Genomic DNA, 138,914 nt, shown 5'->3' with positions numbered 1-138,914 from the left:
CAGTATGGATCTACATGGGAGCCCTCCTGCTTCTGGTGTAAGCATCTGCTCACTAGTCTATTTAGCCTACTAGGTACCCAGCTCCCTGAGCACAGAATGGCACCTAATTGTGTTTGTGCTACCAGTACCTAGCATATGTCTGATAGTCACATTGCGAAATGAATAAATGAATGAAAAAAGTTCTTCTCCATAAGATTACTTGGCAGCACAAAATATCTATATAAGGGTTAAAAAAAAACTTCTCAGATGAACAGGAAGAATGGCTCTTCTTTATTATCTGTAACTGATTTAGTTTTGCTCTTCAAACCCCACCCTCACCCCACTGAGCAGTAGAAGGGGGAAAAAAGAGAAGGCAATGGAGGTTAAATTTATCAATAAAAGACATCTTAGTCTCTTTAAGTTTAATTGTCCTTTTTAGGAAGCTGATTTCTTTCAGAAAAATTATTAGTCTCTCCTCTCTCTCCTCCCTCTTCTCTTGCTTCTCCCTAAGATAGTATCTGATTGCACAAGGTGTTCATGTGATCTCATGACAAGGGGCGGGAAAATGAGACCTCAGCTCTGCATGACACCTGGATGTCCTCACTAAGGTAAAGTAGGTCTGGCCTTTCGTGGTACCAGGCCTGTCCTCACTGAGATCCAGCCATTTACTTCAGGTTGTGAAATCCTCATAAGCTATGGCCCCTTTGCTCTGCTGGTTCACCAGACTGTTCACCATCTCCAATTTTATTTACAGGGGGAATGTATAAATATGTAGATTCTCCCACATGTCACATGCAGGCTACTGAAAACCAGAAGTTATCTCAGGATACCAAATTAGGCCACCTCTGCCTCTGAACGCCATTGCACCAGCACCATGAGGAAGGTGGTGCAGAGCCGAATACAAGGCCTCTCCTCCCTTCTTAGAGGAAAAGTGGACTACCCACTCCAGTCTTTTCAGGTTCTCCAATACTGCATCTATTTGGATGCTTCCACTACAACCCTCCCTCCTACCTCCCCCCACCCACCCAATTCCAGCCTGGAGGGGGAGGCCAGAACAGGCAGGCACAACTGCTCTGCTTACCCCAGCCTTCTCCTCCCCATGCCACACCCAATCAGAAGCAGAAGACTTTCCTTCCTTCCCGCTCGGCAGGTACTCTCCTTACGTCATAGCCTCAGCTTCCCTACCATATGGCATACATTAAATGTCACTTTTTACTGTTGCCAAGGTCTAGATTTTGAAATGTTAACAGAGCTTTCAAAATTTATAAAACCTTTTTCTCTTGGTAGTGTCTAGCTGTTTCAAGATGACTATGTTTCTTGGGATTCAAAAACCTTATTTTAGAAGTCAAAAGCTGCTTTCCTTTTTTTTTTTTTTTTTCTTTTGTGCATTCCTGACATCACAATTCTATTTATCCTTTAAGGCTGATAGATGCTTCTAGCAGATGAATGAGAAGGTCTCATAACAGAAATGCAAAAATATTAGTACATTTTTAAAAGTTATCATCTCTATTATATGTTTTTCTTGGAACTGACAATCCTTTTCATTTCTATAGGCTTTCTATATCACACATTCTCTCCTAGAAGAACAAATTTATCTCAATTTTGGAAATATCAATAGGTAAGAATATAATAGCTGTCATAACTTTGAGTTTAAATTTTGAGACAATCACTGTACAATGGAACTAAATGTGCAATTTGGGTATGAGGCCATAGATGAGAGGAATTGTGAAAAATCTTGTACTTTGGCAGAACCTAACAGGTTAACCGTTTATAGCCCATTGAACTTCCAAGTCCCTCTAGCAAAAATCCTTGATGATCTTAGATGTTGGCTTCTGTCTTCTATACATACTAAGTAATCAGAGGTTGGCTACCTGAGGCCTGCTCCAACTGAGCTGATGCTGATTATTAATCTGTGGCCCAAAGCTTAGAACATTCATCTAGAACAGTGGTTTTCAACTAGGGGTATTCTTTGCTCCACATCTCAACATTTGGCGAGGTCTGGAGACATTTTTGCTTATCACAACTAGGGAGGTGCTACTGGCCTCTAGTGTGTAGAGCCCAGGAATTCTGCTAAACATCCTACAATACACAGCACAACTTGCCCAAAACAAAGAATTATCTGGCCCCAAACATCAATATTGCTGAGGTTAAGAAACTCTGATACAAAAAATTCTACTGGTCCTGGGCACTTCTCACCAAATCACTGTTTCTGCCTTGGTCCAGGCCATGTCTTCCCCAGATGACTACAATAGCCTCCTGAATGGTGTCCTTGAGTCTGCCTCTGCCCCCAACAGTCTATACTTTTTTTCCACACTTGTTTAATATTTAATTTTTCATTTACATAAAGCTCACCATGTTTGTGAGTTTTAACAGATTTATAGAGGTCATGTAACCATCATCACAATCAAGGTACAGAAAGGCAGCTCAATTTTCAAACTCTCTACTCTGCCATTTGGGTCGGCCTCTCACAGGAGTCCCTCTGGGTTAGTTTGGGACTTGGCTGCAATTTATATAGTAGTTGTGTCCTCCAGGTCTCTGCCATGCTTTTTTAGGTGTGTTCTGCACACGTGGAGCTAGATATATGCCCAGCATCAGTTCACATCTCTTCTCTTCAAAATTTCCCCTACACTCTCTCAGACACCCCTTGGTTCTGTCCCTCTGGTCTGAAAGCTGGGGTTCTCCCAGAGGTTTAGCCCCCTATACTGCTGCGCAGTTCTGCATGACTGAGCCTGTTCTTTGGGTGAAGCCTTAAGAGAAAGAGAGAAAAAAATAACAGAGACACCTCCTTCCATCTTCACACAGCAGGGACCCCCTTCCCACATTCCCCTATGCAGCAAGGTGGATTTTCTCTTAGGGCATTAGAGGCCTGTGCCCTTGCCCTGCTGCAACAGTGCCAGCACTGTTAGGTAGAGGTGAAGGGGCCTCCTCTGCCAGGGATGGGAGACAAGTGTCCCGCTTCAGATAACCACAGCAGGAGGGAGAAAGGCACTATCAATTATTAATAGAACTCAGTATGCTAACTGCAAAAGCGGCCTTCCTGGAAGAAGAAATTCCTAAAAAGCCAAGCAGCCCAGGTGTAGTAAGGTCTGGAAGATGACCAAAAATAACCTTGGGCCAATTAGCGTGTCATTAGCCTAAATCTGCATTGCACTTTTGCACACACCCCTCCACCCCCGCTTTCAGAGAGGCTCATGGGAAATCTGCATCTGCAGTAAGACTCAGGTTGTATAACGAACAGCTGTCCATCAAGGTGACGCGTAAGCCACACCTGCTTGGGAGAGTCCAACCCAGACAACGTAAAATGAAAACTTTAGTTGAGAGTCAGGGCTTTTCTGTAGCAACACTGCCCGTTTGCTGTCTGTAGCAAATGTATCTTGCTTTTTGCTCAAGAAACTCTGCTTCTGGCTTGCTTTGCCATCAGTGTGTCTGTCATTCTTCAACAAGAGCACACCAAGAAGGAAGGATGGATTGTGGACCTGCTGTGGTCTAGCAGTTAGGATTCCTGGTTTTCACCCAGGCAGCCCGGGTTTGTCTCCTGCTGTAGAAACGAGATCAGAACCAACTGGTCTGTGTTACTCTCAGGGCAGGAAAAGAACAAAGAGGAAACAAAGGGGGCATGCATTCCTCCTACAACTCTTGTTCCCAGGGACTCTTTTCCCAACCTCCTGTTTATAATGAGAGGTTTCTCTTGAGGTTTTCCCTCCCCTCCCTGCTTCTCTGATTTAGCCTGCTCTCAGGTCAGAGTAAAGCAGTGCAGGAGGAAAGAAAGAACTAGAAAACTCACTGGCAACATTCTAGTCATTCTTCAAGTTTTGACTTCCTGTGGGGCAAGGCCTAAAATTAAGGTCTAATTATGTGCTGCCTTGACATCTGGTGAAATTGGGAATGGCCTGACCGCAGTTCCTTTCCCCACTCTGCTACCATGGATAAGGTCCCCTAACCAAACAACCCTCTTTATCATGGGGACCAGGCACAGTGCCCACTTATCCCTGAGTAGCAGGTTCCCTGCCAGCCCATGGAATTCTTCGAACTAGCCAATCACAGCCTCTCACAGGAACCAGGGAGCTGTAGGGGAGGGAAAGATGAATTCCCTCCACCTTTCTAGGTTCTTTGGCTGAGCTACAAATTAAATTGACATAAGACAGACTAACAGAAGAAAAACCATATTTAATTATGTGTGTATGCACCGGAGTCCCACAAAATGAGACTCAAAGAGTCTGATGACTGAAGCTTATATAGCATGCTCAGCTACAGAAAGGGATGGGGCTAGGGGTTTCTAGGGGGTGGTGGCAACACAACTTAAGGGAGGGTGATGGGAGAAAATGTATGGTGAATAAGTGCTGTCTTGTTATGCAGGTAAAAAGACTCTCAAGTAACAAAGGTTGTCTTGGAGCAGCCCTCAGAAGAATAGATGATAGTCTCTTGGGGGTGGGTCAACTTCTAGTTTCCTCTCCTGTGACTTGAGTTAATCTTCCCATGATTGATAAGATTCCCAGGGAGCAGATTCATGACAATCAAGTTGCTTTTGGAGGACCTCTCTTTGGGCAGATGGCGGGGTGGGGAGGGTGTCTCAGAGAAAGCCCCCTCTTACATCCACTGTTCCCCATGTGCCCTCAGTTCAAAGTAATCAGTGTACCAAAGCGTCATATTTTGGGGTGGCTTTCTTGAACTTCTTCAGAGCACCCACCCTCTTGATATGAAGCCTGCCTCCCACAGCCTCTAGTTGATTACTCTGTTTCCAACTACAGCACCCTCATGGCATGCTGTGTCCTCTTTCCCTGGACTGGAGTATATATGACTAATAAACTCATCTCACTTGTCCAGTGTCAGGTGGGGTGCATTTGGCCATCCCCATAAGCCAAGGGTTAACGGGGCAGGGTGGGACCCCAAACACTGTAAAATAATTTAATGAGGTTTATTTCCTGAGCCAGTATGAGTGACCATGGCTGAGGGATCCACAAATCCAAGAACCCTTGAGTAAGTTGTCTGGAGTAGGTCAGATTACAGTTTGGTTTTATACATTTTAGGGAGACAGAAATTATAGGTAAAATCATAAATCAATACATGGAAGGTATACATTGGTTTGGCCCAAAAAGGTGGGACATCTTGAAGCCGGAGGCTTACAGATTATAGGTGGATTCAGAAATTCTTTGATTTGTAATTGGTTAAAGAAATAAAATTGTCTAAAGACTCTGAGTCAGTAGAAAGGAATGCTTGAGTTAAGGGGATCTGCTAATCAGAGAGCAGGCCACAATATACTCAAAGTGATCTGTTAAGCAAATTGATGGCCTGCAGGCATAACTTAACCTTGGTCTTGCTTGACCTTAGGTCAGCTTGCAATTAGTCTAAACTCCAAAAGGGAAGTGGTTATAAGGAAGCATGTCCGATCTCCCTTTTCTTCATGACCATGAGCTCAGTTTTAAGGTTTTTCTGGGGTCCCCTTGGCCAAGAGGGGGTCCATTCAGTGGGTGGAGGGGGCTTAGGATCTTATTTTTAGTTTACACTAGGGTGGACAAAGTCCTTAAGATCACTTAACGAGACCCTACAAGATCCAGCCTTCCAATCCCCCTATGAACTCATCTCCAGCTCATTTCACTGCAGTCATTGCCTTCTTGCCCCTAAAACAACATGCATGCTTCTGCCTCACAGCCTTTGCAGTGCAGTTCCTTCTGCATGGGATGTTCCTCTAGATATCCACATGTCTAATCCCCACAGCTTCAAATCTTTGCTTAGACATGATCTTCCTATTGAGGACTGCAACTATGTTATTGAAAATTGCAAGTCCCTCCTCCTTTGCACTCCCAATCTCCCTTTCCTAATTTTTCTCTTCTAGCACTAATCATGTTCTAACATACAATATTGCTTACCAATTTACTGTGCTACTGTCTGTCACCTCGTCATTCCCATTAGAATGTCACTTCTAGAGAATAGGGATTTTCATCTGTTTTGGACCTTTGCACCCAGGAGGGAGCTGATACATACTAGGCCCTCAATAACTATTGGTTGAACTAATGAATGGGTGACAATATGTAAAGAATACTGTGAAAAGAAAAGAAAATTTCAGGACCTTCCAAATTTCTCATGCCAAGGTGAAGAGTTAAGCCCTGGAAACTGAGTCAGGTAACAGGGCTGTTTCTTTCTTCTGATATATGATTGTTCCTGACCTTTGTGCTGAGATATTATACATTAACCAGACTCCCTAGTATTCATTCAAAGCTAGACTAAATGACACTGGAAATAGAGACCCTTGTGATTTTTACCTCTGTATAGTAGATTGTTAAGCAACCTTCTTAGAGTGTAATCAATAGTAGCCAACCAGATCTTTTATCTGTATTTTAGCCTTTGTATGGAAAATGTTGTAATTCTGTTCAGTCCCTCTGTTTTTGCCCATATAAATGATCTTCATTTTCCCCTATATTGGGAGCATTGATCACCGTGCTTCCGTGTCTGTGTGTCCCCAATTGCTGCCTCACACTCTGTGCTCGCATAAACTCTAACTGGATCCTGAGCCTTTCGATTATTTTAGGTTGACCATATAAACACACTTAGCAAGGCTGCTAATTCAGAGAATTGAGGACTTAGGGAAGTTCAAACCAGAAAGGATTAATCTAATTCTGATCTTCCCCAGGTTTTTAATTAAAATATTCCTTTCCTTTCTGCCCTGATCTTGTCTTACGTCAAATCCTCTCCTGAGATAAAACACATTTCAGTGACTTCAACACAGCTTAGTACCGATGAATTTTTGAGTTTGTTATAGAGGCGAGCTACGGCTATTTCCATGACAGAAAAGTGCTGGTAAACATTCTGGAACTCTCTTCCTCCTCCCTCCAGAATAATCCACACCAGAATGACATTCCCAAACCTCATTTTAAATAGATATAATTTTTTTCTGATTAATTAAATATATTGTATAGACTGAGTTCAAATAATCTATATTCATTTTATACCTCCTATATAATAAAAAAAATTACATTTTCATCAGTTTGCTTTGTTGTCAGTATACCACTCTCCCTAACCTCTCTTGGGTCTATAAGAGACCAGGTATTTCATTGTTTATACTATATGGAAAACATTAAAAGAAGAGAAAGAAAGGAGTGTAGGGACCAAGGGAAAACTTCCCCTTTGCCCTCCAAGGTTTGCTGAAAAATAAACTGACAAAAGGCAGATTACTGGAGAAAAGGCATACAAATTTGTTAACGTGCCCATAAGGGGAAACCACAGAGTGATAACACCCCCCTCCCACTCCAATGGCGTTCAGAAACTTATACACCATCTGAGGTTACAGAAAGAATGGGGGCAAAACAGGTGATGGTGGCAAAACAGGTTACAGGACAGGGAGAAGAGGAGGCCTGGAGGCCTAGATGGCACAGGTGTTCTTGTCAGTTAGATGAAACCTCACAGGTAGCAGCCCCCACAGAGAATAGATGGTGAATTTTCTTTCAGACTTTTAAAGGTGTCAGACTTTCCATTAATATTTCCTAGATCTGGCCTAGGCAAGGCCTCACAGAAAGCCTGGCTGCATCAATGCAGATTTTCTTTACAGATGCAAATCTCCCCAACAAAAGTCAGTTTTGCTGGGCTATTTCTGTTTACAGGCCCTCTAAGCAATCATCTCAAAATATGTCAACGAAGTATATTTTGGGATGAAATATTTTGATTTCCTTCTGGGGAAAACAATGGATTTACTATTTATCAGATGTGATGTGTAGCTAAATGTTCATTTTTTTTTTTTTTTTTTACCTTTTCCTCTAATTCCTCCTGTAGATGGGGAGAAGAGATGGGAAACAATGGGGAGTGGGGAGGAGAGCGAACCTATGCTGAAGTCAAATACGATTGCTTATGGACCAGCAGCAGTTATTTTCCCTCCCACTTTTTCTTTCATGGTCCCATGTGTCAAACAAATTAGTTCTCTTTTCATAGTAATGAGTATTTGGGGGACAGATCATTATGAGAATATAGTTGATTTGTGGAATTTCTTATAGGTAATAGTTTATTTTTCTAACTTATAAGAAAATGCAGACATTGTATTAGATGTGGTTATATATTTTGAACCCTCATTAAATGTTCTTTATTAACATGCTAACAATTGATTAAATGTAAACAATAAATATAAACTAAAACTTCTAATAGTTGTCTAATACTAATCAAGAAGGATGGCAGTGGGAACATGTTCTGGAATTTTGTTTTTCTTTGCTTCTTTCACTCCTTCAGCAGATAGTAATTGAACATCTATAATGGACCAGGAACCATGTTAGCAATTAGGGATGAGCTGTAAATGAAATGAGATCCTGTCCCACAGGCAGCTTCTTTTATTGAAGGCACCTGTGTGAATTCTAGAGTCCAAACTTTACTTTTTCCAAACCACTTTCCTTGCTGCATTCAAAAGTAGACTTGTTCCATTAAGTCTCCATCCCTACAGAGACTTCTTGATGTTCAACTAGGTATTGGCCCGTGAGAGTGCCCATTTAAACATAAGCCATCATTCAACCATACTGCAATAAATAAATACTATTGAGAAATGAGATGTATTAACCAAGTCCTTGAAGGTAGCAGGTGTCAGAGATCGGGTTTTGGAAAGGGTGAGAGGAAGGGAGGTGTGCCTAGATTTGAGGGAGATCAAATTTGGAAGGTAGGCTGAGGTCAGCATACACATTTACTATTGAAATCATTGACTTATTGTTGTCACATGAACTTGCTCTCAGAGTCTGAAGAAAGTTAAAAGGTACCAAGAGCTGGCATGAGTTTTAAGGATGCAGCTTGGCTCTGTAACTCATTTGCAACCAGGCAGAGCATCCTTCTGTAGAGGACACAGGAAGAAGCAGGCACTCGCGTTTCGGCTAATTTTGAGCCGCGCCGCCTGCCGTCCGCTGTCACGTGCCGGCCCGCTGAGGCCGCGTTGATAGGTGGGGGCGACTCTGCCAAGCGCCGGGGCAGGAAGGGAGGCGGCTGCAGTGCCATTCTTAAAGGGCCCCGAGTGAAGGCGACGGGCTGCTGACGGCCGGAAGGAAAATGGTGAGTTTTCGTTGGGAGGGCGGAGGGTGGAGGGCTGGGCCAGCCATCCAGCCGGGCTTTCCTGTTTTCCGGAGCTGGTCGCGGCGGGCAGCGCCCGGGGTGGGTCTGCGGCTGCTTCCGCCCGGCTGCTGGGCAGTGGCCACAGCCAGAGACTTGGCCTCCTCCCCAGCCGCCGCTGCCGAGTCTAAGGGCAGCATCCTCCAAGCAGGCCTGGGGTCGAACCCCCCAGCGGGCCCTGGGACTAGAGTGCGGCCACGGAGGCTAGGTGAGGGGCATCTTCGTCAGGCCCTTATGGATGGAGGGCTCCAGCCTCTGAGGTGAAGGTCGGAGGGGCAGGGGTATGCCCTAGCGGAAGGACCCCTCCAAACGCCGGTTTCCCTGCCAGGGCCTTGGCCAGGCCCGAGGGGCCGGTGGGCCCCAGTACCTTCCGCCTGAGAGCATTTTCAGGGAGGATCCGAATTCTGATTGAATTCTCTCGGCCTTGTTTTAGTTTCTTTCTGTCTTGCTCCTTCCCCTTGCCTTCCACTGAGGATTTCTTGTGCTTGCTTTCTTGACGCCGGAAACCTTTTGACCCAAGGCTTTGGCACTGGGCCTTAGAGTAATTGTCAAAAGCTCTGGTTTTGCTGGGTCTGGGGGCTATGGCTTCCGTTCTTGTATGGAGTGGACCCCAAGCATAAAAATGAAGTGTAGAATTAAATCACTTGCCATCATGGATCTTCTAGATACATTCCATCAGGTTTTAAAATATGCTCAAATTTCATTAGCAACAACAGCAACAAAAACACTGATCTCTGACCTCCCACTCACTTCTCACCCCACTTCCATCGAATAGATCTTGTCGTGGTCACTACATCCAATGGTTTCTTTTCAGTTTTTATCATTTCTGACCTTTCAGCTGCATTCCAGTGTGTTGATACAGTCTCCTTTCCAAAGCATTCTCTTTCCTGGTTCTTCTTCCTCCTTGGCTTCTGGGACACAGAACTCTTGATTTTCTTCCTACTTCTCAACTTGGTCCATCTGTTTCCCTTGAAGACTAGTCCGCTTTCCCTGGACAATACAGGTAGGAGTCCCAGACTCCATCCTGATCCTTTATTTTCCATTCTGTATATTACCACCTACATTCAGATGACTTGGGACTTTGTAGCTGAGACCTTGGTTCTGAGATCCAGTCCAGATCTGTATATTCCACTATTTAGTTAATATTGTCTGAGAAGCTTTTCCCCACTTGGGTGCTTCAAGGGCACCTCCGCTTGTCCAAAATAAAACTCATGCTCTTTCCTCTTAAACTTGGTCTTCTCTCTGTGTTCCTTAACTCAGTGGAAGTTTGTGCCATTCAGTCTGTTATACCAGCCAGAAGTCTACGAATCATCTTGGTAACCTTTTTTATTTTCTTTCTTTAGGCATCCCCCAACCCCTGCCACATCTAATCTGTCACCAGCTCCTTTGTAGTGATTAAGAGCGTGGGTCAGGAGAGGTTGCCTGCATTGAATCCTGGCTCCACTAACCGTGTAACTTTGTGAAAGGTATTAGGGAGGTATTTAACCTCCCTAAGCTTAGTTTCTTGCAAAATGGGCATAATAATAGTACCCATCTCATGGGATTGTTTGAGCATGAAGGGAAATCCATGTAAAGGACATAACAGTGTTTTTCTCATAGTGTTTGATACATGTTAACTGTTATTAGCCTGTTAACCTACTTCTCTTTATTCACCCTCTCTCAGCTATTTTTTTCATCTCTCATCTGGACTAGTCTTGCCAGTTAACTAGTCTTGTATTCATCCTGCCTCTCTGCCTGTTTGCTGCACACCACAGCAAATGTGATCTTTTCAAAATGCAAATAGGTCGTTTCCCTTCCTCACCCTGCCTAAAACACCTTAGTGGCTTCCTTTTGTTCATAGGATAGAAACCAAAATACAGTCTTTCCTTGGTATTCTGGGAAGTGGTGGAGGTTGGTTCCAGGACCACCCATGGATAGCAAAAAGCACAGTTGCTCAAGTCCCTTATATAAAATGGCATAGTATTTGCATATGACCTAAGCACATGATCCTGTGTACTTTAAATCATCTCTAGATTACTTATAATACCTAATATAATGTAAATACTGTGTGAATAGTTATACTGTATTGGTTTTACAATTTGTATTGCTTTTTATTATAATGTTTTTTTCCCCAAATATTTTCTGTCCACTGTTGGTTGAATCCACTGATGCAGAACCAACTGATATGGAGGGCCAACTGTACTTACTATGACCCAGTAGACCTTATGTGGTTCCAGCCCCTATCAGCATTTCTGCTCATTGTCTGCACTATCCTGGATATACCTTGCTCACTTTAATCAAAAGGTCTTTGCACAAACAATTTTAGTTATTCAGATGCCTTTTTCAGGTAAGCCTTCTGTAACCATGTTCTTCACCAGTCATGAGTGAAGGATTCACCAGTGTATCTTTCTTTTCTAGCCCTTTTCAAAGGTATTAGTTTACATATTTTCCCCTGATCCTTTTGATGTAGATCCATTCTCTACTAGACTATGATATAAGCTCCCCAAGGGCAGGGACCATATCTTTTATTTACTTTTTATATGATTGTATTCCTAGCACTTAGTACAATGCTGGCACTCATTAAATGTTCATTGTATGGATAAAGCAATAAACCAATGCTTGAGCTCAATTCTTCACTTTATTTTGTGTAACATTTACCATATAGATTTGCTTTTATGGTATCACACTCATGCTTGAATGCTTCTGTGGACTGTAAGCAATTAGAATTGGCTAAACCTGAATCCTTTCTCTTGTAGAAAGGAATTTTTGGCCTTATCATGGTATTGGGAAGGGTAAAAATGCAAAAACAAGCTGTAAAAATTAAATCACAGCATGTTTTTTTGCTTGATTTCTGCTCCTTGCAATATGAAGCTTATGCAAGCAACTGTGGGTATCAGAACTGGAAGATAAGACTTTCATGATAAATTGGTCGTTGCCTAAACAAAAATCTAAAATATTTATTAGTTTTGCTAGTGGGTTCTACCTTTGGTTGAAGAGAGAATGGAAATTCTAGTCTTCTGACTTCAGTATCTTTCTTGAAAGGTAGGAAAAAAAATGAAGTAGGATTGAATCTTAGCTTCAGGAAGCTCCATGTGACTTAGAAACTCTCTAAAGAAAACTAACTAAAAGGATGGAAGTACATAACCCCAACATGGGTGTTATTTATTGGATAGTTCCTATTGGTGGGATGTGCTTTCTGATTCTACAATAGTATATCCTATGGTATATCACACCTTACATATTACCAGTGTTCTGAATTTAAAGGACAATTTAAAGTTGATAACCATTTTCTGCTTTAACATGTGCTTTCGTTTACCCAACACAGGATCAAAACAACAGGCTTTTATTAAATTTTTATTTTAACTATAACTTGGAAGCTCTGATGCTCTGGGGTTATAATGAGACATATGAATTTAGTGTTGGTCTCATAAATGTTCTAATTTTCTTGAAGGAGGAGGATGGAACCTATCTATATATGAAAAGCGACAAAAGTGAATAGATCTTGTTTGGAATTTGACTCAATCAAACCAACTGTAAAAAAAAAAAATTAAAACAATGAGGGAAATTTGAACACTTTGGATATTTGAGACTGGAATTATTGTCAGTTTTTAAGGTGGAATAATGTTATTGTCTTTATATTTTTAATGGCATACTGTCTTTTTAATGAAACATACTAAAATATTTACAGATAAAGTGATTTCTGGCCTTTGCTGTGAAACACTCCATGGAGGCAGTGTTGAGGATGTTGAATGAAATAAGATTGGCTATGTAATCTTATCAAATAAGATTGATAATGGTTAAAGCTGAGTGATGGGTGCATAGGGTTTTGCAATGCTATTCTCTACTTTTATATGTGTTTTAAGTTTTACGTATTAAAAAAAAAGATTTTTATCTGCTTGCTTGCAGTAATACATTGCACTGCTAAAAGAAGAATGCTTTTGATCATTTCCTTGCTAGATTTCTGGGGGAGGTTCTCTAATATTTCTTGATAATTTCTTAAAGATTATTTTAGCTTTTATATTTTTTATCTGGTTTTGCTTTTGTATATTCTTTTTTCTTTTTTGATACATAATTGTATATATTTATGGGGTACATGTGATATTTTGATACATGCATACAGTGTGTAATGATCAAACCTGGGTAATTAGAATATGTGTCAAACATTTATTATTTAATATTTCTTTGTGTTGAGAACACAAATCATCTAGCTGTTCTGAAATTTACAATAAATGATTATTAGCTATAATCCCCATACTGTGCTATTGAACAGTAGAACTCATTTCTTCTAACTGTATTTTTATACCATTTAACCAACCTCTCTTCATTTCCTCCCACCTCCTACTCTTCACAGCCTCTGATAACCATTATTCTACTCTCTATCTTCATAGGATTAACATTTTAGCTCCCATATATGAATGGGATCATGTGCTATTTGTCTTTTTGTGTGTAGCTTATTTCACTTAACATAATGACCTCCATTTTGATCCATATTGCTGCAAATGACAGGATTTCATTCTTTCTTTTATGGCTGAATAATGTTTCATTGTGTGTATGTATCACATTTTCTTTATCCGTTCATCCATTGGTGGACACTTAGGTTGTTTCCAAATCTTGACTATTGTGAACAGTGCTTCAATAAACATGGGTGTGCAGGTACCTCTTCCATATTCCGATTTCCTTTCTTTTGGATATGTATAGCCACCAGTGGGATTGCTTGATCACATGGTAAATCTATTTTTAGTTTTTTTGAGGTATCTCCATACTATTTGCCATAGGGGCTATCTGTCCTAAACTACATTCTCATAAACAGTGTATTAGTGTTCCCCTTTCTCTACATCCTGGCTAGCATCTGTTATTTTTGTTATTTTTTCTTTTTGATAGTAGCTGTTTTAACTGGGGTGAGATGATATCTCAATGTGGTTTTAATTTGTATTTCTGATGATTAGTGACGTTGAACATTTTCTCATATACTTCTTGGCCATTTGTATGTCATCTGTGAGAAATGTCTATTAGGTCATTTGCCCATTTTGAAATTGGTTTGTTTGCTGTTAAGTTGTTTGAGTTTCTTATATGTTCTGGTTATTAATCCCTTGTTGGATGGGTAGTTTGCAGATATTTTCTCCCATTCTGTAGGTTGTCTCTTCACTCTGTTGATGGTTTCCTTTGCTGTATGGAAGAGGCTTTTTAGCTTGATGTAATCCCATTTGTCTGTTTTTGTTTTGTTTGCCTGTGCTTTTGAGGTCTTACCCAAAAAATCTTTGCCCAGAATCAGATCAATATCCTGAAGTGTTTACTCAATGTTTCCTTCTAGTAGTTTCAGTCTTTAAATCATTTTGCATTAATTTTTATATATCATGAGAGTTTAGGGGTCTAAAGTCATTCTTCTGCATATGGATATCCAGTTTTCTCAGCACCATTTATTGAAGAGTGTATACTTTCCCCAATGTATGTTCTTGGTACCTTTGTTGAAAATAAGTTGGCTGTAAATATGTGGATTTATTTTTGTGTTCCCTATTCTGTTCCATTGGTCTGTGTGTCTGTTTTTATGCTGGTGTTATGCTGTTTTGGTTACTATTACCTTGTAGTATATTTTGAAGTAGTGTGCTGCCTCCAGCTTTGTTATTTTTACTCAGGATTGCTTTGGTTATTGGGGTTCTTCTGTGGTTCCATACAAGTTTTAGGATTGTTTTTTTTCTTTTTGTTGTATTTTGATAGAGACTGTATTGAATCTGTAGGTTCCTTTGGGGTAATATGGACATTTTAACAATATTAAGTCTTCTAATCTATAAACATGGGATATTTTTCCATTTGTGTGTGTGTGTGTGTGTGTGTGTCCTCTTTAATTTCTTTTTTTTTTCTTTTTTTAACTTTTTTATTTTTTTTTTGAGACAGAGTCTCACTCTGTTGCCCGGGCTAGAGTGCCATGGTGTCAGCCCAGCTCACAGCAACCTCAGACTCCTGGGCTCAAGGGATCCTCCTGCCTCAGCCTCCCGGGTAGCTGGGACTACAGGCATGCACCACCATGCCCAGCTAATTTTTCCTATTTTTAGTTGTTTGGCTAATTTCTTTCTATTTTTAGAAGAGGCGGGGTCTCACTCTTGCTCAGGCTGGTCTCGAACTCCTGAGTTCAAGCAATCCTCCTGTGTTGGCCTCCCAGAGGGCTAGGTTTACAGGCATGAGCCACCGTGCCCGGCCTTCAATTTCTTTCATCAGTGTTTTATAGTTTTCATTGTAGAGACCTTTTACTTTGGTTAAATTTATTCCTAGATTATTTATTTATTTATTTATTTATGGGTATTTTAAATGAGATTGCTTTCTTGATTTCTTTTTCAGATTATTTGCTCTTGGTGTATATAAATGCTACTGATTTTTGTAGTTTGATTTTGTTTCCTTCAACTTTACTGAATTCATTTTATCGATTCTAAAAGTTTTTGGTGGAGTCTTCAGGTTTTTCTAAGTATGAGATCATGTTGTCTGTGCACAAGGATGAGTTGACTTATTCCTTCTAATATGGATGCCTTTTATTTATTTCTCTTCCCAAATTGCTCTGGCTAGGACTTTGTAGTACCATGTTGAGTAGGAGTGGTGAAAGAGGGCATCCTTGTCTTCTTCCAGTTCTTAGAGGAAAGGCTTTCAGCTTTTCCCATTCAGTATGATGTTAGCTGTGGGTTTGTCGTATACGATCTTTATTGTTTTGAGATATGTTACTTCTATACTCAGTTTCTTGAGGTTTTTATCATGAAGGGATGTTGAATTTTATTGAGTGTTTTTTCACCATCTATTGAAATGATCATATGTTTTTGTTCTTGATTCTGTTCATGTGATGCATCATGTTTATTGATTCGCACATATTAAACCATCCTTGCATCCCTGGCATGAATCTCAGTTAATTATGCTGAATAATCTTTTTAATATTTCTTAAATCCAGTTTGCTAGTATTTTGTCGAGGATTTTTATGTCTGTGTTCATTAGTGATAGTGCCTTGTGGTTTTCTTTCTTTTGTTGCATCCTTGTCTGATTGTGGTATCGGGGTAATGCAGGCCTTGTAGAATGAGTTTGGAAGTATTTCTTCCTCTTTGATTTTTTGAGTAGAATTGGTATTAGTTCTTTAAATGTTTGGTGTAGAATTCAGTAGTGAAGCTGTCAGCCTTTTCTTTGATGGGAGACTTACTACTGTTTCAGTCTCGGTCATTATTGGTCTGTTCAGGTTTCCTCTTCTTCTTGGTTCAATCTTGATAGGTTGTATGTGTCTAAAAATGTATCCATTGCTTCTAGGTTTTTCACTTCATTGGCATATAGTTGTTCATAATAGTTTCTAAAGATCCTTTATGTTTCTGTGATACCAGTTGTAGTATCTCCTTTTTTATCTCTGATTTTATTGCTTTAATACATTCTTTTTTTTTTTTTTTTTTTTTTTGAGACAGAGTCTCGCTCTGTTGCCCGGGCTAGAGTGAGTGCCGGGGCGTCAGCCTAGCTCACAGCAACCTCAAACTCCTGGGCTTAAGCGATCCTCCTGCCTCAGCCTCCCAAGTAGCTAGGACTACAGGCATGCGCCACCATGCCCGGCTAATTTTTTCTATATATATATTTTAGTTGTCCATATAATTTCTTTCTATCTTTAGTAGAGACGGGGTCTCACTCTTGCTCAGGCTGGTCTCGAACTCCTGACCTTGAGCAATCCACCCACCGCGGCCTCCCAGAGTGCTAGGATTACAGGCGTGAGCCACCACGCCCGGCCAATACATTCTTAATAGCTTCTTTTATGTCTCCCTCGTCATTTAATTAAGATATAATGTGTTATTGGTCTTTGCTCTTATGGGTTATTTTTTATACTTTTGTTATTTGTATTGTTTTTTTTCTTTACCCTGTAATTGTGAGACCCAAAAATGAACCAAGATCTTATGAATTCTAAGTACAATAAGATGATTTTCCTGTTCTTCCTGCACTGTATAAAAATATGACACTTGCCTTACTTTCTTACAGCACAGGGTAATATTTGACTTTTCCCATATTCTTTCCTACCTGTCCAGTTCTGAGGAAATTGCACGTTATTATGTGTCCAGTTTTTGAGACATTCGTTAGCCAAAGAGAAAGCTAAAATTTACCTTACATATATAAAATGAACAAATGTGTATGATTAAACAGTGTAGATCCAAAGGTTGCTAGATTTTAAAGGTCTTTTAAGTGTTCGTGTGTTTTGCTTTAATGCTTTCATTTAATTGACATCTGTGAATGACATTTGTGAATACCTTTTTAAAGGTATTAGGTTTTATAACTTTAACATGTAAATGTATTGAAGTCATGGCACTTTATCTGTGATTTTTTTCTTTTATAGAGTGAGTCTTTGGTGGTTTGTGATGTTGCTGAAGATTTAGTGGAAAAGCTGAGAAAATTTCGTTTTCGCAAAGAAACGAACAATGCTGCCATTATAAGTAAGCTAAAAGTGATTGCCTCGAAGTTATGTGGTCTTTGTTTTATTCTTACAGCTACATTGAATAAACTGAACCTTTAGAAAGTAATGTTGCCTCCTTTGTTTAACACTTCCTGCCCCCTATCACTTCTAAAAATCTATGACCGCTAATTCTAGTGTCACAGAACAGAGGTGAAGTGTCCTGCCTTCCCCATAATTCTCATCTCCCTGCACAGTTATGGAGAAGGTGTTCTTGGTCACCTGGGGAAAGAGGATTCCCATTCTCTATCACCCATCTAATTCCATACTTCTTGGGGTTCTAAAAGTAGCCTGGCCATTCATCCTCAAACAGAAACCTTTGCCTACACCTTAAAATGGTAAAGTTCAACATTGTGTACAAAGTGACTTTGGGCCTTATTCCAGTTCTAGACCTGAACTCTAGTTTCATGTAGAGTACTTTTAAGTGTCACTGTTTTCCGAAAATGGCAAGAATGATTTGTCTGTCACCTCTTTCACTGTGAGCTGTATATGTGGGTAGTAATTTAGAAAGGTAAAGGAAGGATGGGAGGGCGAAGATGTAAAACTTCATAGACTATACTTAACAGAGATGCATCTGGCAGATGTGATTTAATCAGGGGTGGTGACAACTTATCATGAATTCTGGTTTTATTACAAGTAAATACTACAATGTCAGCATACAGTTCTTAAAAGTGAAAATGTGTGCCAGTGCCATTTTACTACAAAAGGTGAAGCTATTTGAGATTATATTTTATTTCACAGGATTTACCATGAAATTAGTACAAAACCAAACATGGTCAACTTTGCAGACTAACAGGAAAGAATAGAGGCATAGATTATTTAAACTTATTTTGATTTGGCTTTGGATTTTATTAGATATATTTAAAAGTAGGTATCACTGCTGTTTGGTAATTCACTTTCTCGGAATGATACTGCACCATGAAATCTTGACTCTGGAGAAGATGGGAATTTCGAGGTTTCTCCATTCTGAGCCCTGGTCCACTTTTCCCTTGCAGTTCTAACTGTGTTACACATAGACCAATCCCAATCACAGTAACCCTTTCAGACTATTTTCTTACTATCTAGGAAGTTGCGTTGGAGTTACAAAGTTCTTTCATATACACAGGAAATATAAGGAGTTGACACAAAGTTCTAAATAAGCAAACTAGGTCCTGGGAATTGTGGGTAAAAGCTGACTGCTTAAAAAGCAAAGCTAGCTAATGGACCATAAACTAAAATTGTGAATGAATTGTATGCATGTGTTTCTTGATGTTTTAATTTTAGATGCCCCCAAAAAGGCTGAGACTCTGTGTGTTGGGTAGATCAAAGTCACGTTAGAATTTACTCATATTATATTTTTATTTTAGTGAAGATTGACAAGGATAAACGCCTGGTGGTGCTGGATGAAGAGCTGGAGGTTTGTTCTCTGAGCTAAATACAATTTTATAGTAAAGCAATTTTTATTACTCAAAAGATACTGTATTAGTTACGTGTACTTCTAAAGCAAATTCTGACCCTCCTTTAAATATATACTCATTATGCATGAAAAGCGTGTGCTAATTATCGTGTAGTATATTGTGTTGCTAATTAAACTATCTTCTTTAATGAAATCCAGTGTAACAACTGGTAGACGTTAGGGCTATATGCCCAGTAAGCAGTGAGTCAACTTTATAACTTGATTCTAAATTGCTTGGCTAGTAATTAAAACCTCTAAAACCGTACAACTTAAGTATTTAGTTTGTCAAATTAAGTAACTAATTTAGAGTAAAAAGAAATTAGCTTTTTTTCCTGAAATTAGACATTGTTTCCTCTCTAAGGTGTTGGCTTATGTCATTCAGTATTTCCTGACAATTGGAACATAAGCATAGAATCTGTGCCTCAGCCCCATGTTTAGTTAATAAATGGAACTAAACTAAGTGTGCTTGGGTTGCATTGAGAGTTTAGTAGCCTTTGTTTATGTGTAATTTAGTAAAATAAAATTTTATTTTGTGGCACGTGGTGATGGATTTATAACTAAAAGTAGAATGAGTGCTTGGTGTAGCTCCTAAGGACTTATGACTAAGAAAATGTTTAACAGTTGCTTTTCTCTGTGTTGCCAGGGCATTTCACCAGATGAACTTAAAGATGAACTACCTGAACGACAACCTCGATATCCTTTTCTTAGTGCTTTTAAAAAGATTTGTTTTCTTTAAAGGTCAGAATTTTATTTGTGAGCTCATTTGTTAAACTTTTATAAGACACATAGTTTATAAGATATCCTTCTATGTCATGATCACAGACAAAATATGTATGCATATATTGGATTAAGAAAAATGAAAAGTTGATATATTAGTGGGGTGAATCTTTATTTTAAACTATTCTCTTTATTATAATATGTGTACAATATAAATAGAGAAGAAAAAATCCATATTAAATCTATACTTTAAAAAATTTCTTTTTGAGAGATAATATGATTTTATAACTCTTTGGGGCTTATTTATAATTTCATAGAAAGATAATGAATAATGAAGGTGTGGCCTAACTCAATAGGGTAGAAATTTGCAGCTCAGTAGCTCTCCAGGGTTGGTAAGTACCTGTCTCAGAACAGTAACTTTAGTTTCTTTAACTTGAGAAAAACCTTCATTGTGTATAGTTATAAATATCAACATGATGATGGAAGAGTTTCATATCCTCTGTGCTTTATTTTCTCCAGTCCTGTTGGTAAGTGAATTTCTTTGAATAATGCATATTTTTTGGCTCTGAGCCAATTAAAACATTTTTATGCTAGCCAAATTTTATGCTATTTTTCAAGATGAAAGATGTTGAATAACCTAAATTGAGGAGGATGTGATGCACACGTGTGTGCATGCATCCTTGGAAAGAAGTTGCTATTAATATAAAGCATCACCTCTTAGAACTTGTCTATTTTCCTAGGATAAATTCCTAAAAGTATAATTGTTAAGTCAAATCATACGTACACTTTAAGGATGTTGAAATGAAATGACATTTTTAGATATCAGAAATATATTTCCTTTTATATTTTAATCTTATTTATAAGTGTGTGAACTTTGTATATAATCATGGTATATATTTGTGTTCATCTTTTAAATGGTAGTTACCAATGATATGCCTATAGTCTTTAGAATGGTCCCAGAGAAGCTTACATTGGGTATTAAAATGGGTTTTTGGTACTTAAGGAATCTGTTATCACCAAATTCCTACTACCACCACTGTTCAAGCCCACAGTAAAGACTCTACTCAATGGACTCTTCTCTAAACGTTGTTATTTATATCATTTACTTAGCACTTAAAAAATACTATAGTATATTTTAAATTTTATATAAGCAGAATGTAACTTTTTCTCAGAACAGATCTCCCTGCCCCACTGGCCCACCACCATACCAAAACCTTATATATTTTCAGCATCCATAAAATTAATGTTTATACTGTCAAAATTAAGATAGTGCTGAAAAGTTTTTAAGTGTTTGCAAGGCAGTAAAAGTCAGTATCTAAAGAGGCCTAGAATTGTTTATTTTTGCTGACCCATAGACTTGTTTATTTATAATTAAGCTGTGTCTCTGCGCAGGCAATATGTAATAGAAGATGCAAAATATAGCCCATATACATATTGCAACCTCAGTAGCAAAGGAAATCCTGAATGTGTCATTTTAAAAAAGAAAAATAATGAAAACTCATCACTTTTTGAAAATCTACATTTCATTTTGACACTAATCTCTCTTTTCCAGGATGTAAGCCTGAACAACAGATGATGTATGCTGGGAGTAAGAATAAGCTAGTCCAAACAGCTGAACTTACCAAGGTGGTATTTATATTTGACTTGCTTGTTGAGACAGTGTTTTCCCTTAGAGTATAGAGCAATAGCTAAAATAACATGCAGGGGTAAGTATTTTTTTATGCTGGTGACGGTTATTAGACCACAGCAATAAATTATCCAAAGCTTTTTGTTAGTTGGAAATAGAGTGGAAGAAGTCTTTGAACCAAAGTGTGTTTTTTTAATGAAAAGTTGATTAGAAGAAATCACATTCTAAATGTAGTCAACTTTAGAAGAGCCACTGTAATGATTAAACCTATTGAGAGTTCTTTATCTTTCATAATGTAATCTCTAATATAATAAATAAAGGTCAGCGTTGACGCTTCTCTGAGCCTTTTACCATAGTCTAAAATGAACCAAGTTTTGTGCTGGAATTCTGTATTATGCAGTTAATTGTTTTGTTTCCCAATATAAAATTAAATTGTTAAGAATATTAATAAAGCTAGACATTGTGTTTTATATGAGACACTTTCTTTAAGATTTAACATGTCCCTATTGTTTTGTGATATTTTGGATGGTTAAAGGTGAGAGAGGTACTTGCTCTCAAACTTTAACTTCTCCATATTAGTTTAAGTTGAAAAAGTATGTACGTTTAAGATTTTGAAGTAGAATATAATGTTACTAAAATTATATTAAACAATATTTCCTTTCAGATTTTATTTTAAGAACAGCATCAGTATTTTCCCCTTGGGTGCTTAATCATCAACCCAGGAAATTAAGTGCCCTCTGCTTTTTCCTTTTAACCCATATGATTGTCATTGTTACCACCACTTTACAGACATCACTATTTCCTAATTTGTACCATAGGAACACTCTGGAGTTGCTCTGAGGGGTTGGGTGGTTAAAAAGGAGTTCTGTTAACAGCTTAAAGTTTGTTCTAATCCTTGGCAGGCCCTAAATAAAGTGCTGGAGTTGAGATATTACAATTTACAAGTTACTTTTACAAATAATCCTATTCAGGTTTTACAACAGCCTTGTGAGGTTGATGGTGGTATTCCCATTCTGTAGATAGGGAAACAGATTCAGAGGATGAATGGCTTGCCTAGGGTTGCATAATAGTAAATGATAGAGCCATTATTTAAACTCACATCTGGCCCCAAATCCCAATCCCATCCTTTCTGCTATAATACATTCTCTCTCTGTAGCTGTTATATTTTCCAGGCCTGTGTTAATTCAGATTCTTGCTGGAGATTTGTAGCTGTGAACCTCTATTCCATCCTTATCAAAACAATCTACATCTGGTATTTCAATTTGACACACAAACTATGGAGGACCAGTATATGTTCCTCCAGTTCTTAACTAGAATGATTTTAGATATGTGTATTTGAGGTATCTCTTCTAGTAGGTAGGATTTACAGAATTGCTCTTTTAGAATATTTATAGATTTGTGCTTTTCAGAGAGTTTTGGTTTTATGCCATATGATTGCTGTACTTCGGTGACTATTTAGAATTTAAAAGAAGTAAAGTATTGCCTAAAAGGTATATCTAATTTACGCAGGTTAACTCATGACCAGTATGAAAAGAAGCAGACTTTGGTATTTAATACTCAAATATATAATATGTTATCTTTTTTTAAAGAGTGTCAGAGTATGACCTAGGTTTTTTTTTCTTAAGGTATTTGAAATAAGAAATACTGAAGACCTAACTGAAGAATGGTTACGTGAGAAACTTGGATTTTTCCACTAATGTGAACTTCTGTGTTTCTGAAGTATTTATGTATTAACCTGACCATACTGGAACCAGACATAAATACTTATTTATGCCTAAAAATGCACTGTTACTTACAAGTTTGTTTCCTGCAGTAAAGAAAAATTGTTCATTTGTGCAAAGTTTGAACAAAGAGGAAATCATCTTCATAGTAATGAAACTTTGTAAAGTGTTTCCTTATATTTGTAATTGTTATGTGGACTACTTTTCTCCAGGGACTTTTTGCACTCTTGTGACTAATTTCTATAACTTATGGTTCAGAATTTGTTACTCTTTACAGACACCGTTGGAAAGTGGATATTAGATTGTGAGAGACAACAGCTGCCTCCTTTTGTCAAATACTGGATATTAGCAGTTTATGTATGAAAATAGCATATTATCACTTGTCAAATCATTGAAATTAATTTGGGGTCAAAGACTTGAGTGACCCAGTATTGAGCCATGAATAATTTACTGTAGTGTAACTTGCACTACAAGTACATTTTTCATCAATTCTGTATCTTCTTTGGTTTTTAATCAAGTCTAGAAACTGTGTTCATCAATCCCTCATTCTTAATGTCTGGGAGTTAGATTTTATGGCAGAATTGTGACTGTTAGGTTTTCTTCTTATGGAAAATAGCATCTTAAGTCTTAGAAATTGGTGGGTGGTAGTAATCAAGGGCTTCATTCCTGGTTATGTCATTTCTAGATAGTTTTGAATCTAGGTTAATAACACTTTATTTATAAAGCACCTCCCACTGTTCTGTGAACACTAATTATTTTAAATGTGTTAATACTGTGCCTTTGATTTGTTAGCTTTAAAGTTAGTTTAAGACTTTTACACTGCCAGTATTCCAGATTTGGTGAAATTAATACTTTTTTAAAGAGTCCAAGTAAAACAATTTTCTAATGTGTATATCTGAAATTTGTAATAAAAGCAACTTCATACCTTAAAATTCCAACTATCTGCTTGCATTAGTGAATATATGGCAGTTGAGAGTTAAAATTTTGGTTATACTTGTGATTAGTTTTGTGCCATAGGAAAAAAATTGTTTATCTTAAAACATTCGCCATAGTTAATAACATTAACACATCAGTAGAAATCACATCTTGCATCCTAAATACCAGAAGATATTTCTAAACTGAACACCTGAGTAGTTAATTTAAACAGTCTCATTAGATGATGGCATCCTTGGCATAAAGCAAGGATTCTAATATTTGGCATACTTTTAAAAACATATAAGTAACTACTTAACATTAATTTGATAATAGGTCTAGAGACTTTAAAGACTAACCAAATTTGATGAGTGAATTCTTATATTAAGAGTATCTTAGTCATTTCAAAACTAGCAAAGGCATTTTTTTTATGTTGGCATATTTTCCATTCATATGTTCTTTGCATTTTATTTTTGAGGTTTCTGTGCCAACTTTAATATAAAGAGGTAAAGATAGTTGGAATTTTCACAATATTGAATAGAGCATCTTCTGTTCCCAACACTGTTTGGCTTCACTAATTTAGAAGTCAGGAAGCAATAGGAAGTTCGTTGAAGTTGAGGAAGTGCTAGAGTGGGTATTTGTTTTGGTTATTAAATGAAAAGGATTCTTTATTCCAATTTCCAGAGAGAGAGAAAACTCACCCAGGAAGTTTAAGAATTCTTTAAACAGGTATTTTGATAATGGAAAATAACTTGCTTATTAATTCTTTAGAAATGCAAATGTAATCCAAGTGAGTAGAGTGTTTTTAATGTTTTTGAATGAAGGAAATGAGATTTTGTGTCACCTGGTTCGCAGCAATAAGAGAAACTAACAAATGCTGCACGAATGTATTTTTTAATGAGGTTCCTTATTTTGTCTTGCATGTTTGTTTTGTTTTGTTTTTTAATTCAGAAGTCCTCCATAATGTCAGATAATATTGACCTGCCATACACAGCACTCTTAGTTCCCCTATTATCTTAACAGGAGCAAAGAGCTGTGATAAACCATGCTTTTTGAGCTTGCCTTGACTCTTTATCAATAACATATATTTTGCAAGACAACAGATTGAGGTTAGACGATCAGTAGGACATTTTTATTCCGTCTGTCCTATAGGAGATTTACAAATCCTATGCTTTAAAGTGTTCTCAAACATTTATGTAGATTTCCCTTTCATCTAACTAAATTTTGCATTGTTCTTTTCAAGTATATTTCCTATTTAGTCTCTTTTCTCTGCCTTCCCTCAAATAGTAACTCCAGATTTCATAATACCAGTTTTTACATTCCATATCTTTCTGGTACAACCATTCCCATTCAGCCTTAAATCTTAATCTTTCCTTTTTGGCAGCATCTTTTTTCCTGGGACCCTCCTTCATGGTCTTCTAAGCCAGCATTAAGTTTTGAAATTGTTGGCCTGTGTAAGTTCTGCATAGCATCTAATGTCAAAATAGAACCAACTAGTAATCACAGTATTATTTAGTGTGGGTTTTGTGGCAACATAAATGACATGAAGAAAACTGTTCTCAGGTTACTATGCTGGAATTCCAAAATGTCTGAGTTTTGAATAGTAATCACTTTGTTCTGGTATTGAAGCAATTATGTTAGGAAAAAAGTTGGTTGACTGTTTTTGTTTGACTTCTAAAATAAATGTTCAAATCGTCTATTTCTAAAAAGTTTACTAAATGCCTAGTGCAGTTAAACATACTCTTGTTTAAGAGGGTGTTGCTAAATTTTTTATTGTCATTAAATAATCTGTGTGGCAAATATCTGTCAGCACAATTTCCCTCCCTTTTTTATCTCCTATTTTCAGGAGTCAAACTTAGCCATAAACTGTATCCTTGTCTGACACTTTAACTATGTTTCCAGTTAGGGGAGTTTATTGCCAAATTAAATTTGGCTGTTTTCCCCCCACTCATACAGACATTAAGGAAGGTATACTTAAAAAGTGTTTGGACTACTTGTAAAACCCCAGCGATGTCACTAATCCGTACATGGACTAGTGATGAATAGATATTTTCATAAGAGTTTAAATGCTGATATTTGGTGGAAGTAGAGAGTAACTTGTATTCTATCAATTCAAGTATTCTTAGTATGGTTGCTTTCCCTAATTGTTCATTAGACTGATAATACTGGAATCTATAGAGTTTGAGCCTTTACAACTTATGTGAGGATGTGTTTCAAACATTTCTGGACAAATCTTTTGTATTTCTGGAAGAATGTAATAAGTAATCTTTTAGGCCAGTTAAAACCAATGGTCACGAATCGAATATTGAGAAATTTGTTTTCCTATTATGCCATTTGACATTTCAAATCAGTAATCGTGTTCCTGTAATGTTTAAAACAACTACATTAAGCTTGTGATAGAAACTGTATTTCATTGCTTTTTGGAATATAATTCATACACATATAATTACTTGAATATTGTTTGAGATCACTAACATGTCAGGGCAGTTTCCACTGATTTAGATGGTCCAATATAATCTCATTCAGGAGGCTTGAAACATTAATGATTTAGTCTTGTGAATTTTAACGGTTCTCTGTCATCGTTTAACAAAACCAACAACTGGCACAACTTCTTAAGCTGTGGTTTCAGTCTCTGCTAGTTCATATTGCATGTTTATTTTGGACAGTCTTTTGTTAAGCATGGTGCTTGTACTGGTTTAAATAAAATGTTAACATGAAAGCACTTCTGGGTTTTCATTTTATACTCGCCTCTTCCCTTTGGAGATACTGATACCTGCCTGGCTCAGTTTGTGTGAGCCATGCATTGATATAGCAGTTTAGCAGAAAAACTGAGAGACAAAAAACTGAGAATCACTTGGCAACTTGGTGGAGGGAGAAAATATTGAAATTATAAACATTTCAAAAGCTAGATCTGATGTTAAAGTGATTCATTTAAAGAAAATATCAGTGAACCATAGTAAGAGCAGAGGGAGTTATTTCAAATGATAAACTCTTGCATTCACAGAAAGAATTAGAAGTTAGGAGAGCTGTATACGTCCTAAGAAATCAAACTGAAGTTTCCTTTATTGAATGCAGTTTATCATTATATATTAAACGTCCATTGAAGACCCAGCCTGCCTCTGTTACCAGCTGTACTACATGGTATGTGTTTAATAGGTATTTATTGAATGAATGCAAATCACTAATAACACAGTTTTTAGAGTTTACCACATACTTCTTGTGATTGAATATGTTGTAATAGTCACAATTTGTTGTGGTTGTGAAACGAGTAGTTTATGCCTTACTGTCTTGAAGAATTTCACAAGGAGAATTTGGCCAGAGCATGGAAACATTTATATCTTCCTTATTTCTCCAGTTCGGCCATTTAACTACTCAAATAGCCAGTGCCTAAATTTTTTCACCTTCACTAAAAAATAGCTTTATTATCTTTTTGTCCTTTTCACTTTTCAGCAGCACAAAAGCATTTGTAAGCACGTAACCTCACAGCATGGGCCTACTTTCTCATTTGCATGAGGGTACACCTTGAGTGGGTATTGCATCCTTGTACAGTATATTTTTAGCTATGTTGGGGAGCCAATTAGATTAAAGATCTTATTGCTGAGCATTAGGGAGTTTTTACACTGACAATCTTTTTACCCTCTACTTGAGATCTGCCCCTCCTGCTGAGGTTGTCCTCTTTTAATTACAGGAAAGAAAAAGCTGAATGCCTAGGTTGCATCCAAAACCTGCCCTGCAAAGCAGACAAAGCAGGGGGGAGGATGGGTGTGTGTGTGTGTGTGTGTGTGTGTGTGTATGACTTCTAAATTCACTATTATCTACACAGTTAAGTACAAATTCTCTTACTGTGGAATTTAAGGTTCTCCATATTTTGGCCCATTTCTTACCTGTACTGGACAGCTGTCTCAGCCCATACTGTGCTTCTATAACAGAATACCTTAGATTGGGTGACTCATAAAGGACAGGAATTTATTTCTCACGGTTCTGAAGACTGGAAAGTCCAAGATCAAGGTGGTGGCATCTGGCAAGGGCCTGCCTTCCTACATTCTCACATGGCAGAAGGCATAAAGGAGAGAACCCACTCTCGCAAGCCCCTTTTTTTTTAGCAACACTAGTCCATTCATGGGGGCTCCACCCATATGGGCCCACCTGCCAACACTGTTGCATCGTGGATTAAGTTTCCCATGTGAATTTTGGAGGACACATTCAGACCATAGCAACAGCCCTTCTCCAGGTGGAAATGCCCCAGCCATTGCCCTTGGCTGTACGTTCCTGTTCTTAGCCCCCTCCCCACCCTAAGTACACCCAGGACTCTATTGCTTCCAGCCCCAGCTGGTTGAACCCAAGGGCAGCCAACCTCTGTGATATTGCCAGCCTAGTACCGAACAATAAGCTGGGCCAGTCATTCTCTTGAATGAGATAGGTAGCAGTGGGAGCTGACCTTGAAAGAATGCCATTAGATGGACAAAAGGGAAAGAAGATGCCGGCTGGGTGAGGATAGAATAAAGCAGGCATGAAGAGGGTAGCTAAATCATGTTAAAGATGGAGCCTCATACTTGACCCCACCCCTACCTTTTAGGTTTCTAGAGCCTGCTTTGATCCAGGGTCACTCTTGAGTGTTCCCGTTTTCTGAGGCCTGTTTGGTCAGCTTTTTCTGAGTTCCTTTGCATGTCTATCCTTACCAGAAATCCTCCATTACTTGTCAACATGAGCACGTCTGTTTACTTGTGTACAAAAGTGCCACTATGTTGCTACCTCTCGTTTCATCTGCCACTACTTCCTACATTTACACTAACTCCCATCTAACTGAATGTGATGGTTAATTTTAAGTGTCGACTGGACTGGATCAAGGAACACCTAGAAGCCTGGTAAAGCATTGTTTTGGGGTGTGTCTGTGAAGGTGTTTCCACAGGAGATTAGCACGTGAGTCTGAGTGGACCAGGTGGGGAAGATCCACCCTCAGTGTGGGTGGGCACCACCCAATCTGCTGGAAGTCCAGAGACCAAAAACAGAAAGGGTAGGTATGTCAGTGTATCTACTGTAGCTGGGATACACTCTTCCTCTCCTTTCCTTGGACAACTCCAGGCTCCCCAGCCTTTGGACTTGAGGACTTATACCAGTGGCCCTCTGGATTCTTGGGTCAGACTGAGAGTTACACCATTGGCTTCCCTGGTTCTGAAGTCTTCAGACTTCGCATCAGCCACACTATCAGCACCCCAGGGTCTCCAGCTTGCAGATGGCCGGTCACAGAACTTCTCAGCCTCCATAATCACTTGAGCCAATTCCCCTAATAAATTCTATCTATCTATCTATCTATCTACCTGTCTGTCTGTCTGTCTGTCTATCCATCTATCTATCTATCCATCCATCTATCCTATTGGTTCTGTCTCTCTGGAGAACTCTGACTAATCTCCCAAACAATGTTTTATACAAACATGACCTGGGCCTCATCTTCCTCTACTAATAGAAAAACTTCCTCCTTAGGCTGCTGCCGCCTGCCAAAGTCAATGACCTCCAAAAATCATTTCAAATTTCAAATGCCATTTAAATGATGAAGTTTGTTTGTTGAACTAAGTATAGTACCTTCTTTAAAAAAACAGTTATTAAACAACTAATATCATTTGAGAAAAGTTAGAAAATACAAATAAAAGGAAGAAAAATTCTAGATTGTACCCAGAGAAATCTATTGTGATATTTTTGGTTGTCTTTCCCTGTCTCTGGAGGGATTCTCTGGCCCCATAGCTTTTCTGGTCACTCTTAAGTATTGTGGAATTATGTTCATTTTTTTCAGGCAATAAAAATTCCAGTCTAATGTCAAAACATCAACATCTTATTTTCTTTAAAGCTCTCTTCCATGCCCCTTCCTCTCTTCTAACCCACCTGCTTCAAGTATGCTTCATGCTGGGAAATCTGCAATGGGAAATGAGATGTGGTCTATCCCTCATTACTGCTCCTCTTTGCTCCTTCATTACTAGTTGTCTCTGGTCCCTCTGGGATTGGAGGAGGGGCAACCTAAGGGAGCAGAAAAGGACTAGCCTGGTACAGATGTCATCTGGAGTTGGTGCCCTGTGAGTGTGGCCAATGGCTAATACCAACTCTTCCTTCATGGGGTGCTTTTGTGGGTTCCTTGCTGATTTCCCCCACCGGGGGCTCTGGGTACAGGTCCCTTGGCTTGGGTTATGCCTCCTCTGTCCTAGTGGCTTTACAGCTGCCCTTCCCAGCTCTGGGCTTTTAGTGGTTGCCTCTGTGTTATAGTCTAGGCTGGCATCTTGGCCAGAGTATTTTGTTCAGCTCTCTTCACAGTATCTTCACAGTATCCATTCCGGCTGCTGTAACAAAATCCCTTAGATTGGGTAATTTATTAAATATGGAAATTTATTGGTTACAGTTCTGGAGACTAGGAAGTTCAAGATCATGATGCCAGCAGATCTGGAGGCTGGTGAGGACCCATTCCTCATAGAAGGCATCTGTGTTCTCACATTGCAGAAGGAGCAAACAGGCTCCCTCAAGCTTCTTTTATAAGGGCACTAATCTTATTCATGAGGGTAGAGCCCTCATGACCTAGTCAAGTCCCAGATGCCCCACTTCCCAACACACTGCCCTGGGATTAAGTTTCAACATACAAATTTGAGGTGGGGGACACAAACATTCAAACTTTAGCATTTTGCCCCTGACCCCTCCTCCCAAGTTCATGTCCTTCCCATATGAAAATACATTTATTCCATCCCAATAGCCCCTAAAGTTTGAACACATTCTAGCATCAACTGTAAAGTCTAAGTCAAAGTCTCCTCCAAATATCATCTAAATCAGATACGGATGAAACTCAAGGTTAGGATCATTCTGAAGCAATTCCCTTCCAACTGTGAGCCTGTGAAACCAAACCAGTTATGTGTTTCCAAAATATAATGATGGGACAGGCATGAGATAAACATTCTTCTTCCAAAGGGAAGTGATGGGAAAGAAAGAAGTAACAGGTCCCAAGTAATCCAAAATGCAACAGGAAAAACAAACATTAAATCTTAAAGCTTGAAAATAATCTTTGACTTCATGTTCTACGTTCTAGACACACTGGGGTTGGGGTTGGGCCCTCAAGGCTATGGGTGGCTCTGCCCTCATAGCTTTGCTGGGAGAAGCCAATGCAACAACTCTCCTGGGTTGGAGTCACATGCCTGTGGCTCTCCCAGGTTGCAACTACACGCCAGTGGCTCTACCTGTCTGGGGTGTCAGGAGTGACCTACCCCTATGGCTCCAGTATAAATTGCCATAGTGGGGGCTATCTGCAGTGGCTCCACTCCTGTGGCAGCCCTCTTGGCCACAAGGCTCTTTGGGGCATCCTTTGAAATGTAGGTGGAGGTAGCTATGTCCCCACAGCTTGTATACTGTGCACCATCTATGCCTTCCAGAGGGATGGCCTGAGTCTCACCCACTTGAGCCACAGCTGGAATCACCAAGGACTGCTGCATCAGAATGTGGGGAGTAGAGTCTTGAAATTATTTTGCCCCCAAGGCCCTGGCATTCTGGGTCTGGTGATATGCAGGGCAACCTTGAAGTTCTCCAAAAGGCTTTCAGCTTCGTTCTTCCATTGTCTTGATGAAAAGCATCTGGCTTCCTTCTATCCATACTAATCTCCTTATCAAACATTTGCTTGGCCATACCTTCGTTGTTCTCACCCACGCTTTTTCTTTTCTTTTCTTTTCTTTTTTATTTCAGCATATTATGGGGGTACAAAAGTTTAGGTTACGTATATTGCCCTTGCCCCCCCCGCCCCCCCTGAGTCAGAGCTTCAAGCGTGTCCATCCCCTAGACGGTGCACATCGCACTCATTATGTATGTATACACCATCCCCTCCCACGCCACATCTGCCCAACACCCGATTAATGTTATTCCTAAATGTGCTTTTAGGTGATGATCATCACCCATGCTTTTTCATTCCTTACAACATGGCCAGGCTGACAAATTTCCACATATTCAGACCATAGCACTGAGGATCCATATCTGGCCCACAAAAAGCATGCATCTTTGTCTGTTGCCATCAGGGAGAGGGTAAAACTTGCTCCCTCTGCCATCAGGGTAAGCACTCAGGTCTGACTTCTTCATATCTCTCTGATCTCATTTTGTCTTGTTTTCCTCCTAGCCCACAACACCTGAGCCATGCTGGGTTATTTTCTCACCAGCTGTAGCTTCTTTCTGGGAAGACTACCCAGTCTCCTTCCATGTCCTCCCCAATATTCCTGCAGGTGGCTCCTTCATTCTGAACGGAGCTTAAAGATTGCTTCTCATGGGGGCTTTTCCTGATCATCCATCCTAGTGCAGCAACATATTCACCATCATATCATGTCTGTTTTAATTCTCAACATAGCATTTACCTTCAACTGATATTATTCTGATTTCTGTAACTGGTCTGATTGAGGACTCTCAAATGGAATAGTAACAATTTTTTACTTGTTTTTCAAAAATTGCTATTTCTGTTCCTTGTCAAACCTCTTTTTCCCTCTGGTTAGAATGCTTCCTTGGTGATATAATATTTCCATAATATTGCAGTCACTTGGTTTTTTTTTTTTTTTTTTTGAGACAGAGTCTCACTCTGTTGCCCAGGCTAGAGCGAGTGCCGTGGCGTCTGCCTAGCTCACAGCAACCTCAAACTCCTGAGCTCAAGGGATCCTCCTGTCTCAGCCTCCCGAGTAGTTGGGACTACAGGCATGCACCACCATGCCTGGCTAATTTTTTTCTATATATATATTTTTAGCTGTCCATATAATTTCTTCCTACTTTTAGTAGAGATGGGGTCTCGCTCTTGCTCAGGCTGGTGTTGAACTCCTGAGCTCAAACGATCCGCCCACCTCGGCCTCCCAGAGTGCTGGGATTACAGGCGTGAGCCACCGCGCCCGGCCATCACTTGATTGTTAAGAGTGCCTTTTCTGTTACTAAGATTCAGTTCTGTTCAATTAAAAACATTCAATCTCCTATTTGATTCAAACTTTTTCTCCTTGCCAGCATAGGCTAAACTTGTGGCTCTGGGTGAAGGGTCTGGGCGAGCACATGTCCTCATGCTTGGCTCTCCTGTACTGCTATGCTCTTATCCCCTTGGTGCTGGGGAGCGGTGGAAGGAGACAGGTTAAAGATTATTTAAGCATCTGCGTGTTGCTGGTAGGTAGGTTGCTATTCATTTGGATGCCATTTCTTCTCTAACAATAGCCATAAGTTCTAAAAGTGGGACAAATATCCAAATGATGGTTCATTCTCAGGGGTAATTTGGATCATTTGGATCTTTGGATGGCTTTTTAGAGTTTCTCTCTCTATGATTACTCTGTCTACAACTTTTGTTTTACTTGGATTACTGATCTTTTTTCCCCTCATTTCTTTAGTTTTCTATGTATTCATTGCTATTTTTTTTCCCAAATACCCCCACAGATTAGTCAAATTCCTAGCAAGTTTTCCAAATTCTTTGATACCTAAGATAATCTGTCAGTTCATTTTTTTCCCTTTGGAGCCTTCCTTCTCCACCTTTCATCCTCCTTCTAAAATCTGGACAAGTTGATGTCTAGGCATGAGGCATAGCTGTCATACCGAAGGTTCTCTCACTTGCTTTCTTAGATGGAACTCCTTGGTTGGATTCCACGTATTCTTTACTATATTAACTTATTTTGCTGAAGCTCATGATACATGGGAGGTGAAGCTTTTGTATTTCTGAGATGTTTTCCCTCCATACTCTGAGTTGTTTGGTGGTTTGTCTGGTATGCTGGTTATTTTTGTTTTGGCTGTCCAAAACCACACTCTCTATTCTTTTCCATTGTGGTCTCTGCCCCCAGGAGGCTGACCTTTAGGAGCTATGTCAACTGGTTCCCTATTATAAATATAATGCTGCCATGAACATTCATGTTCAAGTTTCTGTGTGTATATATGTGTTCATTACTCTTGGATGTGAAGTTGCTGGGTTATATGGGGCTATGGTTTGGATATGGCTTGTTTGTCCCCACCAAAACTCATGCTGAAATTTGATGCCCAGTGTGGCAGTGTTGGGAGATGGCACCTAGTGGGAGGTGTTTGGGTCATGGGGCAGATCTCTCATGAATAGATTAATGCCTTCTAATGCCATCCCACTGGGGTGAGTTTTCACAGAAATGAGTTAGTTCTGAAAGGGTGGATCGTTGAAAAGATTCTAGCTTTCTCAGTTTTGCTCTCTTGCTTCCTCTCTCCCCATGTGACATTTTGCACATGCCAGCTCCCCTTCCACTGTTCAACATGAGTTAAAGCAGCCTGAGGCCCTTCCCAGATGTATCTGCCTAATCCTGGACTTTCCATCCACCAGAATCATGAGCCAAATAAACCTGTTTTTTAAAAAATAAATTCTCCAATCTCAGGTTTTCTGTTTTAACAACATAAAATGGACTAAGACATATAATAACTCTATGTTTAACTTTTCAGGAACTGCCAGACTGTTTTCTGAAACAGCACACCATTTTATATTCACACCAGCAATGTATGAAGATTCCAATTTCTCCAAGTCCTTGTCAACACTTGTTATTGTCTGTCTTTTTGAATACAGCAATTCTAGTAGGTTGTGAAGTACTATCTCATTACGGTTTTGATTTGCATTTCCCTGATGGCTATATGGTTATTGGCCATTTGTATATCTTCTTTGGAGATATTTGTATTCAGATCCTTTTTCCATTTTAATTGGGTTATATGTTTTTTTATTATTGAGTTGTGAGAGTTCCATATATATGCTAGATAAAAGTCACTGAGCAGATACATGATTGGCAAATATTTTCTCCCACTTAGTGGGTCATCTTTTCACTTTTTTAATGGTGTCCTTTGAAACACAAAGTTGTTGGTTTTGATAAAGTCAAATCGTCATTTTTTTCTTCTCTTAGTTGTGTTTTGGAAGACTTTGCCTACCCCCAAAGTCACAATTTATTCCTAGGTTTTCTAAGAGTTTTATATTATAGTTTTAGCTGTTACATTTAGGTCTGTGATCCATTTGAAATTCATTTTTGTGTATGGTGTAAAGAAGTGCAACTTCATGCTTTTGCATGTGGATATCCAGTTTTCTCAGCACCATTTGTGGAAAAGATTATTCTTTCTCCCCACTGAATTATCTTGACAGTGTTGTTGAAACTCAATTGACCATAATGCTAAGGTGTATTTCTGGGCTCTTAATTCTATACCACTGATTTATATATCTATCTTTATGCCAACACCACACTGTTTTGATTACTATAGCTTTGCAGTAAGATTCAAAATTGGAAATGTAAGTTCTTCAGTGATCAGACTTTGAAGCTATTACCTTCAAACTTTATCCATTGACTACTTCATTTAACTTTAAGTTGCTGGATTTTTCAGTTCATCAGTGTTCTTATCAATAAATAGTTTTCAGAATAATGTCTTACTATTTAAATAGTTGTTATGAGTACTATTTAGATATTAACTATGTTGTATCATGTTTATGGCATAGATTGGACAATAACACCACATTTATTGAATATTAAAAAGGGCAGGCAAGCTGAATTTAAGTTAACTGAATTTGAACTATATGAATATATTATAGAAAAGGGTTGAAGTGTACAAATGATGCAGTCTTTTGAACAAAATTAAGATTCAATTATATAAGAACATTGGACTTCCTCCCAGGCATTTGCTCCAGGGCAATAGCAATGTTATCACTTCTTTAAACATGATTTGTGTACTTTTAAAAGAAATACATATTTGATAACCTCAGAGTGCCTTCCAGATAACTCTGGATTGAGGCCAAATTATAGTCACGCCTCACTTAATAACAGGAATAGATTCTGAGAAATGGGATTGATGTCATCATTGCATGAGCATCATACCCTACTACACACCTAGGCTATATGATATAGCCTAATGCTCCTAGGCTACAAAGCTATACAGCATTTTACTGTACTGAATACTGTAGGTAGTTGTAACACAATGGTAAGTATCTGTATATCTAAACATAGAAAAGGTACAGTAAAAATATGTTATGAAAGATAAAAAATGTTACACCTGCATAGGGCACTTATCATGAGTGGAGCTTGCAAGACTGGAAGTTGCTCTGGGTGAGTCAGTGGTGAGTGAAGGCCCAGCATATTGTACACTGTAGACTTTATAAACACTGTACACTTAGGATACACTAAATTTATTAAAAAATTTTCTTCAATAATAAACTTAGCTTACTGTAACTTTTTTACCTTATAAGCATTTTATTATTTTTTTTTTTAACTTTTTGACTCTTTTGTAATAACATTTAGCTTAAGGCACAAACACATTGTACAGCTGTACAGAAATATTTTTTTCTTTATATTTTTATTCTATAAGCTTTTTTCTATTTAATTTTTTTTTTTTTACTTAAATGTTTTTGTTACAAACTAAGACACAAACACACACATTAGCCTAGACTTACACAGGGTCAGGGGCATGAATATCACTGTCTTCCTCCTCCACGTCTTGTCCCACTGGAAGGTCTTCAGGAGCAATGCCATACATGCAGCTGTCATCTCCTGTAACAACAATGCTTTCTTCTGGAATACCTCCTGAAGGACCTGCCTGAGGCTGTTTTACAGTTAACTTTTTGTTTATAAATATACCTCACTGAATTCTTACAACAACTTTATGAGGTAGTTGTTATCATTCACAGTTTTCAGAAAGTGAAATCGTGAGATTTTGAGAGGTGGAGCTAAAGGGAGTAGAGCAGTGATTTCTGACTCCCGTACTGCCCTTTTAACCCTCCACAATACTTCCTCACAGTTGGTTTTGATGTCAATGTCTAGTTCTTTCTTAGTAAGGAACGGGTGTTAACCCACGTGGCTAGGGGAACAGTTTAGGTGGTAGCTTGAGTCTTCTATTTTCAGCTCCTGGGGATCTTCTAGAAGGTCCTATATAGTCCCATCCCTCATTTACTGGGCTGCAATTTTCATAACCCTTCAGAAACCTTTATTGTTCATAGTCAGAGTTTTTAGGTTTTGATTTTGTATGTGCTCAAAGTTAAAATTCAGAGTCTTTATGGAAGGGTTTGCATCCCCCCAACAACTTATATGCTTTGCAAGCTGCTGGCTGCCTGTGTTATGGTTTGAACGTGTCCCTCCAAAATTCATTTTCACACTTAATCCTCATTGTGGTGGTATTAGGAGGTGGGGCCTTTTGGGGAATGATTAAATCATGAGGGCTGTGCCCTCGAGCGTGGATTAGCGTCTTATGAAATGCTAGATGGGGAACTAGCATAGGCTCTTTTTGTCCTTCCATCCCTTCTGCCATGTGAGGACACAGCCTTCCTCCCCTCCAGAGGATGCAGCAACAAGGCACCATCTGGGAAGCAGGGAACAGCCCTTACTAGACACCAGCCCTGCTGGCACCTTGATCTTGGACTTTCCAGCTTCCAGAACTGCGGGAAATAAATTTGTATTGTTTATTAATTACATAGTCTGTGGTATTATAGCAACACAAACAGACTAAGACAGCCCTGGAATTGCTATAGCCTTGAGTTTGCTAATGTGTTTCCAGGTTCCTATGTGAAATCAGTACTCTCTTAGTTCTGTGGCCCTTGAGAGGTGCCCCTGGACCTGAGATGATGCCATTACCATAAAGATGTGGCACTAGAATGAGGGACTACAGGTGCTTGTTGCTTAGAGCTCCCAGGTTCTGGGTCACTAGAATCCCACAGGGTCTCTTTAAAGGCCTGTGAGGGCTATTTGTGCAAAGGCTGCAATTCCTTTCTCACTCTCTCCTTCCCATGTACCCTTACAGTAAACCTCCATACAACGATGCAACCTGGCACAACTCTACTCCTTGACTCACCCACCCACAGATCAAATGGTCAAATCTCCCATAAAGGAAATTAGAGAGCAGTGTGTCCCATCGAACCACTTAGTCTCTTTTAAAGATTTCAGAACTTCCTTCATTCAACAAAGAGGATGTTCAGATTATAACCTTTGGGAAATCAAATGTGTAAAACTATCATAAAGAAGATTAAGCACTCCCTGGTACTTAAAAGGTGGCTAAATGTTTCTTGAACCAATTGTTGGTGTTTTTCTCTTGTGTTCCTCTTTCTCCCTATACCTCGAAGGTGGTCAAGCCCCTTAGGCTTCCTTGCCTTGAGAACTTTTGCAGGTAAGACAAAAAAAAAAAGAAGTCATCTGAAGTCGATAGCTCTTTCTGCCTTTTGTGAAGGCCCTCATTGCACTGAAGAGACTCTCTAGGTGTCTCAGAGTGGGAGCATGGCAAGCGAAGGCTTTGGGGTTTAGGAGAGATTGGAGAGAGTAGCTAGCCTCCTAAATTGGGAAGGGATCAAAGAGGTCTGTTTGTGAGTCTTGCAGGCAGTGGAGATCTGTGCCCCATTCTCCAGGCCCTGGGGAGGTGGTGACATAACAGAGAGGACAACCCTGGGGTGCCTGGAGGTACCAGAGTTCCCAACCTTGGCAAAGATCCTAATACCTGCCAGTCCTGCTACTGTGACCATATACATATCCAGGACACTAGTATGACTCTCAGAAGAGGGGTCACCAATATTACCTGAGGCAGAATTTTTCATTAATCTACTGGAAGGGGAATTAGGGTCAGAACAAAGATATTTAAACACAATAAAGAACATTGCACCTCATCCATGACCCAGAAATATCACTTCGATTTGTCTAAGAGAAAAGAAAATACATATTCAGAAAAAAAGACTTGTAAAAGAATGTAAGGAGCAGATTTCTCTAAAATAGCCCCAGACTGGAAATAACCATCTGGGTTATTTAATAGAAGAATGGACAAACAAGTTGTGATATATTCCCACAATAGAATATTACAGAGCAATGAAAAGGAACAAACTACTAATACAAAAACATGGATGAATATCAGAACTATGCTGAATGAAAGAAGCCAGATGTAAGAGTACCTATCATATAATTTCAATAATGTGACAATCTAGACAAGACAAATCTAATTTATAAAGACAGAAAGCAGATCAGTGGTTGCCTTGGACTGTGGGTTAGGAAGGGCCATAGTGGAACTTTTCTGGGGGTATTGTAAATGTGCAACATTGTGATTGTGGGTGGTTACCTGAATGTATAATTTTGCGTAAACTCATTGAGGTATCCTTGAAATGGGTACATTTTATATTATGCAAATCATACCTTAATAAAGTTACCTTAAAAAAATGAATGAACTACAGATATATGCAGCAATGTGGATGAATCTAGAAGAGAGATCCCCCAAACAGTATGCTGAGCCAAAAAAAGCCAGGAATACATATCATATGATTCCATTTAGTGAAGTTCCAGAGCAGGTAAAATGAATCTATGTGCCAGAGAGCAGAAGTTGCTGCCTAGGGTGGTGGGCCACGAGGGAACTTGGTGAGGTGATGGCAGTGCTCTCTGTCTTATTTGCGGGGGGAGGTTACGTAGGTGTATGCATGTATTGAAACTTCCTGAATTGCACACTTAAGATCTGTGCATTTCACCATCTTTAAGCTTTATGTGACTTTATGAAAAAGAAAGACACACAAAAAATAAGAATAAAGAGACATTTTTTGCACACATGGGATTGTTGGCTGGGTCATTTCTGTACCTTGATTCCCTTCATAATGGTTGTGTAACAGGCACACCTAGGGCAAAGGGCAGAGTGGATGACACAGCCATGGATACTGAGAAACCACATTTTGCCAGTAAGCCCAAAGTGCTTTACCTGCATGCAGCCTTAACCCAAGGTTTTGGAAATGCAAATAGTGAACAGAAAATAATATGAACAAATTGTCACCTCTGCCACATACAGAAAGCAACTGGGAATCATCATTGTTCTAGAGGGGTGGAGCTACCTTTTCTCTAATCCGTGGGTTTGGGAAGGGCTCCTCCTGTGAGCACAGGGCCCAGGGGCCTTGAACCCTTACGCAAACTCTGGGCTCTACCAACCAGAAAGAAATGGGGATGGATTTGGACACAACCAATACTTTCTGTTACATATCCCATTGTTCTCAGCTTCATAGCTATTCTTTCCAAGGCCTATGTCTCAGTCACATGTCTAGATCCATTGCCCACTTAAAACCACCCGTAATTCTTAGGTGAAATTGCTTCTCTCCCAAATATGCAAACCTCTTCTGGAAAATTGGGACTGCTGGCCTCCAGTTTTCTGTGCTCAGAGTTCTTTCCTCTTGGAAGTGTGTCAAGGCAAGGGCCCAGATCCTCTGGAAGCACAGTGGGTTCCATATGGTATTTGTACCTGGGATGTTCCCCTATTGTTCCACCTCTGTGGGAGTGCTTGAGTTGGTTGAGGTTAAATTCACACTAGTGCAGGTTTTCTCTTTTATGTTACCACCACGTCTTTAAGCATCCTACTCCCTCCCACCCCTGCACGGGCAGCTGAGCAGAGTGCCAGGCATCACTCCCACCGGGACGATTGATGGGTGAAGTACAACCTGCTGTTGACTGGCAGAAAACTGAGCTGAGCTGCCAAGCAACTCCCTGCAGTTTGGTGAGGCTGTGCTTGTTCCCACTGAGGTTTGCAAATTTCTTTAGCTCACATTCTCCTAACTGCTCAGCACCTTCCCCTTTCCTCAATACTGGCTTTGTTTATCTAGTTTGGGGGCTGGAAAATTTCTCTGGTGTGTATCTGAACTTTTTTTTGTCTTTTTCTCAGATTAGATGCTTTGTATTTGTGGGCTTTATTTTCCAGGTCTTCGGTGGCTGACTTGTGTCCATCTGTCTGGGTTGGGGGCATAGTCAGTGGGGGAAGTAGAGGTAAACTGATGGAAAGATTATTGAACAAAGGAATTTGATTGAGAGAAAGGGAGGAGAGAGAACAAGTGCGTAAATTAGTACTTGTTGGAAATATTACACAGCCTCATCCATACATACAAGCAGAAGCCGGAACTGCATTCAGTATGTATTGTAAAAGTACTTCCAAGGGCTGAAAGAGTTAATAGAAATTCCCAATATACTAGGAACTGTTTGAACATAGATGGTGCAGATTGCTCAGTTTGTAATGTCCTCCAAAATGTCAAGTAAACCCATTATTTTCTTCACTAACTGCCTTGTCCATGGTTGGTTCATATATTAATAATAAGCCATTTACCCTCATTAAAATGGGTTTATTCTCCAACAGATCATAGCTGCGTGATATTATCTCAAGCAGTGGTGTCCGATAGAACTTTCTATGATGATGGAGATTTTCTATGTCTACACTAATATAGTAGCCACCAGTGACAGAAGGCTATTGGATGCTTGAAATATGGCTGCATAGTGTAGCTGAGAAGTTGAAATTTCAATTTTATTTAATTTTAATTAATTTAAATCTACATAGCCACACATGACTAGTGGCTCCTGTATTAGATAACATAGGTCTAAAGTTTCCCTGTGTGCTCTGGTAATATGTGAAGAGGGCTTCATACTGCCATAGCTTATTTGTGTGAATCAGTGTCTTACCTGACATAGGAGGGGTGCACAATAAACCTTTGTTGAACGAAGTGGGGGGACTTTGTTTTTATGTAACAGCAGTAGTGGGGATTAGGGCAGACAAAATTCCGCTTAGGAAGTCCCTCTACCTCCTTAGGTGAAATATAGGTAGCCCCTTCTACTTAAGGGTTTGTCCCTGGGAGGCTTTCATTCTGTGAGATAAAGTGCTAGTCTAGTTACCAGTTAAGAAAAAGATACAAGTGCAGCTGGAGAAAAGCCTGTTGCCAAAAGGTAGGATCTCCTGGTATCTGGCAATGAAACATCACTTCCCAAGGTATAAGATGGGATTCATTTAGAAGAAGGGGGCTGGATCTTATGGTTTGGCTTGAATAATTCCCTGCAAACTCTCTTTCCCCCAGAGCCCAGGAGGCTGCATCTGCCTCTTATTAGGTTGTGAGTTCTCCTGTACAAATACTGCCCAATGCTGTGTTTTGCTGTGCTTCTGCGGCCTGAAGTACTGAATAAATCATCTTTGCTTCCTTCCTTTCTCTCACCAGGGGATCCAATTAATGAAGTCCTGCTGAGCTTGTCTCCCAAATATTATACTATCAAATATGTTCACTCCTTTCCATCCCAGCTTCCACTGCTCTAGTTCAGATTCACAGAAACTTGCCTGGATCATTGCTGTGGGCCCCGTTTCCAACCGAACACTCCTCTAATCAGGGTTGTTGTGCACAGTTGGGAAGTTTGTGTACTGCATAGAGGTGGCTGGCCAAGGAGGTTAGTGGGGCTGAAGTATAGCCTGTATTCTTGCACTTTGGTGTGGGCCTTTCTGTGTCTGGAGAAAGTACCTTTGTAATTTGCAAGAAGGTGTCACATAATCCTGGTGGTAGAGATCTGTACAGTCCAATACAGTAGCAACTAGCCCCATGTGGCCATTTAAATTTTAATTAATTAAAATAATGTAAAATTTAAAGTTCATTTCCTCAGTCATACTAGACACATTGCAAGTGCTCAACAGCCACATGTGGTTACTGGCTATTGTACTGGGCAGCACAGGTATAGAAAATCTCCACCATTACAGGAAATTCTACTACACAGCACTGGATAGGCCTTGCTTCTAAACCATTCTACACAATTTGCATGTGTGAGTGATCTTTAATGCAAATCTAAACACACCCTTCTCTTGCTTAAAAGCCTTCAATGACATCTGTTTCCATCAGCAGCAATCAGTTAATAGGTTGTGAATCAATTTTGTAGGTTGCATCCAGCATTCAAAACAAAACAAAACAGCAAAAAAGAAGGGAAAGTATTCATGGATCTTTAGTACAGTTTTGTGAAATTTTTGTTTTGGTTAAATCTATGTTTCTTTGTCTCTATATCTACATTTCTATCTCTCCATAACTTGATGTCTATCTGATGCTCCACCAGGCTGCAATGAAAAAGTCTAATTATGCATGGTGAGCAAAAAAATTTGAAAAACTTGGGCTATGGGATATAAGTTCCTTATTTAAACACATAAGGCCCTCTATGATCTGACCCCTTGCTAACCTCTTTCTAAGTCTCAATATTGTCTTGCACTTTCTGTTCTACTAATACAGAACTGCTGCTGGTTTCACCTAAGACACCGCGCTTTTTTCTTTTTTTTCCTTTCCTGTGCCTTTGCTCATCTGAACTGTTTCTTTGGATTGCCAGTTCTAACTTCTCTTTGCCTGGAGAACTTCTACTTATCATGTAAGGCTCACCTAGGAAACACCTTCTGCAGGAATCCTTGCTTCAATGCTCCGGGGCAGCCTGGGTGCCCTTGTTTGACCTTTCATAACATCCCACAGACATCCGTTTACAGGGTTACGATACCGTAATTATTTATTTAGCTATTCGTTTCCGGCATCATCTCTCAGTGCAAGTACTATCTTATTTATCTTTGTATCTGAAGGGAGAAACGTAGTATTTGGAACAAACTAGGCATTCATTCAATAAATATTTGTTCAGCGAATAAACGCGAGAAGGAAGGAAAAACAAATCTATCAACAGTTCGAACAATATATTAGTAAGTGCAAGTCGGACTCCGGCCATCAGAGGGCGTCGGCGAGGCTGCACTGGTGCGCAGGCGCGCTGGGAGGGCGGGCGCCGCGGCGGCGGCAGCGGCGGAGGTGGCGGTCGCGGCTGTGGCCGGGGGAAGTGAATGGTTTTACCCAGAGGGCCCTGCGCCGCCTTTCTCCGCTGGCATCGGCGCTGCTCCCTGCTCCTCCCCGGCCATGGCGTTCACGTTCGCGGCCTTCTGCTACATGCTGGCGCTGCTGCTCACCGCCGCGCTTATCTTCTTCGCCATCTGGCACGTGAGTAGCCGGGGCCGGGAGAAGGAGGGCGAGGCGGCGGCGCAGCCTGTTCTCGCCCCCGGGCCCGCGGTCGGGGCGTGACGGCCCCCGGAGGTCTGCGCGCTGGGGCATTGGGCCCGGGGCAGCGCGGGCTGCGCGGTGACTGGGCTGCGGGCCCTACCCGCGCGGTTTGGGGGCTGCAGGTCCGGGGGGAAGTCGAGGCGTGCGGCCGCCCGACGGATGCGCCGGCTGTGTTTCGGCCCAGGCCGCGCGCACCGCTACTCCTCCCCGGCTGGGTGGGGCAAACGCGGTCCAGGCGGGCCCTGCGGGACAGCGCTCCGCTCGCACCGACCGTCAGCCGGCCCGCGGCCCCGGGAAGGATGTCAAGGGCGGAGCCGTGGCACCGTGACACGTACTTGGTGTAAATGGAGTTTTCCGAATTTTTTTATTTAATACAGATTGCCTTTCTTTTAGGGTTTCCGCAGGACTGTGACCAAAATGAGACAGTTGTAACCTACTTTGGGTGAATTTCCAATTCTGCTTTCCAGCACCTATTGGGGGCTCTTCAAATAAAATCACCTTTTTTCCCGATTCTTGTGTCCTGGTGAACTTTGATGCAGATTGTATTGATTACTTTGTTGACTGCATCTCCGAGCTTTACCCCTAAATCATACTTTGACCGCGGGTTTTCTCAACTGATAGTCTTCCAAGTCACCCCCGTATTCAGGGTAGCTTGAGTTAGTAAGGGAGTTTAAATTTGATTTTGAAATTCTCAGAAACCTTAAGCTTTTCTAGGAAAGTATTTATTTCTGTTATATCATCATCACTATTGTAGGATAGAAGCACATACTTACTGGTTCCTTAAAGAGCAAGTTGTAAGTTCCATGTGACATAGTTCTACAAGGGATTTTTAAAGATTCCCGTTTCTCTAGCATAAAATTAGAAGCATTGAGAGCTCTCTGGAAATCAACATTCATTAAAAATTTATCTCATTTGCTGCTTTCCTCCCCATAGTCCAGTATGTTCTGGAATATTGGTCTTGATTTGAATGGGCATGTTCGCTCTGTAGTAAATTTTATGTCAGGTTTCATCATGCCCATAACAAGGATTTGTTGCGAAATATATAGAGGGGCAGAGTGGTTAAATAGCAGCAGTGTATTGTGCAAAAAAAAAAAAAAAAAAAGTCTCAAAGGAGGGGATATCACAAATCCATTCCCTTTTGTTAAACGGTGTGATAATGTTTATAATTATTTTAAAACCTGACTGCTTGTGTAGTGGGGAATGTTTATGTAGGCTGTTAGCCGTGTCAGAAATAACTGCTACCTCAAAGTGCTAGTCTATTGGAACCAATAATTTGAAGGGCATCTTAGACTCTTCTTTGGTAGAAGAACAATAAATAATTTGGGAAGCCTTGCCTTAGCCTCTGATGGAACTGTGTGGTTTCCTTTCATCTATAGATGTGGGTTTGAAGTCACTTCCTGCTTGATGGGTGCACTTTTTTTCTGGGATAATAGCTTAAAAGAGAACTGTGGGGTGGCCTTTTTCACATTTTTACATTTTGATACAGGTTGTGTTTGGCTTAAGGAAAACCTGAACTGCACTTTTAAAAAAATGACTAATTCAGTTTTAGCTTTGAAATGAATATGTGTCTGGGTGAAGCAGATAATTTTTAGTCCTGTTATACAATTAAAAAGAAATTCATTTGTACCACAGATTAGTGGTAGAGAGCTTTTATGTTTAGGGATTTCTTAGTTCAGAGAATTACTGTATCCTTTCAGAAACAATTCTAAATATGTAGTTTTAATTTTTCTGTTATCCACATAACCTTATTTTCTTAGATTCAGTTTAAATGTCTTTTAGAAGACTCATTTTGAAATTTCAAGTACAAATTCCAAAAATCCTGTTTACGTTAATCATTGTATTAAAAGATGTTCTTTATGCCGATGGTTACCTCTGTCATTTTACTCCTAATTCATGTTATTGATGTTCTGTGGAAAACAGAGTTGAGGGCATAGATTATTGGAAAGCTAAAAATGCAGAAGTCAGTCATTAAAGGTGTGTATCAAATTTGAGTATGTCCTGAATTGTGTACTTTGGCATCTTTAGGGATTTATCTGTTTTATTGTTTTTACACATCTATGGAAAATTTTGTGATAGTCTTTGTTTAGCCACACAGCTGCAAAAGGTTTTAAAAACCACTAGTTTAAAAATCTCAGAAGAGTTTTGGAAACTAGCTTATAGCACTCAAACAGAAACCCATTCAGCAACATATCCAAAAGATCCCTTGAAGTCACCTGAAGAAAACGTCCAATTTTATTTGTTTATTTATTTATTTTTTTTGAGACAAAGTCTTACTCTGTTGCTCGGGCTAGAGTGAGTGCTGTGGCGTCAGCCTAGCTCACAGCAACTTCAAACTCCTGGGTTCAAGCAATCCTACTGCCTCAGCCTCCCGAGTAGCTGGGACTACAGGCGTGTGCCACCATGCCTGGCTAATTTTTCTATATATATTTTTAGTTGTCCGTATAATTTCTTTCTATTTTTAGTAGAGACGGGGTCTCGCTCTTGCTCAGGCTGGTCTCGAACTCCTGAGCTCAAACAATCCGCCCACCTCGGCCTCTCAGAGTGTTAGGATTACAGGTGTGAGCCACCGCGCCCGGCCAAAATGTCCAATTTTAAAAAAGTTGTAAAGATAAGTTTTATGTTCTGTTATTAAAATGGTTCTTATTGTAGACAAGTAATTATATTTGTGGTTATTACTTTATTTACTTTATTACTAAAATGCATTGTAAAATGATATATCATGGCTAATATCAGGTACCTAACAATGTCTACTAATAATTAGAAATTAGTATCTTCTAATTGCACGTTTATATTTTGAACATTCACATAGGATCAATAGTGAAGGAAAATCCCTTTTGGTGAGTTCTGTACTTTTTTTTTTATCCCTAGTGCTAATTTTTTTCACCTTTTTCCTTTTTTCCTCCTCTCCCATTCTATATTTATTGAACACTTAACTATGTGTCAGGCAGTATTTTATATTTTAGGTCCTGGAACGTAGTAGTGAACACAACAAAAATTTTTGCTCTTTTGGAGATAGCATTTTAATGTTTAATTCTTTTCCTTCTATTCCTATTTGGTTGGAGTTTTTTTAGTAGGATAGGTTGGTGAATTTTATAAAATTCTAGAAGTTAGAATTTTACAAAACTAAGAACTTTAAAAGGAAAATAAATAAGGCATATTAAAAGCTAAAAATATGTAACTACTGATTACTGATAATATCGAGTAGCACTATCTCACATATAAAGATATTCATAATCCATTAGGTTGTGTGTCCCTTGGGTGACCAGTGGCAGTAACTAAAATGACTCCCCCATAAACTTGCTGCCTTTGGCATCTTCCTTTGACACCTGAGTTAATGCCACAAAGCAGTGCATGGTCTCTGTTTTGACTCTTAGTACATTTTGATTCATAAGTTATGTATTTTAGTGATCTTTGAGGTTAAAACCACATTCCTCCAGAGTGTGGGCAAAAACATCCTTAGAAATGTATGTGTTAGGGCACAAGTGGGAACAAATTGAAGAACTGGAGCCCATCTCTAGTGTCCCACTGTGCCAAGGGAGGGGCAGGGCACATATAAATATTATAAAAATGGTCCTTCTCCCTGAGAGTGTACTGTCACAAGCAAACCTGTACATAAATACCATATTCCAGTGTGAGAAATGCCATATTGGTGGCATTCTAAAGCCTGGTACCATGTAGAGATGTAGACAAGGATGTAATTATTTCTGCCTAAAGGGGTCAGAGAAACTTGCAGAAAAGAGTTAACATGGGAAGAGGGCTTTTTTAGGATAAAGAGGAGTTTGGATCAATTGTCGTGTGGGTGGGGGAAAGATCATTTCAAGTAAAGGAAATAACTTGAACAGAGGCATTGAAGAAATTGAAAATTGAAGATACTTAGCACAGCGATACCAGATCATTTTAGTGATAATGACACAGAAGTATTTTCAGTTCTTTAAATCTGACTCTGGCTATTCTTGTTTTTAGCATATATTGAGTTTACTGTGAATTGGTTACCTGTAATGCTGGTACACTTTAACTCTAATAATTATTTGATGATAGGGCAGGTTTGTTGCTGCTTTTTATTAAAGTGAGTGGTCCTAACTGTTTTAATTTTATTTTAGATTATAGCATTTGATGAGCTGAAGACTGATTACAAGAATCCCATAGACCAGTGTAATACCCTGAATCCTGTAAGTTGTAATATAAGATTTATCTTTAGATTTTAAAAATGTATTTGTTTTTAACTCGATATAATTTGAAAATGGGCATCATTCTCAGTACCATGTTATATTTATACTTTTTGAAGTAGGCAGAATTAAAAAAATATTCTTTTTCCTGTCATGCTTGACTATTCTGACTATTATTAATCTGCTGGTGATCTTGTCAGCTGTCATACTAACATTCTTCCAATCTGCTTTTTACATTGTCGGCCAAAGACAGTTGAAAAGGTCAAAAAGATTAAAAGAGTCAAAATTGCATTAAAGGTGTGTACTGCTTTTTAGTTTAATGTTTTAATGCTATATTCATTTCATGGGGAGGGTTAGGCATTTGTTATTTGTAATGTTTTGTTCAGTGTGCTCGTTCATGTGCCTGTTGAGGTTTATGATTTCATGAGATTTCACATTTTATGCAAATGTTTGCTTGCTGGCCCAGTCAAGTAGGGAAAGCTGTTAAATGCTTATGCGTTTTTTTTTTTAATCGTTATAGCCATAGGCACTTCTATATTAATTACTTGGTGCTGTGTTTCAAAGTTGGTTAACATAAAATGACTTTTTTTAATAGATGGTGAGATTATTCTCTGGTTGCGACTTACTGTGAGGTACTGTGCTAGTGAAATCTTTAGTATGGACTTACCTCCCATATCTAGTTTTATCTTTGGTTATGTGTATTCTGGAATATATTACTTCAGTCTTTCAGCTGGTGTTTATTCAGAGGCTTCTAGGTTTTAAGCGTTTTCGGTTTTAGCCTTTTAGCTCTGTTCTTGGGCTCTGGGATCGTGCCTTAATGCTGTCCTTTGGATTCACAGTGTCAGAATTTTGTAGATAACAATTCATTTACAGATGTCTACAGTTATTTCTAGTGTATATCCACTTTAATTTATAAAACAGACCTGTCTTACACTAAGTCTGAGCTACCATGGATTTAGTGATAATGTAGCGGCAGGGTACTTAGGGGTTTTCTTTATATTTGTGACTTCATTTAGGAAGATTTTCCTTTTGCCTGATTGGTCAGAAACTGAACGATTGTTTGTAAGAAAGCAATGGATATGTCTTCAAGAAATAGCATCTAGTAATTCATCTTTAAAAATTACTTAATGAAAATGAGAATTTGTGTAGATTTTAGTTGTCTAGAACTCTAATGCACTAGTATGCTAAAGGTATTTTATTTGGAAAAGCATCTATAAAGTTAGTGTGCCACTTTATCATTGTTTCCCAGATAAATGTGAATGATAGAAGAGATTTCTAGTTTGTCTTTAGAGAACTGTTACAGTGAGACTTGATGTAGTACAATTAAAATCATTAACTTACTAGCTGTTTCTCTGCTTTTTGAAACAAAGCGTGAGAAGGTGAATTTGCCTTCTCATTGGAGATAAGTGTTCATCATAAAACACCTTAACCTTAGTGTTGAAATTGTTACCAAGAAATGAAGAAACTGAAATTTCTCCTTTTGACAGCTGTTTACTAGTAGTATTCTATTTGCTTTGGCTTTTTATTACTTTAACCAAATGACTGTGAGAGTATCAGATGAGGGTTTTCCTGGGTGCCAGGCCCTGTGCTAAGTACTTTGCCTGAACCATTTCATTCAGTTCTCATGGCAATTCCAAGAGGTGGGTATGTTGTTATTCTCATGAATAGGAGGGTAAACGGAGGCTTTGTGAGGTTAAGGCACTTTGCCCAAGATTATACAGCTAAAGTAGAGCTGAATTTGAATTCAGCCTGATTTTTGAAGCTCAAACTCTTATATTTTCCTAATTTACCGTCAATTTAAGAGGGGCTGGTTTCATTTTAACATAGTGTGTGATTCCTTGTTTTTCTTAATGGAAAGAAATTCTCACTGAGAAAAGATGTCCTTGGGACATCCTAATGCTGCAGTAGATTGGAAGAACGTTTTATAGCAGCACAAGTTGCATTTTGGATAGGATAGGGTGCCGATAATTGGCTGAATAGCAGTGCATCTGACAGTTTTCCCTATTTAAATTTGTTTTGACAGTTCTGCCAAAGTATGGGGGAAGACAAATATCATTATTTTTTAAATTGTGAACTTTAACAAGAAATATTATGTTTTGCATGTTTAAGTACTATCATTTCAGCCATATTTGCATGAGGTATTCTTTCTGGATACTAGTTTTTGTGTGAACCTTGGTTCCTAAATGGAATAATTTTTGTCTCTTATGGGGAAATTTCATCGTTGACGAATGATCAGAGAAGACTGGCTTTTATAAGAGATACGTAATAAATGTTTCTGGACTTATTTGAGGAGAAGGAAGGGAGTGTGACATTTGTTTCATATTAGAACTGCAGATTATCTTCATTAACACTTTTATTAAAGTATATTAAGAGCAGTGGGTGTCATACTTAAAAATCATTCTCTCCTCAGACCTCTGTAAGGGTAGGATGGAATCTGGCATGAGGATTTGTTAGCTATCAGTTGGCTTTAGTGGGCTGAAATAGGCTTATTATATTTTAAAGAAAAATTCTGTAATTTAAAGTAGTATTATAAAAGCAGCTCTAGGGGAACTTCTAAAAATGTATATTTTTCTTGGTTTGTCCTGGTTGTAGTCGTTAGATTTCAAGGGTGTCTTGTGACCATTTTCTGGTTTAGGGAACTTTGATCTTAAATAGATGCTGGCTTAAAGAAAGGTTCATGTTATTTACAAATTTATATACATATGCAGAATTTGTCTTTTGTTATTTATTATGTTGCTTAAGTTTGTAGAAGATATCTGACTAGTATTGTAGATTAGCTGGCTTTACCGAGGCTTCATTCAAAATAATATTCATTAAAAAGTTCCTTCTACAGCTTTAAATTGGAAAGAGTAATTTGGGAGTATAATTATATTATTTCTATAGCCATGGTTTCCCCTCAGGAATGATCTGATGATGTTGAGTATTCATATGATTTTAATTTGGTATGAGGTAAACAATTGGGAAACTGGCTTCATAGCTGTGACGTATAGGAGATTTTTTGGCTGAAACTTTCCATGAAAGGTTTTGATATTTTTATTTAACAAAGTATTAGGCTGAAATCTTTAGGATGAGAAAGATAATTTGAAATAAAGCATTAACTCCTTGTCATCTTATAAAAGGCATTGTACTTGAATTAATTTTTCTTTACTAAATGCTACCTACTACCAAAAGGTTTATTTTTTTTTGATTTTGGTCTTCTGCTGTGTCTGTAGCATTTCGTTGGCAAGCAGGCGTAAAGAAGCGGAAAGGCCACCATGTGAGAATGAGAACTCAGGAATCTGGAAAACTCTAATTTCATGGTTAAGGACTCAGTCTTTTCCCTCCTACGTTGCAGAAAGCAAATGTTTTGCATTTGTGCATATTAGTGTTCTTCCCCCTTGACTGTGCTGAGATTATTGGCTGATTGGCTTTCCATTGAAAACTTACTTCTGTGGTAATGTGATGTGGTTTGCTGAATATTGTATATGTAGCATTCCTAGTTTCTGTTAAAGGCTTAAAAACACTAATGTGTCAACTTCTAAAGGGGAGTTTTGTTTTTGTGAAATTTTTTTTTACTATCATGTTGCATGTGATCAGATACCTCATTTTTGTATTTTTATCATTGTTGAATGGTGGAAAGAAAAAGTATGCCAGTTGACTAGCAAATAACTGAACAATCTGGGTGGTAACTTTGTATAATTTAACCTCTTGCTCTAAGAATATGAGGATTAAATTTTAAGTCATTTATCTTATTATTTTAGTGCAAGCTATATCCTCTAGTCAGTTTGCTTGTAATCCTGCTTTTTGTAAAAAATTAAATATGGAAATAAAACTCAGTAGTATCTTTCATTTCTCATTCTAAGAAAACAGTGATTTTTCATTATGGGAACTTGGTTGCCACCTGCTTTCCAGATTAGCAGTTGACTTAATGCCAAGGCATTTTGATAATGGGCTTGTGTTTTTCTTCCAGCTTGTACTTCCAGAGTACCTCATCCATGCTTTCTTCTGTGTCATGTTTCTTTGTGCAGCAGAGTGGCTTACACTGGGTCTCAATATGCCCCTCTTGGCATATCATATTTGGAGGTAATATTTAGATACGCTTTTAATCTTCCTAATTAAATTTTAATTGCACTGTGGTTCATATGATTATCTTATATGCTAGTCACCTAAATGAAAATTGAAAATTAGTTGGCATTTATTTTAAAAAAAACAAGAGGATGAACAAAAACCTGTTTTAATACCTTACTTCATTACTTTTTAAAGGAATTTTTTAAAAAAATGAGATATAACTTACAGAAATGTGCACAAGTCTGAAGTGTACAGCTCAATGAATTTTTACATATGAAAATATAAAAATCTACACCTGTGAAACCACTACCCACATGCAGATATACAACAGCTCCAGTCTCCAGAAGATGCCCTTGTGCCCTCATCCTGGTCAGTTACTCCTGTACCTCACAAGGCCACTGACTTCTATCAACTTAGATTAGTTTTACCTATCTTTGAACTTCCTGTAAATAAAAATGTACAGTGTGTGTCTAACTTCTTTCTCCATGCTTGCTTTATAACTTTACATAAGTTTGGTTACTTAACAAAAGGTAATCACATTCCATAACGTGTTTTGTTTTAAATAGGCATGTCAAAATCTCATTGCCTTTGATTTTAGGAAATACATACTAAAGAAGTATTAAAGAGTAAAGTGGTTTATCTGTAATGGACTCTGAAATGATTCAGAGAAAAATGTAGTTAGAGATAGAATGAGAAAGAGAAGGATAAAGCAAGTGTGGTAAATGTGTACATTTGGAACATATGAGTGAAAACGTTCTTGCATCTCTTCTGTAAGTTTAAAATTATGTCAAGATAAAAAGTTAAAAGAAAAAATCTTAAAAAAACTTATTTTCTTTTTAGGTTCTTCCTATTTTTCTTGGATTTCTGAAAATGCAGAGACCAAAATGACTTGTTTAGCTGCCCTGTTCTGCTCATTTAGGGGCTCTAGTTTTAAAAAAGATGATAAAAGGAAAGAATTCTACCTATTAGTACAATTATACTTCCCTATATGGAACGCCTCTCATTGTAACAGATACTTGAGAAGAAAAACCCTCTTTCCCATCCTGAAGGTTTTCTGCCCTTTCTGAGTGGCTAATAGACTGTGTGCTTATTGCAGGTATATGAGTAGACCAGTGATGAGTGGACCGGGACTCTATGACCCTACAACCATCATGAATGCAGATATTCTAGCATATTGTCAGAAAGAAGGATGGTGCAAATTAGCTTTTTATCTTCTAGCATTTTTTTACTACCTATACGGGTAAGTTTAAAAAAAATAAATGAAAATATGATTTTGTTTTGTTACCTTAAAAGTTTGTAGGCATTATGGTCTTAACACCTTAAAATCCGTTTGAAGAATAACTCAGTGTCTTGAATGGCAGTAACAGTATTGGCACAGTACACACCCGGTCAACGTAGCACACACTGGTTCTTGCCAAGGCAGCAAACTGACCTGCAGTCAGGGACAGAGAGTTTGATCAGGGGTGCTGCTTCCCAAGTTTTCAGATATATTCAGTCAGTAAAGGACAGTCATTATTTTCCATGGCAAAGTGATGGCATTGAGAGGATAAGGCTGTGTGGGTTTATAAAAGTTTCTGCTTGTCTTCAGTGACTTTCCAGAGATTGTGTTTAATTTTTTCCTTATCATTCTTCATATACTGTGTGCTTTGCCCGTTATTTTCTGGTTTGCTTGATCTGAATGGGGTTAATGAAAGAAATGGTTCTACCTTAAGGAGTGGTGCAGTTACTGAATGATTTTTCTTCTTTTAATACTGTGATGGACTCATATCATGTTCCTCTAGGTCAGGGTTTCTCAACTTCGCACAGTCAACAACTCTGGCCTGGATAATTATTTTTTGTGGAAGACTGTCCTATACATTGTAGGATGGTTAGCAGCATCCCTGGCTTTTACCCACTAGATGCCAGTAGCACCCTCCTAACTGTGTCATGACAACCAAAAATGTCTCTGGACCTTGCCAGCTGCCCCCTGTGGAGCAGAATTGCCCTGATTGAGAACCACCACTCTAGATGTGCTGTAGGTGCAGTAAAATGGCTGCTTATTAAGACTAGAAAAGGTCAATGTTAAGTGTGGAATTATAATTTTTCTTAAAGCTATATAAATATACTTTACTCATCTTTTTTGATATATAGTCAACTAGAGTGCTTTCCACCTGATTTTCAATATATAAAAAAATAGAATTAGCTATATAAGATGAAATTGTTGAAATAATTAAGCTTACATTCTTTCTCCTATTTGTTACTTAAAAACTTGCTAAGTGTTAAATAATAGGCTTATATTCATATTTCTCTTTACATTATGTAAGTTTTCATTATGGAAAAGGATGAATGGAGTGTCAGACTGAAATTTAGGGAGAAGGTATATTTATGCTTTTAGAGGTTAGAACTATGAAAATGAGTATCCTTTAGTGCCTCTGCATATGTTGCTCACATATGAAACAAAGACAGTAAGTTCTGAAAAGTGAAATTCCATGTGTCATTTTAATTTTCTGTTAATTTTCATTTTTTAAGTTTCCATAACAAATGTCTGGAACAGTGCTGGCATATAGTATGCACTTAAGACATATTTGTCAAAAGAAAGAAAAGAAATGAATGAGTGAATGATAAAGTTGGAGAAGTGCATTGTGGGAAAACATTTACCAGGATATGGTGGCACTAGGACATTTGTTCTGTTTTAAATTGTCGAGTTTGCTCGACTCCTTGCTTTGTGTTTCCATTTAGAGATACATGCTTTGAACCATGCCTCTATGCCGTCACTCTGTATGTAGAATTGCCCCTGGCAGTTCTTAAGCCTAAATCAAATGGTTATTGCCTTTTATTTTGCTGGTTTATCCCCTTTCTTTTTTTAACCCTGTTGTTATCGCTTAGGGCCTTTCTCTAATGGGAAAGATCCTTAATTGATCATTCCCTTCTATAAAATGGGAATAAATACATTACTTGCCTTCTAGGACTGCTTGGAGGATTAAGTGAAGTAATGTATGTAGAAGACCTAGGGGGACCTGGCATGGAGTGAGCCGTTTGGAGATGCTCACTCCTATTATTAGACACAGCTCCAGAGCAGTGTGGTGTTTTGGATTGCTTCTCTCAGCTCTGATCCTCCATTAAGCTTTCAGCTGTGCTGTTCTACTTGCTAAAATTGGAAAGGAAATAGGGGACAACTACAGCACACTCACTGAGCCAAGTCCTATATCAGGCAAAAGTCCATAAGTGAACTTGTCATTAGTCTTTTCATTTTCTGAGATACTAGTTTGCTATATAAAGTAGACTCAACTTTTTCATACTTAGTTTTTATAATTGGGAATGTTTGAATTAACAGCTTTTTTCTTTTTCCAGCATGATCTATGTTTTGGTGAGTTCTTAGAACAACACACAGAAGACCTGGTCCAGTTAAGTGCATGCAAAAAGCCACCAGATGAAGGGATTCTATCCAGCAAGATCCTGTTTCCAAGAGTAGCCTATGGAATCTGATCAGTTACTTTAAAAAAATGACTCCTTATTTTTTAAATGTTTCCACATTTTTTGCTTGTGGAAAGACTGTTTTCATATGTTATACTCAGATAAAGAATTTAAATGGAATTACGTATAAATTAATATAAAACGATTACCTCTGGTATTGACAGGTTTGAACTTGCACTCCTTAAGGAACAGCCATAATCCTCTGAATGATTGCATTAATTACTGACTGTCCTTAGTCCATTGGAAGCTTACGTTTATAGGCATTGGTAGGACTCATTTTGGTTTTATTGAAACGACATCTAATTATAAATTAGCTGTAGATATCCGGTGCTTCTGATGAGCTGAAATGTATATCTGACTCGTGGGAAACTTCATGGGTTTCCTCATCTATCATGTAGATGATTATATATGGGTACATTTACAAAAATAAGAGTGGGATTTTTTCCTTTCAACTTGAATATTATCCCTGTATATTGCATGAGTGAGAGATTTCCCATATTTCCATCAGAGTAATAAATATACTTGCTTTAATTCTTAAGCATAAGTGAACATGATATAAAAAATATGCTGAATTACTTGTGAAGAATGCATTTAAAGCTATTTTAAATGTGTTTTTATTTGTAAGACATTACTTATTAAGAAATTTGTTATTATGCTTACTGTTCTAATCTGGTGGGAAAGGTATTCTTAAGAATTTGCAAGTACTTTAGATCTTCAAAACTGAATGAGAGAGAAAATTGTATAACCATCCTGCTGTTCCTTTAGTGCAATACAATAAAACTCTGAAATTAAGACTCCCTTTCAGTGCATTGTTTTAAAGATTACAAATAGCTATTTCCTAAACTTGCTTAATCCATAATAAAGACATATTACAGTCATTTTTTAAAAAGTAGAGTATTAAGTTGTGGTTTTCTTAAAAATATCATGCCTGGATCTAAAGAGGAAAAATTTTAAATGGCTATGTACATTACCCTCTGTTGTCATTTGACAAGATTCATAAACATTGATGGCACAGCATCATCATTTCTCCTACCAATTAGAAAAAATTGTGGCACTCAAAATGTTTATTTATTTTTCAAACAGCAATTTTAAGGTAAAGGGGCTTGTAAATTTTTCTGAGTTTTTGCTGCTTGTAAGGCAGGTAAATTATGGCTAAAGAGGTATAGGAGTAGAAACTATTTGAATACCCCTATCTAAATGTTATCAATGACATTTGTTGGTTTTCACAATGCCTAACTGGTATTCCCCACTCCCCGTTCCAGGGTAGAGGGGAGTTTGGTCCCCAACTATATTCATGTTTTTGTAAGCATTCTTGTGCTTTATTTGGGTTGAGGAAGTGAATGCAATTGAAAATACTGTAAGTAGTTCAGAAGTTTCTTGAACAAGGATCAAAGAAAGAAAAACCAATATATAGAAATTTCACATAACGATCAAGGGTGTTTGTGGAAGTCTTAATCTAAGAGCTTTTTGAATTAGATGCTGTTTTGTTCTCTACTAGTGAAAAAGTGCTTTATTCCAGTGCTCCCCCACCTTTGGGAGAGAGTAGCTGTTACTGTTTTGGGATTGGGTAATGGGGGTGAGTATGTTGAAGAAGAGGGTGTAGAACCAGAAGAGTGAGGAGAGTCAAACAGTTTCATAACCAGGAAAGCTTTAAAGACCTTGTGTTTTATAGTCTGGAGAACACCTAGAGGGATCTGACATTTTATCAATTCTTACAGTAAATTTTTGAGCACTTGCTAGGCACTGAAGATTCATGCCTTGAGTGTGAGCAATCAGTCAGTTTCTAATCCACCTAATTATGTCAGCACCCACTCATTTTTCCCTCTTGTTCACAAGTACTTTTGATCATGAGAGACCTGGCCAAGTCTTCTACAGTCCACGTAGGTTTCTTGGGGCTGTTACTTCAATATTCCTGTCACAGTATTTTCATGAACACTTGCTCTTTTAGCAAACGGTACTTTCCTTTATAAATTTTAACAAACATCCTTTTAATAATCTATTCCAGAATATTCTCCAGGATTAATGCAAAAAGTTTACTGGTTGGAATTTGTGGAAGCTACTTTTTCATGCTTCCAAAATTAGATATGTTATCCTCAGCTGATGCTCAAAGATGATTGACAATGAGGTTCACCCATCTCTGTGGTAGGTTGTTAGTTCCTGGGCACGTAAGTGATAAGAAGATTGAGTACTTGGATGTTCTCATAGTACCTACCCATGTTTACTGTTTGTGTTTTATGAAATTAAATCACCCAGAGAAAGCAGAAACAAAATACTTACATTTGACAGTATCCCACTTGCTCTTTTCCTTGCTTTGAATTTAATTTGTTTCCCACATTAATCTGTTTGGGGTAGCCCTAGCCTTCTATTATTCCTGCAAGTTCAACTGAGGTTCAGTTAGCCTGGGTTTATAATCCTTTCCAGTTTATGTTAAGTGCTTCATGTGCAGTGTCGGCTGTTTATTTAGGTACTCGTTTTCTTTTTCCTTGTTACAGTTACTTTCGATACTGGGTGCTTCAGTTTATCTTTAAGAGCTTTCTAGCTCTCAGAAACCGTTTTCCCCATTTGTGCCTATTTTATTGCATCTAATGTCACCGTGGTTATATCTATACCAACATCTTTGTTGCTATGGATACTACAGATTCTCCTGAATTAAAAATCTTATATTTAATAATAAATGTAGCCTGTTTAGCAGTTATTCTACTGAGTCGTAATATCATGGCAGTATGCCCCTTTACTGCTAAAGAGGTATAGGCGTAGAAACTATTTGAATACCCATATCTATGTGTTCTTAATGACATTTGATGGTTTTCACAATGCTTAACTGGTATTCCCCACTCCCCATTCCAAGGTAGAGGGGAGTTTGGTCCCAGGCTATAATTCAAACTGCTAATTTGTTTGAAGTTTGAATTATTTTTCATGGGAAGGGGAAGTGATAGGAAATGACCAGACAAATCCACTTTTGAGATGTATATGTTATTAAGTATTAGTCAGTTTTGAACCCTTACCAATTCTGCTATGAACTGTCAGACCTACCAGTCAAGTTCAAATATGGGGATAATGGTCTTTCACAGGGCAACTAAGTATGTGGTAGTTTGTAGCATGTACCTCTTTTAAAGCCTATTCAGTGTTTTCAGCTTGACAACCACTCATGCTAATAGCTCTCATAGAGCTCTTCTCAGCTCCTCAAATCAACATATTTTGAAGGTATGTCAAATATTTGCATAGAAAGGAAATAGAACTCTATGTGCTTTGAGTCTGGCAAAATAATTTCCTTTGTATGACATTTCTTTTTTCTTCCAATTATATGTTTATAAATAGCGTTCATGGAATATTATTGCCATGGTCCAAATAATGACTTCTCTGTATCTCTCGTACCCTGCAGGGGTGAGCTTTCATTTTAGGTGTGTCTGTGTCATAGCAGTATGATATATCAAACCTATTCAAATAATGATCTATATTAAAAAGTACAGAGTTTACTTATTTTTTTCATTTAACATTCACAAATGTGTATCTCTCAACCAGTTTCCTAGTATAATCATAAATCAGGCATTTTGATGGCAAAAATATTCTAAAACAACACTCAGGAAAATATCAATACTTCATCTAGCATTGTTCATAAAAATACTCATGTTCAGCCTTTTTGGAAATATTAATCATATTAGTCTTAAATAATTCTAAGTTCTTTTGCTCAAACCAATCATTGATCTGCCGTCAGACCAGCAGCTTATAAGTCTTTGGTACTAACAGTATAGTTTATAAGATGGTTCTGAACTAATACTCCAGAGTAATGCCAAGAGAAAAAATGTGGTTCTATTTCTGGATATATTCACTAGCTTGCTTATAGCAGTTTTACTCTAAAATTTAGAGTTCTAAAGCTAAATGTCTAAAAGAAGTAAATAACTGCTGCTTGTTCTGCTGGTGTTGGGAAATAGTATTAACCTTATATGGTGATTTGATCTGTGAGGTTGGAGTGAAGGTTTTGTCCTGCATTAATTTTATTAACACACATTGTAGAAGATGTAGAGGACATCTTGACATGCAAGAGTGAAACACATCTCTTATAATGTTGATTTCATTGTACAATGCTTTTTCTAAACATTTAAATCCTTTGGTTGCCATGTTCATGTACTCTGGAGAAGAAAACTTTCTTAAATAGATTATGTCTAGGCAGAACCTAAAACTACGAAGAGAAACATAAAATATAGTTAGCTATTCTATGCTCATGGTTTATTAAAATCTAAGTTAACCTTAATGGTGCTGTACCACTGTGCAAAGAAAATGCCCTTAGGTAGCCCTACCTTACTTCTTAGAGCTTGCTTATTTTGCTTTTGTATATTTGATAAAAACTGTCTCAAATGTTTCCTTGTGTAGTTTATGGATAATGGTTAAGTCTGTATGTCAGTTTCAAATGTTGCTAACCCTGGCTTGTCTCCGATCAGGACTCTAGATTGTCTCTCTGCTCCCTCCCCCTCATTGTGTTGGGGGATATCACACAGGTTAGGCAGAGAAAATACTTTTCCTGGAATTTTGGAATTATGTTATTTAACTTGATAATTACATTAATATTTCAGTAGTTACATCTCACATTTCTCTGTTATGGAGTAATTGATATTTTCTCTTCTACTTAGTATTAAAGTAGTTTAGTCAAGCATTTTAAGTGTAGAAGGCTTAATTGGCACTTACAGAAATTGAGATATGCATGCACTTTGAAAATGCAATTGACTGTTAAAGGATTTGATTAATCTATGCCAATATTTTTTCTCCACTGTCCTAAGTATTCATGAATAAGCTATATATTGGGTGAAAGTTAATACAGATATTCTTTGGATTGTGTTGGGTTATAAACCCATCATAAGTTGAAAATGCATTTTAGTACACTTAACCTACCAAATATAGCTTAGTCTATCAGCCTAACTTAAATATGCTAAAAACACTTACATTTAGGCTACAGTTGGGCAAAATCATCTAATACAAAGCCTATTTTATAATAAAGTGTTGGATATCTCGTGAAATTTATTGAATACTATACTGAAAGTAGGAAGAAATGTTTATATGGGTACTCAAACTATAGTTTCTACTGAATGCCCATCACGTTCACACCGTCATAAAGTAAAAAAAATCTAAGTTGAATCGTTATAAGTTGGGGACCATCTGTGTAAGATTTGCTAATGTCAATTTCAATGACTGTCTAAAGTTTAATATAAATTGTGATTTTAAATTGTATATGGTTGTAATGCCAAAATCATGGAGAAGGCCAATCAGTTATGGCAGTGTGCGCTTTAAAAAAATAACTTTCTTGCTATAACGTTTGGCATTTATTATATGAGAAAAGAAATTCCTAGGTTAAACATTTAGATGCTGGTGGGATATGTGATGCTCCTGTTTTCCTCAGTATCTTCATAGAATCTCAAGTTCTAGAAGCAGTGTATATATAAAAGTAGTCAGCTTTCCTTATCCATAGGTTCTGCATCCATAGATTCAACGGAACTTGGATTGAAAATATTTAGAAGAAAACCCAAAATACAAATGAAAACAATACAGTGTAACAACTATTTACAAAGCCTTTACATTGCATTAGGTAATGTGAGTGATCTAGAGATTATTTAAATTATGTGGGATATGCATAGGTTATATGTAAATATGCCATTTTATATCAGGGACCTGAACATCCATGGATTTTGGTATCCACTGGGGGCTGGGGCCTGGAACTAATCCTGTGAGGATTCCAAGGGATGACTATTAAAATACTGATTTTTATATTACAGTACATACCTGTGCTCTGGTCTGAAGTTCCCAAACAGCACTAGTAATCATTTTGGAGCATTCCCTAATGAAAGTAGTTCATTGTCAGCAAGAAGAGTATGAGACAAAAATAAGACTTTTGGTCATTGTATGATTATTTAAAAACTAAATTTTGATGTGGTGAAACTTTGTCTTTTGTGGAAGTGCCTGTGAGTCTGCAACCTGGTGGTAATAGCCAAATGACCATTGGTTCAAATTTGTGACTACCACTAGCCAAGAGAGCCACGTGATTACTGTGTGCTGTACTGAAACCACTGATGTCTGTTAAAACAGATGGCTTTCACTCATTGTGTGATCCTTGTCTCCAGCCCAAATAGCTGCTTTGGGTAGCTGAAAGTTGAATTTAAAGACAAAAAGATAGGTTCAATAGTATAGGGTGAGGTGAAGGAGTATGAAAATTAGAGATTGTTAATCTGTAGCTAAATACTTTATAAATGTGAAAGAGGGATTAAATGCATTCTTTGTAGTTCCTAAGGTGGAAAAAAATGGAGCAGCTGTCTGAACAAATGATTTCCTCATCTCTGAAAATGTTCCAGCATATGCTGAATAAAGACATGTGGTGCTGATCCAGTATTGGGAGGGAACTGACCAGAAGGCTTGGGATCATTTAGGATTCTGTAGGTCTGTGAAGTGAAAAACAATGGAAGAGGGCTGGTACAGTGGCTCAGGCCTGTAATCCTGGCACTCTGAGAGACTGAGGCAGGAGGATCGCTTGAGGTCAGGCATTGGAGACCAGCCTGAGCAAGAGTGAGACCCCATCTCTACAAAAAAAAAAAAAGAAAAATTAGCTGGGGGTGGTGGTGCACACTGTAGTCCCAGCTACTCGGGAGGCTGAGGCAGGAGGATTGCTTCAGCCCAGGAGTTTGAGGTTGCAGTGAGCTATGATGATGCCACTGCACTCTAGCTGGGGCCACAGAACGAGACTCTGTCTCAAAAAGAAAAAAAAAAAGAAGAAATTCCAGAAGGAATAGTGGGTGAAAGTTAAAAATAGTAAAATGAAGTAAAAGTGTAGTAAATAATAAAAATAATGCAAATATTTTCCATATGCTTTTTTTTTTAGCATTACCTCCAGGTAAAATATACCAAAGCAGCCAGTGCATTTCTAAAAGGAAAATTGTACACTAATTTTCCCTCTAAGAGATGAAAGAGACACAGTGAATTTTGTCAATAAAAGCTTTAGGAATATCTGCACATATACATTTACATTCAAGTTGATAACACTAGTAATTTCATTACAATACAAATTATGCTACAGAACTCTTAAATTTCAGACATGGTCATATATATGCTGTTTAAACTTCTTTATCTTGATACAGATCTTGATAGTGAATCTCTTGATAACAGATGTGCAGCTAGTTTGTCCCGAAACTCATGAAGGTAATTGTATTGCTGAAAAAAGTAAAGATATGTTGAAATACGTTGTAGAAAACTGTTACCCAGAGTAGACACCAACACTAGTAGGAATCAAAAAAATATTTGCTAAGAACAATTTTATATCTTTTTGGGTAAAGAAGCATTTGTGCCATGCATGGGTAAGTTTTATCTTTCAAGCTGTATATGGTGTGAAAAGCTATTACTTTAAAAATCTCTAAAAAGCAGAAGGTAGCATGAAATACAAATGAATATTTTATAAGGCTACAAAATCCTTTATCTCTTTACTTGTAGGACCAGATAACATTGAAAACACTTCATAATGGGATTATTTTTGCTATTTTTTTTTTTACCTGGGTAGTGAGTAAGGAGGAGAGGGCACTTCCTATAGCAATTAACAGTGGTATATTCAAGAAAATCCATTTCTTAATTTATAGAAGCCCAAGTCATCTGCTTTTTGTGATGACATAATCCATTTGGAACAATTTTCATAGACAGTATTTTTTGAAAATCCCACTAATCTTAATAGATAAGCAAAACAAAAGCCTTAAATAATTTATTTGGAGTTTTAATAGCTTTACAGAGGATATTGTTACTGTGCTAATCATCTCATTTCATATCTGTATTGAGAAGTTGAAACTACACTAACTTACACTAGCATAGAGATAAAGCCTGTTTGCTACAGAATGCTGAGGTGATTAAATTGACAGTCCATACTAATGCAGGCTTAGTTCTCACCAGTATTAAAGATATAAAACATACACATATTCGTACATGTATTTGACTATGCATTTTGTTTCAAAGAGAAGAGAGACTCAAACTTTTTGGATTTGCAGCAGCATTTGATTTTAAAATAATGGGAGTTCTTTGTTTTCAGTATCTGTACAGGCTAGTGGATCCTGTATGGATTATCTTGTGATTGACCTTATTTAAGCCCTCAGAATCAGGTTGCTTGGTGAATTTATCAGTAATTATAATAATTTGCCATACATGACACTGGATTAGACCTTTAACCCTGGGAAGATGGACTCAAGCCCAAGGAGCTGCCTAATGGCCAGGATTCTTTAGTATCCACTCCTGATGAATGGGTACTAATGCTGAGACAGGGTGTGTGGGAGAGGAAGGTAAATTAGCTTCATAGATCCACAAATAAAGCAAAATCTGCTGAATCTTTTCAGTAAGACGATTAGTATATAATAATATCCTTGGCATTGCTACTGCAGTGATTTTGAAGTGTTTGGGAATGTAAATGGGGAAGATGTCGCTTTAGTTATCCACAGCAAAAGATAATTAGCATCACTTTACATGTTTTGTAAATGTTTTGGTGATACAATAGGATCTTCCTTAGATCTTTTTGGTTAAGAATTTACCTAAGAAACTACCAAGTTTATTGTAACCATCTCATTGTTTCCAGTGAGAGGATCCATTCCCCAAACTGAATGGGGCCAAAACTGAGCAGTGGTAGATCTTTGAAGAGTAAACCGGAAAGTTCAAATTTTTTCATTATTTTGTTTGAAATACTTGTGTGCTTTTGCAGATATCTGTGTTACATTTAAACATAAATTTAAAAAATTAAAAGCATAAGTGACATTTGAATACAGTGCTTTGGGATTTCATTTTCCTGCCCTTTTGGTTGTGTATTACACTCGCTGTGGTCGTAATGTAACGGTCTGCCCCTAACCACACCAGCAAGCACAACCTCCTTACCTTGATAGTCTGTATCGCCCCAGACCCTCTTACATCTCGCAGGCTGTCTATGGCTTGCTGTGGGGATACCGTGTCAGACAGGTATAGAAGGAGACAAGCAGCTACTAATGGAACGTGACAGAAAAATAATATATTACTAAATAAGAGAGTAGAACATTTTATATTTAATTAGACTTCTGTTGATAACAGAATATAATTCACATGCCATACAATTCGTCCGTTTAATGTGTACAGTGCAGTGATCTTTAGTATACTCAAAGATTTGTGCAACCATCACCAATTTTAGAACATTTTCATCACCTTAAAAATAAACACTGTACCCTTTTGCTATTATCCCACTGTTACTCCAACCCCTGCCCTAGTAACCACTAATCTTCCTGCCTCTATAGATCTGCCTATTCTGGACATTTCATGTAGATGGAATCATACAATATGTGGTCTTTTGTGACTGACTTCTTTCACTTAGGATAATGTGTTCAGGGTTCATATGTATTATAGCATGTTTCCACACTTCATTCCTTTTTATGATTAATATTCCATTGTATGGCTATACCACATTGTGTTTATCCATTCGTCAGTTGATGGATATTTAGGCTGTTTCCATTTTTGGCTATTACGATTAATGCTGTTATAAACATTTGTGTACAAGTTTTTGTGTGAATATGTTTTCATTTTTGGGGGGATATATACCTAGGAGTGGAATTGCTGGGTCATATGGTAACTATGTTTAACTGAGGAACTACTGCCAAACTGTTTTCCAAAGCAGCTGCACCACTTTACATCCCCACAAGCAGTGTATGTGGGTTCCAGTTTCTCCACGTCCTTGCCAATACTTATTTTTCATTTTTTTTTATAATAGCCATGCTAATGGGTGTCAAGTGGTATCTATTGTGGTTTGGATTTGCATTTCCTGATGACCAATGATGTTGGGCATTTGTATATTTTTTTTGGAGAAAGGTTTATTTAGGCCCTTTGCCCATTTTTAAATTGGGTTGTTTGTCTTTTTATTCCTGAGTTGTAAGAGTTCTTTATATATTCTGGATACAACTCTCTCATCAAATATATGGCTTGCAAATATTTTTTCCCATTCAATGGGTTGTCTTTTCATTTTGATAGTGTCCTCTGGAAAACAAAGTTTTTAATTTTGATACTGTCCAACACTAAAAGGAGTAACCATTACTCCAGTGTGGCATTTCATGAACTGTTTTTGTTTTTCCCAGCACATTTTAAAATTAACATATAGTAATTAACTTTGGTTTTCATACTTATGTTACCCATGGATATTATTAATACTTAGAAGTTTTACTATCAGTATCATAACACCTACCTAGGGAGAACATTAGAAAACATTAAAAAAAAAAAAAAAGATGCAGGAGCTAAGACTTGTAAGTGATGTTTTACAGAATCCTCCAAAGCAATGCTGAAAATCCCTCCCACTCCCACACAAGCTTTTTAGGGAATACCAAGTTTAGGGCCTTAAATAATCCTTTGAATCTTAGCAAACTTATATTGTGTTTTGTTTCATTTTAATGCAAAGTGAGCATATGACCCAGAAACAGGAGTTTGCCTACTTTGAGGTTAAATTAATAATGAAAATATATTTCTTACCAAGACAAGATCTGCCAAGTCCTCCATAACAGCTGAAAGGGAAATACAGTTTTGAAATTTGTCCATTTTCACTTCGTCCCTAGTGAAAGCTAAAGAGTTGTTCTTTCTGCATTTTATTTATAACTCTAATGCCTAGCACAGTGCCTCACATACAAAGATTAATAAATATTTTTCAATTAGTTAAGAGCAAAGTGTGTTTATTTCTTTGTTGGGAGGGTCACTTCTAAGAGTCAAGGTAGGCAGGGTCTTTTCATTGACCTCTGTAGACCCCAAGATCCACATGTACGGAATGGAGCATGTTACTAAATAGATAGAAATCAGACTTTTTACCAGATGCCACTTTGATTATTTTCCTCTGTCTAAACAAAATCTGAGTGATTACAGGGCAAATGCTATTCATATAATAACCTTTCATTTATCTAAAACGAAGTAGCCTATCATAGAGGTCTAGAACATGGGCTCTGGAGTCCCACCACCTGACTTTGGGTCCTAGATCTGTCACTTACTAGATATGTAAAGCTAAGCAAATTATTTAATCTCTTTGGGGCTCAGCCTTTCACCTATAAAATGCTGATAACAATAGCACCTACATCATAGTGAGGATTAAATGAGGTTCACTTACAAATGACTGAGCATTTGTAAAGGGCTTGGAACAGCTTGGCACAGAGTAATAAGTAAATGAATGTCAGCTGCTATTATCTAGCACCGTGAAGAAATTAGCAGTTTTGCACAATTGGATTTTTCAGAAAAAAGATTTACTCGCAGCAGCAAACCATTCATTTTAAGCATTTTCAAAGATCCTAAAATACGCATTACATGCTTCCTAACTTACTTAGAGGGTATACCGAACCTAATTTAGTGCAGATGACTTATGAACATCAGTTACTGTAGTGTATTGTAGATAAAGCTGTAGATACATATCTTGCTATAGGATGTAAGACAGAGAACAAAATAGGTACTGACCTCTAGATTTACTCATGAACTTGCTTTCTACAAAGTATCCCAGATGTAGTCCTGTTTTAGAGATCTGGATCTACCAGATGAAGGCAGAGAGAGAACTCTTCAGTGGCTTTCTGCAAGATTAATACTGCTTTATATCTCTTGCTGCTTTCATTTTCCTCTGTATTTGATGAGTTCCTACTCATCTTTTAAAACCCAGCTCAAAGTTCATTTCCTGAAATGCCTTTGTGCTCCTATAGAAATGACCACTTTTCTGTGCTACCTCTTCTGTGTACACACCTTGTGCCAATCTTAATGCACTTACACATTAGTGTTAGCTGCGGGTTCCTTCAGGGTGGGAACTATACCTTGTTTTGCAGTCTTAGTGTTTGGCACACGATAGGTGTTATAGGTTAAATTATGTCTCCCTAGAAGATGTGCTGAAGTCCTTATCCCTGGTACTTATCAATGTAACCTTATTTGGAAATAGGGTCTTTGCAGATATATTCAAGTTAAGATGAATTAGGGGAGGCCCTAATCCTGTATGAGTAGTGTCCTCACAAAAGGAAAACGCCATATGAAGACACAGACACGCAGAGAATCATGTGATGACAGAGGCAGAGGTTGGAGTGATGCAGCTACAAGCCAAGGAATGCCAAGGATAGATGGCCACCACCAGAAGCTAGGAAGGGGCAAGGAAGGACCCTACTCAGAGCCTCAGAGGGAATGTGGCCCTGCTGACACCCTCATTTTGGACGTTTAGCCTCCTGAACTAGGGAGAGAATACATTTCTATTGTTTTAAGCTACCCATTTTGTGGTGCTTGGTTATAATAGCCCAAGGAAACTATAATACACAGAGCAAGCAGTGTTCACTGATTTATAAAGGGCTGAAAATGCCCAGGCAGAACCAGCGAGACAGCATTGGTAGACAGCAGGGCAGTGAGAAAACGTACCAGCTCCTGTTTCTGAGGAATGAGCTTTACAGCTATCTAGCAATGTGGGCCCTCAAAGATGGCAGAATGGATAGAATTGTCTTTATCCAACAAGCTAGTCATTGTAGGACACCTTTGAAAGCTCTAGACAATGAAAACTTCCAGGCATCAGATGCTTTATTTTATGGGAGCCTGAACATATGCACAGACACCCATCTACCTGTCCATCCTGTTTGTACTCTGTGCAAACATTAGAGCATTTGGTTTGCCAGAACCTGCTGGAGTAGAATGTGTTAAGTAAGCTTCACTTCACTATACTGAGCTAGTCTGATCTCTGGGAAATTTTCAGTAGAGGCTGCTTTCAAAAATTTACTGGAAAAACATCTCAGAATTGGTTTGAAAAATGGGTCCTCAAATTGGAAGATATTTTTCTTTTTTTCTTTTTTGAGACAGAGTGTCACTCTGTTGCCCGGGCTAGAGTGCCATGGTGTCAGCCTAGCTCACAGCAACCTCAAACTCCTGGGCTTAAGCGATCCTACTGCCTCAGCCTCCCGAGTAGCTGGGACTACAGGCATGCGCCACCATGCCCGGCTAATTTTTTCTATATATATTTTTAGTTGGCCAGATAATTTCTTTCTATTTTTAGTAGAGACGGGGTCTCACTCTTGCTCAGGCTGGTCTCAAACTCCTGAGCTCAAACAATCTGCCCGTCTCGGCCTCCCAGAGTGCTAGGATTACAGGCATGAGCCACTGCGCCCAGCCTGGAAGATATTTTTCCTTAGCTTTATCCATCCAATAGTACTTTACCTGTACTTACCAGAAAATTTAGTATAGACATCTATTCAGAAATTTTGTTTTACAGTCAGTACTTGATGAGAGATTATGCTTTTCACTAGAGAAAGTTTGGAAACTATAGGATGTAGGATGGCTTCTAGTTCTTTATTGCATATTCTGCAAGCTATAGTTCTCTGTATATCAGTTTAGTTTGGCCACAAACAGGTGTGTCCCCAAAGACCCTTGTGCTGGTTGGTTTGCCTTCAGAACTGGCATTGTTGGCATCAGGCCCCTGGGTTACAGGTTTAAGGAGACAAGTTGGGCTTGCCCTTTCTCTAGGTGCCCTGAGACCACACTGCTATTTGGGTCAAAGCAATGGCCTTAAGGCTTTTGCGGTATCAAACTATTTAATACCTTACCTTGTTCCAGAGAGGATTAAGCAGCTCATTAGGATATAAAATGCACAGTAAGCACAATGAAGGACTAGTTTTCTCACTGTGGCTGGCTCTCCTTTGAGCATCTACTGCTCATCCACAGCACCACTTCTAATCTTTGCCATGCTACCATCTACTGCCCATTGCTGCTCTCATCTTCCTTTCTCCAAGCTACTTTTTTCTTCTTGCCTCCTTTTCCCCCTTTCCTTATCCCATTTTATTTGTTTTAAACTTTTCTACCAGCAGCTTGTATTTTTACAGTCCTTGACAAACAATGAGTCCCTCTTTCATTCTGGTAGTGAAATCATATCATCAAATGTCATTTTCAAGTCATATTTTTAATATTGCTCATTGCTTACGGCTGGCTTTTTTGCTGCTAATTTTGAAAAATTGACTTTCTTGCTATTGAAGCAAGTAAGCAATTTGACAGGCTGACCAATAAATGTGGTGTTACAGTAGAACAAGAACGATGCCCTGTCTTTTTTTTTGGTGGTGGTGGTGGGGAGGATCCCAAAATTGCAACTAAAGTTTTAAGAAAAAAAGAAAGGAAAAAAAAAGCCTGTAACCTGGTTCTGAAAATTTCCAGATCTACTCATTTATTATCTTTACTCTTGAAAATAACAGGAAATATCTGGGGGCCTACTCTGTACCAGACATTGTGCTAGTACTTTTCACGCATTATCTCCTTTTAATCCTTGCAACAAACTATGAGGTAGGTAATAAGGAATAGGGTGGCAATAATTCGAGAAATCATTTTGACTGGACACTTCTCATCTAGTGTATGGAGAAAAGCAGAACGTACTGTATTAAGGTTTTTCGGTTATTCTTAAGGCAGATTGTAAGCTCCTCCATTATTTCACAGCAGCTGGCTATGTCAGGAGTGCCTCCATCTGGGATTGGGTGATGATGAGTGGTAATTCCATACTGCTGGTAGAAGTCCAAAAGGTTTGGGACTCTATATTTTGACAGTTCCCCTCTGGTGCAGAAAACAAATATGTCTTGTATACCATAGCTCTTTAGTTCTTCTGCCAATAGACCAAGATACACACAGACACACACATAGAAAACATTACAGATTTAAATACGGTCAAGAGGGCGAATATGGAGTTAAGTTTCTTAAGCCAAACTAGTAACAAATGATAATCTATAAATTTGATGTGCCTATTGATAACATCTGAATTGAAAGGTGATTAGAATTAAACCTGACTTTATAAATCAAAGTGATTTTTAAGGAATGAATTTCAAGATGAGTCAATTGCTGTTCTGGCAATAAAAAAAAAAAAGTGACAGTCTTGCTCTATCATCCAGGCTAGAGTGTAGTGGCGTCATCATAGCTCACTGCAGCCTCGAACTCCTGACCTCAAGCGATTCTCCTGCCTCGGCCTTCCAGAGTGGTAGGATTACAGGCATGAGCCATAGCGCCTAGCCGCAAAAAATTTTTTTGCAATGAATACTGCTTTAAACTAAATTTAAGTACACTAAATATTTAAAAATAAACTCTTGAGGAGGAATAATACCACATTTTTTTTTTCTTTTTCTCACAAAATCAACCACATTTGCTACTTCATTACTTTGCTGTTTGTTTTACCCTAGGTATTGTATTAATATAAAAAGTCTCCAGCATGGCCCTGGTGCCAGAGCTCTTGTATTCTCCCTTATATCTGCACTATACCACACCATTGCATATTTAATTTTATGGACTAGATCTCTAGAAAATAAAGCACTAACTGTATTAAACTTACGTAACTCAGCTATTTTCACCATGATATGAACCAAGAAATATTACTATAAGCATTTGATATACTAGAACATCTTTATGACAATATTCACTATAGAGCATTTGGTTCAAAATAAATAATTCTGGCTGATCTAAGCCCCCCATCCCTGCCCTCTCCCTGCCCCTAAATCCAAGGACATTTAGCTATTAAGTACAAAGTACTAGTCTTGGCCGGGTGCAGTGGCTCACACCTGTAATCCTAGCACTCTGGGAGGCTGAGACGGGCGGATTGTTTGAGCTCAGGAGTTCGAGACCAGCGTGAGCAAGAATGAGACCCTGTCTCTCCCAAAAATAGAAAGAAATTATATGGACAGCTAAAAATATATATATAGAAAAAATTAGCTGGGCATGGTGGTGCATGCCTGTAGTCCCAGCTACTTGGGAGGCTGAGGCAGGAGGATCGCTTGAGCCCAGGAGTTTGAGGTTGCTGTGAGCTAGGCTGACGCCATGGCACTCTAGCCCGGGTAACAGAGTGAGACTCTGTCTCAAAAAAAAAACAACAACAACAACAACAAAGTACTAGTCTCATGAAGCTAGTCCAAATTTGGGATGTACTGTAAGCGTAAAACACATACCTGATTTCAAAGACTAAGCAAACTATCTCAATAATTAGTTTTACACTTAAAACCTACTGAAATGATAATATTTATGATATTTTAGGTTAAATAAAATACATTATTAAAATTAATTTCACCTGTTTTTCCTTTTTTCCTGTGGCAGATAGAAAATGGTTACATATATGGCTTCCATTTTATTTCTATTAGACAGTACTGCTCTAGATCAAACTATTATCATTTTGTACTTGTAAAAGAATTTAACCTGTAGTTAACATACCTAACCATTTTTAAGAGAGTAGGTAATTTTCTATTTGCCTCTTGTATACATTTGATAATTTTTATTATACAATGGTTTCCAAACTTTCCTAGAAAGGACTGAGGAGGTACCACAGGAACTGCAGCAGGGAGATTCTAGGTCTTCCCCCATCAAACATTTTGGTCTGTTTTATATATTGGATTCTATTTAATATTTCATTGCAGAAAAAAAAGTTTTTGAGAAAAATTGGAAAAACCTTTAATAGAAGATACTAAATGAATATAGCATTCCAAAATGTACAAGATTGATCTTGAACCAATGATTTAAATTGCATATAATTTGCTTATGATTTAAATATTCTCCAAATGGGAATTTCCTACCATCGTGGGTGCGTGTAAAGCAGAAAATCTTTATAAATCTGCAAAGGTCAACTAATCTATTAGCCTCTTTAAGTCATTTTTGGTAGGTGAGGAATAAATTCTAAAAGGGACATTAGCAAACTCACATTCTAGAATAACCAGGAAAAGATTTTAAGATGTAAAAAATCTGTACTGGTCAGATCAAGCAATATAGACATTTTTAGTTTGTGTATTATAAGGATATTGGTAGGACTAGGAGGCCTGAGATATTCCAGGCCAACCAGAATAAAATATTTTGAAAATTCACATTTGCTAGTATCATGCAATATATAAATTCCAAATTGGGGTTAATTATCAGGATTATTAGACTTGAGGCTATAATGCTATGAACATCCTTGGGCATGCCATGATTAGTTCCCACTCTGTCTTTCCCCCTTAGCTGCTGGCTCTCTACATTTTCTATCCAGGATGGAAATTTCACTGTTTCCTTGGGGGCCCCAGCTCAGGCTTAATTTCTACTACCACAGTCAAGGCTGTAAGGAATGGTATGCTCAAAGATCTGGGCAGTGCAATATGTCAGTTTTCTATTTACATACTTTTCTTACTCTAACCTCAAATGCAGTTTAATAGAACTACAAAAATCAGTGAAAAGCAATGCCATGTTTAGGTAAATGATGAGTCCTTCGTGCCCTTCACAAATACCTCTTCACATGTTAGAATAAATCTATAGTTGGAAACTTTACAAAATATTGAACATTCATTGGTATATTGAAAAAAAAAAGACTATAGTCCTTTTGACAAAGAGATTTTCAGCATTATTTTTTTAAAAACCTATTAGTATGTTTGTCTCATATTATACCTACCTGTATCTTTTTGGATATTTCTTCTAATATCTTTAAATTTACAACCTATAAGTAGTAATAAGGCAAGTAAAAAAGTCAGTTTTGGTCATATATAACAAGTATATTTAAACACTTATATAGTTACTTTAGAAAGTCATTCCACTTGATAATTTATATGTTTCAATTCCATTCTGAAGGTGAATTTCAATTTCTTATATTTTTAAGAATATAATTACAGGTATTCATCCTAATCAAGGATTCTCTATTTATGTCCTTTTTGTAACATGTACCTGGCTTGCTTGTTAGTGAGTAGTCCTCAGCTTCACTTGTACCCCAGGTTTTAGTAAGATAGGTAAATCAGAACTGTAGAGCTGTGAATGCAGATCTGGGAAGGGTTGAAGGGTAGATCTATGTTCCTTTATCTCTAGCTCACCATGAGGGCTTCCAAAATTGAGTTCTCCAGTGCTGATGGTCTATGCAATTCTCTTATTGCCCAGTGCAGAGAATGATGTGTTAACTGACAAGAAAACTGCTCTAAATACATTCATAGCAAGCCAATTGTAGTGTTACCTACCTGGAAGAGCACATAAACCAAGAAACTGAGAACAATTCACTCGTGACAGAGGTAGCCTGAAAAGAAGAAAAATTGATCTAGTTCAGTTTTTAAAAAAATTATAAATGGAAATTCAATCTAACTAACATGGGTGCTTGCCACTGAATCAGGGTGTGTTAAAGTTTTATAGTAGTCATAAAACAAATTTCACAGTTAAGATATCAATGTGTTGGTCACAAAAAGGCCTAAAAAGACTGAAAAATTTAAAACAGACTTACTTACTTTGTTACTATTTAAGTCTTTAAAATGCCAAGTTAATTTAAATTTACCTCTAAGATAATGATGCTTAGACAGTGAAGAGGTAGTAAACAGTGTACTTAAGTTATTCTGTAGCATGTTACCTGAGATGTTTTGCATTAGTAACCTTAGGAAAATAAGCCGGAAAATGACCATCTGACAATTTCATTCCCAGCATTTACTCTACATTACAAGATGTTTTTGGTAGGACTTTCTTAACAGATATAATTTCATATGATGAAAACCACAGGCTACCCATTCTTTGTGATAATGGAGTTTGGTTAAAATGAAATAATTTCAAGAAACCATATTTCCAGTTTGCTGTACTCAGGGACAGAGGCTCATCTTGTCTGCAAGTCAAAAGACGAATTTAAAGGAAAAACAGAAGGCACACTACAAATACCATGTGACTTTGAAAATTAGATGAGTTTTTGAGTTTAAAAGAGGGTTTGACGGGGAAATGAAAGGTAATGCTATTTGATGGCAGGACAAAAACTTTAGGGACAACCACATTTGTTACTCTTTCTCTTCTGACAGTAGGGACAGTACTTTCTTAAGGAGAAAGATTATTATATTTGCAGAAATGAGAGAAAGCATTTGATTGCTGGGTTTAGAGAATCTGGCATGACCATAAAGTCACTTGTCAAAATTGGGAAGTTGATTTTATATAGAAACTTCTTTTCGTTATTGTATCTATGTGGCTTTGATCTTAAACAGAGTCTGCTGATAGATGCATTACTGTGACGAGTACTTTTAAATATTGCCTAGGATTTGACTTACTGATAAGTGATGAAGTATCTCATATTTGGTATACTATTTTTTTGTCATAGAAGAATAAGTAGATTTTGGTACTAAATGGGAACTCATTTCAATCCTATATCTTCTCCTTACTAACTTGCTCCTACTAAAGTTTTCTCAATATATAAAGAAGGACCAAAAAAAAAAAAAAAGTCCTTATTCTGTATCATTGATGGTAAATGAATTGTGGAGTTAGAAGATCCCTTAAAGCTTAGAATTATATAATCAGCAAGAGACTCAATATTTTCAATATGTGGACTACATTCTACAATACTAAGATTACTATGTAATATCAAATATTTTAGCTCATCATTGATCAGAAATGCTAACATACCATGATATCTGAATTGGAGTCTGTTCATCTTCAATGGGCTCTTCATCTGATGAGTCAAACTCACTTGGTTGTATTGAACTAGGCTTCAAAAGAAATGTTATGTTAAATAACTGTAAAAAATATTTATATGTAGCTTTTGTATAGCTAATCCTTGCTTAAATACTCACTGAACTCATATTTGCAACTTATTCAGTCATCAATCTGAATATGAGATCAGTCATATCAATAATAAACGATTGCCATTTACCATCCTATTAATAATTACAGCACTGCATAGTGGAAAGAGAGTTAGATTGGGAGCCAAGAAACCTGGCTTCTGGTCTTGGCTCTGCCATTTATTATATAATCTCCAATAAACCACTTCAGTTTATTCTGGATCTCAGGCTTTGTCAACTATAAAGTGAGGAGATTTATTCATTCACAAACATTTCCTGGACACCTTCACTTGCCAAGCTCCGGAGATGCAAAAGATCCATAAGATAAGCAGCCGGCCTATTTAAGGTGTAAGTGCTAAAACAGAAGCAGGAACTATGCACTGGGGGGAAGAGAAGAGAGTGACTGACCACTCAGGGAGCTGGGGAAGGCTTCACAGAGGAGATGCTTTAGCTGGGTTTTGAAGAGCAGGAGGTTTTTAGGCAGATAGGGAAGAAGTTAGAGCAATTAAGGCAAAAGAAGAAAGGGCTTGTGTATTCAGGAACTGTGTTATCAAAGTAGAGATAAAGCAGAGGAGATGAAGCTAGAGAAGAAGTTTTAGCTTCATCTAAACTTTGCCCCATTTCTAAAAAAAAAAAAAAAACAAACACCCCAATACAGCCTGGTAGTTTGGTGGGGGGAATATAGGTGAACTAACATTCCTCCCAACTTTTTGAATGACTGGACTAGAGAGATTGAGATGGACTTTGTATGCTGATCTAAGAAGTTGGAACTCAATCACACAGGCAATATTTCTACCTGGAAGACTATACTCTCTGCTGGAATTTTGAAAGACCAATTAAAAAACACACCCTTTTGCCACTCCCTAGTTGGAGCCACCTGAGAGATAAGACATTGGTGAGGCAAATGAAGATCAAAATCTTAGTTTTATTATTGAGTGTCAAATGGATGTAGCTTAAAGCTGTGGCCAAGTGGGCTTGCCAATTCTACACCCCAGAATTAGACAGACTTGGCACCCAGTCACAGTCAGCAATGGACAATCCAGGTCTCCTGAGTGACAGAGAGTAGACCAGAAAGCACCTTCTGCAGGCAGGCAGGTAGATCTCAAGAGAGAAGGGAAGAAAAGGTTGAGCTACTTGTGTTCAGTTCCTTTCAAACTCCAGGATCAGATAACTCACTCTTGCCCTTTTGGGAACAGGTGGAGAGAGAGGCCAGCCACATGGAAACATGAGGATTAGCAAGTGTAACCACCTAATGCCCTTTCTAGCACTGAAGCTATATTCTACAATGGTCTTGTTACTAGAAGATCACATGACAGAACAAATTTAGGCTATGGATTTGAGTTGCTTTGGATCTATGGGAAGTAATATAATCAACTGAACCCCAAAGGACCTTCAATAGGTTGTCAACCTGGTGGTAGGTAATGAGGTGGGGTTTCAGCTCCTTGCCTGCGCCTGTTTTTTCTTTCTTTTTCTTTAAAGCAGCTTTGATGATTCAAGACTTTAAATCTGTGTGGGCCATTCACTCAGCCTCTGCCAGCCAGGTTTATAAATCCTAACAGAGTTGGGCATCTCAACTTCTCCAGGCCCAGTGCCTCTGAGCCTCAGGGAAAGGGACGCAGTGCCAGGTGGCCCTGGGGGATGGTGAGAGTCGTGATGTCGCCCACAAGCCGGGGCGTGGCATTCATACTCATAGTTTCCCCCAGTGGGCGCAGGGCAGCCCCCGGACACCCTTCAGGGTTGGGGTATCATCCCGACCAAAACGCTGAAACTTAAGCTCTCTATGCCTCAGTTTTCTCGGTACAGCGGGGCTCGGCCGTGTTTGGCAGGCTGCTGAGAGGCTTATGAGACCCTGCAGGCGGCATCCCCCAGCAGGCGCACCGCGAACGTCCGTCTTCCCCTCGTCCGCCACCTGGTTCCGCGGGGTCTCGCTCTGTAGCAGCCGTCTCTTCGCCCGTGAGGGGAAGCTCCACTGCTCCGACCCGTCGCAGGACGGTTACTGCGCGGGTCCTGCCGCGCGACCAGGCCTGGGCTGCCCGCTGGCCCAAGATCTTGCCTCCGGGACCCCTCCTGTCCCTGCAGCTTCGCTCCTCCAAGCCCCCACCCGCCCGACTCACCGGCTTCATCGCTGGCCGCCCCACGTCGTGACCAGTGCCGCCTCCCTCCGCAGCACCGGCGTCTCGGCCGCTGCCCCACGCCTCGCCCACCCCTCCCCTCTGCTCATTGGTACATCCCTCCGTGAGGTGGGTCGCGGCGTCTTCTGGGACCCAATCAGATCCTCTCCCTGTTTCTTACTCCGCCTCCGGGTGCCCCGGCTCGGTCTCTAACCGCTCATTGGTTCCTAGAAGGCCTTTGAAAGACGCGCGGGAGGAGGGCCTCTTGGGGCCCTCCCGTTGATTGGCTGGGAGGGCGCTCTCCTCCCGCCAGTTGGGAGCGTGGAGGGGGCGGGAGCGCGGGAAGGGGGCGGGAGCGGTGCGGGGCCAAAGCCCTTTGGGACGCTGGAAAGCAGTGCTTTCGGGTGTCAGAGTGGTAAATAGAATAGAGTTTTTGTTTGCTTTCTTAAAGTTTTTTATTTCTTAAGGGCGTAGAGGAAGCACTGTACTGGAACGTCATATGAAAAACAAACACATAGACTTTGTAATTATATCTAGTCATGCAAATACTGTGGAAAAGACTAAAAATCCACAGTATCAACATATTTTATATGCTTGACATTTTATGTTCTTTACCATTCCAGGATTTTGACAAGTTAGGGTGTAAATCAATCTTCGTGTTCACCAAATATGAATGAAATAATATCGTGTGAAAGGGAGATAAAACGATGCCACATGAGTCTACAGTGCCAATGTTTCTACACACTTAGCTATAATCTTTTAAAAATGTGTTTGATGATTCTCTCCCTTATTCTCCAGTTCCCATTTAGCTGGCTGTGGGAAAGGAAGCCACCTGGAGTAATATCACTTGCAGATCTGAGAAACATACGCAGAAGTTTGTTTCCTGACTGGTGTTGTGAAAGCTATTGGGTACGAGCTATTAGAAGGAATTCCCTAGTAAAAAAGGTAAGACTTTAAGTTTGACTTAGAGTCTGCATTAGTCGGGGTTCTCCAGAGAAACAGAATGAATAGGATGTGCATATGTATCTACAGAAAGAGATTTATGTTAAGGAATTGGCTCCTGTGATTGTGGAAGTTTGGCCAGTCCAAAATCTCACAGGGAAGGTCAGTGGGCTAGAAACTCAGGAAAGAGTTGTACTTTGAGTCCAAAGACAGTCTGTTGTAGAACCAGAAGAGCCCAAATTGCAGATGTAGTCCAGAGGTTGTCTGCTGGCTGAATTCCGCCTTGCTCAGGAAAGAGTCAACCTTTTGTTCTGTTCAGGCCATCAGCTGATTGGACGAAGTCCACACATATTATTGCAGGGCAATCTGCTTTATCCAAAGTCCACCAATTTAAATGTAAATCTTATCTGAAAACACTTTCATGGAAACATACAGAATATTTGTTCAAATAACTGGGCACCATGGCCCAGCTAAGTTGGTGTACAAATTTATCATAGATACCCTTTGGGATTTTCTACAGACAGGAAATCCTTTTAGATCTGTGCTGTCTAATATGATGACCATGATATTGGTAGATTATCTCCAAAGTCAAAGGCTAAATTAGAAAAAAATTTTTCTTTATAAACTCAAGAAGCACTTAGGAAATATCTATCCTCTTTTAATATAAGTCTGCTTCCTCAGATGAAGTCCTCAGGAGGGCTAAGAAGCTGGTCACCACCCACCACATATTTATAGCTATTGTTCTGGTGTGTTAGTTTGCATTTCATATTAGTGGCCATGGTACTTCGTACAAGGGGATCTAGGTGAATATACATCTAGACCCAGAACCCTGCCTTTGGTCAAAGCATCAAGTATTTAAGGTGCCTCTACTTTTTGTTGTATGGCTAAGATTGTAGACTCTTTAAGCACAGTGGCTATGCACAATTTAAAATACATTTGCATATATTTGAAAGTAAACCAGGCTAACCCTGTGTGAAATTGTGAAATAGATAAAGGTTGCCTATTGGTGTTTTGGGCTTCATACCTCATCTTTGACCTCTCCCTTCTCAAAAGTTAAAGTCAGGTGTGTTGGAGGAAAATTGAGTGCTGGAAGCATCTGCTGTGCTTGCTTTGTCCCAGGCCACTGAGAGACGAGTAGTGCAGAAAGTGGGTGGGCCGTGGAGCGTGTGGGATGGCCAAGCACACTGCGACGTGTGTGTGCTTACAAAGTAACCCTGAGTGGAGACTGAGAGGAGGATGGAGCTCCAGGATGGAAAGCACCTCCAGCCAGATTGTCCCTTAGGAAAAAGGGGCCTGGCCCAGGAAAGTTGAACAAAAAAATAAAGGCTACAAAAACGACAATCAATATCTAGCCTCACATTCAGTAGAATAAGCTTGTTTGACTATAGATGTCTTTTGTGTCATTTCCAGAATGTGAACCATTTTAACCACAGGCTTATTTCTGTCCTAATCTTAAGATCCTGAGCTCAGGTTTTATAATCTGCTGACCTTTCCCTTCCACTCTCCTCTGTTCATTGCAGCCACCATATGTCCCTGGGTATTGGGAACTCCTGCTGTGCCTGTCACCTCTGGTCAGCCCTGTCTCTGGCCAGCTTTCTCTCTCTCCCTCAGCTCATCCCCCGACTCTGGCCTCCGTGGACCGGTGATGTTTGCTCTGTCTTCGTGGTCCAGTCATTCACTGCCTCATGGTTTTGAGTTTCTGCTATTTCAACTTTTACATCCCCCAAACCTGGAGTTGTCATTCTTTGCATTTGAGAACAGCTGGATATATTACTACTTCTCTACATGTTGCTGGGATTGGGATGGGGGCAAGGGATGGGAGGGAAGAAAACTGGTGAGTGAGACAAAGGGGTAAAGCACAAGAAACATAGGCTATTGGGGCAGCAAATGCAATATATTCCTTTTTTAGTTACATGTGTAGAAGATTAAATTATAGAAGACTAACCTACACGCATTATTTATAGATAATAACACTAAAAGTATAGCAAAGGGGAAGAAAAAAACTTCAAAAATTTTTTTGATTTCTTATAAAATGATTAATTAATAAACACCAGATTGCTTTTGCCCTTTTATTTATTATTTTTATTTTTAAATTTTTAAAGTTTTATTTTTAATTGACAAAAAATAATTGCATATATTTATGGGGTGCGATGCGATGTTTTGATACAAGTATACATTGTAGAATGATGAAATCAGGGTAATTAGCATAACCATCACCTCATCTATTTATCATTATTTTTTGGGGGGGGCAGTGCAGGGGTTCTTGGAGGAGGGATTGTTGGTTTTAGGGGAGAGCATGGAGAAGTCTTTCTGGAGTCTATAGGAGGGACTGAACGGTTGAGAATGGGAGAGGGAAGGATCATTCAAAAGCGGTTGGTTTCAGGGATGGAGATTTTAAAAATTTTAGAGCTGAATTCAAGAATTTGGGGTCTGAGGCATGGGTTTGAAGGAAACAGGGCTAAAATTTGAAATGATGGGAATAGGGATGGGGACTGATTCATAGGATTTGAGGGTTAACAGGGTAGGGGTCCTTAAATTTGGAACCAGATTTGTGGTATGGGGCTGGGGTGGTTGGGGTGTGTTGGGAGGGTTGGTGGGGGGGGGAATATAATAGGAGTTAACTCATCCTCCAGGGCTAGATTTGGAAACTCATGGGTCAATTTTGGGATATGAAGGCTCAGACCTGGAGTGAGGAGCCTAAAGGGTGAGACTGAGGGGCCCAGGGCTAAAGATTTGGGGGACTTAATTAAGCTCTTGTTCCCCCTCCCATCCCAGGCCCAAGTTTGGAAACTTTGAGCTGACCTTTGAGTCAGAGGTTAAGAGGTCAAAAAAGGAAACTTGGGAGGGAAAATGGCCTAGTTGTGGAAAAGGTCCTGGAATCAGAGAGCAACAGGAAAAGTCTGTGGGTTGGAGAAGACTCAGGATTGGAGGCTGGAGGGAGCCACGATCACTCCTGGAAAGGAGGGACAGGAGTCAGGAAGTAAAACACGCCTCTCTCTTCCAAAAAACACTCATGCCCTTTGATTGGTAGGTAGCCTTTTACCATAAAAACCAGGTATGTCACTCAGTATATGTCTTTATCTCTGTAGGTTTTATTTGGCTAATACAAAACTGTTAATATACACTTACGCTTCTTTGTTTTTTGCTTATCTGTTCCAAACTTAAGAAATTAAAGGATATTGCCTTATGTGTCTCTGTGCTAAGTCTAGAGCTGTTCTGTTAAATACTAGTGGGGAAGAAAGCTTGAAGGGACTGAATGGTGTTTGGAAAATAAACAGCTAGGTTGAAAAGAGAATGGAAGGTTGAAAAGAGAATGGAAAGTTAAAGAGGGCTGAAAAGAAGGAAGAATAAATGAGGTGGGAGTGTCCTCTGGGAACTGAAGACCGTGACAGATGCCTGCAGCGTCAGCGTCAGGAGAGGCCTCTCAGTCCTTATTTTCAGGGAGAACTCAAAGGACCAAGAGACAATTGGTGCCTCCTTTGCTGGTCAGAAAAGGTCATAAAAAACTCATCCTAAACCAAAGATGGGAATGTGTAAAATTCCAAAAGAATGTGAACTTCTTGGCTAGCTGATGGAATAAGAACCTGCATTGGACACGGAATGGAGTTCAGTGGTTGGACAGAGGTATTTAGAACTCAGTGGTCTTTAAGTAACAATAATAGTAATAGCTGCCATTTTTAAGAGCTTATAATGTGTCAGGCACTGTTTTAAGATCTTTACCTGCATCTTTTCCTTTAATTCACTTAGTTACCCAAAGAGATGGCTCACAAAGATGAAGTAACTTGCCCAAGGTTAACTGGCCCAGCCAGGAAGAAGTAGAGCTGGGAGTTGACCCAGGCAGGTTGACCCTAGAGGCTGATGCCCTTAAGCACTATGCTGTACAGCATCGCTAGGAAAATTTGGGTCTGTATCTTTTCTATGCGTGCTCAATGGAGTGCCCCCAGAACTTTGTCACAGATGATTGTCAAACTATAATAGTAAAGTGTACACGTATTAGATGACATAAGTGATCTGAAAAAGTTAAAGATAAAATGGATCTCATGGCAGAGCTGTGCAAAAATCTAATTGGGGAAATTAGGGCATAGTAACTGAATATGAAAGATATTTCTAAACTTCTAAGTGTATTAATAAATCTGTATCAAGAATATCCCAACAGGCTGGGTGAGGTGGCTAGCATCTGTAGTCCCAGCTACTTGGGAGGATGAAGTGGGAGGATCGCTTGAGGCCAGAAGTTCAATTCCAGCCTGGGCAACATAGTGAGACCCCCTCTCTAAAAATATTTTTAAAAACTTGGCTGCCAGGCATGATAGCGAGGACCTATAGTACCAGCTACTTGGGAGGCTGAGTCCAGGATTGTGCCACTGCACTCCAGCCTGGGTGACAGAGCAAGACCTCATCTCTAAATTAAAAAAAAAAGAATATCCCAACAGAATGGTGACTGGCCTAAAGTCCAGAAAAAGCACTCTAAAAAAGAAAATGGCTGTTTTTTTCTGCCCTGCCCTAGGAGGAGTAGGCAGAGACTGGTTTTTCACCTAACCAATTTCCTCTTCTTGGGCACACAGCTATACTGCATTTCCCAGTCTCCCTTAGAGTTTGGTGTCCATGTGACTGAATTCTCTCTAATGGGCAGGAGGTGATGTGAGACACTTCTAGGCCAGGTTTATAGAGAATCTTACACAGATTTGCCCCCGGGCTTTTAGCATGAGCGTGATGCAGAGAAGCAAGTGCTTTTGGAAGCCAAGAAGAAAAAGCAATGCAAATTAATTTTAAGATGCCCTTGATTGTAGGCTATAACCCAATTTCTGAAATGTAAAATGCTGTGAATCTTAATCACATATGTTAGTGTGGGCAGTCTGATCACTGGGGAGGTACATATCCATTGTCAGTGGTATACTGGCATGCGGTTTATATCTTGAGGTCTTGTTGGTTTGGTTAGAATGCCTCAGTCCTGAAGAGTTTGATCAGTACTGGGCACAGGGCCACTAGAATGTTAGCTCAGTTTTGTCTGCTTTGTTCTCTGAGGTTTGCCCAGCACCTGGAAAACCTCTTGCACATGAACAAACATTGATTGGATGAATGAACACAAAGTTGGAGACTGGTGGTGGCTCCATGAGGCCTTCCCTGACAAGACAGCCAATTCCCCTCAGCTTAGCCATGGGAAGGCTTTCAGGTGGTGGCAAGAATGAACCTGACATTGTATGTTAGCAGTTAATAGCATTGTTGGGGGCTATGATATTTTTGTAAGAAACTAGAAGAAAAACTATATAAACAAGGACCAAATTCTGTTGTGTAGGTAAGTGACAGTTGTTGAAAAAATATCAGAGAAAAGAGAAATCAAAATAGAACAGAAAAATCTGGGACAGCTTTGTGGTATAATAATTTATTAACCACTTTCAGTGTGTCAAGGACTGTTCTAATTTCTTTATATGTTTACACAGATTTTGGTAGATGGCATTAATGGTCCCAATCTTCATCCCTCTTTGGAGCCATGCCCTTTGCCACAAGACTTGGTAGTTCCTCCCATGAGTAAGGTAAAGCATATTTTCCAGCTCCTTCACTTTGGATTTGGCCTTGTGACTTGCTTTGGTCAATGGAATATTAGTAGGTACTGTGTTGGGGTGTCCCTAAGACCACCCCCAGGTTCAATGATTCTCTGGTAGGACTCATGAGACTCAGCATATAGTCGTACTCAGGGTTATGATTCATTACAGAGAAAGGATTCCAAGCAAAAGCAACAAAGAGAAGGAGGCACGGGGCGAAGTCCAGAGGGAACCAGGTTCAAGCTTCCAAGAGTCCTCTCCCTGGGCATGCTTAACTTTCCCAGCAATGAGCTGTGACAACATGTGTGAAATGTCACAGGGAATAGTACAGAGAAATTATCACCTGTAGGACCCCAAGCAGTAGGGTGGAAGCCACTTGCAGTTATCCCCATCAGGGGTCCTGGCCTTAGCCAGTTAAAACAAGTCCCATTAACTATAAAGGCCTGTTTTAGAAAGCCAGGTGGTTTCCTTCTTAAGTTTCTGTATGAACCTTTTGTTCCTGGCCTGAGGTGTCAATTCAGGCACAGCACAACTCTGGCCAGTAAGCCACAGCTTTCCAGGGCTGGCAGTGCCATGACAGTCAGGGCATGTCCCTGAGAAGTACTGTCCTAGCTGGAGCATGTGGCACCCCTGGAAACTCAGAATTTATAATTGTTAGGACATCCCCAGCAGGACGTGCCTGGGCCAGGCGGTGCAGGTTGACACCATCCCAGTGGGGCCTCCCACTGCGGGTTCTCATTCTGGTCCAAATAATTTCGTTCAGGCCTCAGTTATAGAGAGACTTTCCCAGACAGGCAGTTCCAAACAGCTCTGCTTGTCAGTGACATCACTCCATTTGCCTCACAAGTGTGGGCGACATTTGTAGGTGTTCTGTGCAGACAGCCAGGGGCTGGGGCTGTCCAGCTGTCAGTGCTGTCCCCATGCGGCCTCAGCTTAAAAGCTAGTTTGAACTGAAAGTGCCCACAGCAGCTTGGAAAGGCAGCTTGGGGAGCTTTGCCTCATGAACAGGGGAAAGATTCTAGAAACAGTTCTAAAAGCAAAGATCGTTAACATCCTCCCTCTCCCTACCTCTCCCTGTATCTTCCCAGGTGGCAGGGTTTTGTTTGGTCATCTTTGTTACAAAATCAGTATTTATTAATAGTAATAATTACTTTACATTTTTTTTCCTAATCACTTTTTGTTTTCCTTATCAGACCTTTTGTCTGAAAGTTTATGTGCAAGGGGACAAAAGAAGTTTCACAGAAAAACATTTCTACAGCACTTAACCAGAGAGTCATATCATGTTCAGGAATTGATCATGACAGAATCCTGAATTTTCAAAAAGTTTCAAAATGAGTTTACACAACCTCCCACTTTTTTCGTCCTGATCATTTATCTAGTGAGCAGCCTAGAAAGATCAATTTCTTTCTGGGTACAGCTGCATTTAATAATCAAACTGCCTCCTACAAACTGCCTTGCCAGGAGAAAGGTGAGGAAGTAGAGTCAGGCTATCAATCCATTGTAGCAACTGCAACTAATCCAGAAAGTCAACAGAACTAAGCCGCAGAGACGATGGTGAGTGTGACCTGCCAGGAGTGGTGGAGCGGTCACAGTCACTGTGATGTGGCCTCCCCAGTGTGCAACTTTTGGCAGCAATCGCAAGCTGGGAATGCAGTCGGCCTGTCAGAAATGTAGAGTTGAGCAGCTCCATTTCAGATGGGCCCATCAGAAAGTAAAGCCTGTTCCAGGAGCATCTATATGTGACCCAGCTGGTCTAGCCAGCATCCATGATGTTTTCATAGTTTATGTCCCCACAGAAGAGTGTCCCCAAACTGCATTGGTCCCCAAGTTGAAGTCCTATTCATTGAACCTATGCCTGCTTTTAGTTCAGCATAGCTTGTCCTGAAGCTGTAACAGCTTGTTAACAGACAGTATCAGCTTTTAGCTTACAGTCCAAGGAATCAGGATCTGTGAATTCAAGATTTCCAAAAAAGCAGAAGCTGTTCTTTGGCAGCAGCAAAGGTGAGGCACTGGAGGGCCAGACAGCAGTGTTCCAAGTCCAAGTGACAAGCAAGGCTTTCCTAAGTCCTGTTTATCATGTTGGTCCAAACTGACCCTCTAAAAATATGCACATTAGGCGAGAAATTCATCAGCTTCTCTACGGGTCAGACACCTGATTTCAGGAGTGTTCCTTAGCAAACTAAAAACTGGCCTTTAAAATTCTAAAAGTATATCTCTGTCTGGAGATTACTTCTCTTTCACGTCTCCCTTTTCCCTGATGCTCCCATGGCAAAAGTCATAATAAAAATCATCAGCTGTGGAGACTATTTCTGTTTTCAGTATAGGCATGTCTTGGAGATATTGTGGGATCAGTTCCAGGCTACTGCAATAAAGTGAGTCTCGCAAATTTTGGGGTTTCCCAGTGCATATAAAATTAGGTTTACACTATACTGTTCTCTAAGTGTGCCATAGCATTATGTCTTAAAAAATGTACATATGTTAATTTAAAAATATATTATTGCTAAAAATTGCTAATAATCCTTTGAGCTTTTAGCAAGTTGTAATCTTTTGGAACGTCTTGCCTCAATGTTGATGGCTGCTGACTGATCAGGGTGGTGGCTGTGAAGGTTGGGGTGGCTGTGGCAATACCTGAACATAAGACAATGAAGTTTGCTGCACTGACTGACTCTTTTTTTCATGAAAGGTTTCTCTGTAGCATGTGATGCTGTTTGACAGGTGTTTCCCCACGGTAGAACTTCTTTCAGAACTGGAGTCAATCCTTTCAAACCCTGCTGCTGCTTTATCAACTAACTTTATGTAATATTCTAAATCCTTTGTTGTCACTTCAACAGTGTTCACAGCATCTTCACCAGGAGTAGATGCCATATCAAGAAACCGCTTTCAGGCCGGGCGCGGTGGCTCACGCCTGTAATCCTAGCACTCTGGGAGGCCGAGGTGGGCGGATCGTTTGAGCTCAGGAGTTCGAGACCAGCCTGAGCAAGAGCGAGACCCCATCTCTACTAAAAATAGAAAGAAATTATATGGACAGCTAAAAATATATATAGAAAAAATTAGCCGGGCATGGTGGCGCATGCCTGTAGTCCCAGCTACTCGGGAGGCTGAGACAGGAGGATCGCTTGAGCTCAGGAGTTTGAGGTTGCTGTGAGCTAGGCTGACGCCACGGCACTCACTCTAGCCTGGGCAACAGAGTGAGACTCTGTCTCAAAAAAAAAAAAAAAAAGAAACCGCTTTCTTTGCTCATCCATAATAAGTGATGCCTCATCCATTCAAGTTTTATCACGAGATTGCAACAATTCAGTCACATCTTCAGACTTCACTTCTAATTCTAGTTCTCTTGCTATTTCTGACACATCTGCAGTTACTTTCTCCACTGAAGTCTTGAAATCAAAATCATCCACAAGGGTTGAAATCAACTTATTTCAAACTCCTGTTAAGGTTGACGTTTTGACCTTGTCTCATGAATCACAAATGTTCTGAATAACGTCTAGACTGGTGAATCCTTTCCAGAAAGTTTTCAATTGACTTTGCCTAGACCCATCAGAGGAATCACTATCTATGGAAGCTATTGCCTTATGAAATGTGTTTCTTTTTCTTTTTCTTTTTTTTTTGAGACAGAATCTTGCTCTGTCGCCTGGGCTAGAGTGCCATGGCGTCAGCCTATCTCACAGCAACCTCAAACTCCTGGGCTCAAGCCATCAGATCATCCCGCCTCAGCCTCCCAGAGTGCTAGGATGATAGGTGTGAGCCACCCTTCCAGGCTTAAAATGTGTTTCTTAAATAATGAGACTTGCAAGTCAAAATTACTCCTTGATCCATGAGCTGCAGAATAGATGTGTTAGCAGGCATGAGAACAACATTCATCTCCTTATATATCACCATCAAAGCTCTTGAGTAACCGGTGCTTTGTGAATGAAAAGTAATATTTTGAAAGGAATATTTTTTTTCCTGAATAGTAGGTCTCAACATTGGGCTTAAGATATTTAGTAAACCATGCTGTAAACAGATGTATTGTCATCCAGACTTTGTTGTTCTAATTCATAGAGCACAGGTAGAGTCCATTTAGTGTAATTCTTAAGGGCCCTAGGATCTTCGGAGTGATTAATGAGCATTGGCTTCAACTAAAAGTCACCAACTGCATTAGCCCTAACAAGAGAGTCAGCCTATCCTTTGAAGCTTTGAAGCTAACCTTGACTTCTCCTTTCTAGCTATGAAAGTCCTAGATGGCATCTTCCAGTAGAAGAAGGCTATTTGATTTGCACTGAAAATCTATTGTTTATCATAGCCACCTCCATCAATGCTCTTAGTGAGATCTTCTGGATAAGCTGTTGCAGCTCCTCCATCACCACTTGCTCCTTCACCTTGATCTTCGTGCTATGGAGACAGCTTATTTCCTTAAACTTCATGAGCCAACCTCTGCTAGCTTCAAAGTTTTCTTCTGTAGCTTCTTCACCTCTCTCAACCTGCACAGAATTGAAGAAAGTTAGGGCCTTGCTCTGGAATAAGCTTTGGCTTAAGGGAATGTTGTGGCTACTTTGATCTTCTGTCCAGACCACTCAAACTTTCTCCATATCAGCAATAAAGCTGTTTTGCTTTCTTATCATTTGTCTGTTCACTGGAGTAGCATTTTTAATTTCCTTGAAGAACCTTTCCTTTGCATTCACAAGTTGGCTGACTGGTGCAAGAAGCCTAGCTACCAGCCTCTCTTGGCTTTCTACATGCCTTCCTCACTAAGTGTAATCATTTCTCCTTTTTCATTTAAAGTGAGAGATGGGTGACTAGTCCTTTCACTTGAACACTTAGAGGGCACTGTATAGTTATTAATTGGCTTAATTTCAATATTATTATGTTTCTAAGGAAAGGGAGAGAGATCAGGGAATGAATGGCCAGTGAGTAGAGCAGTCAGAACAATTACAATAGTAATAGCAAAGATCACTGATCACAGATCATTATAAAAGATACAATAATCACAAAAAAGTTTCAAATATTGAAAGAATTACCAAAATGTGATATAGGGACATGAAGTGAGCACAAGCTATTGGAAAAATGGTACCTTTAGACTTGCTTGATGCAGGGTTGTCATAAACCTTCAATTTGTAAACAAACAAACAAACAACCCCTCCCCAAAACAGTATCTGCAAAGCTCAATAAAATGAGGTATGCCTGTACTCAAAGAGTTTACATACTAATCCACCCACTGGGGCAAAAAGCAAGAACACTGTGCGTCATTAACACTTTTTCTTTGCATGGCAGGAAGGACGTGGAGGGCTGTAGTAAATGAGGGGGTGTTTCAACTTTTGTCTATCCACAGGCAGGGCCTTTCCTAGGTTTTCTCTTTAACTGCCCAGTGACAAAAAATTTACCCCTGTGATGTAGTTTTTTGGGTCTAGTCTAGGGGTTGAAAACTATGGCCCGTGGGCCTAAATTTCACAGGCAAGTTTTTATAACGTTTCATTGGAATACAGTCACACTCATCTGTTTAGGTGTTACCCACGGCAGCTTTCCCACTACAATGGTAGAGATGAGTGGTTGCAACAGAGAGCCTATTGCCTGCAAAGCCTAAAACATTTACTGTCTGGCTCCTTACAGAAAAACTTTGCCCACCTCTAGTCTGGTCTATGAGAGAAATGTGTATTTCATCTAATAACATGATCTTTAAGTCTACTTCTTGCAAAGCAATAATTCTGGCCTTATTGTGCTAAAGTATTCTCTGCTTGACCTGGTCCCTTCCTTATGGAGGGTCCCACATAAATTGACAAGGCCTCTGGCTGAGCCACCTGGTTAAAAGGCATTATGGTCCCCTGGTTTCTCTCTAATCCTCAAGATTTTCCCCTGAGAGGAAAAGTAGGGGCTTAAGTTCAGCCTGCCACACCTGCAGTCTCTGGTTAATTTTTCGGTGTGTGACTCATGGCTGTTAGCAGAAATGTATTAATATGTGTTCAAAACAATGTGGAAGATTTTTCAAACTACCAGAGGGGAAAGTGTTAATGCATATTCATACACAGATTAGGATTTTGAGAAGTGCTCAAAGAGAAATTAAACATGATTACCATCAGTAGTTGCACTTGGATATATGTTTTCCAACTAGATCCATATTTTAAAAATATTTTAATATTAATACCAACGAATTTGACATGTGCTAGGGAGAGAACATTGGAATCATAGAGATGAATGCAATTTGCAGAGAACATACTTCCTTATTCTTGACGTGCCAAGTTGAAGAGCTTTTCTTGTGATGACCATCAGATGCAGTACATGATGTCTGCAGTAAACATATGTTGTTTCTCCACTGTTTCTTCATTTGGAGAATTGCCCCTCTTTTATTTCTTGTGGTCTTGTTGGGCACATGGCTAGGACAGATCCATAACTGTACCGTAGTTCTCTGGTTGTGATTATGGATCCAGGAAAGGAATGTGACCCAAGCTGCACCCTTCCTTTTCTTGCCTGCTTTGGTTGCTGGCACCCTCACTTTCTTCTTTACCTTCCTAAGGAATCTGCTTTACCCCAGAATGATGCCAACTTCTAATTTGCACTGGATAATTGGAAAATATTATAAAATTTATTTAAAATGTCACTTAAACTTTAAAATTCTTTTGTATTTTATAATTGGAATAGATTGTATTTTTCATAACAATATTGCTCATCCCACTTACTCTTCTGTAATGTGGCTTGCCACTCCCCATCAAGAGGTGGAGTCTAATGCTCTTTTCTTTAATATGGGCTGGCCCTAGTACCTAGGTTGACTAGTAGAATGTGGCAGAAGGAACAAAAAATAAGCTTGATAAATTTTCATACCCATGTAACCAGTACCCAGATCAAGAAGCCTCTATTGTGTTTCAAACCACTAGCCCCTGCCCAAGGAGATCGCTATTTTTACTTAATTTTGCGAGTTAGTGAATTTGATATAAAAGGAATCTTTTGTGTCTGGCTTCTTCTGCTCAACTTTATGTTTGTGAGATTCATTCATGTTGTGTGTAGCCGTACTGGTCTGTTCTCATGGCAGTGTTCCATTGTCTGAATACACCATGATTTATTCATCCAATCTACTGTTGCTTAGTTTCCAGTTTGGGGCTATTATGAATAGTGCTGCTATAAACATTCTTGTCTATGTCTTTTGGTAAACCTATTGTATACATTGCTTTTGTATATATAACGGGGATGAAAATGCATAAGTTTCTCTCTAGTTGATACCGCCAAACAGTTTTCCAAAGAGGTTATATGAATTCAAATTCCCGCTGGTGCTGTGTTAGAATTTTAGCTCATCCTTGCCTATGTGTGATGCCTGTATTTTCATCTTAGCCATTCAGTAAGTGAGTCCTTTTATTTCAAAGCAGCATTTAATTTCAAATTGTTGAAAGACTAATAATCAGTTGAATATTGGAATCTGTAGATGCCATTCTTTAAGAGGTACCAAAAGTCCATAATTTTGAGAACTTTTTTAAAGAAAATGTTTCTATAGTACATGTTAATTACCATGTGTAAATATTTTTCTACATTGTTTTATAAATGCATATATCATTGCAATGTGCATGTTTTGGGAGTACGGGCTTACTTTACACCATAAAACTACTGATATGAACTGAGTGGCTCCAAATTAAGAGGGTTCTCAAATTTAGACATAACATCAGTTAGCACCTCATGCTGTGGCAGCAGAAATAGTTAACAGAAGTAGTTAACTTAAGTTTCCCAGGCCTCACCAGTTTGGAGATAAAATCACAATAACCATTGTTTATAAGATAATATTTCTTTGGTTCTTCCTCTATCCACTGTGTGAAATTGTAGCCCCTCTCTCCTCCTCCTAGTAGCTCAGTGAGTCCTTAAGGATGGCCTCCTATGTACTCTGAGATACAAGAGCAAGGCACCCACCGTCTTCCAACTCTCCTGTGCTCGCTTGCTGGGCTCGTGTCTTAGGTCACTGCACCAGCCTGCCCACTGACGTCCCACTCAACTGCCACACCAACTGCACCTTTTCTGTCTTGTTGAAATTGCTGGCACAGGATTTTGCTAACTCTTGCATCTTCAAGGTCCCGCAGGAGTTTTAATGTAACAGCTCTTTTTAGTTTCACCTTCGTTTTAGACCCATGGAACCTAAGCTAGAGGACGTTTTGGCATGGCCAACACTGGGAGGTACTAAGAATCTTCCCTCCCCTCTGGGCTTGTCTTGATGTCACTGAACTCAATTTGTGTACTTTGATTTTCTCTTCTGTTAGGGAGAGTTACTTCCCAGGAGTCCCCTGGCCTCTCCTGTAAACAATCAGACCAAGAGTACCTCACCCTCTGCCGGCTGTGTCCAGGCCTGATTGAGTCCTGAGTGCTTGGTCTCAAGCTAAGGATGAGCTGGTTTATGACCGTTGTACCGGCATAGTTATTAACAGCTCTCCCTTTTGCTCTCGAAAGGGTCCTGGTTAGGAAAGTGTTCCAGAAGTAAAACACATTCCAGAACCAACAACACATTTTAGAATAGTCAAGAAGTATACTATGTAGAGAAGGATTCTGAACACAGAAGGCCGGGGTTGGCATTGCAGTGACCTGCCTGCTGGCAGCCTCTGCTTTTCCTCGCAGCCACCGGCTGGCAGCTACTTGGCTCCATCTACAGGCTTGGCTCTGCTCTGGTCCAAGACGATTTATTCCTTTCACTGGGGAGAGGGAAAGAGCTGGAGTAGGATGCTCTGAAACTCAGCTGGAGGCTAATAACTGTGGTGGTGGGTCCTCCCAGCATATCCTGTGCCTGTTTTCCTAACCTGGCTTTGGCTCTGTTCCCGAGACAGTTTTCTACTTCATTAGTTTCTTAGTTCTGAATGGGGCCCTAATTATCTCTTGTCATTGCCTCCAGGACCTGGGCTCTGGCTCCTCTGCTCAGTCACAGGTTCTACTGTCCATTGCAGCTCTCTCCACCTGGCCTGCCTTACCCTGTTGCCTGCCCCACCCCAATCAGTGCACTTTGCCCTTTGGAAGCCACGTTTTAACCTCTTGTTGCACTTGCACGTGGGGTCTCCCCCAGGGAGGCAAGGTGCTCTAGCAGAAAGGGCAGGGGCTCTGAAGTCAAAAGACCCGTATTCAAGTCCTACTTTTGCAGTTAGCTGTGTGACCTTGGACAAATCACCTAAGCACCTCACCTAAATTACAGTCCCCTCATCTGTAGCACGTGGAACGATATTGCCACTTGAAAATTAATGAATTGACTTCTGAACTCAGAAAGAATTTCCTAGTGAGTTTGTTCAGGATGAATGGGTTATCTGGGACTGGGTGCATCTTTGGGAAAATCAGATTTCTGAATTTGAGGAACTAAGGCTGTACGTCAAGGATGCTGGGAGAATCAGCCTGGTACAGTTGACTTGATTTCCCACCTTCGTTTTAGGGGGAAGTTCTGCCAGCTCCTGCAGCTGGGCTGCTTACCTATCCAATTGCTCTAAGCTCAGAGAGGTCTTGAATCAGACAGCTTCTCACAGGGGAGTGTAACTAGCATCTTTTCCCCATCTTATCTCATTGGTTTTGGGGAAATGGGTAGAGAAATTTGCCAGGAGTGGAGAAAGGTCTGATACTCTTAAATCTCTTATCTTTCAGTAATAGTTCACTTTAAATATAATCTAAAATAAGGAGAAAGAGAATTATTTTCATCACTTTATGCTGAAGTGAGTTCAGAATGAATTGGGAACCTGTATGTTATAAGCATCCATATAAATGACCTAAAATATAAAACAGATAATAGTTCTGTTCTTCCTGGAATTGGAGATGGCAGGAGAGAAAAGCAGATTTCAGTAAACATCTCCCTCCTGTGCAGAAATCCCCAGTCTGGGACTCAGATTTGATTAAATGAGTCAGGCTTACATTTATTACCGTATATTACAAACATTTTTCAGCATTCAGAAGTGACTGGTGTCTCCATGGATTTGGCCAGTTCCTGGCAATTATGCACTTGGCTGCTAGTACAAACCAACGTGCCAAATTTCTGGAATGACGATCCATGTCTGAGCGGCTTTCAGTCTGGGAAGGATGTTGTCCAAACACCATGTTCTTTCCCAAGGTGGCCAAATCCTGGTTACAGTTCTGTCCTTTAAATCTATTCATCCTGAAACTTGACCAGAAAGGATATGGCCCCATCCTTTTGCCCCTTTCAGCTTCCGCAGCAAGCACCTGGGGGATCCCACCTTGATTTCACAGCGTCTGTCTGCTGCTTAGTCCAGAAGTTGTTTCGCTCCTAGTCCCTTAATCAGAAAATCACATTCTGAACATAATCTGTCAGATGGATTATTAGAAAACACTAATTCTTCAGAGACTGTTAAGTCTGGAAGCCTGGTGAAACCCCAACTGAGCAATGGCATTTTTTTCCTGAAATGTCTTTCCAGTTCTATTTGCATGAGTATTAGCCAACCTGTCCAAATTGCAGCTGGTTCACACTTGTTTGTGCCTCAGCCCTTTATTGAGAAGAGAATCTGTCTGTTGGCACATGCTGTACGGCAGTAGGTACTGGTAAAACAGAAGACTTTTTAGCAACGTTAGTAAGGACTGTCTTGGTATACAGTTGGCCCTCTGTCTCCATGGGTTCCACATACATGGATTCAACCAAGCCATGATTGAAAATACAGCATTCATGGGATGCAAAACCTGCCTATAAGGAGGATTGACTTTTTGTGTGGGCAGATTCCACAGGGCAGGCTTGAGGACTTAAGCCTTCTCAGATTTTGGTATTGCAGGGGATCCTAGAACCACTTCTCTGTAGATACCAAGGGCTGACTGTGTATGAAGATTGTACCAAGATTCCAAGGGCTGACTGTGTATGGAGAGGACTAGAATATGTGTTCTGTAACTGCTGTCCTCAATCCCCGGGGCATGGACCGGTCTGGTAGTTGCCTGTGGCCTGTTAGGAACTCGGCCACACAGCAGGAGGTGAGTGAAGTTTCATCTGTATTTACAGCTGCTCCCCATCGCTCCTATCACCCTGCCTGAGCTCCGCCTCCTGTCAGGCCAGCAGCAATATTAGATTCTCATAGGAGCAGGAACCCTACTGTAAACTGCGCATGCAAGGATCCAGGTTGTGCACTCCTTATGAGAATCTAAAGCCTGATGATCTGAGGTGGAGCTGAGGTGGTGATCTTAGCGCTGGGGAGCGGCTGCAAATGCAGATTATCATTAGCAGAAAGGTATGACTGTGCTTGAATCATCCTGAAACCATTCCTCCAACCGCTCCCCAATCCGTAGGAAAATTGTCTTCCATGAAATGTCCCTGGTGCCAAAAAGGTTGGGGACCACTGCTCTCTAAGGAAGGGATTTTGTTTTGTTAACTACTATTTGTTGAATGCATAAATAAATGTATAATTATAAGCCTACCCTCTTCTTAATTGCATAGGAAATACTATCTTGTCTATTTCCTATTCCCTTTTATTTTTCTCACTTTTTTATTCAATTTAGTCAAAAGAATTTCTCTATGAAAAAAGGCAAATGGAAAGTAAAGATGGCCACCTTGCCTGGGACCTTGTGTGTGCTTGTCAGTCTTGTCACTTATCCCTGCTGCTCTTCTGCCCATGGTCTTCCTCATTCTCCTCAAGAAGTAGCCCTATTGCCTGCTTTCTTAGCTGGTGGCCTTTTGTCTGCACCTATGGTACTATGTGGCCACGACGACGCTCACCTCTTTTCCTCTAGTCCAAATGAGGCATCTCTTCTATAAGGCAGACAGACCTCTTCTCTTCTGCAGAATCTTACAGGATCAGTTATTCCTGTCTTTTTGCCTTTTCTTACTATTAGCTTTTCAGAGTCCTTAGAAAAGCTCAGGTCTCTGAATGTTAAAACAAACAAACACAAAAACGAAGCAAAACAACTATCCCCCCAACCAAAAAAACTAGCCCTGTATCACTTTTATGTTCACAGCCCAGTTTTTCAATAGAAAGATATGCACTCAAAGACTCTACTTTCTCACTTCTTTTTTATCCTTTGTAAAATTAAACAAGAAAAAAATGATCCTTCAGAAAGAAAATACAAAATTGGAAAATCAGAACTATGTTTCCCCTTTAAGAATAAAGCCAGATTTATTTTTCTTCCTTGCTAGCTAGATTTCTTAGGATAAGAACATAAATCCCAAATCAGATTGTATTTTGTCATCACAGAACTTTCTGTTGGTGAAATCTCTTGACAACAAAGGAGAAAAACACAAGAACAATCTTTTATTGTAAGATTTGTTTATAATCCAAGAGGAAATATACATTTGGGCCCATTTTACTCCCCTCATGCTGGAGTTTGTTTTAAAGTCGATGGACTATTTAGGTGAAAAGAAATGATGGTTCCCATATTGAACCAGTTGATGGAAATGAATCAGCAGGAAGTTTTCTAATATTTCTTAAGGTGCATTATTGAAAAAGGTATGAAAAGTGCCACGTATATATGTATCTGGCTAAAGGGAATAATTCTAAATGCTCTCTTCCTCTTGTGGTAGAGGCCTTTATAAAGGAATTTCTTTTTTTTCCCTTTTTGATTTTTTTCTTTTTCTTATTTTTAACATGTATAGCATAATGCCCCCAATATAAAGGAATTTCTGATTTCCCCCTGAATCCTAGATATGACACACTGTCTTTCATTGGATTGAGTGTTATCTTCCATACCAAACACTCTCAGAACTCTAGCCTCTTCCTCTGGCATTCTTCCAACATACTTGGTGAAGGCCACCTCCTGGTTGCACCTTCCTGTCACATCCAGTAGACATCTCCCAGGACCTCTCTGAGGTAACTGATTCTGATGACTGATCCCTTCCTGAACTTTCCTCCTCTCTCCATTCTCCAGAAGTAGTCTGCCCTAACCCTTTCTCAGATTCCTCTTCTGCCTGTCCCTTCAGCTCAGTGCTCCTTCTGCTCCTTCTCTTGGCTCTCTTCTAACTCCGCACACTCTCCTTAGGCTATCCTGTTGTTGTTGGTTTCAATTGCCAACAAGCTGGTGAATTCCTAACCTCCACCTCTCGCTCTTACCTGTCTTCCAAGTTCCAGACCCATGTCTACAACTGCCTCCCTTCTTGATGGTCCTCAGGCAGTAAAACTCAACATGTACAAGGCTGGAATTATTGTTTCTTTCATAAACTTGCTTTTCCTCTAAATCATGGTAGCCTGAGAGTCATCCTAGCTCTTCCCCACCCTTCATGGTCCATATTTAGTTGGTGACTGAGGATTGCCTTTTCATCTTTTTCATGCCCTCTGTTTTAGCCCCTTCCCTCCCTTCTCATGGTCACTACCCCAGTTCAATCCTTATTATTTCCCACTCGTTGAGTTTTCCACCTGCCTACTTGCTTCTCCAGTGCATTTTCCATGTGAATATTTTGATGATGTCAGAGGGATCATTTTGAGATGCAAATCTGATCATTTTACTTTCCTGTTGAATACCCTTTACAGGCTCCCCACTGCCCAGCGAATAGAGTTCAAACCTTTAACACAGCATTAAAGAATGCTTGTTAATTTTTCCCCCTTCCTAAACTATGCATCTTAGCTTTCATATGGATCTCAGACTCAAAGGTCTACAGTGGAGGGTACAGTGGGGACCAGGCAGGGCTGCTGTGAACTGGAGAGTTCATAACCCTATTTAAAGGAGGCAGCCACTGCTATAGACTGAGTGCTTATTTCTCCCAAAAATTCATATGTTGACATTCTAACCCCCAATTTGATGGTATTAGGAGGTGGGGGCCTTTGGGAGTTGATTAGGTCATAAGGGTGGAGCCCTCATGAATGGGATTAGTGCTGTTATGAAAGAGATTCTAGAGAGCCCCTTTAACCCTTACACCATGTGAGGCACAACAAGAAGACGGCCCTCTATGAACCAGGAAGTGGGCCTCCATCAGATACTGAATCTACCAATGCCTTGATCTTGTACTTTCCAGCCTCCAGAACTGTGAGAAATAAATATTTGTTGTTTAAGCCACCAGTCCATGGTATTTTTGCTTCTGCACAGCAAAGGAAAAAATCAACAGAGTAAAGAGACAACCTACAAAATGGGAGAAAATATTTCTAAACTATGCATCTAATAAGGGTATAATATCCAAAATACATAGGAACTCAAAGAACTCAATAGCAAGAAAACAGGAAGAAGAGGAGGCGACCCCTGGACCGACCAAAGCCCACGCGCCGCTGCATCCCTGCGTCCAGAGCCTATGTCCCGCTGCCGTCGCCACCATGCCCAAGAGAAAGGCTGAAGGGGATGCTAAAGGAGATAAAGCCAAGGCAAAGGACGAACCACAGAGAAGATCCGCGAGGTTGTCTGCTAAACCTGCTCCTCCAAAGCCAGAGCCCAAGCCTAAAAAGGCCCCTGCAAAGAAGGGAGAGAAGGTACCCAAAGGGAAAAAGGGAAAAGCTGACGCTGGCAAGGAGGGGAATAACCCTGCAGAAAACGGAGATGCCAAAACAGACCAGGCACAGAAAGCTGAAGGTGCTGGAGATGCCAAGTGAAGTGTGTGCATTTTTTATAACTGTGTACTTCTGGTGACTGTACAATTTGAAATACTATTTTTTATCAAGTTTTATAAAAATGCAGAATTTTGTTTTACTTTTTTTTTTTTAAGCTATGTTGTTAGCACACAGAACACCTCATTGTTGTTTTTTTGGGGAAGGGGGCATATGTCACTAATAGAATGTCTCCAAAGCTAGATCCATATGGGGAAAACACCTTTCCCTTCTAGTTTTGAGAGACTTCCTCTTGGCTCTCAGGAGGAGGGATTCCCTAACGTTGACACATAGCCACCTTGGCACAAATGCCTTGTGGTATGGAAAAACTAATTTGTTTTTATGTCCTATTCTCCCCCTCTGCCTTCAGCATAGTCTTAACTCCCTTAAACCCAGACACCTCTTCGGGCCTGACCTCCAATAATTGCTTACCAGTATGTTGGGTAATCTGGACTTTCCAGTGGCACCACTGAGATGGCGTCCCTCAAAAGAGCAGCAGTTCTGGCCGGGCGCGGTGGCTCACGCCTGTAATCCTAGCACTCTAGGAGGCCGAGGTGGGTGGATCACTCAAGGTCAGGAGTTCAAGACCAGCCTGAGCAAGAGCGAGACCCCGTCTCTACTAAAAAAATAGAAAGAAATTATCTGGCCAACTATAATCTAAAAATAAAAAAAAAAAAAAAGAGCAGCAGTTCCATTTGTAGATTGTGGCTCTTCAGATAAATTCTATCATTTTCATTTCATTTCCTGAAAGTCAGGGTCGGCTTGTGAAAAGTTGTTAAACAACATGCTAAATGTGAAATGTCAACCCTTACTCTAAACTTTCCCTGTTCAGAGCATCCAATGAAGACTTCATTGGATTTTATAGTGGCTTTCTGATTTTGGTAGACCATTGAAGAAGGGAGTTTGAAAGTTGTTGTATACTGTTAACGATTGTCTGCCCATGTTCTGCCTGAAATACCATGATTGTTTATAAAAAGTATCTTTAATAAAGCTGGATACAGCTTGGCTTGGAAAAAAAAATAGCAAGAAAACAAATAATCAATAAATGAGCAAAGGACCTGAACAGACATTTCTCAGAAGAAGGCGTACAAATAGCCAACAGGTATATGAAAAAATGCACAACGTCACTAATCAGCACGGAAATGCAAATTAAAACCATAATGAGACATCACCTCGTATCTGTTAAAATGGCTATTACCAAAAAAAGCAAAGATAACAAGTGTTGGCGAGGATGTGGAGAAAAGGGAACCCTCATGCACTTTTGGTGGAAGTGTAAATTAGTACAGCCATTATGGAAAACAGTATGGAGGTTCCTCAAAAAATTAAAAATAGAACTACCATATGATCCAGCAATCTCACTATTGGGTGTATATTTAAGGGAAATGAAATCAATATATTGAACAGACATCTGCATTCTCATGTTTTTTGTAGCATTATTTACAATAGCCAAGTTATGGAATCCACCTAAGTGTCCATCAGTAAATGACTGGATAAAGAAAATGTGGTATAGATACACAATGGAATACTCTTCAGCCATAAAAGAGAAGGAAATCTGTCATTTGCAACAACACGGATGAAACTAGAAGACATTATGTTAAGTGAAATAAGCCAGGCAGAAAATGATAAATACTGGATGATCTCGCTCATATGTGGAATCTAGAAATGTTGATCTCAGAGGTAGAGAGTAGAATGGTGGTTGCCAGGGGCTGGGGTGGTTGGAGATGGGGGAGTGTTGGAGAGATGTTGGTCAAAGGTTACAAATTTCAGTCAGATAGGAGGAATAATAAGTTCAAGAGATCTATTGTATAACATGGTTTCTACAGTTAACAATATTCTTGAAAAATGCTAAGAGACGTAAAGTGTTCTTACCACAAAACTGTTAACTATGTGAAGTGATACATATGTTAATTAGCTACAGGTAGGCATTCCACAATGTATAAACACTTAAAAAAATATATTGTATATGGTGAATACATACAATTTTATCTGTCAATTAAAAAATATTAAAAGGACTCCCATCTTAAGTTCCTTCTCTCTGAAGCATTTCCTGACAGTCCTTTACTCCACTCACTTTAAGGAGCACCAACTCTTTCCTTTGCACTAAGAGATTCTGTGGAGTTTTTTGTGTCATTATTTCTTTCCATGATGCATTCTCTAGACTGTAAGTTCTAGGAGGACAGGTTCTATGTTTTATTTATCCACGTATCCTCTGAGCCTAGCACAGTGATTGCCACATAGTAAGCACTCAGTAAATATTTGTTGAATGAATAAACTAGGCAGCAGTTAGTTGCCAAGATGTACCCTTAATTTCTATTAAAAATTTGCCAAAATGATATTTTATAGTTGAAAACTTAATATCATTTCAAGATTCCTATTGACGCCTCTTTTGGAGACATCCTAGTATTCAAACCCTAGTGGGGTTCCCTCCTCTTGAATCTGGGTGGCCTTGTGACTTGGTTTTTGACCAGTATAAAGAGGTGGAAATGATACTGTGTAACTTCCAAAGCTGGGTCATAAGAGGTCTTACAGCTTCTGCCCAAGTCCTTGGGAATGTTTGCTCTTGGGACACTCTGTCTGGGATCCCAACTACTGTGTTGTGTGGAGCTCCAGTCATGTGCTGTGTGGATAGCCATGCAGGTCACATGGTGTGCTTCCCCAGACCCCTGCTGGGCTCTTGGCCAACAGCTAGCACCAACTGCCATCACAGGAGTGAGGCGTGATGAACATTCAGTCCGAATGAGCCTGCAGATCGAAACCCGATCCACCATTTTGCTGCAACCATATGACATCCCCAAATGAGAACCATCCAGCTGAGCCCATTCAACCTACAGAACTGTGAGAGATAATAATAAAATATGTTTTAAGCCATTATGTTTTGGAGTGGTTTGTTAAGCAGCAATGGACAGCCAGAACACCTTCAAAATGAATAAAATATGCTGGAAATTATTAAGTCAAGGATAGTTTGAACTGTCTTACTACAATTGACCTTGGAGTTCTGTGCTACATCATTTCACAAATAACCTACTTGACCTCATACTTCAATGATTGTTTTTAAATGTACAGTTTCCTTTATTTAGAGTGTTGGTAATGATATATTTACATATTTATCTTAAAAAAAATCTTACTTCTCTAACACGGTCATACACATCAAATCCTTACACAGTGAACAACATGATGATGAAATATGACAGTATAAATTCCATCCTGTTGTAGCCAGTAAATTTTTCATTTCATTAGAATGAAATTGCAAAAATATTTTTTGTGATCCTTTCTATATAGCAATCATTCTCTAGTAAAATAATCTATGGCAGGTTTTAGTCAGTAGTATTTATTTTGCTTTTATCTCTTGGATGGTCTCCTTCTCCCTTCATTTTAAAATTAAACTATAATTTATAAACAGTGAAATCATGCTTTTTTGTATGTAGTTTCTTAAGTTTTGACAAAGTAAATAGCTATGTAACCACCACCAGAATCAAGATATAGAACAATTCCATCACCTCCCAAAATTTCCCTGTGTTCTTTTGCAGTAATGTCTCCCTCCACCCAGCAACCACTGATTAAAAAAAAAAAAATTTATTGAAGTAGAATTCATATAACATAAAATTAACTGTTTTAAAGAGAACAATTCTCATGTATTTAGTACATTCACAATGTTGTGCAACCACCATCTCTATCTGGTTTGAAAACATTTCAATTACTCCTAAGTAAGATTCCTGACAGTTTTCTCCTCTCTTCCCCAATCCCCCAGTCCCTGGCAACCACCAATCTGCATTCTGTCTCTATGGATTTATCTATTCTGGATATTTTATACAAATGAATTCATGCAATGTGTGACCTTTTATGTCTGGCTTCATTCACTAGCATAACGTTTTAAGATTCATGTATCAGTGCTTCATTTCTTTTTACAGCTGAATAATATTCTATTGTGTTATATGACCTGTGTTTTTCTTTGTCCCTATAGTTTTGCCTTTGCAAGCACGTCTTATAAATTAAATTATGTCATCTATAGGCTTTTGACTCCAGTGAAATGTTTTGATCTTTGCTTTTAGAGTGCGTGGGTACCTTCAAATGTCCCTGTCACTTATAAGCTTTTTTCTCTTGGTTCTATGGTGCCATGAGATTTTTGGCATCATAACTGACGTGTACCCTCCTTCTCTATGTTTTGTGCAATTTCCTCATTTTTACATTGAGGCCTTGCCCTGAGCCCGAACACTCACCATTAGTCACCATTGCTTAAAGGAAAGGTTGTTGGTGTGAAATCAGTGAACACAAGTGTCTGATTCTTCTCCTTAAATTCAAAAGCCATTTTATGGGTATAAGCAAGATTTGTGAAGCGTATTTGAGGAGTCAGGTTACTTTTTTCCCCCATGAGCCACAGAAGAGAAGAGAAAAACTGGGCTGGAGAGGTGAGATAGAGGCAGAAGCCAGTGGTCCTAGAGAGAGCAGCATCTTCTGCCCCCCACCCCCTTCCTGGAGAGCAGTGTTGGGCAGGGGGATTGCGCTGGGACATATAGGGATACAAGGGCAGAGGGGGCTTGTGCATATGTTCAGGGCAGGCTCTGGGAAAGTACACCAGACCCCATAGCTTCCCTACTGCACTGGCAGGCTGTCCCCCAACAAGTGTAGACAAGAAACGGATGTGTCAACACAGTCCACCTGATTTCCTGGCTGAATATGCCTCTGGAGAGCAGACTCAATGTCATGTCACTCTGGAAGGGCTTGGAAATTAGCCAGGAGGAAGTGCCATCTCAGGTGAACCTGAAGGGTCTCTTGGGGAGAGCATGTATGGGGACCAGTTGGGAATTCAGCACCCTGGCACATGCTGGCTTGGAGGGTCATCAGACAGGAGGACCAACCAGGTGGAACATCTCAGCAGATGCCAGTGTAGGGCAGGTGACAGGAGCAAGGGAAGAGAGGCCATTTTCTGATGTCACAATGCTGCACCAGGCCCCAGGAGCTTAGAAACCACCTTGGGAAAAGGAGGGGGAGGAGGAACTCCTGAACTGATTTGAGACTTGAAATGGTTAAATGTAGCTGGAATTAGCTGGGAGTGTCACCTCTGCCAGCAGGCGGAATTGGAACTCGAGATGGAGGTTAGGAGTGGCACACGACTAGCCTCTCTGTGCCTCAGTCTTTTCATCTGGCAAAGAGGGAGGCAGTCAGAGTAGCTCCCTGCAAAGAGGGAGGCAGTCAGAGTAGCTTCCTCGGAAGGTTATCTCGAGGGTGAAATGAGTGAATGTGTGCACAGCATTTAGGATGGTGCCTGGCACACAGCAAGCACTCAGTAAATGTTAGCGCTCATTGTCTGCAGGACACATACGTACAGACATATCACAAGCAAACAAACTGAAATACAAAAAGTGATAGAAAAATGAAGACATTGCTTGAAAAGCTTATCTGCTGTAGTTCCCTGGCATTGTACAAGTGAACCAGGAAGTCAAGAGTTTGCTGACCTTTGGAGCTTTCAATGTAAGACATGATCACACTTCTGACAGCCCCACTGTTGCTGATAAAGCTAAAGCTAAAATAAATATTGACTGTATGCTAAGGCTTTAGTCAATGAGAATGACAACAAGGCTGGCTGGTTATTTTAGGTAAGGCTCTACAGGGTCTTTGCATCTGGAAAGTCTCCTTGGATTTTACCCTCAACTTTGTGCCCTTGTGGACTTTATCAGTTTACTCAGAGTGTGTAGTTGTCCTATGACTCTGACACACGCACTGTTTCTTTCTTTACATATACATGTAAAAATAGTTCCTGGTGAGCCAAACTTTTTAGCAGTTTCAAAGATTTGTTGGTCAATTTGATAATAGTGGGAATTAGTAACCAAAATATAGTATGTGATAGTGTTTTCCTTGTGAGTTCCTCGTTCATTTTTACATTGCCCATCATAACATTTTTAGGATTGTTAACCGTATCATTTTTCTCATCTGTCACAGTTTTGTACTTATGATTAGTGTACATCAATGTCTGTTATAACACTGTGCTATTGGCTTTCAGCCAGCTAATTATTCGTTGGCTGCCTTCCCATTTGAGTGCTGCGGCCCACCTCCTGGCCACCCCAGTCTTCTGTTCTTTGCTATATCAGACACTATTTTGCACTCATTATGCAAAAGTTCAAAGCCTGAGTCCTGTGATGAGAACTGAGTGAGTGCCTGGGCTGATTGTTTAGCACCCAAATCAAATAAATAAAAAAACACATACAGTCCATTTTTAAAAACCTACATTACATCATGAAGCATAAAAGCTTTTTCTCTTATATCAAATCTTCTCCAGGAAATCCCTAGGCCTGAGGCTCCCATGGCGCACACTTGCTTGTTTTAGGGCTGACGTGAAGATGGTATTTCACTGGCTTTGGTTGGTCCCTTCTAGAACTCAGATGCTATGCTTCTTTCTATTGTAATAGGTGGGAAAAAAAAAAAAAAGGATTGGCTTTTCTTCCAAAATACTGATGTTTTTCTAGCATGTTAAAATTCATTCCTGACTAAGTCATTATAGTGAAGTTCTTGGAGACCTTTTTATTCTGGAGTGTTCTGGACACAACATTCTACAGTGTGCATCGATACCAGGCTCCCGTGTTCTCCTAGGGAGAAGGATGAGCCAGGTCATAAACCAAACGGTGGGACCCTGGCAGGCTCTTTTAGTTCAGAAAGAAGCAAAACCGAGGACACAGAAGAAGCATTCAAAAGGCCGCAGTAGGTTGCTCTCAGGAAAAGAGAATCATAATTTACTTTTAAGCAATCTCTTAACAAGCCTTTCTATGAGAGTTAGGTTTTCTTTTAAGCGGCTTTGGAGCCCCTCTCCACTCTGGAATTGAGATGTAGGCTACAAACAGTCCAGCTTCATAAGGAAATGAAAGTGAGTAGCAATGAAGAGACATTAATGTGCTTTCTTAGTGCTTCTCTCACTTTGCTTCCCAAATTGCTTTCACTAAGGCAAGAGAGCCAAGGTGAGTGAGGGATCTCTCGCGGCTCACTCTGCTGTGGAGGTCAAGGATGCGGGAACGCCTGAGCCGCGAAAACACGGCGCTGTGCAGTCGGGCCAACGGGAAGCCCCGAACAGCTTGCTGAATTATGACTTCATTCTCGGCTGAAGCAGCAGGAGGCGAGATGATGAGTGAGTGAAAAAGCCCATGGACTCCAGCGTGGGCTGAGGGAACCAAAACAAACATGGAGAAGACAGGCCAATATTGAAGTCTGTTTAAAGGATGGAGCGCTCAGGAATGTTTGACCGTATTATGTCTAGTGAACAGATTTCATTTTTTAATGGCTGTATTAATCAGTGGGAGCAGAATGACAGCATGGAATCTGCTTTTCTCCCCCTTCCCCATGCCTCCTATGGCTCCCAGGGACATTTCCCCCATTCCTTGTACTTAAGTGACCTGGAAGTTTTAGAGGAATGGGACCGGTTCTGAGCTCATATGCCGTACTTAGATGACTAGTACATCTTCCCTTTCTTTCTCCTTTCGGAATAAAATTTGCCTAAGAATACTGGGAACAAGTGATTGACCATGGAGGGTGGGGTGTGAGCAATAAAAACATTTCACAAATCACGATTTCCCAGTTTCCAGGCAGCTCATTCCTGGTTAACAGCATCAATCTCCTGCACAAATAACCCTTGGTCTCCTCCACAGCTGCAGCACAGGGGCCTCGCTCTGCCTATTCTTTTTTAAATTCCTCCCTTGGGGGAGTTTTTTAGCTCCTCACACCAGATTTTCATTTTCATCTCCCCACTTTTCTGCTCGAGGCCACCCTCCTAAATGTCCATTGCTTTGTCAAACATGTCCATGTCTTTGCTCAACTGGTGGTTTCCAGTTCTTGCCCCGGCCTCCTGCCAGTCCCTTGCCTCTTTGTTCTATTATATTATGGCAAGATAACAAACTTCTACTTTCTTTTTTTTTTTGGAGACAGAGTCTTGCTCTGTTGCCCTGGCTAGAGTGCCGTGGCATCAGCCTAGCTCACAGCAACGTCAAACTCCTGGGCTTAAGCAATCCCCCTGCCTCAGCCTCCCGAGTAGCTGGGACCGTAGGCATGTTTCACCCTGCCTGGCTAATTTTTCGATATATTTTTAGTTGTCTCTATTTTTAGTAGAGACAGAGTCTTGCTCATGCTCAGGCTGGTCTCAAACTCCTGACCTCAAGCAATCCTCCTGCCTCGGCCTCCCAGAGTGCTAGGATTACAGGCATGGGCCACTGCGCCGACCCAAACTTCTACATTTTTGAAGTACTTTTCACTGACTTGATACCAAGTATTTTGGTGAACACCAGGTGATCAAATTCATGTTCTCTTCCAATTACATAATGAGGTAGAATATTCATTAGCAGGGAGGGGTAACACACATATGTTATATATATCATATATATCTATGTTATGTGCATACACACACACACACACACACACACACACACGCTCCTTTTTGTTCTGTGGAGGGAGAATATTGCCTCAAAGGGCAGACAGATAAATCTGTGTTTACATTTCATTTGTCTAAGAAAGGTGTCAATTTCTCTTCCTTTTTATATTTTCCTCCAGTTTTCAGGCAAGTGTTGGAGGAGCCAGCTTGTTGAGGGTGGCATGGGCTCAAAGGATGATGATTTTTCAGTCACACCGTTGATGATAAGTAGACATTGTTCCAGGCTTAGTTTAATAGCAAGCTGCAATCTACATTTGCAACGTTAGAGGGCGCTCTTGTCTTAATAATAGCACTGCCATTGCCACTAGAAAAACAGGTGGTGAGGGGGAAGGAGATAGGGTACCTTTTACAATAGAGAATAAATCTACATTGTTTCAAATTACCTTTCATAATATGTTTTCTTAAGAATAAACTCATTTTCTGATTTGTAACCCCTGGTTTCAGTTTTGTTAAATGTATAGAAGCCCCCAACCAGTGAGAATGAATCTCTTTAATGTCTTATATATGTTGTGTTGTCCTGCCACTTGCTAACTGATGCTTTGCGCGCTGTGCGCTGTGAGCAGGGCACCCCATTGCATACAATCCTTCAGTGAGTTTCAATTTTATTTAGAATGAACTCCCCAGTTCTTACTATACCTACCATAGTCTCTTCCTACCCTTCAACCTCTCTTTCTCTCTGTCTCTCTCTCCCCCACTACTCACTGTCCAAGCCGAGTCTGGGGCAGCTCGTAGACCCTGCTGAGCTGGTCTGTGCTCTGTGCTGTCCGCATCTGCTCTTCTATCCGCTCAGCGAGCTCTTCCCTGCATCTCCACAGAGCTGGCTCCTTCCCATTTCTCAGTCCTCTGTGCATAGAAACTCCCTAGAGAGAGCTTTTTTGTCTCTCCTATCTAACATAGATCCATCCACAGCCAAATTTCTTTAATTAAAAAAATTTAAATTGTGATGTAATTCACATAACAAGATTTCACATAACATAAATCTCACCATTTAAAAGTGCACAATTCAATGGTTTTTTAGCATATTCACAATATTATACAACCATTAGTACTATCTGGCTTCAGAACATTTCCATTGCCCCCAAAAGAAACCCTACACCATTAGAAAGTCACCCTCTACCCTTTGTTCATCCCAGCCCCTGGCATCCACTAATCTACTTTTTGTTTCTATGGACTTGCCTGTTCTGGACATTGCACATCCACCTCTTTATAACTGTTAAAGCACCCTGTTTCCTTCCTGGCAGGGCCATGTTTGTTCACTTACTTGTTTGTCATTTAGTCTCATAGTCCATGAATAACTTGTAGAGTTTCCTCACAGTTCAGTTTGCTAGCAGTTCAGTGAGCTCAGCCTTTTACTGTAGGAGCTAGTCAATGTGGTGGCGTGACCACTTCTGGGGCTGTTGTGGAAGAGACTCCTCTATGCATCAGATGACATCTAAGATCTCTTCCCATTCAGAACGTCTACATTTCTATGAAACATCTTCCCATTCATTATATTTCCTGTAACAGCTACCTGGGACTTTATGTCTTCCCCAATTATTTTCTGTTCTTCATCTGCAACCTACAGTGTCATAGCTGATTTAATCACATTCTACAGAGTAAGGCATGGGTTTCTAGAAGACTCTTTAAGGGCTGGACCATGCCATAGCAAAAAATAATAGTAGTCTTCATGGAGCCTGGGCCACGGGCCAGGCATGGAGATGTGTGCTTCACTAGCATTTTTTTTTACTTGGTCTTATTACGACCCTGTGAAATAGGTACTATTATTACAACCCATTTTAAAGATGAGAGAACTGAGGTTTAGGGAACTGACACATTTCACTCAGCTAGTTTGTGGCAGACTAGGAACGGGAATCCTAGAACTAAGACCTCTGGGGCTTGTGCTCTTAACTGCTCTGCTCTCTATTTGGCCTCTCAGACTTCAGGCAAGTGTTAGCACAAAACGATGGTGTAATGTTTGCATGTAACGTATGAGTTGATATTATTGCTCCCAGTGAGGTTGTTCACAATGACATCATAAACCAAGACATATTTTCTCAAGTTCTTAGCACAGAGCAGAGCAGCAGTATTTGGATTCTCTTCTGCCCTTCAGCTTGGGAAGTGACCATTGAGGTGTCCTAGGGATGCCAGGGGGCTGTGCAAGCATTTGTGCATGGATGGAAGGAAGACTCCCTGTCAGCAACAGCAGCTCAGCTTCCAGAGCGGGTGGCCCTTGGAAGAGGGCGGTTTTCTGCAGGAGGTTGACCCCTAGGAGAACTGCCTCTCAACAGCTTAGGCATGTGTATTAGCCAGGGTTCTCCAGAGAAATAGAATCAATATGATATGATATGTGTGTGTGTGTGTGTGTGTGTGTGTGTAGAGAGAAAGAGAGATTGATTTTTAAGAAATTGGCTTATGCAATTATGGAGGTTGGTAAATCCAAAATCTGCAGGGTGGGCTGGTGAGCTGAAGACCCAGGGGAAAGCCAGTGCTGCAGTTCAAGTCCAAAGGCTCTCTGCTGCAGAACTCCCTCTTGCTCAGGGGAGGTCAGTCTTTTGTTCTAGTTAGGCCTTCAACTGATTGGGTGAGGCCCACCTACATTATTGAGGGCAATCCGAGTTACTCAAAACCCACCCATTTAAATGTTAATCTCATCCAAAAACATTCTCACAGAAACATCCAGAATAATGTCTGACCGCATATCTGGGCTCTGTGGCCCAGCCAAACTGATATATAAAATTAACCATCAAGGTGGGGTATGCAGTTCTCAGGTCCAAGTCACCCAGGATGTAGGCTGGAACGCAAAGAGGGCAGTATTGTTGGGGGAGTGTTCTAGCTTCTACACAGTGGGGGAGTCCAGTTCTTATCTACTGTAAGGTACTGCCAGTCGACTCTCAAGGGGGATCCTGGTGGGGAAGGATATGTCTCAGTCACCTTGAGGTGTGCCCAGAGAACAAGCACTTGTCAGAGACCCATCTTTGGGTTGGTGGGTTGGTAAGCAGATGGTTCCTGCACTTATCAGCTGGGCCTCAGGGACTTACTGATCATTCACCCAAAAGAAAGCCCACTTGGTGCTGGCTTGAACCATCTCTGAATAGCATTTTTTCATTCAACAAACATTCTTTGAATGTTTATTAAGTGCTAGGCTCTTTCTAAGTATGGGGGATAGAGCAGTGAACAGACAAAATGTCTGTGCTCAAGAAATTTACATTCTGGGAGTCTGGGCATGGTGGCTCACGCCGGTCATCCTAGCACTCTGGGAGGCCGAGGCCGGAGGATGGCTGGAGGTCAGGAGTTTGAGACCAGCCTGAGCGAAAGCGAGACCCTGTCTCTACTAAAAATAGAAAAATTAGCTGGACGTGGTGGTGCATGCCTGTAGTCCCAGCTACTCGGGAGGCTGAGGCAGGAGGATCGCTTGAGCCCAGGAGTTTGAGGTTGCTGTGAGCTATGGTGATGCTGGGGTGACAGAGTGAGGCTCTGTCTCAAAAAAAAAAAAAAAAAAAAAGAGAGATTTACATTCTGGGGAGTGGGGAGAGACAGACATTTAAAGAAAATAAATAAGTAAAATATATACTGTAGACCAGATGGCAATAAGTGCCATGGACAACCATAAAAGTTCTAGAGGGAAAACAGGGAATGCTGTGGTCAGCGGGGTGGGGGTGTTGGTGGCTTGCGTTGTGAAGTAGGGTGGTCAGGGAAGGCCTCCTTGTGAAACAGGTGACTTTTGAGTAAAGAGTGAGTTGTGCAGATAACAGGTGGAAGAAAACTCCAGGCAGAGGGAACAGTAAGTGCAAAGGCCCTGAGGAAGGAGTGTGCCTGGTATGTTTGGGGACCCCAGAGGCCAGAGTGCCGGGGATGGAGCAAGGAGAAGGTGGTGGGGGTGCAGTTAGAGAAGGGGGGGGAAGCCAGAGGGAGTGGGGCCCTGAGGGCCGCTATGAGGGACTCCCCCCACTGCAATCTGAGAGAGCTGGAAGCCACGGGAGGGGTTTGTGTAGAGCAGTGACGTAGTCTGGCTGCTCTGTTGGGAACAGACTGGGGAGTGTGCGTGGGAGGGTGGGAGAGAGCCAGGCAGAAGCAGGGAGACCCTGGTCAGAATTCAGGAGACAGAACATGGTGCTGTGGACCGGTGTGGTGGGGAGAAGTGGCTGGCTTTTAGATCTGCTTTGAAAGCTGGGCCAACAGGATTTGCAGCCGGAGCGAGGGCTCTGTGTGCGCAGGTTGTGGGAGTGTCCCAGGGGAGGTTTACCACCGGCATTCCCATCTGGCTCTCTCCTGCACATTTTCACATCAAGGTAGGAAGGAGAAGGTCTTCAGACTTTTAGGATTCTTGTCCTCCACACGAGCCTCGGAGGACTGCCTTTGGGGCTGTTTTAGGATGTGAAACCAGTTTGATCTTAATGGGAGAGAAAACTCCCCAGGGGCCCAGGCAGCTTCTACGGCCATGGCCGAGGGTGGGTTTAGCTGACCGGCCGTCTTCCCGTCCTCGTGCCCTGCAGACATCCGTGACCTAGTGGCCACTCAGAGGAAGTGACCTCATAAGCGCACCTTTCAAGCCACACAGGATGGGTTGGAGTGCGACATTTGGCCGGTCGCTCTGGTTTACACCAAATTCAACAACTTGTGGCCTGCAGATACTCAGTATAAATAGCTGGAGAAGCCTGACCTTGACAACCTCATTTCTCATTCCTTTCTTGTTACAGGTAATAGAGCTGAAAATGTGGTTTTAATTATAGCACTAATGAAAACTGAAAATCCAGACAGACACTTGACGAACTCTGCTGCGCTTTATATTACATTTGTGCTAACTACAAAGTGCCCAGCTGGGTGTAACATTATCCCCCTTTCCTCGAGCATCCGCCTGACTGAAGCTGTATAATTGATGTGTACTTTGGCAGGAGGTCAGCTTAAAGGTTTTTTTCTTTAAGATTTTTTTTTTTTTAAAAAACATCTTTAACGGTATTTTGGGGAAAGGAATACATTTATTACCTGGGCTGGGAGAACATTTTTCTGGGTTGCCCGACACTCCCTACCCCCATTCCAAACTTCTTCTAGAGCATTCCATACATTACCTTCAGGAGAAACTCCAGGGCCAGAAGTGCGCTTAGAGACTGACTTTAACTTGGAGCCCTGTAACTTTGTTGTGGGCCAGTGACCCTGCCTGGGCAAAGTACACCTTTCCCTGCAGCCTCAGCTCTTTATTCCTCCTATAGGAGGGGTGTGTTCAGAGTCTCTGAAAGGGACAGCGACAGCAGTGTCACCCACGTTGGCCTCACCTGCTGCTGCACGTCCCCTGCGAGGCCTCTCCTCAGGCCGCGGGAGCTCTGCCGACCTAGAGTTGCCAAATAAAATGCAGGACGCCCACTTAAGTTTCAATTTCAGATAAATAGCAAATACTGTTAATTTTTCAATTATTTTGTTGTTTATTTGAAATTCAAATTTAACAGTGTCCTGTAATTTTGTTTGTTGAATCTGGCAACCCAACTTACAGAGTTTCTGTGGCTAGACTAGGTCTCCAAGGGGACCCCCAAAGAATTCTCACCTATGACTTAAAGAGCAAACGTGATGTTAGCTGCGTTCTAGCTCACCACAGACCTTATCCACATCCCACCGAGTACGTAGTCACTCTCTCATCCTGCTCCTCGGGCCACATAGAACACCTTCAGTCCACCCCACAGTTCTAGAGAGCTGGAATTCATGGCATGGCCAACCTCAAAAATAAGGAAATGTTAGGCAGAGACCCACTGATGGTAACAGTATCTCCACTGGCTTGGTGGGTGGCCAAGTTACATAAACTCTTTCTTGTTTAATTTTTAGTATTTTTGTTTTTATTTAAATTTTTGACTAGGTAATCTGTTCACATTCCATATAGTGATTCTGACAAAATATAAAAGGTGTACAGTAAGAAGTCTCCTTTTCCGTCCTCTTGTTCAGCCATCCAGTTCCCTTCCCTGTAAGCAACAAATATTTTTAGTTTCTTATTTGTCCTTCGAGGGATATTTATGGATATATTAATATAAACGAACAAGTATATATTCTCCCTTCTCCCCATTTCTACACAATTGTTAGCATATTGTACCTATTGTACTTACTGCCCTAAAAGCATCTTCCTTTTTTTACCTGCTCTACTTTGTAGATCTTATCATATTATAGCATAAAAAACTTTCTTATTCTTTTTTTATGGTTGCATAATATCACATTGTGTGGATGTATCGTAATTTATTTAACCAGCCTCTTCTGATGGACATTTAGGTGGGTTCCAATTGTTTGCTATTACAAACAGTAATGAGGTACCTGCATCAGTTTGCACTTTGTGAATATATCTTAGGTTAAATCCCTAGATATGGGCTGTTGGGCCAAAAGTATGTGTATGCATTTGTACTTTGCCTGTATTGTTCTCTGTATTAGTTTGCTATTGCTGCTGTCACCAGTTACCACAAATGCAGTGGCTTAGAACCACACAAAATTATCTCACAATTCTGGAGGCCTGAAATCTTAAAACCCAGGTGTTAGCAGGGCTGTGCTCCTTCTGGAGGCGCTAGAGGAGAGTCCATTTCCTTGCCTTTTCCACCTTCTAGAGGCTGCCTGTATTCCTCAGCTTGTGGCTCCTTTCTCCATCTTTAAGCTCGGCAGTGTAGCATCTTCAAATCTCTCTTTCTCTGACTTCTGCTTCTGTCACCATCTTCTCTGACTCTGGCTCTCCTGCCTCCCTTTTATAAAGACTGTTGTAATTATATTGGGCTCACCTGGATAGTCTAGGCCAATCTCTCCATTTCTAGATCCATGTCTTTAATCACATCTGCGAAGTCCCTTTTGCCATGTAAGGTAACATATTCACAGGTTTTAGAGATTAGCATGTGGACATCTTTGTGGGGCCATTATTCAGACTACCATACTCTCCATAGAGTTTGTACCAATTTAAACTCCCAACACAGCCTCAGTCACAGAATATGCGTTCAAACTTTTTGAATCTTTACCAATCTGGTAGGTTAAATAAACGGTATTTACATGTAAATTTCACATCACATTTCTCCTATTGTGGGGATTGGGAGGATCTGTTATATATCTAAGAGTGATCTCTTTTTTCTTTTCTTTTTGAACGGTCTATTAAAAGTCACTGCTTATTTTTCTATCAGGTTGTCAGTTGGAAAATGATTATATATTCGTGAGAGTATATGGTGCTTTTGAGAAACGAGTTGCACATATTTGTTTTGGAGTTTGTCATTGGTTTCTATTTTGCTTATGGAAGCTTTTTCACCATGCAGAAGGTTTTATTTTTATGTAGTTGAATCTATCACATTTATCTGTGGCTTCTAGTGTTTGCATCATAGTTGCAAAGATCTTCTCCACTTCAAGGTAATAAAGTAAACACAATTTCTTTTTAAATTTAAATAAGTAAAAGACAATGCAGGACACATACGGTCTTTGTTGAAAAAGTAGAAAATACAGATCAACAAAAAGAAAGAAAAGCCACCTAAAACGCATACAGTGTTCTGTTGTATATTCCATATGAGAGTGGCTTATGGATTACAATCTGTTTGAAAGTGAGGTCGAGGCACCGTGTCCCGGAAGCTGGCTCACGTGGGGTTTCGAGAGCAGTTGAGCCTTTTGTGAGAAGCCTCTCTTCTCAACAGCACGTTCAGCAACATCAACTTGGTAGTTTGATATTGAACCTGCAAGAGCATTTACACTACAGAAATTGGCAAATCCTACACATCAGAGCTTTTCTCCTGGGGAATTAGTTGTTAAACATTGACCAGCATACCACTAGGGCTAGAGAACTTGTCTAAAAGCTTTTTTTTTTTTTTTTTTTTTAATCCAATAACTGGTTTTACTTTTACTTCATTTATTTGGGAATAACTGAGTAGGGGTGGGTGGGGCTAATGGGATTGTCTGTGTGGGGGGCAGCTAGAGACGGGTGGTGCTTCTGTATGTTCGTGTGCAAACACACATTTACTAAAATATCATATTGTATATTAAATCTGGTGACCTGCTCTTTTGTCTCCTTAATGGTATATTGTAGACATCTTTCTACCTCAATAAATATTTGTCCAAATCATTATTTTAATAGTTGCCTAGTATGCCACAGAATGATTTATTGCATTTTGACCAATCCTGTATTATGAGACATTTATGAAACTCGTGTTATGTCTTGGTTTCCCCCTCAGCTGATAGATTAGGCTGCCCAATTCTTGCTCATCGGTGTTGGGATTATCAGTGAGAAAACCTTCAAGAAGTGCTTTGATACCTTCACATAGATAACACCTTTACAATGTTGGCATCACTATTCTAACTACCCTTAGCTGGGCAGGCCTTTTGGCAGATGCCCTGGTTTATTTTGGTATAATTAGCTCAGGTCCCTTAGAAACATAACTTCTGGTGATATTTATGTAGCAACAGCAGCTTAGGAAAAAATAATGTAGCACTAATGATGTGGATTCCAAAAGACAGAAGCCCTGCCATGAGACAGATAGGGAAGGTGACAATTAAGCCATAGATAAAAATAATGAGAATAAATCTCATCAACTCACAGTGAAGCTTCAGATGGGCCAGCAGGAATGGAGGATTCAGGGCGAGGGACAGCTAGAGAAGACATTTTGGGGCTAAGAGACTTAAAGTGAGAATGACATTTCCTAGTTAGCACCGACTTTAGAAAACACAATGATTATTTCTCAAGTATCCAGAATATCCTTAACACTGTGTTTTTGGGGGAATTGAAGAGAGATGTAAGAAAGAAAACAATTGGAATCTTTATAAGTTTATAAGAACCTTTGAAAAACTAATTTGTGAAGCATCAGTTTGGTTTTGTTGAGTTTGGAACCATTGGCTACTGACCATGCTTTTAATGATGAAATACAGGATTACCGCACTCAAGTTAGTTCCCAGAGTTATCCTGTGTTGTTATTTGAACAATGTAATTGCTCTGAGTGGGATTCCCATCTACTAAAGGGAGGTAGGTGCTCTACATTTTTTCAACAAGTGCTAAGAAAGAGTATTACTAATACTTGATATTTTAATTAGTGCCTACACCAAAGCTTTAAAAATAGTCTTTTGGTGTTTCCTTGAGCCTAAGGGCAAACAGATACTACCTAATTGAAATACTATATATACTCTGTGTTTTTTGATTCTTAAAACATATTGCTGCCACTGGAAGGCAGTGTTGCCTAGTCACTGTGTTCATCCAAGATTTGGCCTGAATTTGCAAGGAATCCAAATGAGCCAAAGAAGTGCTTTGATCTGTGCCTCTTTTCTAGATCTGGCGAAGGGCGTGGGCTGCCCGTGGCTGTACCATCTCTGTTGGGTGTTTCCTCTAAGCAGGAGTATTGCCATTGATCAACCTGTGCATGTTAAAGCAGTGAGCCTTGATTTCCTTTGGTCTCCACTTTTCACACTTGTAAAATGGGACCAGTGGTCCTTGAAATCTGACAGCATAACGCAAAACAAAACAAAACCCTAAACAAACAAACAAAAAACAGCTCGTGGGATTCCCATATAGTCTGATGAAAATTAACAAACTGATCAGTGAATAAAGGTATCCTTTCAGAAATCTCACTTTGACCCTTAATTTTCACTGGACCAAATTATTTCATGATTATCCTATATTTTGTTTTTCTATCACATATTACACCTGGCAGAATTCTAGGTAAATCATAAGTTCTTAAAGAAAATCAATTCAACAATTAAATATTCTTTCTTCATTGTTTTCTTCTTATCAACAAATATTCATGTAGCATTTTGATTTAGAAGCATACTTCAAGATTTAAGTTAGGAAGTATTCTCTGTTGACTTCAGTAGTAAACATCTCTTTAGACTATTAATAGCAACCCTTTATCTTTGTACAGAGCTTTAAAAATTTAAAGCCTTCGTATATATATTCTCATTGGATTCTCATAACAGTCTGTTGAATTTGGTAAGGGAGGAATCATGATTTCTATTTTGATGCTTGGAAACAAGTTCAGGTTGAGTGAGGCTCCCAAGGCCACTTAATCCACTTCTGATTCTAAATTGTGCTTTCGCTCTTCCTCATACACACTGCATTTGAACAAAGGCCCCTTCGTCTTGCAGGCTGTGGTGGGAAGGCTGGACTTGTAGGCTTTTGTTCATGCATTCTTTGTCCTATCTTTCTTCCTTCAGTTCATGGACAAATATACCTCTTTTTGGTTTTGTCAAATAAACCGTCAGCACAGCATCATTTTTCATGGACTTATGGTGAATAAGGGGCTCCATACATTCAAAGGCTTTGCACGTCTTAGGGGGCTTTATTCTAAAGAGTGTTTCTGTAGAAACGTCTTTTACTTGAAAGACCGTGGATCACTTTTCAAACGCGGAATTGTCTTATCTGAAATACATTCCTACCTGTGCTGAAAGACACAGGTATAATCAATGCCTTGATCATACAGCCAATCTTTATCAAAAGTGCCTTAGATCCCAAAGAGCCTAAGGGTACGAGAGAGAAGGACTTTGCTGGTGTCAGAATGTGGTCAGGAGCTCGGCTCCCTCGTGGACCTGGCACGAAGGAAGGTTTCAGCAAACCGCCTGGGAATCCCCTAATCCCTTCCATGTTTTCAGCATCAGATAATTAACATATTTCTCAATGCAGGTCACTTTAGTTCAATTGATGCCTTTATGTCCTGGAACATCTTAGTTTTCGTGTCATTTTGAAAGCTGAAAGCTACAGTGTACCAGGTAGTAAATTAGTTAACGAGGATTCTTTTGTCTATTATATTGGCTATAAATATGGATTGAAAATTAAATTCACCTTTCCCATTGCCCTCCAGCAAAATGTATGAATGAGGAATAGTCCCTCAGAAGCTGCTTAGAAAAAAATCAAAGTCAGACTTACTAGCGGTATTCAGACACAGTCTGTAAGTCTCAGAAGGCAGGGTTCTTTTATCCTTGAATGATCCAGCTCAGTGCAAGGCATGTTTTTGAGAAAACTAGAAGGGTCACAGCTGATGCTCTTCTTTTCCTGTTAATCTTGTGCACGCACTAGTGAAGTCTCTCAGAGCGTGCCAGTGTCATTTAACAATATATCGCACATATGTAACTTTTCTTTAAGATTGGCATTTTTTTTTTTTTTTTTTTTTTTTTTTTTTTTTTTTTTTGTTGAGACAGAGTCTCACTTTGTTGCCCAGGCTAGAGTGAGTGCCGTGGCGTCAGCTTAGCTCACAGCAACCTCAGACTCCTCGGCTTAAGCGATCCTACTGCCTCAGCCTCCCGAGTAGCTGGGACTACAGGCATGCGCCACCATGCCCGGCTAATTTTTTCTATATAGATTTTTAGTTGTCCATATAATGTCTTTCTATTTTTAGTAGAGACGGGGTCTCACTCAGGCTGGTCTCGAACTCCTGACCTTGAGCGATCCACCCGCCTCGGCCTCCCAGAGTGCTAGGATTACAGGCGTGAGCCACCGCGCCCGGCCCAAGGCATTTTTTTTAATTAAAGTTTTTACTGAGATAGTTGTAGATTTACAAGCGGTTCTGAGAGTACTACAGAGAGATCCCTTGTTCTTTTTGCCCATTTTCCCCCAAGGGTAGCGTTCTGCAAACTGTAATACAATATATCATACCCAGGGTATTGACATTGATACAATCCAACAACCTTGTTCAGATTTCCCCAGTTTTACTTATACTCACCTTTGCATGTGCTTGCGTGTGTGTGAGTGTGCACGTGCAGGTATTTAGTCCTGTGCAATCTTGTCATATGTGTTGGTTCATGTGCTCACCCCTATCCTCAGGCTCTGAACAGTTCCATCCCCACAAGTGTCCCTCGTGTTGCTCTTGTGTCGGCACATTCACCTCCCTCTGCGTCCCATCCCCCCTTCCCTGGCTCCTGGCCACAACTCATCTCTCCCTCATTTCTAAAATTTTGTCATTTCAAAATGTTATATAAGTGAAATCATACACTATGTAACTAGCTTTTTTCATGCAGCATAATAATTCCCTGGATATTCATCCAAGTTATCGTGTATGTCAATAGTTTGTTCCTTTTAATCTCTGAGTCATATTCCATGATATTGACATATTACAGTTAGTTTAATCATTTGCCCGTTGAAGGACATTTATGTTGTTTCCAGTTTGGGGATGTTATGAATACAGCTGCTATGAGCATTTCCTGTACAGGTTTAGGGTAAACATAAAGTTTTCATATCTCTGAAAGAAATGCCCAGTATGTATAACTTTTTAAAGAGGAGAAGTAGAATTTTTATGCTGCCTTCCAAAAGATGTATTCTTCTAAAAGATGACTCATTTCAGCTTGTGTAGAGACTCTATACTTGTAAACATTTGTGTGTATTATTTGCATCTTGTCCTAGGTAAATAGAAAGTCTTTTTGCATGAAAATAATTTGAATTTCATTCAGTTCATTATGTGGCTATTTCATGGGGAAATGAGGTACTATTAATTAAAAAAAGAAAAAGGACGGGAGGCAGAGTTCACACTTCCTGCCTTGTCTTCCCCCCTCTGAACTCTCCCAGTAGCAAAGTCCCTCTGTGGTTGCCATGTTGCACTGTGGCTGTTTGTTTTCACGGCAGACTTCCCACCCTGGTGGTCTCTCAATTCCTTGAGAGCTGGGCTCCTGTCTTATTCATCTCAGTAATGCAGAGTAGATACCCAACAAATGTTTCTTAAAGAATAAATTTCTTTTTTGCATAGAGGGTTTATAAGTCATTTAATATATTTAATTTTCATTGAACTCATTTGATCAAAAATAGCAAAAATACACCTTAATATCTTCTCATTATGACATTATGATCTTATATAGAGAAGGAATTCTTGATTAAGACCATGCTTTGGAGAAAATTGGAGAGTGGTTTAATATTTGTTAGGATGAAGGTAATTTATTAAGGACAAAAATCATATAGTTTAGTACTTTACCAGAGAGAAACTAGTTAAGAGTTCAACTTTTCCCTGTGTAATGTCAAAAAATGACATAATCCAACATTAAGCCCAAACTTGCATTTTGTAGTGTGATTAGTGTATGTGTGACATTTAAAAATACTCTGCATTTTGACAGTTGGAAGATATTTAATGTCATTTTAATTCAGGTTTATACAAGGTAGGATTTCAGCAACACTCTTTGGAGGCTGTAGCCATCACAGCAGAAATTTTTACCATCGGTGGTTTGAGTTTGATATTTTATTTCCAACTTCATGATGGGTGTTGCATTCTTGGTATTATTACCATAGCCTTTATATATTACATTGCTTTGGTCCATGCTCAATAGGGTAAGGCCCTCGAGTCCTAGAGTCCAGAATTGGGCTTTATTTATACAAATAAATTCAACTTTAAAATATCTATATGATAAGGAAAATATTAGCATAGACCAATGAAATGTGCAAATAATTATACAACAATTTTTAAATTATTAATATAAATTCAAACTTCTCTTATAAATCTTTTATAGAAATTTCTAAAGGTAACAATAGTTAATAATTGTCTCATGATGGCTCCTTTTGTGACCTTTACTAGGGATATTGATATGTAAAGCTACCAAATGACATATCAAGAGATTAGAAAATTTAGGTTTTGAATAATACAAAAATTTAATTATCTGAAGTAGTCCATACACTTCTATGTGATCTGACATGAAATTTGTCCTTTTCTTTTAAATTTGACAAATTTTATATCAAGGAGATTATAGACATTCTCTTTATGTGAAGACTGGAGAAAAATTGTAAACTCTTCCATTCTTGACATGTTTTCTGTTATATTTTGGAGAGTTTACATTGGTAGGCTATTATGTGATATTATTTAAGAAGCAGCAGCAATTTATAGTTTGGTTGAAGTGAGTTCTTGTAATAATGACAGGCACAGTTCAGCACTAATCCATGGGGATCTATGCAACATGGCAAACAATACACTTTCCAAGACGTGTTTGAATTATGAATCCAGTGGTAGGCAGTCTCTAAGTTCTGTGCAGAATAGCTTTGGTGTGAGTTGATGGAGCATTTTGTACCTGGGATTCAGAACTTTTATGAAGGCCAATACCCTGAAACTCATTCAAGCAATAAATTCACTTGTCTTTGAGTTTACAAGGCAATAAACAGTGAAGGCCTTTGACCTTAACATTTACTGAATACATTTGCAGCAGTTGTGTTTATTGACAACTATTTATAGGGAAGCATTGGGTACTGAATTTCCTAAGGGCAGGGAGTGGGGGGAGACCGATTTTGCACGTATTTTTTTAAAAATAAAAATTCTGAATTTAATTTTTGATTATTTGACAAATTTTCAGTTTTGGAGTTAGGATTTGATTCTACTGTGTACACATTGTGTGCTTCAGGTATTTTTTTCCTTGTGATAAAACCTTAGTCTGCTTACAGTTGTTCAAAGAAGACTCATTGGGAGAGGAATAACGCTGGAATAAATGCTTGCCCATTCATTCAGTTCTACCCTTTGAAAGTCAGACAAAGGAGAATGGTAAAAGGATTTAGTTTTTTTCCCCCATTGGATTCATTGTATGTTGAGGAGTAAATTATTTCTCTTCTGCATGAACATTCAGGTATAAGGAATAATAATACTGTGTCTCCCAAAGATGTTGGGAGAATTTATTAATCCCAAGTACAGTATGCATTTTGAGTTTCATGGATTAAGAACACAAAAGGAAAAGAGGCATCCTTGTTACTGAAATAATTACTGTCACGGAGAGGGCAGCTTGCAGCTCTTCACTATTCCTGAAAGTTGAGAGAGATTGTCATTGCTCCACATTGCAGATGGGAGCCTACGCACGTGGTATCAAGAGTTTTCTTCCAGTTAGAGGGTGAGTCCTTGGTGATGGCTGAATTAGAATAGATGTTACAAGCACCTGGGGTATAGGGCATGTAGCAACAGTAACGGGAAGCGCCACTTTTATTCAAGGACATCCCTCCAAGCCAAGTTTTCACTGTAGACTCAAACCACAGTTACTTACCACCATGAGGGAACACTTTCTGGTGACACTATTTGAACATGAATGAAATAGGGAGAAATTCCTGGCTGATTTTGGTGGGGCTTGTGCTGATCATTGTCTTAACATCTGGTGATGGTGAGAATATTTGGGGGAGTACTTAATAGAATCCATCCCTCCTAGATTCCACGGTAACATTGATAACATGCTCTCAGTAGAAGAATTCTGCAAAAACTCTGTTTGGCAGCCTTGCAGTTAGCTTAAAAAGTTTCCCCTCACAAAATTCTGCAAAAGCCTTCTCACAGAAGGAGCAAACTGCAAATGAAGAATGTGTTCTTTGGGTCATGTTGTCACTTTTGATTAGACATTATGAATCTGTGGACCCATTCTACTGAGGCCTGGGCTGTATGTTTGCTTGTCGACCTCAGTCTGGGCTTGCTTTTGTGTCTGTTTTAAAAGATTGTGAAAGAAAAGGATGTTTTATTTGCTTGCTGAGGGGCGTGAGGATAGGATCTCATTTGGTGGGTTTAGCCAGGTAAATCTGGTGTTATGGTGTCAGTGGCTAATGGTTCTAGTTAGCTCTGCCTAGAGAAAAAAAACATGTTTCAGTTGCATAAGCTACCCCCTCACAAATATGGTCATTGTTCTTGGGAGTGCAGGGATGGTGTGGGTAACTCAGGACAATTCATTCATTAAGACCAGAAAAGTGATTCCCAGAGCAGGTACTATTGTTGGAAATCAGTTGGTGAGATTAAGGGACAATAACTGGAATCACATGTTAACTTCTAGAATTAAGAATTTTGCGTTATCCTTTTCATAATTATCATACGCTTGTCAAGTGTTTCTTCATAGTCACATTCAGTATGACATTTCAATATAGTCACATCACATTGAAATTAATTTCATCTCAATTTAGCCATTTGCTGGCATGCCTCTGGCCTGTAATTGAAGACTACACTCTACACAAAGTTATGGGGTTGTGTAATGATATTCATTGGGCAAAGCAAGTAGCTGCTTTCTAAGGTTATCATGTGTAATGCCTTTTCCCAGTTCAAGAGCATATCTTGTTTTAAACAACTTTTTGAAAGGCAGCCAAAGAAAAGGTTGGCTCAGATATGCCCTTACTAGCCCTGTTTATGGGATACAGTGTTCTACTTCTTGGAAGAAGATGATAACGTAACGCTGGCTTTGGGAGGTGCCTAGGAATGTGTGTTCACATACTTAAATTCCATGTGTAAGAGTAAAGCCCAAAGGGAAATAATAAAATAGAAAGACATTGCAATAGGACGATTGATTATTATGTTGTATTTAGTTACAAGTACCAAGGTTAAGAGTGAAGTTCTAATAATTGCTAGTGGAAAAGAGTACATTAGCAAAAGCTGTCTAAGGGAAGACTCATTGACATTACTTTCGATGGATCAAAGTTGGGGCAAGAACATTAAAAAAGGCATGAAGCAGATCTGGAGGAATTCTATTTTCTTTCCTGTTCACTCTTATCAAATATAAAGGCAGATAATAAAATTTTCTTTGAAAGCCACTTTCCCTAGGGAGGCAGAATTGTTTTTATGATTCAGCTGATCTCACATTAACTTTGGGACACTCACCTCAAAAAACGGGAAGCTTAACTCCCTGAAAAAACTAGGAACTCCCTGAAACAACTAGAAACTTCCCAGAAAGCTGTACACTAAGCCTTGTATCAGAAACAGACAAACAAAACAATCCACAGGCCGTGGAAACCTGTTTGTTAAGCGGCGAAGGGAAATGCCCTCGGCCAGACAGTCTAAGCACAGGAATGTTGGGCAGGAGATCAGATCCACCATCGGAAGGGAGAAGAGGCGATAAGGCCACGAAGAAAGCAGCGTCAGTCACCAAAACTGGTTTCAGAGGTAAAGTGAGCAGGGCCAGGATGTTTACGATACAATCACATTGTGCTGTTAAGTCCTGGCACACAGCACCGGAGCTGTGACTCAGAGGTACTATTTAAGTAACGCAGTATGTGCAAGCGGGGAATCTACCAAATTGTGCTTAGGTGCAAAATCAAATAAATTTAATTTAATGTGAAGCAATCTTCCTGGGCAACAGTCTTCCTCATTCTTGTGTCATCGAGCAACATGTTAGTTGTATAATTAGGGTTAGAGACGATCTGTATTTTGAACTCTGGACATTTGAGCTCATTTCCATGTGAACAGGCAGAGTGTTTTTGTGAATTAGGGATTTTATGTGGTGTTACTTTTCTATCAAATGTGGGCTTACTTCATTGAGCTTCAAGGCAAGACACTTGCGTGCTTCTCTTTCTCCTTTTTGTTTCTTGAAAGTGTAACCTTTCGGGGGAAGATGGCAACTGTGAACATTTCCTGTGCATTTATGAGTTTCTAGGGTTTCAGTTTATGGCCCCAGTTCCTACTCTGAAACACTCAAACTTGTGGCCGTAATGATAAGAGGTAAAAATATGCGTCTCACAACGTGTCCAGGGTGGTCATGTGAGTGAGCCACACGCGTTACTCTGCGCCGCTCAACGTGTTTGAGACTCTTGCTTCATCCCTTCTGACTCTGGCCGTGGAGGCCACAGGTAGGAAAAAAACCACATGTTGGGGAATCAAAGGAAGCTAAACTGTATTTCGGGGTGTTCCGAAGCTTGTTTTCGGCCGATCTAAGTGCAGTGGTCCTGGTGGGGGAAGTGTTCGGGTGTCCACATGTGGAAGCGGCACTTTGCTGCTGAGTGGGAATTGTCAGTAAGTGGAAATCAGAAGCGGAGTACCTTGGCCTTCCTTCTTGTTCAACGTTAATCTCAGGGCTACGTTTATAGGCTAATTCCAGATGTGCTGGACGCCACGGCTGAGTTTTCAGAGGTGACAGGTGGTGTGTTTACCTCGGCATAAAAAAGGTCAAACTGTGTTATAGATTGTAGGGCAAATGTCTTGACTATCCCATGGGAGTGCCTGATGGATTGTTGGGCTGCAATGTGGCCCAGAAGCTGGAGGAGAGAGCGCTTACTCCCTGGGAGAAGGGAAAAGATGTCATTCTCAATGGCTGCGATAGAGGTCGCAGCTTGAAAGGAAAGTGCTACTTAGAAGACGTGAAATAGGAGCTTTTAACTTGGTGTCTCTCGGGGTCATTCCTCTTGGTGCACCACTCTAAACTGCTGGCTGGCTCTTGGTGTTGTTATTCTGCAGCCACAGCGTTTGGTGAGCTCTGTTTTTAGGAACACTTAATTAGTTTGACCTGCCCCACTGCTTCTTACAGGAGGGAAAGCATTCCAGGGATAGTGCTGAGACTACTGCCGCTCACACTGGAGAAATGTGCAGGCTGCTTTTAAAGGGACAACATTGTCTTTGTGCATTCTGCTGTTGAGTTCCATCCTTTTTTAGTATTATACTATATAGACATGTAAAGTTTGAATATACATTCCTTAACGCTTACAAAACCAATACTATTCAAAACAATAGTATTAATCAGAATGGATGGTGTCATTTTGCTGAAGCCCAAATCACTGATCAATAGTAGAAACACAAATTTGAGAGGGAGGCTTACATTTAATTTGTATTTTTAACTTCAATGGTGCTAGTTCAGAGAATTTCTGTGCATGCAAATAAGTTGTATGAAAAAGATTACTAACTTCAGGGCTTTTAGTTTAAAAGTGCCAGACCTCATATTAAAGCCAAGCTTTGCTGAAAATCAGGTTTTCACATGTCAATTTGAATGAGGCACCAGTTAATTGTGAGAAGGTGTCTTCTGTACTAAAAGGAAGATCGGCTTTGCAGTGCATTGAAATCTACATCAAATGGGTATCTGATTCAAGGATTATTGGAATTGGGACTAGAAATATTTTTTATTGGTTGTTTGCTATTACGTTCAGTAACAATCTAGTGCAAATAGTGATATGCAAAGGCAGGGCCACCCAACACATTAGCCTACTCTATGAATAGAATACAGACTGTTACGGCAAAAGTTCTTTTGCGCATCATATGCCTGTGTTACTGTAGGCTTTGTGATGGCTTCATTCCTCCACCAGCGTGTTTAAATGTGAAGCACTATGAGATCACTGTGGGGAGCTCATGCTATGGGAAGGCAAAAGCAGGCACAGCCATCCCAGAGCAGGGCTCAGTTGTAAGACACTAGCAAGATGATTCAGAATTTGCTTGTGTTACACATCTGAGATAGCTGTCATGTGAAAAAAAAATTAAAAATTCTCATAAAGCACAATAGCCAGAAGGTAGAAACAACCCACATGTTTATCGATAGATGCATGGAAAAGAAAAATGTGTGTGTATAAATATATACATACAATGGAATATTATTCAGCTTTAAAAAGGAAGGAGATCCTGACACATGCTACGAAATGGATGATCCTTGAAGACTTCACACCAAGTGAAATAAGCCAATCAGGAAAGGACAAATATTGTAAGGTTCTACTTATAGCAGGTACCTGGGGTCGTCGAAATCAGAGAGACAGAAAGTAGAATGGTAGTGCCAGGGGCTGGGGGCTGAGACGGGTGGGCAGTTAGTGTTTAATGGACACAGAGAGTTTCAGTTGGGGGAGACAAAAGGTTCTGGAGATGGATGGTGGTGATGTTTGCACAGCAATGTGAATATACTTAATGTCACTGAATTGTACACTTAAAAATGGTTAAAATGGTAAATTTTAGTTATGCATATTTTACCACAGTAAAACAATTCCATTAGAGCACTATCAGCCCCCCAAGCATACTGCAGCCTAAGAAACACTGCTCTAGACTGTGGGTGTCTCAATGCGAGTCAGGGCACCAGGGCTAGTCCACTGTCCTTGGTGAAATGAGGAAGAGACAGACTGGTGTACTAGTTTCTCATAACGCTAAGTTTATCAAGTTAAAAGGTTTTCCTTTATTCTGAGCTTATGTTTATATCACTTCTTTTGGGGGGGTCGGGGGCTTAAAATCTTCTTTTGTAAAACCAAGAGAGCAGCAGTTGATGATTGCTTTTCTTTAATGAACCTACTTGGCAAAAAAAAGTAGTGGGGAACTCCATGGCGCTCTCCTCAATTAAAAGCTCATTAAAAAAACTGATTAGTGAAATCCCAAAGTCTGGGAACTGCTGCTTTTAAAAACTGGAATGTGGTCCTGTTATTCCTTCCCATTTTGATGGCTATACTCACTCAAGGTGCATTGAACAAGAGAAAAATTATAGCGTAGCATTCTAGAGCCAGATTCCAGCATCTCCCTCAGCGGCCTTTGCAAAACACGAGGAACTACACAGATGTAAGCTGTTGTTAACTTTCCTTCAGTATTTATTGAACACCTATGGTAGGCTTGGGGGAACAAAGATGAATAAGGTTTGGTCCCTGCCCTGGAGGAGCCCATGGCCCGGCAGGGGAGCAGTCACATCAACAACCGACTGTACCATAACGTGATAAATTCTGTCATAAAGAGATGGGCCAAGTGCTATGGGAGCACAGAGGAGGGGGTAGTAAAACTGTAACCTAATCCCAATGTTTTACAACTTTTATAGTAAGGAAATATATTGTTGAAGACTCGAAGGCAAACCCGTTTGGCTGAGATGTGGGCCCACTTCCCCTCATTTTGACCCCAGATTAGAAAATGATCTTCCCATCAGGCTGTGGGCAGCAGTGGGCTGGGAATTCAGGGTTAGGGTATGTGACAGAAGGTGAATTTGGGGGACATGGCATTTATCAAGGCTCCAGCATGTCACAGGCAAGAGTTAAGGGGCTCATAAGCTAGTGGATCAGACAAGGACCAAGGTGGCCCAGACCCCAGATAATAGGGTGAGACAGGAGGGCTACATGCCAAGCTCCTGCTAAGACCCCAAGTGCCAAAGGGGCAGGAGGACAGCTGTGGCACAGTATTAAGAACTGAGCTGGTCACTGAAATGAAAGGAAGGACTCATAGGAAAAGTAACAATGAACGATATTTATTGGCAGCTTAGTGTGTTATAGGCACTGTGTTCGCATCCATTCTTTCATTTAATCTTCACAACAATGCTGGGGATATTAATGCTGTTGTTGTCCCCGTTTCACAGATGAGATAACTGAGACTTAGGGAGGTTATTAACTTACCCCGAATCACATAAGTAGGACGTGCTAGAGGTAGAGCCAGGGCTTGACCCCAGCCAAGGCTGCAGAACCCCAGAGCTTGTTGGCATCGAACCCAAACTTTCCATTCCTGTTGAAATGGCCGCAGTCCAAGTCCACGCTGCTGGTCGCCTGCTAATTTGTCCCATGGCTACTTGTCTCCACTGTCTCACTGAATGAGGACTCTGCTTCTAGATAAAGGTTTTAAAGTCCAGCTCTGATTACATCATTCTCTGCTCAAAATTTAGTGTAATAAGAATCATAACAATGAATTTCTTCCTAGGGACTCAAAACAACGTTCAGCCTCCTTAAGTTTATCATTAAAGGTCTTTAACAATATTCTTCAGCCCAACTTCCCAGTGTTATATTGCATTAAGTTCCCTTCATATCCTTTTTGTCCCCTTGTATTCTTTTATTCTAAGCAAACTGTTCTGGAACATGCTTTGTCACCTCTGCATCTTCATTCATTTGATGCTGATTGTTTGAAATGTATTCTCTGTCACCTCCACCTGCTGACACCTTAACAGTTGTTCAAGGTCAGTTTCAAGTGCCACTTCTTCCCAGAAGGCTTCCCTCCTCACCCTTGTTGGAAGTGACCTCTCTTTCCTTAGGATGCCAGTGGCACTTTGTACAACGTAAGGCAGTGATTGCACACTGCCCTGCACTTTCATATGCACTTGCCTTAACTCCCCCATTAGACTAGACTTCCTGAAGACAGGGATCTTGTCTTATTCATATTTAGGTTATCCCTAGGGCCTCACTTGGGGAACTCAAATATGTATTTATTGAAGGCATGAATGGGATTGGAAGAGAGTGGCAGATGGAAGCACGAGGAAGTTGAGAGAAAGCTGGGTTCTAGCCCCACAATAAATACTCTAGATGCACCTAGAATGTCTCCAGAAGAAATATTAATAGTTTCAACTTCATCAATGTAATTTTGTTTTAGTCTCTGATTTGCTGCTATCATGTCATATTTTCTTCTCTTTCTTCTTCAGCAAATCATTTTTCTTCATTCTTTTTTACTCTACCAGAAACTGTTCCATATGTTAGGATTAAATCAACTCTTTAAAATCACTCCCAAAACTCATTTACTCTTATTTCAGGGTTCTGGCTTTTATAAAAATATTCTTACAGCTTTTTGTCATTTACATTTTTGGAGATTGAAATTTGTGATTATTTTTTCTTGTCCTGTATTCCTTATTATTATTATTATTATTTTTTTTTTTGCTGAGAGTAGGGCTACTCTGTTGCACAACATCAGGAGAACTATTAATATTTGTGTTGTAGCCTGTGCAGATGATGCCCTCTGGAGGTGAGCAGTGCTCAGCCTGCTCAACAGGTACACACATGTGCCTGACTTCCATGGGCCCACAATCAGGGCTGCCACATACTGTTGAGCAGGCTAAGCACTGCTCACCTCCAGAAGGGTTAGACTGAAAGTGAACTACATGCTGTTTTTTCCAGCCATTCATAGAATTTCAGGAAACCAGGCTCCTGTTTGGACTTCTAACCCTTGTCTGGTCAGTTATACCACACGCAGAGACTCCACAGATTGCCGATGTAAGAGCTGGAAGCCCGAGAAGCCACTTGTAGGTGCTATATTTCACATTTGGGTATTCAGACTGGCACTGAGAGAAGAAAATACTTGGAATCCAACGGCATTGCCAATTGTGAGAAATTAGTTGTGGACTTTTGTGTCAAAATTATGTGGTTGTTTAAGCCCTGGCTACTATGGTGACTGGTCCCGTGTAAATACCAAGACAAATAACGCTTTTTGTTAGTCTTCCACCTGTGCCTGTCAGGTTACCTAATGGCCCCTTTGCAAGCTCACTTCTCATTGAATAAATGTAGCGGGCAGTCTGATCAGATGTCTCCCCTTCACGCGTTGGGGCTGCTCACCCCCATGTGGGATACCCAGCCCTCTGAATGCCGTGACGGGGCCTTTCCCGCAGAGGAGTCATGGCGTGCAATTTTCTTGGAATTCAATGTGAGTTTGAAAAGAAAAATGACCCAGAGGAGGACAAGCACGAAGAGACAGCCCATCAGCCGCCGAACCATATGACAGAGTAAAAAGCAACTTCAGAGCTGTCAGCGCAGCAGCTGGGGGAACATGCCAAGAAGCCAGATGCTGCTGCTGAAAGACTCTTTTCCACAAAGTTTGGTTCTGTGATGTCCATCGCAGCCCCATGTGTGGCCCTGGGCTCGGGCTTTATTGCTGGATAAAATAACAAAGGCGGGAGGTGGGGAGACGGGGATCACGTGCAGGCCCAGGGGCCGACTTTAAAGCTAACTCAGACAGTAAGAAGTGGAAATCCTGTTCATTACAACCTACCGATGTTATTAGGAATATGAACTCTGTACAAACCTCCTCTATAAGCAATTTATTTGGAACACTGCCTAAAAGTGGTATATTTTCATTTGAAGCTAGATGTTAGGTTGGTGACATGTCCCTGCTAGATCATCCTACGGAACTTTCTAGCTTCTTTTTCTGGGCCCAGGGATATTCATACATAGGAGGTCTTCTGGTGTTGATCTTCATCCCAGATAAGTGGAATTTGTTCTCATTTTACAGATGAATGAGCCAAAAAGAATCTTACCGACTTGAAGGAATGCTAAGTGGCTTGCTTAAAGTTATTCCATTTGACATCTCTAGGAATAGAACTTCCTGAGTGCGAAGGCTTTTTCTCAACACTTACCACCTGCCTGCATGGTCTGTGGCCTTCTCTTCTACTTGCCTGGCTCCTCAAATTCACCTGTTTCTATCATGTGTTCTTGTTCTCTCCCCTCCACCCCATATAAGAAACTGATATATTTTCTTTCACACCCAAAAGACTACTGGAGGAGTCATTTCTTGACTTTTTGGAAGAGAAAGCATTTTTAAAAAATATTATTTGTACTGGAGAGAATTTCTGGAAACAGGCTGGATAGATGCTTTAAAACATCTTGAGGTATAAGGAAATGATTCATTCTGCATCAAGCAAATAGAGCAGTCAGAAGATAAGTTGTAGAGAACAAGTTTTATGCATTTCCTGAAGACTTGCAGGGAAAAGATGCTAGGAGAGCTGGGTTGAAGTAGTTTCTAGTATGTCCACCCTTGGTTTAGTCCCCTGACTGAAGGAGAGCAGATCTGGGATAATGCTAAGCATTGGCTTATCTAAAAATCAATAACCTTGTAGCTGGCACGGAGTTCTGCCTCCACAGCACACCGGGGAGGGCGAGAGAGGGAGGGGCTTAATTACAAAGGTGTGGACTCGGGTAGGGGAAGCCGTGCCACTTTTAGCCAGCAGGAGCAAGAGGAGGGGGCAGCTCAGAACCCTGAGAGCTGGAGCTGGAATCAAGGGCTGCAGGACAGAAGCTGTGGCCTTCAGAAGGACATGTCCAATCCACGGAGACCCAGGAGGAAAGGAGCTGGGGGAATTAATACACTGACCTCTCTCTTCTCTAACTCTCTGGTCTTCTGCTGATGCCTCTATTGGCTGAACTCAGCTGGAAGCTAGAGGGCAAGGGAGGCCAAGACGCAGTCCATGCAGGGCATCCTTTCTGGGCACGGCACAGGGTAGAGAAGGATGGAGAGTGGGTCTGGAGGGCAAATGGCAGGCACCCAGCACTGTGGGTGCACAGTTCACATGGGCAGTCTATGGTCCTGCTCTTTCATATTGGATATTTGGGTGCTATTTACATCCACTTGGATGTGGCTTGCTTTTACACAAGTAAGGAATCTTTAGGCCTGAAACAAGACTCACTTAGTATAGATCTAACTGGAAGATGTGGCTCAGAGTGTGGCCTGACTGATCACCGTGGGGTTTTGATATATTCAAAGTTACTTGGAAAATATTTTTTAACAATGAGATTAGAGAGACACTTATTTACTGTGTAAAAATCACATTGGCTAGTGAACTAGGACTAGAAGGGAAAAGATGAGATGGAAAGCAAGTTCATGATTCACAGTGGGAGTGAGGAAACTTTCTTCTAATTTCCTTTGTTGCCATTTTAATGCAGTTTTTGCAATAAATTAAAAATAAGGAGAAGCCACTAGTCCCCTAGATGAGCTTGTTTAGGCTTCTGGACAATCATGCTGCCTAAACCAAGTGTCTGGGGTAAGAAAGACTTTAAACAGGAATATTTCTTGCCCGAGTCTTGGAAACTTAAACTAGAATCCATGTGAGGATCATTTTAATAGAGCCCTCTAGGTTTTTAAGCATTTTTCCCCATAATTACTTCTGTTTTCTTTATAAGCAGTTTTATGGGGAGTGGAGGGGAGGTATTTCCCTTTACCCCTTCGAGTGGCTTCGTGCCCAGTTCCCAGGTCATTGTGGATGCACAGAATGAGATCCAGTCTCTTACACAGCTTCACTGAAAGGGGACAGTCTAGGTTCTGAGGCCCGTCCTTTCTTTTGGGAGGCACAGGGAGAAGGGTGGTGATTACTGGGTGTGGGGTGGGAAGCCAGCCTTTTGTCAGAACACTGCCCATACTTGCCTCTCCCCGATGAGGAGGCTGCTAGTGTCACTACCATTGGTCAGTGTGCTCCGACCAAGTGCCAAACACTGTTTCTAGCACATCGCCCTGAAAAGTAGAGACGGGCGGCTTTCATATGCTTCTTTCTAACCACAACTGCAAATCTGACTCCAATATCTGTGGACTGTCATGAGAATTTACCCTGAGAAAAATGTTTCAGTTGAAAGGTATTGTTTCTGATCTCATAGACGGTGACCGGTTGACGAGTTATCTGAGCTGAACTGGTTCAGGGGCCTGGCTTCCAGATGTGAACTGGGAGTTTGGTTTTCTATTCTCCTCCCACCCCCATCTGCCCAACAAAGACACACACACACAATTTTTTTTTTTTTTTTTGAGGGAAAATAAGTAGCTGGCTGGTTCCATCAGGTGGGGACTACATTTAAAGAGAATTTTGTTTACATAACATGGAGATGCCTACTATTCTATATAAACTGGGGCAAGATCGTTTTCTATTTTAGCTCAGTGCAAGGCATCAGTACAGGAATCAGTACTTTAGGCAGAATTTACCAGCAGTTGGTTTCCAGATTTATAGCTCAATTAAAAAAATAAAAAAGACTAATGAGTAAAGTTTATTTGCCTAAGCGTGGTTGCTTGATATTCTCATCCTCGGTGAGAAATTCAGAGTTGTCTGAAACGCCTTGAACACCAACTGTGCACATGGTAGAGTCTAAGCAGACAAAGGATGGGCCTGAGTCCCCAAGGAGAGGGGTGATGGACAAATTGAGAGGCCTGGGTGTGGACTCAGAGTTTCTCACAGGCTCTTTAAACAAGCCCCCACACTGTGGGTGAGTCCCTTTTGCTCCTGTGCCAGCCTTCCTGCCCTTTAAAAACTGGATTTTTTGGCTTGTGTTTATATATTTTAAGCAGCAGGCCATGTGCTAGTGTGGAGGTCACTCTAGCTTGAAATTGGACAGCGTAGGTTCAAAGCTTTACCTTTCAACAGTCCAGCAAACTAAAGGCAAGATATTGGACTTTTGTATGCTTCCTTTTTCTGATTTGCAAAAGAGAATATCAATTGCTTACTTTGTAGGATGTCTGTGATGCTTAAATGAAAAAGTGCATCTGATTACCATACGCTACAGTTGCTTTTATTTAAATTATCCATTTTAAACTAGATCTTTTCATGTCTCTCGTCTCATTTTCTGAGCCTTCAAATACAGAAAGTGTGAGCTATAGGCGAGAAGGTGGCTAAACCCCAAAGAAAGAGTGTATAAGGCTGATGGTCAGGAAAGGTACACAACTCAACATCCTGACCCTGTAAGATGCACAGTGGTAGCCCTGTCTGCAAAAATGTCCTTTTCAAAGCATAGACAGCTTCAAGTTGTTTTCCAAAGGTCAGCCCTAAAACCAAACGTCAGAGGTGGAAGTCCAATTTCCCTGAAGGTTTTGATGGCCTCCAGGCCAGAGTCACTGGACAAGTGACTCCCACACTGGCCTTTTCTCAGGCCCAGAGCCTCTGACGAGAACTCCCTTTGGGTCTGTTTTGTTGTTGTAGCTGTGCTGCGCGGGACCGAGTTGAAGAGCAAGGACAAGACAAAAACAATATGAATTGTTTCAAAATTGGAGACAAATGTAAACTAATATAAAAATAATAGCACTCCCTTGGCCCTGCATCTTTGAGGTTTTCAGGGCCTTAGAACTTTCTAATGTATTGTTTCCTGGTTTAATCTGCTTTGTATTTCTCTGAATTTAGTGATGCGGGGAGAGCAGAGTACAGGATTCTAGGTACTTAAACAAAGAACAGGAAAACAAGGAATGCTTGGCAACATTAAATTTTTAAAATATTTTTTGTTCTCAGAATGTATCCCATCATACTCTTGAAAAAATTATACAGAGAGGTTTTTCAAAGAAATAAGTGTGTGTATTATATATATATGTTTGTCACTATTTTAGAATAGATTTTGATTATCACATTAAAATAATAAAGAAAATATTAGTAAAGAATAGTGGGATGCCTGGGTGCAGTGGCCATGCCTATAATTCTGCACTCTGGGAGGCTGAGGTAGGAGGATCGCTTGAGGCCAGGAGTTCGAGACCAGCTTGAGCAAGAGCAAGACCCTCATCTCTACAACAAATAGAAAAAATTAGCTAGGCATGGTGTCTTGTGCCTGTAGTCCCAGCCACTAGGGAGGGTGAGGCAGGAGAATTGCTTGAGTCTAGCTGAGCAACAGAGCAAGACTCTGTCTCAAAAAAAAAAAAAGAACAGTGGGGGACCTAAGAGCTCCCCATGCCTCCTTCCTTCTTTGAGATTCTTAAAGTAAATCTACAAGATAAAATTCAGGATATTAAGAGGTCTTGGCTGCCATAACAATTTGGAAGTGAGATATATATTCATTGTAACTCTTCACTTAACTTCACTGTGTTTATCAAGCACCTGCTAAGTGCCTAGAAAACTCGGTTCTCATTCCTAAGCAGCTTAAGGTCTTGTCAGAGGTGGCTGGAGTCTGGGTGAGGTGGAGGGCTGGACACACGGCACATGGAGACGACAGGACACATACAGTGGAGCGTTGCGATGGCACGAATGCATGTGTGTCAATGCTCAAGAGCCTTTGAACTCTTCAGGAAAAAATGACTCAGTGATGGCTGGGAGGTGAGGAATGACAAAAGAGGAATTGGAGAGGGACCACGGGGCTTTTGGGGAGATTTTCTTCCCCTTACAAAAAGGTCTCAGTGAAGTCGTTGTTTGTGTCCACTGCCAAGCTTGGCATGTACAGAGGCCAAAGGGGGAAGCAAACAGTGTGTGCTGCATGTCCCTCCTCCCTTCAGTGCATGATGGCAGCAACTGGAAAGACTTTCTTGCTTTGTTCCAGGGGACAACAGACCTAACTGATTCTCAGTGAACACATGGCAGAAATGACGACCAGATCCGAGGCTTCCAGGCGTCAGCTGTCCTAGGAGACCACAAGCTCTGGGAGTGCAGCAACTCCGTGTTTTCATTTCTTATCCCTCGTTCCTCAGAGTGGGGCTTTTGCTCGTGATCTGTGCCTGGTCTTGGCTGTATAAATTGCATTAGTTCTGATGCTACATTTTAAATGTGAGGTCCCGGGATCCTTCCCATCTTTCTGTTTAAATGTCACCACGTGGGGAATGTGTGTCTGGATTGCCCTACCTAAAGTGGGCACAACCTCCTTTATCCTTCAGCACAGCATCATGTTTGTTCTGTTTGTGGCACTTGTTGTGAACTATTTATTTTGCGTATTGGTTTTGATGAAGAGACCAGCCCTTCATACTAAGACAGTATTATGTGTCCATAGTTTTAGAGAAAGAAAGATTAAAGTCTCGATAGGTAAAACTTCCTTCTGGAAGTTTACTTATTTATGACCACAGGTCTGCCGCCCTTCCTTGCTAAGTGTCGTAAGGTCTCCTCTTATCCACCTGAGTGCCTGGACCCCAGCACCTTTCTCTAGTATGCTTGGGGCTCCTTGGAGTAATTTCGAGGCAGCCAGGCACTTGGGTGTGACGGTCCCAGCTTCTGGGTGGGGAGCTCTCCTGTCTGTCCCTGCAATGCCCTTCTTACCAATGACGAGAACGTATTTCAAATCCTGAGTCTATGTTATCTTTCTTTCCCTTCCACATATATTTGGTATTTACTATCTGTCTCCCTTGCTGGATTAGACACACCATGAGGACAGGGACCATGTCTGTCTGGTTCTTCATTGTATTCCTGGGGTGCAGCACAGTGTCTGACCCACACTAGGTTCTCAGTCAATGTGGATCATTGCTTCTTCCAGTTCCTGCTGGCTGCATTTTCCCCCTCAAGTCCCCCCCACCCATCTCTCAACACCTGCACAGCCCACCCGAACTACCCAAGTTTGAAGGGTGGAGAGGGAGTGGAGGCAGAGCAACTCCTTCAGGTTCTTCTACTAGTTGGTAACAAGCTGCCTTTGGGGAGGGCTGGGCGAGTAGTGGAGGAATACAAAAAGTCCCAAGAGAGTCTCTCCCCGTCCCCCTACCCCCAGCACACAGTCCAACTTTTCCATTCAGCCTAGTGGCTATTTTTTTCCTGGCCTCTCCTCTCCTCTCAGGTCTCTGCCCCTGCTCCCTACGTGGGCAGCTCCTCTTGTTCTTGGATGGTCGGACTGCTCTTTATCTACTCGCCATCTGTGTAAGGGGATCCTGCCAAGATGATCAGATGTGAACTCAGCGCCAGAAACATTTTAATTAATTTATGGTGATAAAATGCGAAAAGAAAACCGTTGAGGAAAGCCTGGGCCAAAGAAAATTAAACATAAGAGGAAACAAAGAAACTAGAGCCATGCGGTCTTGGAAGGGAGGGCCTGGCTGGCAAAGGAGCCAGCAAACTCTTTCTGCCTCTTACCCTCTTCACTCTTTTAATAACACCCAAGTGGAAAAGCCACAGAGGACTCCGTAGCAGGGGCTGGAGGGGACAGGGGAGGAAATTGAGTAGCCTGCAATCCATATGGACTTCATGACTAGGGCGCTTGAACGTGGGTGCATAGAAAGCATAGAGCGAGGCTGCAGGATTGTGAGGCCCCTTGTGATAGGGGTGGCCAGTGTTTCTCAGGTGAGCAGAAGAGGGAAGTTTCTTGGGCTGCAGGGATTTAAAGTCAGTATTTAAAGTACATTTGGTTTCATGGCAGCCTGGCAAACAGTACCTGGGTAGGGTAATGCCTGTGAGGGGAAAATAGTACAGAACACCAGTGTTAGCTAGCTTTACCCCTCCTAAGACAAAAACAGGCCAGCAATATTTATTTGTAGGCTACTGGGTCATTTGACTTATTTGCGACATTGATTTGATTTAGTTTTCTTCTTTTCTATAGGAAACACCTACTGAGGTCTGAAGACAAATTTCTTAGTTATTTCTTTTAACCAAACTTTAGATAAAGACAAGAGAAAACACTTGTAAGCCAGCACACAAGAATTTTATTAAAACAAGAAGTTATTTGGTTTCTAATTTATTTGATATTATGTGTCCTTATAGATTTGATGGTCTCAATCCAAGTGGTGTAACTCAAGGAAAGCATAGTCTCCTTAAAGCAACTGGGAGAAGAATATAGCAGTGAAGGGGGAAAAAGGGGACATATTAGCTGAAGACAAGGAAAGAAATTAGAGAAATTTCTCCATGGTTTGAAAGAATCTGTAGCACATATTACCTATTTGTCCTAATTAAGAGGGAATGATGTAAAATTGAATAAATAAATTTATGTTGAACTTAGCAGTAGATTATTTATACAGCTGATTTAATAGAATAATAGAATTTTAGAGCTGTAAGTGACTTCATACCATGGGTCTGAATCAGAACTGCCTAGAGAGGTTCTTATTTTCTTTTTTCTTTCTTTAAACATATATGTTTGGGTCCCACCTACCAGGGCTTATCAGGTTTGGCCTTGGCATGTGCATTTTGAAAAAGCTAGCAGGGGATTCTGATGTGCATCCCCTGCACGTGTTTGTCACTTACTGAGGGCCGGCTACGGGCCAGAGGCTATGGTAGGTGCTGGGGTCCCAGTGGCAGGGAAAAAAGACGTGGTCCCTTCCCTTACAGATGTATGGTTTGTGAGTAATACACAAACTTTTAATTTTCATTTAAAGATATCATTACTATGAAAGCTGAGGTGACCTTGCTGATTTTCTGAATTTTATTTAGGCTAATATTAAAATGCTTCCAGTTGTACTGGAAACACAGCTGGGTTTGGATCTAGGTTCAAATCCTTGCTCTACCATGTACTAGCTTTATGATATTGGGCATGCGTATAACTCTCAACAACCTCAGTTTCCTCATCTGTGAAACAGAATCAGACCTACCACAGTGAAGGGGAGAGGGTGGATGTGAATACTCAAAGAGACGACATAAGCAAAAGAATCTAGTCCAGAGTCTAGCACTTTCAATTAGTGGAAGTTCTGTCTAGTACTTTACAAGAGGCAACACCTCCAAAACTTCCTGGGTATTGCCCGGGGTGAGGTGTGTGGGGAGCCAGCCTGGATACTGGCATGACCAACGGTGACCTTCCCCTTTGGAACATGCCATCAGGGTTGGGCCCCCTTGGCATCAGGTGAATCTGCCATCTGAGCAGCAGTGCTGTGTATAGGATGCCATTGGCTGGTCCCTGGGATTTGCAACTGGAAGCCTTTCCAGAGCAAGCCAGAAACACAATGCTGGCACAGAGAGGGAAGTCAGAGGGAGCTGGCAGCCCTGGAGAGAGGGCCTGGAGTGCACTGGCAGTGACTGTGCAGCCTTCCACTGAATGCTGTCTTGGTTTCCTGTGCAGACCTGTCAGCCTTGCCGGGGGCATGTTGTGGTTGCATTCCCAGGTTGCCTGCTGCTGGCCAGCTCAGCTCCCTTGGCTACAGCCTGAGTATTCAGTGAGTTTCCCTGCCAGAACAGAAGTCACCACCCAGACTTGTTCCAGGTACCAGAACCAGATCATGGTACTGAATTAGAAAGGAAAAAATTGGTTGGATCAAGGTGGAAGCTTTTATGTACCACCAGCAGCAAGAATTAGATTTACAATGTACTTCTCAAAGCTTTTTCAGATCTTTATTATTTAAGAGAACATATGACTGCTTCTATGCATATGACCAAGAGAAATATGTATACATGTTCACCAGGAGGCATGAAAGGATGTAGCAGCAGTATATGTAATAGCCTTAAACTGGACACGGCTCAAAAGCTCGTCAACTGCCGGATGGATAAATACATTGTGTTATAATCACACAATGGAATGTTATACAGCAAGGGGAATGAACAAACTATAACTACATGAAACAATATGGTTGAATCTCACAAACAAAATACTAGTTCAGGAAGCCAGATGGAAAAGAGTACATACAGTGATTCCATTTATATGATGTTTGAAAATAGGCAAAACTTATCTACGATATGGGGACAGTGACTGGAGGAACATCCAGGCCAGGTTTCTGGGTTGCTGGTGCCGTGCTGTTTCTTGAACTGGGTGTCAGTTGCATGGGAGTGTCTAGCTTGTGACATTTATTGAGATGCATGCTTACAGTTTGTGCCCTTTTGTATCTATATGTGGAGCTTCAGTGAAAAGTTTACAAAAAACGAGAACATGATCTCTGCATCATCATCATCATAATAGATTGCTGCCTGGATTGGAAGTCTGCACTATGGTTTTCCACCAGTAAAATGAAAGTTAGGTAATACTCAGTATCTTCTGATGCCTGGCACAAGCAGGTATTCAATAAATATTTGTTGAATAAATGAAGAATGGGTCATAGATATTCTATGGGACAGGTAAGCTATTAAGTAAAAATGCCAGGTAATTTTAAAAGGCCA

The 138,914-nt window shown here is 40.1% G+C and overlaps 4 protein-coding genes across 6 annotated transcripts; 3 read left to right on the top strand and 1 right to left on the bottom strand.

Moving 5' to 3' along the window:
- The first annotated feature begins 8,916 nt into the window (after window positions 1–8,916).
- On the top strand, window positions 8,917–23,939 carry GMFB (glia maturation factor beta). Its single transcript, XM_069464954.1, is given in 8 exon segments — window positions 8,917–8,991; window positions 17,363–17,459; window positions 18,823–18,872; window positions 19,555–19,604; window positions 20,073–20,155; window positions 21,181–21,254; window positions 22,881–22,946; window positions 22,948–23,939. Coding segments are annotated over 8 exon segments (465 nt in total). The 5' UTR covers window positions 8,917–8,988; the 3' UTR covers window positions 22,990–23,939.
- A 19,489-nt stretch (window positions 23,940–43,428) lies between these two features.
- Window positions 43,429–56,095, top strand: CNIH1 (cornichon family member 1). Of its 2 annotated transcripts, XM_069464949.1 has the most exons (6): window positions 43,429–43,590; window positions 47,751–47,819; window positions 48,066–48,113; window positions 51,766–51,878; window positions 52,960–53,103; window positions 55,194–56,095. In XM_069464949.1, the coding sequence occupies exons 1-6, from the start codon at window positions 43,510–43,512 to the stop codon at window positions 55,219–55,221; spliced, it is 483 nt and encodes a 160-aa protein (XP_069321050.1). In that variant the 5' UTR covers window positions 43,429–43,509; the 3' UTR covers window positions 55,222–56,095. The 2 variants fall into 2 exon arrangements, with proteins under 2 accessions (XP_069321050.1, XP_069321054.1); XM_069464953.1 differs by lacking the exon at window positions 48,066–48,113.
- Window positions 56,096–62,277: 6,182 nt separating this feature from the next.
- On the bottom strand, window positions 62,278–76,991 carry CDKN3 (cyclin dependent kinase inhibitor 3). 2 transcript variants are annotated; one of them, XM_069464945.1, is made up of 8 exons: window positions 76,927–76,991; window positions 74,658–74,740; window positions 73,250–73,305; window positions 72,697–72,741; window positions 69,687–69,909; window positions 65,805–65,836; window positions 64,197–64,300; window positions 62,278–62,507 (listed from the first exon to the last, which is right to left on the bottom strand). In XM_069464945.1, the coding sequence occupies exons 1-8, from the start codon at window positions 76,933–76,935 to the stop codon at window positions 62,421–62,423; spliced, it is 639 nt and encodes a 212-aa protein (XP_069321046.1). In that variant the 5' UTR covers window positions 76,936–76,991; the 3' UTR covers window positions 62,278–62,420. The 2 variants fall into 2 exon arrangements, with proteins under 2 accessions (XP_069321046.1, XP_069321047.1); XM_069464946.1 differs by lacking the exon at window positions 73,250–73,305 and having other exon boundaries at window positions 74,722–74,740.
- A 20,484-nt stretch (window positions 76,992–97,475) lies between these two features.
- On the top strand, window positions 97,476–97,948 carry LOC138380283 (non-histone chromosomal protein HMG-17). The gene has a single exon (XM_069464944.1). The coding sequence runs from the start codon at window positions 97,547–97,549 to the stop codon at window positions 97,817–97,819; it is 273 nt and encodes a 90-aa protein (XP_069321045.1). The 5' UTR covers window positions 97,476–97,546; the 3' UTR covers window positions 97,820–97,948.
- The last annotated feature ends 40,966 nt before the right edge of the window (window positions 97,949–138,914 follow it).

The sequence above is a fragment of the Eulemur rufifrons genome, chromosome 2, assembly GCF_041146395.1.
Source record: "Eulemur rufifrons isolate Redbay chromosome 2, OSU_ERuf_1, whole genome shotgun sequence".
NCBI classification, from domain to species: Eukaryota; Metazoa; Chordata; class Mammalia; order Primates; family Lemuridae; genus Eulemur; species Eulemur rufifrons.
The sequence above is the reverse complement of the archived record's forward strand: the minus strand, read 5'-3'. Positions and strand labels throughout refer to the sequence as shown.

Coding starts and splice junctions, on each gene's coding strand:
- CNIH1 (XM_069464949.1), top strand. CDS start 43,510: ATGGCGTTCACGTTCGCGGCCTTCTGCTACATGCTGGCGCTGCTGCTC. Junction 51,879..52,959: donor TTGGCATATCATATTTGGAG/GTAATATTTAGA, acceptor TGCTTATTGCAG/GTATATGAGTAGACCAGTGA. Junction 53,104..55,193: donor TTTTTTTACTACCTATACGG/GTAAGTTTAAAA, acceptor TTCTTTTTCCAG/CATGATCTATGTTTTGGTGA.
- LOC138380283 (XM_069464944.1), top strand. CDS start 97,547: ATGCCCAAGAGAAAGGCTGAAGGGGATGCTAAAGGAGATAAAGCCAAG.
- CDKN3 (XM_069464945.1), bottom strand. Junction 72,742..73,249: donor TGGTTTATGTGCTCTTCCAG/GTAGGTAACACT, acceptor TACTACTTATAG/GTTGTAAATTTAAAGATATT. Junction 64,301..65,804: donor ACTTGGCAGATCTTGTCTTG/GTAAGAAATATA, acceptor ACGTTCCATTAG/TAGCTGCTTGTCTCCTTCTA.